The sequence below is a fragment of the Ranitomeya imitator genome, chromosome 9 (genome assembly GCF_032444005.1).
Source record: "Ranitomeya imitator isolate aRanImi1 chromosome 9, aRanImi1.pri, whole genome shotgun sequence".
In the NCBI taxonomy this organism is placed as follows: domain Eukaryota; kingdom Metazoa; phylum Chordata; class Amphibia; order Anura; family Dendrobatidae; genus Ranitomeya; species Ranitomeya imitator.
In genome coordinates this window covers 86,469,993-86,614,171 of record NC_091290.1, presented here as the reverse complement: position 1 = coordinate 86,614,171, position 144,179 = coordinate 86,469,993, and the positions used below count along the sequence as shown (strand labels likewise).

At 44.9% G+C, this 144,179-nt stretch overlaps 1 protein-coding gene across 1 annotated transcript; it reads left to right on the top strand.

Annotated features, from left to right (window-relative positions):
* The first annotated feature begins 33,286 nt into the window (after window positions 1-33,286).
* On the top strand, window positions 33,287-131,977 carry LOC138648852 (solute carrier family 13 member 1-like). The gene is made up of 16 exons (XM_069738806.1): window positions 33,287-33,804; window positions 45,395-45,523; window positions 49,242-49,378; window positions 65,525-65,700; window positions 66,492-66,528; window positions 73,437-73,482; window positions 73,994-74,032; window positions 81,211-81,359; window positions 83,416-83,535; window positions 97,559-97,657; window positions 113,570-113,671; window positions 114,962-115,062; window positions 121,998-122,125; window positions 122,327-122,488; window positions 129,755-129,892; window positions 129,987-131,977. The coding sequence occupies exons 1-16, from the start codon at window positions 33,625-33,627 to the stop codon at window positions 130,125-130,127; spliced, it is 1,884 nt and encodes a 627-aa protein (XP_069594907.1). The 5' UTR covers window positions 33,287-33,624; the 3' UTR covers window positions 130,128-131,977.
* The last annotated feature ends 12,202 nt before the right edge of the window (window positions 131,978-144,179 follow it).

Sequence of the window (144,179 nt, the reverse complement as noted above, 5' to 3'; positions counted from 1 at the left end):
GAGTCGGGGTACAGGCCAGAACAAGTCATAAACGGGTGAAGGCAGTCAGAGGCAAACAGGAACAATAACAGGGATCAGGTCAGGAGCTCAAACCGTGCAGCATGAACTATAGCTGACACTGGGCAAATGGCTGCAGAGGACTTAAATAGTTCAGCTGGCTCCAGGGTGAGGCAGTGCTCCTTCACTTCCGAGCTCTCCCGTGCGCCTAAACAGGAGTTTACCCTAACATATGGGGTATCAGCGTACTCGAGACAAATTGGACAACAACTTTTTGGATCCAAGTTCTCTTGTTATCCTTGGGAAAATAAAAATTTGGGGGGCTAAAAATCATTTTTGTGGGAAAAAAAAGGATTTTTTATTTTCACGGCTCTGCGTTAAAAACTGTAGTGAAACACTTGGGGGCTCAAAGTTCTCACAACACATCTAGATAAGTTCCTTGGGAGGTCTAATTTCCAATATGAGGTCACTTGTGGGGGGTTTGTACTGTTTGGGTACATCAGGGGCTCTGCAAATGCAACGTGACGCCTGCAGACCAATCCATCTAAGTCTGCATTCCAAATGGCGCTCCTTCCCTTCCGAGCTCTGCCATGCGCCCAAACAGTAGTTCCCCCCCCCACATATGGGGTATCAGCGTATTCAGGACAAATTGGACAACAACTTTTGAGGTCCAATTTATCCTGGTACCCTTGTGAATATACAAAACAGGGGGCTAAAAATCATTTTTGTGAAAAAAAAAAGGAATTTTTATTTTCACGGCTCTGCGTTATAAACTGTAGTAAAACACTTGGGGGTTCAAAGCTCTCAAAACACATCTAGATAAGTTCCTTAGGGGGTCTAGTTTCCAAAATGGTGTCACTTGTGGGGGGTTTTAATGTTTAGGCACATCATGGGCTCTCCAAACCAACATGGCGTCCCATCTTAATTCCAGTCAATTTTGCATTGAAAAGTCAAATGGCGCTCCTTCCCTTCCGAGCTCTGCTATGCGCCCAAAAAGTGGTTTACTCCCACATATGGGGTATCGTCGCACTCAGGACAAATTGCACAACAACTTTTGTGGTCTAATTTCTTCTCTTACCCTTGGGAAAATAAAAAATTGGGGGCGAAAAGATCATTTTTGTGAAAAAAATATGATTTTTTTATTTTTACGGCTCTGCATTATAAACTTCTGTGAAGCACTTGTTGGGTCAAAGTGCTCACCACACATCTAGATAAGTTCCTTAAGGGGTCTACTTTCCAAAATGGTGTCACTTGTGGGGGTTTCAATGTTTAGGCACATCAGGGGCTCTCCAAACGCAACATGGCGTCCCATCTCAATTCCTGTCAATTTTGCATTGATAAGTAAAATGGCGCTCCTTCCCTTCCAAGCTCTGCCATACGCCCAAACAATGGTTTACACCCATATATGGGGTATCAGCGTACTCAGGACAAATTGGACAACAATTTTTGAGGTCCAATTTCTTGTCTTACTCTTGGGAAAATAAAAAATTGGAGGCGAAAATATCATTTTTGTGAAGAAAATATGATTTTTTATTTTTACGGCTCTGCATTATAAACTTCTGTGAAGCACTTGGTGGGTCAAAGTGGTCACCACACATCTAGATAAGTTCCTTAGGGTGTCTACTTTCCAAAATGGTGTCACTTGTGGGGGGTTTCAATGTTTAGGCACATGAGGGGCTCTCCAAACGCAACATGGCGTCCCATCTCAATTTCTGTCAATTTTGTATTGAAAAGTCAAATGGCGCTCCTTTCCTTCTGAGCTCTGCCATGCGCCCAAACAGTGGTTTACCCCCACATATCGGGTATCAGCGTACTCAGGACAGATTGTACAACAACTTTTGGCATCCATTTTATCTTGTTACCCTTGGTAAAATAAAACAAATTGGAGCTGAAATAAATTTTGTGTGAAAAAAAGTTAAATATTCAATTTTATTTAAACATTCCAAAAATTCCTGTGAAACCCCTGAAGGGTTAATAAACTTCTTGAATGTGGTTTTGAGCACCTTGAGGGGTGCAGTTTTTAGAATGGTGTCACACTTGGGTATTTTCTATCATATAGACCCCTCAAAATGACTTCAAATGAGATGTGGTCCCTAAAAAAAAAATGGTGTTGTAAAAATGAGAAATTGCTGGTCAACTTTTAACCCTTATAACTTCCTAACAAAAAAAAATTTTGGTTCCAAAATTGTGCTGTTGTAAAGTAGACATGTGGGAAATGTTACTTATTAAGTATTTTGCGTGACATATTTCTGTGATTTAAGAGCATAAAAATTTAAATTTGAAAAATTGCAAAATTTTCAAAATTTTCACCAAATTTCCGTTTTTTCACAAATAAACGCAAGTTATATCGAATAAATTTTACCACTACCATGAAGTACAATATGTCACGAGAAAACAATGTCAGAATCGCCAAGATCCGTTAAAGCGTTCCAGAGTTATAACCTCATAAAGGGACAGTGGTCAGAATTGTAAAAATTGGCCCGGTCATTAACGTGCAAACCACCCTCGGGGCTTAAGGGGATGAAAACTACAAAAATCCACACAGAGTTTACAAACATCTCCACACCTGCCTAAAGGTGTGGAGGGTAAATCTGCTTCCCAGAGCTTCCAGCCTAACTGAATTAATCCATACTGACAAGCTGGACAAAACATAGAATGCACAGAACAAATAAGTCCACAACATGTGGACAGAAAAAAGCAAAGCAAGGACTTATCTTTGCTGAACTGGTCAGGATATCAGGGAAATCCAAGAGAGATGTGAATCCAACCAGGAACCATTGACAAGTGGCACTGGCTGAAGGGAAGAGCCAGGCATAAATAGCCGAGCAGAAAGAAAATCAGTGGAAGCAGCTGCAGACTGCTAAATCCAAGGAGCAGCCATACCACTTAAAACCACCGGAGGGAGCCCAAGAGCAGAACTCACAAAAGTGCCACTTACAACCACTGGAGGGAGCCCAAGAGCGGAATTCACAACAGTACCCCCCCCTTGAGGAGGGGTCACCGAACCCTCACCAGAGCCCCCAGGCTGATCAGGACGAGCTAAGTGAAAAGCACAAACCAAATCGGCGGCATGGACATCAGAGGCAACAACCCAAGAATTATCCTCCACTTGACAAGATACTGAAGCCTCCACCGGGGCAGGAGGATCAACCGAGGGAACAACGGGCACCACATATCTCCACAACAAAGATCTATGGAAAACATTATGAATGGCAAAAGAGGCTGGAAGAGCCAAACGAAAAGACACCAGATTGATAATTTCAGAAATCTTATAAGGACCAATAAACCGAGGCTTAAACTTAGGGGAAGAAACCTTTATAGGAACATGACGAGAAGACAACCAAACCAAATCCCCTACACAAAGCCGGGGACCAACACACCGACGGCGGTTAGCAAAACGTTGAGCCTTTTCCTGAGACAACGTCAAATTGTCCACCACATGAGTCCAAATCTGCTGCAGCCTGTCCACCACAGAATCCATACCAGGACAATCAGAAGGCTCAACCTGCCCCGAAGAAAAACGAGGATGAAAACCAAAATTACAAAAGAAAGGTGAAACCAAAGTAGCCGAACTAGCCCTATTATTAAGGGCAAACTCGGCCAACGGCAAGAAAGCCACCCAATCATCCTGATCAGCAGACACAAAGCATCTCAAATAGGTTTCCAAGGTCTGATTAGTTCGCTCAGTTTGGCCATTAGTCTGAGGATGAAACGCCGAAGGAAAAGACAAATCAATGCCCATCCTAGCACAAAAGGCCCGCCAAAACCTAGAGACAAACTGAGAACCTCTGTCAGACACAATATTCTCTGGAATGCCATGTGTTATGATCTGGTGATTAAGCAGGTGGCAACTATACTGACCGCAGTCCCTAAGCTCAACACAACACTAGAAGTAGCCGTGGAATGCTCCTAACTCTACCTAGGCATCTCGTCACAGCCTAAGAGCTAACTACCCCTAAAGATAGAAGCAGGAAAACTATCTTGCCTCAGAGAAAATCCCCAAAGGATAGATTAGCCCCCCACAAATAATGACTGTGAGAGGAGAAGGAAATTACATACGTAGTATGAAACAAGATTTAGCACAGGAGGCCACTTCTAGCTAGATAGAAATAGTACAGAACGCTGTGCGGTCAGTAATAAAAACTAGAAAAAGTCCACCGCAGAGAAATGCAAAAATCTTCACACCTGACTAAAGGTGTGGAGGGCAAGCTCTGCTGCCCAGAGCTTCCAGCTTAACTGAATAGATCCATACTGAAAAGCTGGACAAATGAACAAAAACAAAGAAAGTGCTGAACAACAAAGTCCACAACAAAAGAACTGCAAAAGGACAAGCAAGGACTTAGCTTTGATGAACTGGTCAGAGTGTCAGGAAAGTCCTATGTTGTGAATTCTGTGGCAGAGCTCCCTCCTGTGGTCACAAGTGGTACTTCGGCTGATTCTCTCTGGGAGCTTCCGTTTGTGGAGGAAAGTGGTACTGCGGCTTCTGAGTTTCCTCCCTCAGGTGATCTGGTGAGGTCATTAGGTGCTTCTCTACTTAACTCCACCTAATGCTTTGATCCATGCTTCCTGTCAATGTTCCAGTGTTGGACTTGTTTTTCCCTGGATCATTCCTGTGGCCTGCTGCTCTGCATAGCTAAGTTCTTCTTTGCTATTTGTTTGCTATTTTTTCTGTCCAGCTTGTCAAATTGTTTTGCTGGAAGCTCTGGGACGCAAAGGGTGTACCTCCGTGCCGTTAGTTCGGTACGGAGGGTCTTTTTGCCCCCTTTGCGTGGTTTTCTTTAGGGTTTTGTGTAGACCGCTAAATTATCTTTCCTATCCTCGCTCTGTTAAGAAAGTCGGGCCTCACTTTGCTGAATCTGTTTCATCCCTACGTTTGTCTTTTCATCTTAACTCACAGTCATTATATGTGGGGGGCTGCCTTTTCCTTTGGGGTATTTCTCTGAGGCAAGGTAGGCTTATTTTCTATCTTCAGGCTAGTTAGTTTCTCAGGCTGTGCCGAGTTGCATAGGCAGAGTTAGGCGCAATCCACGGCTGCCTCTAGTGTTGTTTGGAGAGGATTAGGGATTGCGGTCTGCAGAGTTCCCACGTCTCAGAGCTCGTTCTATTATTTTGGGTTACTGTCAGATCACTGTATGTGCTCTGACCGCTATGTCCATTGTGATACTGAATTGCCTATCACAACAGTCCTAAGAGCAATGACTCCAGGCAGGAACAATTGACAACTGGCATTGAATGAGGGATAAGGCCAGACTAATATAGCCGAGCCAGAAAGACGATCAGTGAAAACGGCTGCTGAAGCTAAATCCAAGAAGCAGCCATACCACTCAAAACCACAGGAGGGAGCCAAAGAGCAGAACTCACAAAAATGCTACTTACAACCACCGGAGGGAGCCCAAGAGCGGAATTCACAACAGTACCCCCCCCTTAAGGAGGGGTCACCGAACCCTCACCAGAGCCCCCAGGCCGATCAGGATGAGCCAAATGAAAAGCACAAACCAAATCGGCAGCATGAACATTGGAGGCAACAACCCAAGAATTATCCTCCTGGCCATAACCCTTCCACTTGACAAGATACTGAAGCTTCTGCCTCGAAAAACGAGAATCCAAAATTTTCTCAACCACATATTCCAACTCCCCCTCAACCAACACCGGAGCAGGAGGATCAACAGATGGAACAACAGGCACCACATATCTCCGCAACAAAGATCTATGGAAAACATTGTGGATTGCAAAAGAGGCTGGAAGGGCCAAACGCAAAGACACAGGATTGATAATCTCAGAAATCTTATAAGGACCAATAAACCGAGGCTTGAACTTAGGGGAAGAAACCTTCATAGGAACATGACGAGAGGACAACCAAACCAAATCCCCCACACGAAGCCGAGGACCAACACACTGACGGCGGTTAGCAAAACGCTGAGCCTTTTCCTGGGACAACGTCAAATTGTCTACCACATGAGTCCAAATCTGCTGTAACCTGTCCAACACAGAATCAACACCAGGACTATCAGAAGGCTCAACCTGCCCTGAAGAAAAACGAGGATGAAAACCAAAATTACAAATGAAAGGTGAAACCAAAGTAGCCGAACTAGCCCGATTATTAAGGGCAAACTTGGCCAACGGCAAGAAAGACACCCAATCATCCTGATCAGCAGACACAAAGCATCTCAAATAGGTCTCCAAGGTCTGATTAGTTCGCTCAGTTTGGCCATTAGTCTGAGGATGAAACGCCGAAGAAAAAGACAAATCAATGCCCATCCTAGCACAAAAGGCCCGCCAAAATCTAGAGACAAACTGAGAACCTCTGTCAGACACAATATTCTCCGGAATGCCATGCAAACAAACCACATGCTGAAAAAACAATGGAACCAGATCTGAGGAGGAAGGCAACTTAGGCAAAGGTACCAAATGGACCATTTTAGAGAACCGGTCACAAACAACCCAGATAACAGACATCTTCTGGGAAACAGGATGATCCGAAATAAAATCCATGGAAATATGCGTCCAGGGCCTCTCAGGGACCGGCAAAGGCAAAAGCAACCCACTAGCGCGGGAACAGCAAGGCTTGGCCCGGGCGCAAGTCCCACAGGACTGCACAAAAGCACGCACATCGCGAGACAAGGAAGGCCACCAAAAGGACCTAGCAACCAAATCTCTGGTACCAAAAATCCCAGGATGACCAGCCAACACTGAACAATGAACCTCAGAAATTACCTTACTTGTCCATCTATCAGGAACAAACCGCTTCCCCACTGGACAGCGGTCAGGCCTATCAGCCTGAAATTCCTGAAGCACCCGGCGCAAATCAGGGGAGATAGCAGAAAGAATCACCCCCTCCTTAAGAATGCCAACCGGCTCAAGGACTCCAGGAGAATCAAGCGAAAAACTCCTAGAGAGGGCATCAGCCTTAACATTCTTAGATCCCGGAAGATACGAGACCACAAAATCAAAACGGGAGAAAAACAGGGACCATCGAGCCTGTCTAGGATTCAGCCGCTTGGCCGACTCGAGGTAAATCAGATTCTTATGATCGGTCAGGACCACAACACGGTGTTTAGCTCCCTCAAGCCAATGTCGCTACTCCTCAATCGCCCACTTCATAGCCAACAACTCCCGATTGCCGACATCATAATTGCGTTCCGCAGGCGAAAACTTTCTGGAAAAAAAGCACACGGTTTCATCAAAGAACCATCAGACTCCCTCTGAGACAAGACAGCCCCTGCCCCAATCTCAGAAGCGTCGACCTCAACCTGAAAAGGAAGAGAAACATCCGGTTGACGCAACACAGGGGCAGAAGTAAATCGGCGTTTAAGCTCTTGAAAGGCCTCAACAGCCTCAGAGGACCAATTCGTCACATCAGCGCCTTTCTTCGTCAAATCAGTAAGGGGCTTAACCACACTGGAAAAGTTGGCAATGAAACGGCGATAGAAATTAGCAAAGCCCAAAAATTTTTGAAGACCCTTCACAGATGTGGGTTGGATCCAGTCATGAATAGCTTGGACCTTAACAGGATCCATTTCTATAGACGAGGGAGAAAAAACAAAACCCAAAAAAGAGACCTTCTGAACTCCGAATAGGCACTTAGACCCCTTCACAAATAAAGCATTATCACGAAGGATCTGGAACACCATCCTGACCTGCTTCACATGAGACTCCAAATCATTGGAAAAAATCAAAATATCATCCAAATATACGACCATGAATTTATCAAGATAATTGCGGAAAATATCATGCATGAAAGACTGGAACACAGATGGAGCATTAGAGAGCCCAAATGGCATCACAAGGTATTCAAAATGGCCTTCGGGCGTATTAAATGCAGTTTTCCATTCGTCACCCTGTTTAATATGAACAAGATTATATGCCCCTCGTAGGTCAATCTTTGTAAACCAACTAGCCCCCTTAATCTGAGCAAACAAATCAGTAAGCAAAGGCAAGGGGTATTGGAATTTGACCGTGATCTTATTAAGAAGACGATAATCAATACAGGGTCTCAAGGAGCATCCTTCTTAGCAACAAAAAAGAAACCCGCTCCCAACGAAGAGGGCCGAATATGCCCTTTCTCCAAAGATTCCTTAACATAGCTCCACATGGCGGCATGCTCTGGCACAGACAGATTGAAAAGTCGGCCCTTAGGGAACTTACAACCAGGAATCAAGTTAATAGCACAATCACAGTCCCTATGTGGAGGAAGGGAACTGGACTTGGGCTCATCAAATACATCCTGGAAATCCGACAAAAACTCAAGGACCTCAGAAGAGGGGAAGAGGAAATTGACATCAAAGGAACGTCACTATGTACCCCTTGACAACCCCAACTAGTCACAGACATAGTTTTCCAATCCAACACCGGATTATGTTCCTGTAACCATGGAAATCCCAGCACAACAACATCATGCAGGTTATGCAACACCAGAAAACGGCAATCCTCCTGATGTGCAGGAGCCATGTACATAGTCATCTGTGTCCAGTACTGAGGTTTATCCTTAGCCAAGGGTGTAGCATCAATGCCCCTCAAAGGAATAGGGCTCTGCAAAGGCTGCAAGGAAAAACCACAGCGCCTGGCGAATTCTAAGTCCATTAAGTTCATGGCAGCGCCTGAATCCACAAATGCCATGACAGAAAAGGACGACAATGAGCAAATCAGTGTCACAGATAAGAGAAATTTAGGCTGTATAGTACTAATGGTAACAGACCTAGCGACTCTTTTAGTACGCTTAGGGCAATCAGAGATAACATGAGCCGAATCACCACAGTAAAAACACAGCCTATTCTGACGTCTGAATTCCTGCCGTTCTATTCTAGTCAAAATCCTATCACATTGCATAGGTTCAGGACTATGTTCAGAGGATACTGCCATATGGTGCACAGCTTTGCACTCGCGCAGACGCCGATCAATCTGAATGGCTAGAGACATAGATTCGTTCAAACCGGCAGGCGTAGGAAAGCCCACCATAACATCTTTAAGGGTTTCAGAAAGACCTTTTCTGAAAATAGCAGCCAGAGCCTCTTCATTCCATTTAGTGAGCACAGACCATTTTCTAAATTTCTGGCAGTATAACTCTGCCGCTTCCTGACCTTGACACAGGGCCAACAGTGTTTTCTCAGCATGCTCTACCGAGTTAGGTTCTGTCATGATCCAGTTCTGAGATTATGCTCAGCTCTCTTGTCTCTGGACTGGTCATGTGGGAGTTAATCCTCTCTGTTTTACTTTTTCAATGCAGAATTGGCTGGAATTGAGATCGGACGCCATGTCGCGTTTGGAGAGCCCCTGATGTGCCTGAACAGTGGAAACTCCCCAATTCTACCTGAAACCCTAATCCAAACGCACCCCTAACTTTAATCCCAACGGTAACCCTAACCACAGACCTAACCCTGACACACCCCTAATTCTAATCCCAACCGTAAATGTAATCCAAACCCTAACCCTAGCCCTAACCCTAGCCCTAACCTATTGTGGTCTGGTGATTATGGAGCGACATGAGACTAGCTCTGAGCAGGTGGTATCTATACTGACCGCAGACCCTAAGCTCAACACACAACTATAAGCAGCCGTGGATTGCTCCTAACGCTCCCTAGGTAACTCGTCACAGCCTAAGAGCTAGCTACCCCTAAAGATAGAAGCAGGAAACTATCTTGCCTCAGAGAAAATCCCCAAAGGAAAGACAGCCCCCCACATGTAATGACTGTGAGAGGAGAAGGAAATGACATACGCAGTATGAAACAAGATTGAGCACAGCAGGCCACTTCTAGCTAAAAAGGAAAGAACAGAAAAGAGCTCTGTGCGGTCAGTAGAAAAAACTAGAAAAAGTCCACCGCAGAGAAATGCAAAAATCTCCACACCTAACTAAAGGTGTGGAGGGCAAACTCTGCTGCCCAGAGCTTCCAGTTTAGCTAAATAGATCCATACTGATAAACTGGACAAATGAGCAAAAAACAAGACAGTACAAAACAACAAGTCCACAATAAGTGAACTGCAAAGGACATGGAAGGACTTAGCTTTGCAGACCTTGGTCAGAGTGTCAGGACAATCCAAAGAGCAATGACTCCAGGCAGAGACAATTGACAACTGGCATTGAATGAGGGCTAAGGCCAGACTAATATAGCCGAGCCCAAAAGACAATCAAAGGAAACAGCTGAGAAGCTAAATCCAAGAAGCAGTCATACCACTAAAGACCACAGGAGGAGCCCAAGAGCAGAACTCACAAAAATACTACTTACAACCAAGAACGGAATTCACAACAGTACCCCCCCCCCTTGAGGAGGGGTCACCGAACCCTCACCAGAGCCCCCAGGCCGATCAGGACGAGCCAAATGAAAAGCACGAACCAACTCGGCGGCATGAACATCGGAGGCAACAACCCAAGAATTATCCTCCTGGCCATAACCCTTCCACTTGACAAGATACTGAAGCTTCCGCCTTGAAAAACAAGAATCCAAAATTTTCTCAACCACATATTCCAACTCCCCCCCAACCAACACCGGGGCAGGAGGATCAACAGATGGAACAACGGGCTTCACATATCTCCGCAACAAAGATCTATGGAAAACATTGTGGATGGCAAAAGAGGCTGGAAGGGCCAAACGAAAAGACACAGGATTGATAATCTCAGAAATCTTATAAGGACCAATAAACCGAGGCTTGAACTTAGGGGAAGAAACCTTCATAGGGACATGACGAGAGGATAACCAGACCAAATCCCCCACACGAAGCCGAGGACCAACACACCGACGGCGGTTAGCAAAACGCTGAGCCCTTTCCTGGGACAACGTCAAATTGTCCACCACATGAGTCCAAATCCGCTGCAACCTGTCCACCACAGAATCCACACCAGGACAATCAGAAGGCTCAACCTGCCCTGAAGAAAAACGAGGATGGAAACCAAAATTACAAAAGAAAGGCGAAACCAGAGTAGCCGAACTGGCCCGATTATTAAGGGCAAACTCGGCCAATGGCAAAAAAGTCACCCAATCATCCTGATCAGCAGACACAAAGCATCTCAAGTAGGTTTCCAAGGTTTGATTAGCTCGCTCAGTTTGGCCATTTGTCTGAGGATGGAACGCCGAAGTAAAAGACAAATCAATACCCATCCTAGCACAAAAGGCCCGCCAAAACCTGGAAACAAACTGGGAACCTCTATCAGACACAATATTCTCCAGAATGCCATGCAAACGAACCACATGTTGAAAAAACAATGGAACCAAATCAGAGGAGGAAGGCAATTTAGGCAAAGGTACCAAATGAACCATTTTAGAGAACCGGTCACAAACCACCCAGATAACAGACATCCTCTGGGACACCGGAAGATCTGAAATAAAATCCATGGAAATATGCATCCAAGGCCTCTCCGGAATGGGCAAAGGTGAAAGCAACCCACTAGCACGGGAACAGCAAGGCTTAGCCCGGGAACAGGTCCCACAGGATTGCACAAAAGCACGCACATCCCGCGACAAGGAAGGCCACCAAAAGGACCTAGCAACCAAATCTCTGGTACCAAAAATTCCAGGATGACCGGCCAACACAGAACAATGGACCTCAGAAATTACCTTACTTGTCTGTCTATCAGGAACAAACAGCTTCCCCACAGGACAGCGGTCAGGCTTATCAGCCTGAAACTCCTGAAGCGCCCGCCGTAAATCAGGGGAGATGGCAGATAAAATCACCCCTTCCCTAAGAATGCCAACCGGCTCATGGACACCAGGGGAATCAGGCAAAAAACTCCTAGAGAGAGCATCCGCCTTAATATTCTTAGATCCAGGAAGATACGAGACCCCAAAATCAAAACGGGAGAAAAACAGGGACCACCGAGCCTGTCTAGGGTTCAGCCGCTTGGCCGACTCAAGGTAAATCAGATTCTTATGATCGGTCAAGACCACAATGCGGTGCTTGGCTCCCTCAAGCCAATGACGCCACTCCTCAAATGCCCACTTCATAGCCAACAACTCCCGATTGCCGACATCATAATTGCGTTCCGCAGGCGAAAAGAAGGCACATGGCTTCATCAAGGAACCATCAGAATTCCTCTGTGACAAAACGGCCCCTGCCCCAATCTCAGAAGCGTCAACCTCTACCTGAAAAGGAAGAGAAACATCTGGCTGACGCAACACAGGGGCAGAAGTAAATCGGCGTTTAAGTTCCTGAAAAGCCTCAACAGCCTCAGAGGACCAGTTAGTCACATTAGTGCCTTTCTTAGTCAAATCGGTCAGGGGTTTAACCACACTAGAGAAGTTAGCAATGAAACGGAGATAAAAATTAGCAAAGCCCAAAAATTTTTGAAGACTCTTCACAGATGTGAATCCAGTCATGAATGGCTTGGACCTTAACAGGATCCATTTCTATAGATGAAGGGGAAAAAATAAACCCCAAAAAAGAAACCTTCTGAACTCCAAATAGGCACTTAGACCCCTTCACAAATAGAGCATTATCACGAAGGATCTGGAACACCATCCTGACCTGCTTCACATGAGACTCCCAATCATTGGAAAAAATCAAAATATCATCCAAATACACAATCAAGAATTTGTCAAGATAATTGCGGAAAATATCATGCATAAAGGACTGAAACACAGAAGGAGCATTAGAAAGCCCGAAAGGCATCACCAGGTATTCAAAATGGCCTTCGGACGTATTGAATGCAGTTTTCCATTCGTCACCCTTTCTAATACGAACAAGATTATATGCCCCTCGAAGGTCAATCTTGGTAAACCAACTAGCCCCCTTAATCCTAGCAAATAAATCAGAGAGCAAAGGCAAAGGATATTGGAATTTGACCGTGATCTTATTAAGAAGGCGATAATCAATACAGGGTCTTAAGGAGCCATCCTTCTTGGCAACAAAAAAGAATCCTGCTCCCAATGGTGACGAAGACGGCCGAATATGCCCCTTCTCTAAAGACTCCTTAACATAGCTCCGCATGGCGGCATGCTCTGATACAGACAGATTGAAAAGTCGGCCCTTTGGGAATTTACAACCAGGAATCAAGTCAATAGCACAATCACAGTCCCTATGTGGAGGAAGGGAACTGGACTTGGGGCTCATCGAATACATCCTGGAAATCCGACAAAAATTCAGGAACATCAGAAGAGGGGGAGGAAAAAAACATCAGAGGAACGTCACTATGTACCCCTTGACAACCCCAAATAGTCACAGACATTAATTTCCAATCCAGCACTGGATTGTGTACTTGTAACCATGGAAAACCCAGTACAACATCATCATGTAAATTATGCAACACCAGAAAATGGCAATCTTCCTGATGTGCAGGAGTCATGCACATAGTCAGCTGAGTCCAATACTGAGGTTTATTCTTGGCCAATGGTGTAGCATCAATGCCCCTCAAGGGTATGGGACTCTGCAAAGGCTGCAAAGAAAAACCACAGCGCCTAGCGAATTCTACGTCCATTAAGTTCAGAGCAGCGCCTGAATCCACAAATGCCATGACAGAAAAAATGACAATGAGCAAATCAGGGTCACAGACAGGAGAAATTTAGGGTGCACAGCACTAATGGTAACAGATCTGGCAACCCTCTTAATACGCTTAGTGTTATGACCTGGTGGTTAGGAGCACCCGGAATGACCTGATAATTAAACCTCGTACAGGACGAGCTCTGGGATGTGGGAGCTCTGCTGACCGCAAGCCCTAATCCTATCACACACACTAGAAATAGCCGTGGAGCGCTCCTGACCAGACTTAGGCGCCTCGTCACAGCCTAAGAACTATCTAGCCCTAGAGATAGAAAATAAAGCCTACCTTGCCTCAGAGAAATTCCCCAAAGGTAAAGGAAGCCCCCCACATATATTGACTGTGAGTAAAGATGAAAGTCACAAACGCAGAAATGAAACAGGTTTCAGCAAAGGGAGGCCAGACTTACTAAATAGACAGAGGATAGGAAAGGTAACTTTGCGATCAGCACAAAAACCTACAAAAGGCCACGCAGAGTGTGCAAAAAAGACCTCCGCACCGACTCACGGTGCGGAGGGGCCACTCTGCATCCCAGAGCTTCCAGCTAGCAAGACAAAATCATGAAAACCAGCTGGACAAGGAAAACAGAGAACAAAATAAGACAATAAGGAACTTAGCTTCTGCAGGAGAAGGCAGGTCACCAGAGAGATCCAGGAGCGAACTGAACGAATGCAAAAACATTGACAGCTGGCATAGAATAACGATCTGAGAGGAGTTAAATAGAGCAGCCAACCAAAGGATAAACCACGTCACCTGTGTAAGGAACCTCAGAAGCAGCAGCTTCACTCATAGCCACCAGAGGGAGCCCATAGACAGAATTCGCCGAAGTACCATTCACGACCACAGGAGGGAGTTCGACAACAGAATTCACAACAGCTTAGGGCAATCAGAAATAGCATGAGCTGAATCACCACAGTAAAAACACAACCCATTCTGACGTCTGTATTCCCTCTGTTCCGCTCTAGTCAAAATCCTATCACATTGCATGGATTCAGGACTCTGCTCAGAGGACACTGCCATATGGTGCACCACCCTGCGTTCACGCAGGCGTCGATCAATCTGAATGGCTAAAGACATAGATTCGCTCAAACCAATAGGCATGGGAAACCCCACCATAACATGTTAAGGGCTTCAGAAAGACCCTTCCTGAAAATGGCTGCCAGAGCGTCCTCATTCCATCCAGTGAGCACAGACCATTTTCTAAATTTCTGGCAGTATAGCTCTGCTGCTTCCTGACCCTGACACAGGGCCAACAGTGTTTTCTCAGCACGCTCTACAGAGTTAGGTTCGTCATACAATAATCCGAGCGATTTAAAAAATGCATCTACATTAAGCAATGCCGGATTCCCTGACTCAAGAGAGAATGCCCAGTCCTGAGGATCGCCACGTAGCAGAGAAATAACAATCTTTACTTGCTGAATGGGATCACCAGAGGAACGGGGTTTCAGAGCAAAAAACAATTTGCAATTATTTTTAAAGTTCAGAAACTTAGATCTATCCCCGTAAAACAAATCCGGAGTAGGAATTCTAGGCTCTAAGGCCGGAGTCTGAACAACAAAATCTTGGATATTCTGTACTCTTGCAGCAAGCTGATCCACACGAGAAAATAACCCCTGAACATCCATGCCTGCATCCAAATCCAGAATCACCCAGAAATCAAGAGGAAAAAAAAAAGACAAAACAAACCCAAGAAAAAAAATTACTCAAAACTCCTTTTCTTTTCCTTCTTTTGAGAGGCATTCAGTTCAATTTTGGCCAGTTGTACTGTTATGGTCTGGTGATTATGGAGCGACATGAGACTAGCTCTGAGCAGGTGGTATCTATACTGACCGCAGACCCTAAGCTCAACACACAACTAGAAGCAGCCGTGGATTGCTCCTAACGCTCCCTAGGCAACTCGTCACAGCCTATGACTCCAGGCAGAGACAATTGACAACTGGCATTGAATGAGGGCTAAGGCCAGACTAATATAGCCGAGCCCAAAAGACAATCAAAGGAAACAGCTGAGAAGCTAAATCCAAGAAGCAGTCATACCACTAAAGACCACAGGAGGAGCCCAAGAGCAGAACTCACAAAAATACTACTTACAACCAAGAACGGAATTCACAACACTAACCCTAATGGGAAAATGGAAATAAATACATTTTTTAAAATTTTATAATTTTTCCCTAAGGTTAGGTTCACATTGTGTTAGGGCAATCCGTTTAGCGCTAGCGGATTGCGCTAACGCAATGTCTTTTTAGGTGTCGCGTTTAGTGGTCGCGTTAACGTCCCCGCTCTGGAAGATCGGGGATCGGACCTCGGGCGCGCCGCGGACGCTGCAAGCAGCGTCCGAGGCGCGCCACAAAAGAACGGCACCTTGCTAGCGCGAGCCGAAAATGGCACGCTCTAGCGATGCACTACACCCGAAAATCACATTGCTGTCAATGGGTGCGCTAACGGACCCGTTGCATGGCGATAATTGCGACATTTTCGCCGTGCAACGCTGTCCGTTACCGTTAACCCATTAACGCAATGTGAACCTAGCCTAACTAAGGGGGTGATGAAGGGGGGTTTGATTTACTTTTATAGCGTTTTTTATATCGGATTTTTATGATTGGCAGCCGTCACACACTAAAAGATACTTTTTATAGCAAAAAAGTTTTTGCGTCTCCGCATTTTGAGAGCTATAATTTTTCCTTATTTTGGTCCACAGAGTCATGTGAGGTCTTGTTTTTTGCGGGACGAGTTGACGTTTTTATTGGTAACATTTTCGGACACGTGACAGTTTTTGATCGCTTTTTATTCCGATTTTTTGTGAGGCAGAATGACCAAAAACCAGCTATTCATGAATTTCTTTTGGGGGAGGCGTTTATACCGTTCTACGTTTGGTAAAATTGATAAAGCAGTTTTATTCTTCGGGTCAGTACGATTACAGCGATATCTCATTTATATCATTTTTTTATGTTTTGGCACTTTTATACGATAAAAGCTATTTTATAGAAAAAATAATTATTTTAGCATTGCTTTATTCTGAGGACTATAACTTTTTTATTTTTTTGGTTATGATGCTATATGGTGGCTCGTTTTTTTGCGGGACAAGATGATGTTATCAGCGGTACCATGGTTATTTATATCCGTCTTTTTGATCGCGTGTTATTCCACTTTTTGTTCAGCGGTATTATAATAAAGCGTTGTTTTTTGGCTCTTTTTTTATTTTTTCTTACGGTGTTCGCTGAAGGGGTTAACTAGTGTGACAGTTTTATAGGTTGGGTCGTTACGGACGCGGCGATACTAAATATGTATACTTTTATTGTTTTTTTGTTTTTTTTTTATAAAGAAATGTATTTATGGGAATAATATTTTTTTTTTCTTCTTTATTTAGGAATTTTTTTTTTTTTTTTTTTACACGTGTGGAAATTTTTTTTTTTACTCTTTCACTTTGTCCCGGGGGGGACATCACAGATCACTGATCTGACAGTGTGCACAGCACTCTGTCAGATCGGTGATCTGAAAAACAGCCGGGCAGGATTAGAGCTGCAGCTGCAGCCTGCTCCTGACCGGAAGTGCTCCCTGCAGGACCCGGATGCAGCCCCGCGGCCATTTTGGATCCGGGGACTGCAGGGAGAAGATGCTCGGTACACGTTGAGTACATCACCGTGTACCGATCGTCTCAGGGAAGCCCGCAGGGAGCCCCCTCCCTGCGCGATGCTTCCCTGCACCGCCGGCACACCGCGATCATCTTTGATCATCGCTGTGTGCCGGGGGTTAATGTGTCGGGAGCGGTCCGTGACTGCTCCTGGCACATAGTGCCGGATGTCAGCTGCGATAGGCAGCTGACATCCGACCGCGATCTGCCGCGCTCCCCCCGTGAGCGCGGCCAATTGCATATGATGTACTATCCCGTCACTGGGAATTAAGTCCCAGGGCACCTCGACGGGATAGTACGTCATATGGGATTAAGGGGTTAATACTGACCGCACAGTATTCTATCCTGTCCAATCTATCTAGCTAGACTGGCCTCCTGTGTTCTGATCTGGTGGTTTAGGAGCAACATGGGACGAGCTCTGAAGGAAGTGGTACCTGTACTGACCGCAGTCCCTAAGCTCAACACAACACTAGAAGTAGCTGTGGGATGCTCCTAACACTCCCTAGGCACCTCGTCACAGCCTGAGAACTAACTACCCCTAAAGATAGAAACAGGAAAACTATCTTGCCTCAGAGAAAATCCCCAAAGGATAGATAGCCCCCCACAAGTAATGACTGTAAGTGGAGAGGGAAAAGACATACACAGAATGAAACCAGGATGAGCACAGGAGGCCAGTCTAGCTAGATAGATAGGACAGGATGGAATACTGTGCGGTCAGTATAAAACACTACAAAAAATCCACACAGAGTTTACAAAAATCTCCACACCTGACTAAAGCTGTGGAGGGTAAATCTGCTTCCCAGAGCTTCCAGCAACACTGAATTAATTCATACTGACAAGCTGGACAAACAAAAAAAGCACAGAACGGATAAGTCCACAACCTGTGGACAGAAAAGAGCAAGCAAGGACTTAGCTTTGCTGAACTGGTCAGGATAACAGGGAAATCCAAAGAGATGTGAATCCAACCAGAAACCATTGACAAGTGGCACAAGCTGAAGGAAAGAGCCAGGCTAAATAGCCGAGCAGAAAAGACAATCAGTGGAAGCAGCTGCTGACAGCTAAATCCAAGGAGCAGCCATTCCACTTACAACCACCGGAGGGAGCCCAAGAGCGGAATTCACAACACTCCTGTGCTACATCCTGGTTTAATTCTGTGTATGTCTTTTCCCTCTCCACTCACAGTCATTACTTGTGGGGGGCTATCTATCCTTTGGGGATTTTCTCTGAGGCAAGATAGTTTTCCTGTTTCTATCTTTAGGGGTAGTTAGTTCTCAGGCTGTGACGAGGTGCCTAGGGAGTGACAGGAGCATCCCTCGGCTACTTCTAGTGTTGTGTTGAGCTTAGGGACTGCGGTCAGTACAGGTACCACCTCCTTCAGAGCTCGTCCCATGTTGCTCCTAAACCACCAGATCATAACAGAAAGATATGCAAGATCTGGGGGAAGAAACAGCGATGTCACCACGCCCATCTGACCAGACCAGCCTGATTGACAGGCGAAAACGGCGACTTTGGTAAGTTATTTCGGCAGCATAGGTGGGGAATCAGGGTACACAAAATACACTATAGTAACGCACAGCTCAGGCCCTATTTAACAGTATTTTTATCTCATACTGAAAAAACGGGGTGACAGGTTCCCTTTAAATAGCTTTTTTGTTCAGTGAATGTGACGTCCTAATGCTGCAAATTCCACAAATGAGCATTTTCAGTTCTTTAACCCCTTAACGACCGCCGATACGCCTTTTAACGGCGGCCGCTAAGGGTACTTAAACCACAGCGCCGTTAATTAATGGCGCTGTGGAAAAAGTAAATAGCGCCCCCCAGAGTCGGATTTTCTCCGGGGTCTCGGCTGCTGGGGGTAGCCGAGACCCCAGAGAACATGATTCGGGGTTTTTTTTACCGACCCCGCATTTGCGATCGCCGGTAATTAACCGTTTACCGGCGATCGCAAAAAAAACCAAAACACGATTTCTTTTTAATTTCTCTGTCCTCCGATGTGATCGCACATCAGAGGACAGAGAAATGGCGTCCCAGGTAGCCCCCCAATACTTACCTGTCTCCCCCGGTGCTCCTCATGGCTCCCGATGGGCGATGCCGGCACCCGGAGAATCTTTGGGGTCTCGGCTGCCGGGGGTAGCCGAGACCCCAAAGAACATGATCGGGTCGGTTTTACCGACCCCTGTTTTGCGATCGCCGGTAATTAACTGTTTACCAGCGACCGAAAAAAAAAAAAAAAGCAAAGTGTAATTCTCTGTCCTCTGATGTGATCGCACATCAGAGGACAGAGAAATAGGGAGATTCAGGGACCCTATTATACTTACCTGTGTCCCTGGGTCCTCCTGCTGCTCCTCCTGGCCACTGGCATCTTCTTGGCAAAAGAAAATGGCGGGCGTATGCACAGTGCCCCGCCATCTGTCGCCATCTGCCGGCCGGCAGGAGAAGAGCAGTTGGGGCTAAAATTAGGGTTAGGGCTAGGGTTAGGGTTAGGGTTAGTGCTAGGGTTAGGGCTAGGGTTAGGGTTCGGGCTAAATTTAGGGTTAGGGCTAAATTCAGGGTTAGGGTTGGGGCTAAATTTAGGGTTAGGGTTGGGGCTAAATTTAGGGTTAGGGTTGGGGCTAAATTTAGGGTTAGGGTTGGGGCAAAATTTAGGGTTAAGCTTCTTTCACACTTACGTCGGTACGGGGCCGTCGCAATGCTTTGGTTCCGACATACCAACGCACGTTGTGAAAATTGGGCACAACGTGGGCAGCGGATGCAGTTTTTCAATGCATCCGCTGCCCAATCTATGTCCTGGGGAGGAGGGGGCGGAGTTACGGCCACGCATGCGCGGTCAGAAAAGGCAGACGCGACGTACAAAAAAACGTTACATTGAACGTTTTTTGTGCCAATGGTCCGCCAAAACATAACTGATCCAGTGCACGACGGATGCGACGTGTGGCCATCCATCATGATCCGTCGGCAACACAAGTCTATGGGCAAAAAAACGCATCCTGCGGGCACATTTGCAGGATCCGTTTTTTGTCCAAAACGACGGATTGCGACGGATGCCAAACGACGCAAGTGTGAAAGTAGCCTTAGGGCTAGGGTTAGGGTTGGGGCTAAAGTTAGGGCTAGGGTTGGGGCTAAAGTTAGGGTTAGAGTTGGGATTAGGGTTAGGGTTTGGATTAGGGTTGGTATTAGGGTTAGGGTTGGCATTAGGGTTACGCTTGGGATTAGGGTTAGGTTTGGGATTAGGTTTAAGGTTAGGGTTGTGATTAGGGGTGTATTGGGATTAGGGTTAGGTTTGAGGTTAGGGTTGAGATTAGGATTAGGGGTGTGTTGGATTTAGGGTTTTGATTAGGGTTATGGTTAGGGTTGACATTAGGGTTGTTTTGGGGTAAGGGTTGTGATTATCGTTAGGGTTAGTGATTAGGATTATGGATCGGGTTGGGATTAGGGTTAGGGGTGTGTTGGGGTTAGGGTTGGAACTAGAATTGGGGGGTTTCCAGTGTTTAGGTACATCAGGGGGTCTCCAAACTCGACAGCCAATTTTGCGCTCAAAAAGTCAAATGGTGCTCCCTCCCTTCTGAGCTCTGCCGTGCGCCCAAACAGTGGGTTACTCCCACATATGGGGCATCAGCGTACTCGAGATAAATTGTACAACAACTTTTGGGGTCCAATTTCTCCTGTTACCCTTGTGAAAATAAAAACTTAGGGGCTACAAAATCTTTTTTGTGGAAAAAAAAATATTTTTTTATTTTCACGACTCTGCATTCTAAACTTCTGTGAAGCACTTGGGCATTCAAAGTTCTCACCATACATCTAGATAAATTCCTTGGGGGGTCTAGTTTCCAAAACGGGGTCACTTGTGGGGGGTTACTACTGTTTAGGTACATCAGGGGCTCTGCAAACGCAACATAACGCCCACAGACCATTCTATCTAAGTCTGCATTCCAAAACTGCGCTCCTTCCCTTCCGAGCTCTGCCGTGCGCCCAAACAGTGGTTTACCCCCACATATGGGGCATCAGCGTACTCGAGATAAATTGGACAACTTTAGTGGTACAATTTCTCCTGTTACCCTTGTGAAAATAAAAACTTGGGGGCTACAAAATCTTTTTTGTGGAAAAAAAAATATTTTTTATTTTCACGACTCTGCATTCTAAACTTCTGTGAAGCACTTGGGCATTCAAAGTTCTCTCCACACATCTAGATAAGTTCCATGGGGGGTCTAGATTCCAAAATGGGGTCACTTGTGGGGGGTTTCCACTGTTTAGGCACATCAGGGGCTCTCCAAATGCGACATGGCGTCCAATCTCAATTCCTGCCAATTCTACATTGAAAAAGTAAAACGGCGCTCCTTCACTTCCAAGCTCTGCGGTGCGCCCAAACAGTGGTTTACCCTCACATATGGGGTATCAACGTATTCAGGAGAAATCGCACAACAACTTTTGTGGTCTAATTTCTCCTGTTACCCTTGTGAAAATAAGAATTTGTGGGCGAAAAGATCATGTTTGTGTAAACAAATGCGATTTTTTATTTTCACGGCTCTACGTTATAAACTTCTGTGAAGCTCTTTGGGGTTCAAAGTGCTCACCACACATCTAGATAAGTTCCTTAAGGGGTCTAGTTTACAAAATGGTGTCACTTGTGGGGGGTCTCCACTGTTTAGGCACATCAGGGGCTTTCTAAACGTGACATGGCGTCCGATCTCAATTCCAGCCAATTCTGCATTGAAAAAGTCAAACGGCGCTCCTTCTCTTCCAAGCTCTGCAGTGCGCCTAAACAGTGGTTTACCCCCACATATGGGGTATTGGCGTATTCAGGAGAAATTGCATAACAAAATTTATGGTTACTTTTCTGTTTTTACACTTGTGAAAATAAAAAAAAATGGTTCTGAATTAAATTGTTTGCAAAAAAAAGTGAAATGTTCATTTTTTCCTTCCACATTGTTTCAGTTCCTGTGAAGCACGTAAAGGGTTAATAAACTTCTTGAATGTGGTTTTGAGAACCTTGAGGGGTGTAGTTTTTAGAATGGTGTCACACTTCGTTATTTTCTATCATATAGACCCCTCAAAATGACTTCAAATGTGATGTGGTCCCTAAAAAAAAAAGGTGTTGTAAAAATGAGAAATTGCTGATCAACTTTTAACCCTTATAACTCCTTAACAGAAAAAAATTTTGTTTCCAAAATTGTGCTGATGTAAAGTAGACATGTGGGAAATGTTATTTATTAAGTATTTTTCGTGACATATCTCTCTGATTTAAGGGCATAAAAATGCAAAGTTTGAAAATTGCAAAATTTTAAAAATTTTCGCTATATTTCCGTTTTTTTCATAAATAATCGCAAGTAATATCGAAGAAATGTTACCACTAACATGAAGTACAATATGTCATGAAAAAAGAATCTTAGAATGAGCGGGATCCGTTGAAGCGTTCCAGAGTTATAACCTCATAAAGTGACAGTGGTCAGAATTGCAAAAATTGGCTCGGTCATTAAGTACCAAATTGGCTCTGTCACTAAGGGGTTAAAACACGTACCGCACACGGACGTTGTCTGTGTGCAGTCTGTGTGCCGTGCAGGAGACAGCGCTACAGTAAGCGCTGTCCCCTCCACTGGTGCTGAAGCCCCATTCATATCTTCCCTGCAGCAGCGTTTGCTGTAGAGAAGAAATGAATATTCCTTTTTTTGTGTGTGTTTCTCGTGTTTAAAATAAATATCCTGTCCCCACCCCCCTCCCACCCCCTGTGCGCCCGCCCGCTGTTCTTAAAATACTCACCCGGCTCCCTCGCTGGCTGGCGCTGCTTCCTGTCCTGGCTGCATTTTCTACTGTATGAGCGGTCATGTGGGGCCGCCGATTATAGTCATGAATATGCAGCTCCACCTCCCATAGGGGACATGGATATTTATTTTAAACATGAGAAACAAAAAAAAAAAGGAATATTTATATCTTCTCTACAGCAAACGCTGCTGCAGGGAAGATATGAATGGGGCTTCAGCACCAGATGCAGGGGACAGCTCTAAACTTTAGCGCTGTCTCCTGCATGGTGCGTGTGGTACCCAGTGGGCACACGGGCGGCACACGTGTGCCGCACGTGTGCCACACTGATGTGTCACAGAAACGCAGGGGCACACGGACACGGATACTTCCGGTACCGATTTTTCCGGTACCGGAATTATCTGGACGTGTGGGACTGTCCTTACGCAGAGCTTGTGACCCTTACATCTGATGTCCAGTCAGTCAGAAGCTGCGGTGACATCAGAAGCTGCGGTGACAAGATGCAGTGCGGGACCGGAGCGGCACTGGGAACTACTGAAGATGGTGGCTGGTAAGTATAATACTATGGACCGAGAACTTAAGGCTAGTTTCACACTAGCGTTCGGCAGGGCTGCAGACTTCCTCTGTGAAGTCCCAACCACTGCCGCGCCTCTTCCTTCAGCTCCACCTATGTCTGCATGCGTTCTGCATACCATATCTTTAACACTGGGTACGCAGTCATTTTGAAGCTGCACCGACTGTTGTGAATTCTGTTTTCGGGCTCCCTCCTGTGGTCATGAATGGTACTTCGGCTGGTTCTGTCCATGGACTTTCTCTGATGCCTGTGGGTGTTTCTGAGTTTCCTTCCACAGGTGACGAGGCTAATTCGTTAGTGGGCTGCTCTATTTAACTCCACTTGGATCCTTGTCCGATGCCAGCTGTCAATGTTGTAGCATTGGTCTAGTTCGCTCCTGGATCTTCCTGGTTACCTGTTTTCTCCAGCAGAAGCTAAGTTTCGCTTTGCTTTTTTCTCGTTTGCTATTTTTTCTGTCCAGCATGCTTATGTGAATTTTGCCTTGCTTGCTGGAAGCTCTGGGATGCAGAGGGGCGCCTCCGCTCCGTTAGTCGGTGCGGAAGGTATTTTTCCCTGCACTCTCTGTGTGGCTTTTGTAGGGTTTTGTGCTGACTGCAAAGTGACCTTTCCTATCTTCTGTCTGTTTAGTAAGTCGGGCCTCTCTTTGCTAAATCTATTTCATCTTTGTGTTTGTGATTTCATCTTACTCACAGTCAATATATGTGGGGGGCTGCCTTTTCCTTTGGGGAATTTTCTCTGAGGCAAGATAGGCTTATTTTTCCTATCTCTAGGGCTAGCTAGTTCTGAGGCTGTGACGAGGCGCCTAGGTCATGATAGGAGCGCTCCACGGCTATTTCTAGTGTACGTGATAGGATTAGGGATTGCGGTCAGCAGAGGTTCCACTTCCCAGAGCTTGTCCTGTATTAATGTGCTATCAGGTCTTTTCTGGTGCTCTAACTACCAGGTCCACTATTTGTTCTAACCACCAGATCATAACAGTACAGCTGGTCAAAAGTATTGATGCATCTCAATAGAGGGATAAGTGAAGCTCTGAGACCATTTTTTTTTCTTTGCAGCGTGTTCTGTCTCACTTTTCCCCTTTACCTCTGGGTGGTTCAGAACACAGGTGTAGACATGGACATTCAAGGTCTGTCCTCTTGGATGGATAATCTCACTACAAGGGTACAAAACATCAAGATTTTGTGGTTCAGAATCCGATGTCAGAGCCTAGGATTCCAATTCCTGATTTATTTTTTGGTGATAGATCTAAGTTCTTGAATTTCAAAAATAATTGTAAATTGTTTCTAGCTTTGAAACCTCGCTCCTCAGGTGATCCTGCTCAACAAGTAAGCATCATTATTTCTTTGTTACGTGGTGACCCTCAAGACTGGGCATTTTCCCTTGCGCCAGGAGATCCGGCATTGCGTGATGTGGATGCGTTTTTTCTGGCGCTCGGATTGCTTTATGACGAACCTAATTCAGTGGATCAGGCAGAGAAAATCTTGCTGGCTCTGTGTCAGGGTCAGGATTAAGCAGAGATATATTGTCAGAAGTTTAGAAAGTAGTTTGTACTCACTCAGTGGAATGAATGTGCCCTGGCAGCAATCTTCAGAAAGGGTCTCTCTGAAGCCCTTAAGGATGTCATGGTGGGATTTCCCATGCCTGCTGGTCTGAATGAGTCTATGTCCTTGGCCATTCAGATCGATCGGCGCTTGCGTGAGCGTAAAACTGTGCACCATTTGGCGGTACTATCTGAGCATGGGCCTGAGCCTATGCAGTGTGATAGGACTTTGACCAGAGCTGAACGGCAGGAACACAGACGTCGGAATGGGCTGTGTTTTTACTGTGGTGATTCCACTCATGCTATCTCCGATTGTCCTAAGCGCACTAAGCGGTTCGCTAGGTCTGCCACCATTGGTACGGTACAGTCAAAATTTCTATTGTCCGTTACACTGATTTGTTCTTTGTCTTCCTACTCTGTTATGGCATTTGTGGATTCAGGCGCTGCCCTGAATTTGATGGACTTGGAGTATGCTAGGCGCTGTGGTTTTTTCTTGGAGCCCTTGCAATATCCTATTCCATTGAGAGGAATTGATGCTACGCCTTTGGCCAAGAATAAGCCTCAGTACTGGACCCAATTGACCATGTGCATGGCTCCTGCACATCAGGAGGATATCCGTTTTTTGGTGTTACATAATCTGCATGATGTGGTCGTTTTAGGGTTACCATGGCTACAGGTCCATAATCCAATATTGGACTGGAAATCTATGTCTGTGTCCAGCTGGGGTTGCCAGGGGGTACATGGTGATGTTCCATTTTTGTCAATTTCGTCTTCTACTCCTTCTGAAGTTCCGGAGTTTTTGTCGGATTATCAGGATGTATTTGATGAGCCCAAAGCCAGTGCCCTACCTCCTCATAGGGATTGCGATTGTGCAATTAATTTGATTCCTGGTAGTAAGTTTCCTAAGGGCCGATTGTTCAATTTATCTGTGCCAGAACACGCCGCTATGCGGAGTTATATAAAGGAATCCTTGGAGAAAGGCCATATTCGCCCATCGTCATCACCGTTGGGAGCAAGGTTCTTTTTTGTGGCCAAGAAGGATGGTTCTTTGAGACCTTGTATTGATTACCGCCTTCTTAATAAAATTACTGTCAAATTTCAGTATCCTTTGCCGTTGCTGTCCGACTTGTTTGCTCGTATTAAAGGGGCTATTTGGTTTACCAAGATAGACCTTCGAGGGGCGTATAATCTTGTGCGTATTAAACGGGGCGATGAATGGAAAACAGCATTTAATACGCCCGAGGGCCATTTTGAGTACCTGGTGATGCCATTCGGGCTTTCCAATGCTCCATCAGTATTTCAGTCCTTTATGCATGACATCTTCCGAGAGTACCTGGATAAATTCCTGATTGTGTATTTGGATGATATTTTGGTCTTTTCGGATGATTGGGAGTCTCATGTGAAGCAGGTCAGAATGGTGTTCCAGGTCCTTCGTGCTAATTCCTTGTTTGTGAAGGGGTCAAAGTGTCTCTTTGGAGTTCAGAAGGTTTCATTTTCGGGTTCATTTTTTCCCCTTCTACTGTTGAGATGGACCCTGTTAAAGTCCAGGCCATTCATGATTGGACTCAGCCGACATCTGTGAAGAGCCTGCAAAAGTTCCTGGGCTTTGCTAATTTTTATCGTCGCTTCATCGCTAATTTTTCTAGTGTTGCTAAACAGTTGACTGATTTGACCAAGAAGGGTGCTGATGTGGTCAATTGGTCTTCTGCGGCCGTGGATGCTTTTCAGGAATTGAAGCGTCGTTTTTCTTCTGCCCCTGTGTTGTGCCAGCCAGATGTTTCGCTCCCGTTTCAGGTTGAGGTTGATGCCTCTGAGATTGGAGCAGGGGCTGTTTTGTCGCAAAGAAGTTCTGATGGCTCGGGAATGAAGCCATGTGCTTTCTTTTCTAGAAAGTTTTCGCCTGCTGAGCGCAATTATGATGTTGGTAATCGAGAATTGTTGGCCATGAAGTGGGCATTCGAGGAGTGGCGTCATTGGCTTGAAGGAGCCAAGCATCGCGTGGTGGTCTTGACAGATCACAAAAATTTGACTTATCTTGAGTCTGCCAAACGGTTGAATCCGAGACAGGCTCGATGGGCATTATTTTTCTCCCGTTTTGATTTTGTGGTTTCGTACCTTCCGGGCTCTAAGAATGTGAAGGCTGATGCCCTGTCAAGGAGTTTTGTGCCTGACTCTCCGGGTGTTTCTGAGCCGGCAGGTATTCTCAAAGAGGGGATAATTTTGTCTGCCATCTCCCCTGATTTGCGGCGGGTGCTGCAAAAATTTCAGACTGATAGACCTGATCGTTGCCCAGCAGAAAAACTGTTTGTCCCTGATAAATGGACTAGCAGAGTTATCTCTGAGCTTCATTGTTCGGTGTTGGCTGGGCATCCTGGAATCTTTGGTACCAGAGATTTGGTGGCTAGATCCTTTTGGTGGCCTTCTTTGTCACGGGATGTGCGTTCTTTTGTGCAGTCCTGTGGGACTTGTGCTCGGGCTAAGCCCTGCTGTTCTCGTGCTAGTGGGTTGCTTTTGCTCTTGCCGGTCCCGAAGAGGCCCTGGACGCATATTTCTATGGATTTTATTTCGGATCTCCCCGTCTCTCAAAAGATGTCGGTCATTTGGGTGGTTTGTGATCGCTTTTCTAAGATGGTCCATTTGGTACCCTTGTCTAAATTGCCTTCCTCCTCTGATTTGGTGCCATTGTTTTTCCAGCATCTGGTTCGTTTACATGGCATTCCGGAGAACATCGTTTCGGACAGAGGTTCTCAGTTTGTTTCGAGGTTTTGGCGATCCTTTTGTGCTAGGATGGGCATTGATTTGTCTTTTTCCTTGGCTTTCCATCCTCAGACAAATGGCCAAACCGAACGAACTAATCAGACGTTGGAAACATATCTGAGATGCTTTGTTTCTGCTGATCAGGATGATTGGGTGTCCTTTTTGCTATTGGCTGAGTTTGCCCTTAATAATCGGGCCAGCTCGGCTACTTTGGTTTCGCCGTTTTTCTGCAATTCTGGTTCCCATCCTCGTTTCTCTTCAGGGCAGGTTGAGTCTTCGGACTGTCCTGGTGTAGATACTGTGGTGAATAGGTTGCAGCAGATTTGGACTCATGTGGTGGACAATTTGACATTGTCCCAGGAGAAGGCTCAACGTTTCGCTAACCGCCGGCGCTGTGTGGGTCCCCGACTTCGTGTTGGGGATTTAGTTTGGTTGTTGTCTCGTTATGTTCCTATGAAGGTTTCCTCTCCTAAGTTTAAGCCTTGTTTCATTGGTCCGTATAAAATTTTTGAGGTTATCAATCCTGTGTCATTTCGTTTGGGCCTTCCATATTCTTTTGCCATCCATAATGTGTTCCATAGGTCATTGTTGCGGAGATACGTGGCGCCTGTGGTTCCATCCGTTGACCCTCCTGCTCCGGTGTTGGTTGAGGGGGAGTTGGAGTATGTGGTGGAGAAGATTTTGGATTCTCGTATTTCGAGACGGAAACTTCAGTACTTGGTCAAGTGGAAGGGTTATGGTCAGGAGGATAATTCCTGGGTTTTTGCCTCTGATGTTCATGCGGCCGATCTGGTTCGTGCCTTTCATTTGGCTCATCCTGGTCGGCCTGGGGGCTCTCGTGAGGGTTCGGTGACCCCTCCTCAAGGGGGGGGTACTGTTGTGAATTCTGTTTTCGGGCTCCCTCCTGTGGTCATGAATGGTACTTCGGCTGGTTCTGTCCATGGACTTTCTCTGATGCCTGTGGGTGTTTCTGAGTTTCCTTCCACAGGTGACGAGGCTAATTCGTTAGTGGGCTGCTCTATTTAACTCCACTTGGATCCTTGTCCGATGCCAGCTGTCAATGTTGTAGCATTGGTCTAGTTCGCTCCTGGATCTTCCTGGTTACCTGTTTTCTCCAGTAGAAGCTAAGTTTCGCTTTGCTTTTTTCTTGTTTGCTATTTTTTCTGTCCAGCATGCTTATGTGAATTTTGCCTTGCTTGCTGGAAGCTCTGGGACGCAGAGGGGCACCTCCGCTCCGTTAGTCGGTGCGGAAGGTATTTTTCCCTGCACTCTCTGTGTAGCTTTTGTAGGGTTTTGTGCTGACTGCAAAGTGACCTTTCCTATCTTCTGTCTGTTTAGTAAGTCGGGTCTCTCTTTGCTAAATCTATTTTATCTCTGTGTTTGTGATTTCATCTTACTCACAGTCAATATATGTGGGGGGCTGCCTTTTCCTTTGGGGAATTTTCTCTGAGGCAAGATAGGCTTATTTTTCCTATCTCTAGGGCTAGCTAGTTCTGAGGCTGTGACGAGGCGCCTAGGTCATGATAGGAGCGCTCCACGGCTATTTCTAGTGTACGTGATAGGATTAGGGATTGCGGTCAGCAGAGGTTCCACTTCCCAGAGCTTGTCCTGTATTAATGTGCTATCAGGTATTTTCTGGTGCTCTAACTACCAGGTCCACTATTTGTTCTAACCACCAGATCATAACAACCGACCGCAACAAAATCCTAACATGTTGCATTTGATGCAGGTCAGCGCAGCGTCAAGACAACACATATGGAGGCATCTGCATGGCCTGCAGTTCCCAATGTTAAAGATAGGGTACGCAGGACGCATGCAGACGTAGGTGGAGCTGAAGAAAGAGGCAGTGGGCGGGGCTTCACGGAGGAAGTATGCAGCCCTGCCGAACGCTAGTGTGAAACTAGCCTAACCTCATGACCCAGTATCAGCACGGGTTTACTAGGGACCGTTCATGTCAGACTAATTTGATCAGTTTCTATGAAGAGGTAAGTTCCGGACTGGACCAAGGGAACCCAGTGGATGTAGTGTATATGGACTTTTCCAAAGCTTTTGATTCGGTGCCACACAAAAGGTTGATACATAAAATGAGAATAATGGGGATAGGGGAAAATATGTGCAAGTGGGTTGAGAGCTGGCTCAGGGATAGGAAACAAAGGGTGTTTATTAATGGAGCACACTCGGACTGGGTAGCGGTTAGCAGTGGGGTACCACAGGGGTCAGTATTGGGCCCTCTTCTTTTTAACATATTAGGCTAGGGTCACATTGCGTTAGTGCAATCCGTTTAGCGCTAGCGGGTTGCGCTAACGCAATGTTTTTAATGGGGCCGCGTCCCGGTAATGTCCCCGCTCTCGCAGATCCCCGATCTGCGAGAGTGGGGAACGGACCGCGGGCGCGCCTCGGACGCTGCAAGCAGCGTCCGCGGCGCACCAGGAAACACCGGCGCGTCGCTAGCGCGTGCCGAATATGGCACGCGCTAGTGCTGCGCGTTCCCATTGCCGTGAATGGGCGCGCTAACGGACGCGTTGCACGGCATTAATTTCGCCGTGCAACGCTGTCCGTTAGCGCTTTCTCATTAACGCAATGGGAACCAAGCCTTAAAGGGACACTGTCACCTGAATTTGGAGGGAACAATCTTCAGCCATGGAGGCGGGGTTTTTGATTCACCCTTTCTTTACCCGCCGGCTGCATGCTGGCTGCAATATTGGATTGTAGTTCATTCTCTGTCCTCCGTAGTACACGCCTGCACAAGGTGCAATCTTGCCTTGCGCAGGCGTGTACTATGGAGGACAGAGAATGAACTACAATCCAATATTGCAGCCAGCATGCAGCCGGCGGGTAAGGAAAGGGTGTATCAAAAACCCAAAAACCCCGCCTCTATGGCTGAAGATTGTTCCCTCCAAATCCAGGTGACAGTGTCCCTTTAATGACTTTGTAGGGGGCATTCAGAGTAGAATTTCAATATTTGCAGATGACACTAAACTCTGCAGGGTAATCAATACAGAGGAGGACAATTTTATATTACAGGATGATTTATGTAAACTAGAAGCTTGGGCTGATAAATGGCAAATGAGCTTTAATGGGGATAAATGTAAGGTCATGCACTTGGGTAGAAGTAATAAGATGTATAATTATGTGCTTAATTCTAAAACTCAGGGCAAAACCGTCAATGAAAAAGACCTGGGTGTATGGGTGGATGACAAACTCATATTCAGTGGCCAGTGTCAGGCAGCTGCTACAAAGGCAAATAAAATAATTGGTTCATTAAAAGAGGCATAGATGCTCATGAGGAGAACATAATTTTACCTCTATACAAGTCACTAGTTCGACCACACTTAGAATACTGTGCACAGTTCTGGTCTCCAGTGTATAAGAAAGACATAGCTGAACTGGAGCGGGTGCAGAGAAGAGCGACCAAGGTTATTAGAGGACTGGGGGGTCTGCAATACCAAGATAGGTTATTACACTTGGGGCTATTTAGTTTGGAAAAACGAAGACTAAGGGGTGATCTTATTTTAATGTATAAATATATGAGGGGACAGTACAAAGACCTTTCTGATGATCTTTCTAATCATAGACCTGAGACAGGGACAAGGGGGCATCCTCTACGTCTGGAGGAAAGAAGGTTTAAGCATAATAACAGACGCGGATTCTTTACTGTAAGAGCAGTGAGACTATGGAACTCTCTGCCATATGATGTTGTAATGAGTGATTTATTACTTAAATTTAAGAGGGGACTGGATACGTTTCTGGAAAAGTATAATGTTACAGGGTATATACACTAGATTCCTTGATAGGGCGTTGATCCAGGGAACTAGTCTGATTGCCGTATGTGGAGTCGGGAAGGAATTTTTTTCCCCAATGTGGAGCTTAGGCTACGTTCACATTAGCGTTCCGCTAATGTGCGTCGCTGTTGCGTCGGCGACGCAGCGGCGACGCGCCCCTATGTTTAACATAGGGGACGCGTGCGTTTTTTTGGTTGCGTTTTTCGACATGTGCGTCGTTTCCGACGCTCGCGTCGGACGCAAGAAAATGCAACAAGTTGCATTTTTCGTGCGTCCGATTTTCGTCAAAAAACGACGCACGCGTCGCAAAACGCAGCGTTTTTGCGCGCGTTTTTTGTGCGTCGTGCGTTGCGTCGCCGACGCATCGGCGCGCAACGCTAATGTGAACGTAGCCTTACTCTTTGCCACATGGGGTTTTTTTTGCCTTCCTCTGGATCAACATGTTAGGGCATGTTAGGTTAGGCTATGGGTTGAACTAGATGGACTTAAAGTCTTCCTTCAACCTTAATAACTATGTAACTATGTAAGGCTACGTTCAGACTAGCGTTGCGCGCCGCTGCGTCGGTGACGCAACGCACGACGCACACAAAAACGCGGCAAAACGCACGCAAAAACGCTGCGTTTTGCAACGCGTGCGTCGTTTTTTGCCGAAAATCGGACGCAAGAAAAATGCAACTTGTTGCGTTTTCTTGGTCCGATGCTAGCGGCAAAAAAGACGCAAGTGTTGCAAAACGCAACACACAAAAACGCATGCGTCCCCCATGTTAAACATAGGGGCGCATGACGCGTGCGTTGCCGCTGCGTCGCCTGACGCTAAGGCGACGCACACTAGCGGAACGCTAGTGTGAACGTAGCCTAAGTAGCAAGACTCCAGTGCTGCAACAAAAAGGCTGGAGTGGTGCTTTAAAAGAATATGATAAGCAGATACAAAAAGTAAAAATAATAATCACTCCTGTACAGGGCTAAAGGTCAAATATGGGGTGAGCATGGACGTACCGTAACAGCATCTTTTACATTAGGGCGAACCTGACAAATTGTGTTAGAAAGAAGCTTCAGTGGCGTTTATTGTCCTGAAGTGCCTCTCGTGGTCATTCCGGGCGCTTGCTTTGTACTTTTTTGCCCACTAGTGTTTTTCTCATCAATGAAGAAACCACTAGCGAAAAAGACAGCCGGGCATCTTCCGAGCCTTCCCGTTGACTTGTACTATAAAGTATCACGCGTCTTCAGGGCAGTCGTCGCCTTCGGATGACCGATTAGGCTACGTTCACATTAGCGTTGCGCGCTGATGCGTCGGCGACGCAATGGCGACGCTACGTGCGACGCACCAAAAACGCGCGCAAAAACGCTGCGTTTTGCGACGCGTGCGTCGTTTTTTGACGAAAAAAGGACGCACGAAAAATGCAACTTGTTGCATTTTCGTGCGTCCGACGCGTCGAAAATGACGCACATGTCGAAAAACGCAACAAAAAAAACGCACGCGTCCCCTATGTTAAACATAGGGGCGCGTCGCCGACGCAACAGCGACGCACATTAGCGTAACGCTAATGTGAACGTAGCCTTACTTCTTTTAGCCGCTTGGCGACTTTGGAAACCTAAAATACGCTGGAAAGACTGAACATGCAAACAAATGCATATGGTCATTGTATGGAGCAAAATCCGCCTGGAAAAGGCGTCGTGTGCACATAAGAAACAAAGCGTATGCCAGGCGGCCACAAAGCCATAGACAGTGGGCAGCTGCCATGGAAGGTGTCACACCGCCCCCTCCCCGTGCAGGCAGGCACGGCGCCCAGACACTGCGGTGGAGGAGCGCACAATGCCGCAGCTCAGCAGCCAGGCTGCCCTCACACCCATCGGGTGATCCCCGGCTGTGGCGGTGACGTGGCACCGGGGGCTGCTGCCGGCCACAGTCACATGCAGCAGGGCTCCATTGTCAGTGACAGACAGCCGGCTGCCTGCCTCCCTCTCCTCCTCGCCGACTGCCTGCCCATTGCATGGGGGAGGGTCTGCAGCCAGGCTCATTCTTCCCCCTTGTGTTTGATTTGCAGAGGCCAGACATGCTGAGGTGAGAGCTCACCCTGTGCACAGACCCCGGCCGGCCTGCCTCAGTCCTGGCCCTCTCCTCCTGGATGCATGCATGCCCCGGCGGCCCTGCCTCCTCTGCAGCATCCCCTGCCCGTCTGGATCCCGGGCTTGTTGTGCCTCCACATGGCAATGTCTGTGGTGCAGCAGCTCTGGCAGAGGAGGGACATCCTCATCACTTTCGTGCTGCCTCTCCTGCTGCTCCCCCTGCCCCTGGTGGCACAGACCAAGGTAAAGATGCTGCTCTTCTGGGGGAGGGAGTGTGGAATGTGAGGGGGAGACACTATACTGTGCGATCATTAAAGTTTGGGAGTGGGCGATGGGCTGTGTGGTCCCTGGGGTCTGTCCCTGTAACTTGTCATTCACACTGTCGGCTCTGGGCTTCTCATGTCATTTCTCTCAGGCCTGGGCTATAGAGATATGGTAAAATGCTGTGTATGCCCTGTATAGCGCCCCCTCTGGGCATGCCATGCCGGTGCTGACACCCACTACAGTAACTGTAAATTAGTGGTGGGAAAGTTTGCAGGCACTTGGTGCAAGTATCAGTATAAGGCCTCCGTCACACTATCAGTATTTGGTCAGTATTTTACATCAGTATTTGTAAGCCAAAACCAGGAGTGGGTCAAAAATACAGAAGTGGTGCATATGTTTCTATTATAGCTTTCCCCTCTGTTTGTTCCACTCCTGGTTTTGGCTTACGAATACTGATGTAAAATACTGACCAAATACTGCTAGTGTGACGGAGGCCTTAAACTGATACTTGCACCAAGTGCCTGCAAACTTTCCCACTTCTGACGGTGAGTGGCGTGCCGCCATTGCTCTATATACAGCAGTATGGACCAGACCCCAGTCATAGGTCACAAGTGGCCAAAGAGGTTGCCTCTGAGGTGAACTTCTGTGGCCCTCAGACACATTGCACCTTTCTGTGTCCCCATCACGGAGTGAGGATCTATGGAAGCCATAGAGCAGGGGCCACGTCAGACCCTGTACTATGCATAGATGAATGTAATACTGCACTTCTGCATATATGGGATTTCGCCTGGTGATTTGTTGGTCTGCACAGAAAATGGGTTGCCCAAGGGGCATAACAATGAGGGTATGTGCACAGGATGTCTTTTTCAGGTAGGTACACTCTGAAACCCGCATAAAAAGCACCCTACAAACAAATGAATATGTCAGAACGACTTGATGCACTTAGGCACAGTGTTTTTGAACTTCTATTAAGTGCTACTGGTTTCCATACATGTGAAATGGTTAAAAGTGGCCTGACCTTCAGGCGGCTTTCGCTTGTTGCACTCTGAAAGCAAAGCAAAAAATGCCGGGTCCCACCTAAAGTCACTCGTCTTGTTCACCCCAATTTAAAAGACATTGTGCACATGCCCTAATGGGTTCAGGGGCTGCCCCTTGCCTTAGACTCGCACTGTTCCCCAACATCAGTCCTCCAGAGCCACCACCAGATCATGTTTTCAGGATTTCCTTAGTGCAATACTATGAAAATCTTAAAAACATGATATGTTGGTGGCTCTTAAGGACTGGATTTGGGGGACACCTCATTGGAACCTAGGGGACCAAAATGTCCCTTTTCTCTATATGCGAAGACCAATGAAATTGAAATCTTGTGATAGTTGGAGGCCATATGTTAACTGTGTTGGGCCCACAAGCTTCAAGTGTCCTAATGTCTTTCATTAAAAAAACTGTATGGCAGCAGCACATAGGCCCACAAGCTTCAAGTGTCCTAATGTCTTTCATTAAAAAAACTGTATGGCAGCAGCACATAGGTTACTATAGAATCAATGTATGTGGCGAGTACGGTAAGTTTTGGATTTAAAGGGGTATTCCATCCACAATCTTTTAGTCTATACTCTCGAATGTTTTCTGACACTCTTGTCCAGTTAAACTGTGTGAGCTTCACCACAGCTTTCACTTCTCCCCGCAGTTACGGGGGTCTCTTTGTACAAATGGGGGTTCCAACACTTCTTATCCATCCAGAAATTATATTGGCTGTCTGTGATGTGAGCAGGGGCGTTATTCCCACCAATAAGACTTCCCGCTGATAAGACCTTCTGCTCACAAGTCCATACTGAGCTCTACAGTAGTAAGATACTTAGTAACCTTCAGAAAGTGCCAATAAACTGTAAGCCCATGTGCACCAGCCGACCAGCGACACTAAACCACCTACTATCAACTACTCTTTTGCTAGTTGGCGATTGTTTCATCCGGTTTCCACTGGCAGACTGCGCTTCAGAGGCGCTCTCAACTATCTGCCGTGGATCACTCCACGGGCGTAGGATGTCATTGTTCTCGGCAGCACAGGTCCTGGCTTCACTGTGTTGCCTAGAAATATAATCTTTTGGGGGAACTAAAAGATCATTGCACACAACGAATGTGTATTTTATTTGATATAGTAGTTATGGTAAAAATTAACTTTTAATAAATTTGTTTAAAACAACGGTCCGTGCAAACCAAAGGTCCAAAGACAAACATCCGTAATGTTGTAGGGTTTACACAGTACTTGCTGTTTTCTATTACTTTCCAAAGTATCAGGCTTCTTTCACACTAGCGTCGGAATCTCCCCGTCGCAATGCATCGGGGAGAGATTCCGACGCTAGCGTTTGCTGCATTGCACAATGGGTGCAGCGGATGCATTTTTCTGGCGCATCCGCTGCCCCATTGTAAGGTGCGGGGAGGTGGGGGCGGAGTTCCGGCCGCGCATGCGCGGTCGGAAAAAGCGGTCCGTCAGGAGAAAAAAACTTTACATGTAGCGTTTTTTTCTCCCGACGGTCCGCAAAAGCACGACGCATCTGTCGCTCGACGGATGCGACGTGTGGCAATCCGTCGCAAATGCGTCGTCAATGCAAGTCTATGGGGAAAAAACGCATCCTGCAAGCACTTTTGCAGGATGCGTTTTTTCTGCAAAACGACGCATTGTGACGGATTGCAGAAAACGCTAGTGTGAAAGTAGCCTTACTGGGGCTTAGATTTCTTTGGAGGCATCATGGTGTTTTTGTTTAAAGGACCATAAGGCATGAACCACCTCTAATGGTACATATTAGGTTCTGCCTTCTTGGAGACAGTATACCTATAGAGGATCAACCCTTGTAAATTCAAATATAACATTTATTTAGTATATCAAGGCTGCGTATTATACCATGTGCTGAACGTCCAGTATATTATTGTATGAGACTGCCGAACCAAATTAAATCTACCGTTCCATGAGAGAAAAAATGTCCTCAGTAAGTCTTCCATGTGAGCGAGATACACTTACCCTCAAACTTGTGCCATGCGAGGTCTATGTCTCTATTATTGTCCTATTCACATATTTCCAAATGACAAAATGGTACAGCAGGCCCCCTTATAGGTATTGGCGATTTTATGAATGGTCGTGTCTCCAACATTAAGACCACATATGTTTGTCACCACATTATTCACTACACCCAAGAAATGGCATTAAACACAATCTGGAACAGTGTCACCAGACATTATATGAAGGAGCTGATTGATAGCAATCCTTCCTGATATCCTTCCTTTTTAAATCATAATGACAACCCAAAACATCCAAATGACACTGATTAAAACTTTACATAAACTGGTGATTTTGGCGTGATAACATGCACAGAAGTTGACACAAATGGATTTGAATGGCTAATAAAGGTAACATCCTCACCTGTTACCTGTTTGCTTGTAATCAGTGTGTGCATAAAAGCTGAGTGAGTTCCTGGGATCCAGACAGACTTTTTCATCTTTCATCCAGCTACTGACATTTCTGGATTGTGAGTCATGGGGAAAGCAAAAGAATTGCCAATGGATCTATAAGGGCCGGCCAGGGCGGTAGCCGTGGCTGAGGTAAAAGTCTCTTGCACACCCTGACCTCCCCTCACATACACTCCACTATTCTGTTAGCATACCTGCAGCTCCTTTTCCCTTGGGGCTTCCTATAAAGATCTGCACGTTTTCCTTAGCCGAACAAGAATAATTAGAGTCACAGTCCCATTGAACACCTGAACAATGAACTTTACTTGAAACAGGCACATAACGGTTCTTTTCAGCATTTACAGCAGGCTATACAATACACAGTTTCTTCTATGTCCCTGTCTCCTCTCTTTCCTTGTCAGCATTTACATCAAGCTTTGCATTACACAACTTCTCATCTTTCTCAGTCTTTCCTTCATCTTTACTAAGCCCACTTTCAGAACGGACCGTGCTTACCGGTCCTCCAGCATCCTCTGTGCCCAGTCTTACTTTAGTAGGGACTCCTCTAAACCATTTCGCCCTGGTCCCGAGTACATCCATCCACTTAGCAAGCTGCCACATTCTGAGTGACCTGTCCGTACTGCTTAGTTCTTTTCTAGCACCTACAGCCGTAGTCCCACTTATACTGCGCTGTCAGTGACCCTTTCCATGCCTTCCTTCTTTCTCTCGTAGCCTTCCTGGCCCTGATGCTGCCTGACTGGATCTTGGGCTGCTGCAGAGCTGACTGCCCTGACAGGGCGCTCCCGCCTAACCGATTCAAATTTCCAGATGTTTCCCAGATTAACTGCCCTTAGCTCTTCCCACTTAACTATTCACAAACTGAATAACTCTGCACTCGCATATATAGTGGCTAAACGAGGGTACTACGCTTTACCTACAACTATATCTGTAATTATACATAGCAGGGAAATGCACAACATGGACACTTACAAAGACATTGCAAGTAATATTTACGGACAGCTTCCTGTGTGCCTTACAGATTTACGGAAAAAGGTAGTTGAACTGTATAAAACAGGAACGGACTACAAAAAGATATCCAAGGAATTGATAATGCCAGTCAGCAGCGTTCAAACTGTGATTAACAAGTGGAAAATCAGGAGTTCTGTAAAAACAAAACCACGGTCAGGTAGACCAACAAAAATATCATCCACAACTGCCAGGAAAATTGCTCGGGATGCAAAGAAAAACCCGCAAATAACATCAGCTGAAATACAAGACTCTCTGAAAACTAGCAGTGTGGCTGTTTCAAGATGTACAATAAGGAGGCACTTGAAGAATAATGGGCTGCATGGTGTAGTCGCCAGAAGAAAGCCATTACTGTGCAAATGCCACAAAGTATCTCACCTTCAATACGCAAAACAGCACAGAGACAAGCCTCAAAACTTGTGGAATGGTAATTCGGAGTGATGAGACCAAAATTGAATTTTTTGGCCACAACCATAAACTTTGCATGTGGAGAGAGGTCAACAAGGCCTATGATGAAAGGAACACCATTCCTACTGTAAAGCACGGAGGTGGATCACTGATGTTTTGGGGATTTGTGAGCTACAAAGGCACAGGAAACTTGGTCAAAGTTGAAGGAAAGATCAATGCAGCATGTTATCAGCAAATACTGTAGGCAAAGTTCCGCCTGGAAGCTGCGCATGGGATGTACTTGGACGTTCCAACATGACAACGATGCAAAACACAAGGCCAAGTTGACCTGTCATTGACTACAGCAGAACAAAGTGAGGGTTCTGGAGTGGCCATCTCAGTCTCCTGACCTCAATATCATTGAGCCACTCTGGGGAGATTTCAAGCGCACAGTTCATGCTAGGCAGCCCAAGAATTTACAGGAACTGGAGGCTTTTTGTCAAGAAGAGTGGGCAGCTTTACCTCTGAGAAAACAAAGAACCTCATCCACATCTACCACAAAAGACTTCAAGCTGTCATTGATGTTAGAGTGGTCAATACACGGTATTAAGAAATGGGGTATTTGAACTTTTGATCAGGGTAATTTGGATGTTTTGGGTTGTCGTCATGATTTAAAAAGAGAAAACACAGTAGTTTGACAATAAATGGCTTCACCCAACCACTAACTATGAGTGGAGAAAAAGTGTTGTTGTTATCATTCATATTCTCTGAAAAAGGCCAAGAAAGCAAAAATTCTGCCGGGGTATGAAAACATTTGAGCACAACTGCACCATTGGCCCGCACTTGTTAAAGCCATATGCCGGTTTCAGAAAGTTTGTTGAAGTGAAGGCTGTAAAATTTGAAAACTCTTATCTGAAACATTACCTGTTATAAAACTAAGCATTTTTGTTATTTAATTAAAAAAAGCTCATCACTGAAGTCAGCTTTCTTCCACTAAGGCCGGTTTCACACGTCAGTGGCTCCGGTACGTGAGGTGAGTTTCCTCACGTACTGGAGACACTGACTCATGTAGACACATTAAAATCAATGTGTCTCTGCACATGTCAGCTTGTTTTCACGGACCGTGTGTCCGCTTGAAAAACATGGAGACATGTCAGTGTTCGTGGGAGCGCATGTATTACACGGACCCATTAAAGTCAATGGGTCCGTGTAAAACACATACTGCACACGGATGCTGTCCGTGTGTAGTCCGTGTACCGTGCAGGAGACAGCGCTACAGTAAGCGCTGTCCCCCCAGTGTGGTGCTGAAGCCGCCATTCATTTCTTCTCTCCAGCAGCGTTTGCTGGAGAGAAGATATGAAAAATCTTTTTTTTTTTTTTTGGTGTTTAAAAAAAAAAGATCACCTATGGGAGGTGGAGCCGCATATTCATAACTGTAATGGGCGGCACCACGTGACCGCTCATACAGGAGAAGCTGCGGCGAGGAGAGGAAGCAGCAAGGGAGCCAGGTAAGTATTTTATTAACAGCAGGGGGGGGGGGATGGAGGCGCACAGGGGGTGGGAAGGGGTTGGGGACAGGGATCTTTTTTTTAAACACCAAAAAAAAAATATATATATTTTTCATATCTTCTTTCCAGCGAAAGCTGCTGGAGAGAAGAAATGACTGGCGGCTTCAGCACCAGATGCAGGGGACAGCGCTTAACTGTAGCGCTGTCTCCTGCACGGTGCGTGTGGTACCCAGTCGGCACACGGATGCCGCACATGTGCCACGTGAGCACACGGACTCGGATAATTCCGGTACCGGAATTATCTGGACGTGTGGGACAGGCCTCAGCTTGTACCGGTCACCTATTCCAATGTGTTTTGAAGACTACGTTCCACACAGTTGGGCTGAGTTCAAACAAGTGTATTTCATGGCCCATGTAAAGACTGCAATGCCCGGACTAAGGCTATGTGTACACGTTCAGGTTTTTTCGCTGTAAAAAGCTATAAAAACTCATTAAAAACGCATACATTATGCATCCTATCATTTAGAATGCATTCTGAATGTTTTGTGCACATGATGCGTTTTTTTTTTCCGCAAAAAAAATGCATCGCGGTAAAAAAAGCAGCATGTTCATTAATTTTGCGGATTTTCTGCGTTGTTGCCGCTATTCTATGCATTTGGGAAAAAAACCCATAAAAAATGCACAAAAACGCGGTAAAATCGCGGTAAAAACGCATGCGGATTTCTGGCAGAAATGTCCGGTTTTTGTCAAGAAAATTTCTGCAAGAAATCCTGACGTGTGCACATACCCTAACTGTGGAGCCATATCACTTCTCGGCCAGCGCTTTGCACTGTGTGAAGTGTAGTACTGGGGACTGCCTGAACACCTGTGAGGGCAGCATGTTAACAAGCAGGAGGAGGCGTAAGTGCAAAAAAAAATCTAAACAAACACTGTAAAAAAAGTTGTGACTCTTGGCATTGTTACGCCAGCTGCATCAACTTTTTAGAAAAACATTTGTGCAGCTTATGGGATGGGAATGTGGCTGACAAGTTCCTGATACTTTACATGGCAGAAGATGCTTGTGTGGTACAACCTATTGCAGTCTATTCACCTATGATCTAAAACACCTGATGTGTGAAACCGGCCTTAGAGGAGATCTTGTAGACAAGAATTACAAATCTTTTAACGGGCAAGGTCCATCATTTTCTATCATGGTGGACGTCCACTCACCTGATATGGCAAGGGTTGCCCGGGCATGTGACACAACAATGTCACGTCACTCTCTCTGGACAGCAGCCTCAATATCACAGGATTGGCACACCTGCCGAAGGGGAGTAGACACTGTTTTTATTTAACCCCTTAATTACAGAGCCAAATTTTTAAAATCTGACCAGTGTCACTTTATGTGGTAATAACTCTGGAACGCTTAAACAAATCCCAGTGATTTTGAGACTGTTTTTTCATGGCACATTATACTTTGATAATGGTACATTTAGGTTATTTTGTTTATTTATAAAAACTATCCGAAAAATGACAAAAATGTTAAAGAAAAAATAGCAATTTTCAAACTTTGAATGGTTATCCCTTTAATCCAGATAGTCATACCACAGAAAAACCTTAATAAATAACATTTACCACATGTCTGATTTACATCAGCACCATTTGTAAAATGGTATTTTATTTTGTTAGCATTTTTAGTAGGTTTAAAAATGTAGCAGCAATTTTGTATTTTTTTTCATGGAAATTTACAACCATTATTTTTTTAGGGACCTATCCAGGTTTGAAGTGACTTTAGGGATCTCATGTATTGGAAACCTCCAGAAGTGATACCATTTTAAAAACAACACCCCTCGGCATATTGAAAACTGCAGTCAGGTAGTTTATTAACCCTTCAGGTGCTGTTTAGAAATTAATACAAAGTGGCATGATAGGAATGGAAAGGTGTATTTTTACCACCTAAATGTAGCTAACATCTGAACAGGCCGCTGTAGCCGGCAGACTCTAAGGCCATTATTTGGCCATGAACTGCCATGACAAACATCAGGACCACACTATCATGATCTCAGGGTGCCAATAGGGATAAAGAGGAAGCCCCCACACTCTTTTTAACCATTTATATGATATAGTCATTATTGGCAGAATCATCTATGAGGTTATAGTTATGGACGGTGACTACACTGATCGAGGCTGATGCAGCAAGTTGTCAGCTATAGTGTACAGCCGACAGCTGCTGGATTGTCACCTGTATGGGGAGGCTATCCGCTTATATCTCAGGTCAGTTAAAAGACGTATTGACGGTCATTAAGGGGTTAAATTGGGGTCCAAAATTGACTGATGTTGTCCACTAGTTGACAGCCCCTTTAATAAAATTTAAAAAATAAGAAAAACATTCAGAAATTTTCTTCTTAAACTGTACATATACAAGGTAATAGAACATTTTAGGTGACAATTTCTCGAAAATTCTAAGATAAAGATAGTTCTGTCTGTTGAACTTGTGATTTGTTGGGTTGACCATGGTAAGATAAAACTGTTTTTAGTATGATTAGTCCATGTGACCTGCTGCTAATGGCCAAAGGACGATTTATTGAGCACTCTCTTTCCAATCATAATTTTGTGTAGGACCACCATTAGCCAGAAGACCATCTTTCATCTTGGAGGACCCCATATGTCTATTTTACATGGCAGCCAAGTGACTTTAGTAGGAACTGCAATACCCCTTTGGGCCACTTGATTGCTGGGGTTTCAAGTAGCTGGACACCAAGTAGTCAGTCTATCTTTGGGGTACATGTCTAATAATGGTGATGATCCAAAAATATTATCCTTAAAGGAATCTCAGCCCAAACTAACGGTAAACTAAGCTCATAGCACTGTAGTGGATATAGCCTCTATAACAATCGCCCCTTTAGTGTTCTGTTCGCTGCCGTCCTCACTGACGACTGACAGCACTGAGATTTGTGTGCAAGGCTCGCTCCACCAGTGCTGTCAGTCACCAGTGCGGGATATGGATGCATGTGTAACCAGTGTATAACCATGCCAAGGGTGCACAGAGCAGATTAATTAGCAAGTTTGAATAAACTTTAATTTCTTCAGAATAGAAACAACAATTACAACACTACAGGTGGGAGAAGAGTGGGGGTTTTATTACTTACATAGATATATAGATTGAAAAAAGACCCCGGACCATCAAGTTCAACCTTCCTCCACCAACTGTACATTTCGTCACTAATTTAGCTATAACCTGCAATGTTATGTGTACCAAGCAAATCATCCAGCCCTTTTTTAAAAGCTGTTCTAGTGTCGGCCATTACTACCTCTTGTGGTCGGCATTCCACAGTCTGACTGCTCTAACTGTAAAGATCCCGGTTATGTGCAGAATTTATTATTTCCCTGCATAGCTAGGCTGACATGAGCGTATGCAAAAATCAGTCAGTGTCATTCAGAAAAGTGTAACTTTTTTTTTTCAACTTGCTATTTTTGTAGAATTATTTCTTTTACACAGCAGGCTCCATATGGAATACTGAGGCTCCGTATGGAATCCCATTATTTTCACACACCCATAGACTTGAGTGGGTGAGTCTCCTCCGATTTATGGAAGACACTAGTGCATACTGTGATTTTTTTTTTTTCCCACGCACAGATTCGATCAGTGAAAAATCTCTTTTGCATGGCCCCATTGAGCAACATTGATCTGAGTGCCGCTCGTCTCTTTTACATACAGCATGTGGGACGAAAATGCGGTCATATAAGTGAGCCCCTCAAGGGGATTCGCATTTTGTTTCATCACTTTTTAATAAAAGTGGACCCCAAAAAGAAGTTGACCACTTGGTGAAACTCCAGCCGGAAAAAAAGTAATTGTTATTTTTTTTTTTAAAGTCATTTGCCCCCCTCTCCGTTGTAGAGGTTTCCGTAAACGTCTCATAAGTTTTATTCTCTGTCGTATTATACAGGCTCCCAATCTGATGTAATATGTAGAGCTTATTTCACCCTTGCACATATCCAGTGTCTGCGCTAAACCCTTACATACAGTAGGACGGTGTGTTACAGGACACAATGAGGGGTCTGTTTTGCGCTCTCTGACACCAGTGTATGTTCCCAGTCGCAGCTAAATGTGCCTTCATTCATACCAGTATATTGAAGGCCTCAGAGTGGAACAGTGTTAAAATTAGCATGCGGAAACATTAGAAAGCCGTGGTGTGACTTTCAGGAAGTTTGCTCGCTCTTGGTTACTCATTGCTCCGGTAAGACGTACAGTTGGTGCTTCATGTCGCTGATCACTGATTCATTCATTCGCATTGGCATTGAGGTAGTAGGAGCTTTCTTCTACATAGGAAACCGGCTATTTCACAGTGCACTGACTCACACGTGTCACTTGGAATGATGAAGATGTCCGTTCTCTCTGATTATTTTTTTAACTTTTTTGGTTAAATGTATGTAAGAGAAGCTAGTGCAGGTAGAAAGACACTGGATATGCACGCAGTAGTCAGGGGTATCAGATTAGAAGAACAAAGGAATGCTTTTTATTTCCTAGAGATGGCAACTACGCTGATCCACTGGTGTGTGCGATCACAATTGACTTCACCTAATCATCGGTCAAAGCAATTCCAAAGTTCAAAGGTTGCTATACACTTGTCATTCTTCTTTATACCCAGAGTCTAATCATCCAATATATCATGGGACGTACACGATTGTTTTACATTTTAGGCTATGTGCACACGCTGCGGAGCTTGCTGCAGATCCGCAGCGGATTGGCCGCTGCGGATTCGCAGCAGTTTACCTAAACCTATGGAAAACAAAATCCGCAGTGCACATGCTGTGGAAAAAAAAGTGCGGAAACGCAGCATTATTTATAACGCAGCATGTCAATTCTTTGTGCGGATTCCGCAGCGGTTTACACCTCCTCCTCAATAGGAATCCACAGGTGGAATCCGCACAAAAAACGCGGTAATTCCACGGTGCGGATTTACCAAAATCAGTGCAGAAAAATCCGCACACCATTCCACAACGTGTGCACATACCTTACAGATTTGCCCGTGGCAAAATCTAAGCCTGACCCAGATCACCGTAGTGGGCCCTGCATCTGCTCAGATTTACTTTTTGCTGACACCAGTCCTGCTGGTAAAGATAAACCAAAGATCCTCTTAACATGACCGGTCTTCTGCTTTACACAATCTTTGATAGTTGTCTTCTAATTTATGGTGTTACATTGTAATCCTGTGTTTTGTGTTCTCCAGGAGGCAGCATGTGCTTATGTATTACTGATCACCGCTACGTTCTGGATTTCGGAGGCCATTCCTCTGGGTGCCGCAGCGCTGGTTCCTGCATTTATGTTTCCACTCTTTAGTATAATGAAATCAAGTGAGGTTGGTCATCCTTTTATAACGTGTGTCCTGTTACCCTACTGATAATAGCATGTCTTGATTGATATGGACCATGCCAACAGATAATGCCAAACTATACCTATTCTTTAAAGGGAACCTGTCACCCCCCCCCCAGGCGTTTGTAACTAAAAGAGCCACCTTGTGCAGCACTAATGCTGCATTTGAACAAGGTGGCTCTTTTAGTTATGCTCCTTGCACACGCCGAATTAAACACTTATAAAATGTGCCCCCTCATACCGTGAAACCGTCCGGGAGGCGGGACTTTCCTTCCTAATCAGACGCAGCACAGCCGTCATTCATACCCCATTGGCGCCGCCTCCTCAGTGTTGTTTGAATCTGTCCCGGAGCTTGCGCTGTTATATTATCCCTTGGGCATGAGCAGTTAGCGCTGCCCATCTTCTGACATCATTTGATGTCAGGCTGACTGCGCCTGTGCGGCCGCGCTGCCCGAGATCCCGCCTCGCAGTGTCTTCTGATTTATTCGCACTGTGGGGCTGGGATTCATGGGCATGCGCAGTACATATCTTCGCCTCTCACCCATCTCCCTCCGTCTTCTTCAGACTGTGTGGCTTCAGCTGATCCCTAAGCGCATGCCACAGCGATAACAGCGCAGGCTGCGGGACAGATTCAAACAACGCTGAGGAGGCCGTGCCCGGCGCTAAGGGGGTATGAATGAAGGCTTTAACGGGGTCTACCAAGCTGGGGTACCTCTTTCAGTACCACCCCGTGTTTCAGGAGGTCCACTCTTCTTTGGCTGGAGTCTGAATGAAGGACGCTGGCTGGAATCCCTTGATTACATGGGCGCATATAAAATCTCACTGCTTCTCCACGTATTTCCAGTCTGACAACACTTTATTCACAGGACACAGAATATATCACACAGATACAGAGGGCAGGCCAATAGAAAAGCGGCAGGCCAGACATACATTACAATAATAGCCGCAGGTGGCCGGAGCCTGCTGATATTTACTGTGGGAATTACAAAGGTGGGGGAGGACAGAAGGGGCATATCTTGTCCCCTCTGCCAAGGGGTGCAGCCTGTGGGCTGATGCATCTCACATGGAACCTATTATACATACATATAACTCAACATATTCTGGGTGCTGTGGGGTTCCGCAACACGTAACAACGGCTGTGCTGCGTCTGATTAGGAAGGGACGTCCCGCCTCCCGGATGGTTTCACGGTATGAGGGGGCACATTTGTTTAGTTCATCGTGTGCAAGAAGAATAACTAAAAGAGCCACCTTGTCCAAATGCAGCATTAGTGCTGCACAAGGTGGGAAGGGGGGGTGACAGGTTCCCTTTAATCCCTTTTTTGAAGAGGCCAATTTCTCTTTTTCCACTTTGTTTTTTTCATCCTAAGAGTCATAGCCTCTTTATTTTTTTGTTTATATGAGGTCATGATTTTAGCAGTAAGTTTTCTAGATGTGATTCAGTTTACCACATAATATACTGTAAAGTCAGAAATAACGGTCCAAGTGCAATTGAGATGATGAAAATACATCATTCCACCTTTGGGCATTGGGTTACATTTTTGTGGTGTTCATTGTGTGAGAAGCATGGCCTGGCAACATGGCAATTATTGGCAGTATGGCTTCAATGCTGCAGCTCGGCAGTCTGCCCTAGTAGACGGACTAGCCTGTCAGAGACGCTGATTGGCTGCAGTGCTGTTGAGGCCAGGAAACTCCCCAGATCTCAGTCCCATTGAGAACCTGCCGATTTTGAGATTGTTTTTTTCATGATACGTTATGCTTTATGATAATGGTAAATTTAGGTCGATATGTTTTGTGTATATTGATAAAAATATACGAAATTTGACCCACTTTTTAAAAAATTGTCAAATTCTCAAACTTTGATTATCCCTTTAATCCAAGTAGTCAGACCACACACAATAGTTAATAAATAACATTTCCGTCATGTCAGCTTTACATCAGCGCCATCTGTAAAATGTTTTTGTTTTTTTTATTTTGTTCAGATGTTAGAAGGTTTAAAGTTGTAGCAGTCATTTTTTCATCTTTTCAATGAAATTTACAAAACTTTTATTTTTTTAAAGACATATTCAGTTTTGAAGTGACATCTATATATTAGAACCCCCCCGAAAGTGATGCTAATTAATATAAAAAAACAGCACCCCTCAACATATTAAAAACTGCTGTCAGGTAATATATTAAACCTTCAGGTGCTTTTCAGGACTTAACGCCAAGCATTATAGGTATGAAAAAATCGTATTTTTACCATGTAAATGTATCCGACAGACTCTAAGGCTGTAATTTGGCCATGAGTTGCCGTGGAAAACATCAGTATCACACAAAAATTATCTGGGGATGTGCATGTGGTTAAATAGGGAGCCCCAGAATTATAAACCATCTAGATGTCATAGCTAGAGATGAGCAAACATCGTCGGCTCCCTGCTTATTCGACAAGCTATAGCACTTAACTGAGAAGCTGCATCGGGACCCTGGATACCTGGAGTGCTCCCGATAATCATCTGTCCAGCGCTGCAGCTCCATGTGTCACAGCTGTGTGACAGTCACAATAGACAGGGTCTCCATACATGTGCTGTGCCGAACAGCTGATTATCGGGAGCGCTCCTGGAATCTGGGGTCCCAATGCAGTTTCTTCAGTAAGCGCTATAGCTTGCCGAATAAGGAGGGAGCCGACGATGTTTGCTCATCTCTAGTCATAGCCTGTATTGACAACAGTATCTAAGGGGTTTAACGGTCATGGTCGTTGCTAACACTGATCATGGCTTAAGGTACCGTTACACTAAACGACTTACCAACGATCACGACCAGCGATACGACCTGGCCGTGATCGTTGGTAAGTCGTTGTGTGGTCGCTGGGGAGCTGTCACATAGACAGCTCTCCAGCGACCAACGATCCGGGGAAAGACTTCGGCATCGTTGAAACTGTCTGCCGAAGTCCCCGGGTAACCAGGGTAAACATCGGGTTACTAAGTGCAGGGCCGCGCTTAGTAACCCGATATTTACCCTGGTTACAGGCGAACACATCGCTAGATCGGCGTCACACGCCGATCCAGCGATGACAGCGGGTGATCAGCGACCAAAAAAAGTTCCTGATCATTCCCCACGACCAACGATCTCCCAGCAGGGGCCTGATCGTTGGTCGCTGTCACACTTAAGGAGATCGTTAGCGAGATCGTTGCTACGTCACAAAAAGCGTGACGTTGCAACGATATCGTTAACGATATCGTTATGTGTGAAGGTACCTTTATGCAGCAGGGTGTTGGCTATAGTGTACAGCTGATAGCTGCAGGATTGTCACCTGTCGGGGGAACTAGTCTTTTACATCTCAGGTCAGTAAAAAGACGTATTGGTGGCCACTAATGGGTTAAGATATTGGATGGGTGGTGAGCTGACTCCAGTCTCCCCAGCTGATCAGCTCATTATGGGACCCTGGCTCTTGTTTATAGCCACAATATAAGGTGTGGCTTGTGCCTGTTCCCATGTGACATGGCCCCTGTAAACAGCTGGTTGGGGAAGGTGTTGGAAGTTAGCCCACATGGAATTTTGGATCTTTACCGTTCAAGGATGTACATTGTTTGACAGTAGAAAGATCGTTGTCATTGTAGACTTGAGGTTATTACTTTTAGGAAATTGTGGTGTTTTGCTATTACCTTTTGATGTAATTTGCTGATTAAAGGCATATAATAATTTATTTGGCTCTGTTGCTTTTGTAGGTGGCATCTGAATACTTCAAAGACATCCACCTGCTGCTTTTTGGTGTTGTTTGTCTGGCATCCTCAATCCAGAAGTGGAATCTACACAAGCGAATCGCACTCTGGATGGTCCTGTCTGTGGGAAGCCAGCCTGGCTGGTAAGTCCTGGTCATTTTCTTGTAGGAAAAAAGTGTCATCAGAAAATGGCCCATATGTTTTGAGCAGGTTTTTGTGTTGTTGTTGTTGTTTTTTTCTTTCTTTTTTTCATTTTACAGTCTGTATTAAAACTAAAGACAATAAGTCTCAAAATTTTCACACTGGTTACTGGGGCTACTCTAGACTAAAGGTACTTTTACACTAAACGACTTACAAACGATCACGACCAGCGATACGACCTGGCCGTGATCGTTGGTAAGTTGTTGTGTGGTCGCTGGGGAGCTGTCACATAGACAGCTCTCTCCAGCGACCAACGATCAGGGGAACGACTTCGGCATCATTGAAACTGTATTCAACGATGCCGAAGTCCCCAGGTAACCAGGGTAAACATCGGGTTACTAAGTGCAGGGCCGCGCTTAGTAACCAGATATTTACCCTGGTTACCATTGTAAAAGTAAAAAAAAAAAAAACAGTACATACTCACATTCCGATGTCTGTCACGTCCCCCCGCTGTCAGCTTCCCGCACTGACTGTGTCAAGCGCCGGCCGTAAAGCAGAGCACAGTAGTGACGTCACCGCTGTGCTCTGCTTTACGGCCGGCGTGACAGTCAGTGCAGGGAAGCTGACGCCGGGGGACGTGACAGACATCAGAATGTAAGTATGTACTGTTTTTTTTTTTTTTTTTACTTTTACAATGGTAACCAGGGTAAATATCGGGTTACTAAGCGCGGCCCTGCACTTAGTAACCCGATATTTACCCTGGTTACAAGTGAACACATCGCTGGATCGGCGTCACACACGCCGATCCAGCGATGACAGCGGGTGATCAGCGACCAAAAAAAGGTCCTGATCATTCCCCAACGACCAACGATCTCCCAGAAGGGGCCTGATCGTTGGTCGCTGTCACACCTAACGAGATCGTTAGCGGGATCGTTGCTACGTCACAAAAAGCGTGTCGTTGCAACGATATCGTTAACGATATCGTTATGTGTGAAGGTACCTTTATACCTTCTGTTGCTTCAGGATACAAAGTTGGACTCTGACCCTATCTTTTGTATTCTAGCATCTAATGAGGAATGCAAAGGCCATTGCAATGGGAGGGGATCTGTGAAATTACCTATTGTGGATCCTGTTATCTGCTGTGACTAGAGGAGTTACTTGTCTCCTGATCTTGTTTGGAATGATAAGGAGCCTTGCTGTAAACTCCTTCTGAAATGGCAGGAAGCACGAGTGAAAAATGGCTCCAGTGCAGAATTTCTAGTTTTGATTTTTAATACAGATCATGATATGAAATAGAAATTGCAACAACTTGTTAAATACATGTAGTATAAAAAGCAGATTTATTTTCTGATTATACATTCCCTTTAAGTGCTTTCTGCTTGCGCTGACATGTCAGTATCTAGCTGACAATTAGCCCTGCACACTGGGACTATGTGTCCCATGGCTCCTGAGTACCAGCATCTCTCATGTATACAATTGCAGGAATTAGTATCCCACTTCCTATACCGTAAGTAGAAATACAAAGGTGTGATGGACGAGGTAGTCACATGTTTAGGGTTCGATCACACGAGCGTATAATACTGCTGAGTACTATACCATGTTTTATCATATAACACCTGGCCCAGTGTTAGGGTACCGTCACACAGTGGCATTTTGATCGCTACGACGGCACGATCCGTGACGCTCCAGCGTCGTAGACTGCTGTCACACTTTGCAATGTACGATGCTGGAGCGATAATTTCATGACGTGTTTGCGATGTAGAAGCTGTTGGTTACTATGCGCACATCGTATACAATATCGTGCACACCTTTGTTACACCATGCAATCATGCCGCCACAGCGGGACACTAGACGACGAAAGAAAGTTTCAAACGATCTGCTACGACGTACGATTCTCAGCGGGGTACCTGATCGCAGGAGCGTGTCAGACACAGCGAGATCGCTGGAACGTCACGGATATATCGCTGGAACGTCACAAATCGTGCCGTCGTAGCGATCAAAATGCCACTGTGTGACGGTACCCTAAGGGCCCTATGGTGGGGTGCGATGATCCCGGATGTGTGCAATGAACAGATCCGGCATCATCGCGTCCCAGAAAGGGACGGAGCTTAGCGCAGAGCGGGTTTGCCGCTCCGACGAAACCGCCGGCCATCCTGATCGTGGACACATACCCTCACTGGTGGGACAATTTTGACATTTTAGACGCCCAACAAAAAAATCTTGATTTATAAAATAAAACCATTTCTAGCTCCATAGCTATATTTTTCCTCAAAGTTGACATGTGGCACATTGTTAAAATGTGCTGAAGTACTTTACATACACACCTTCAATGTCCATCATTGTGTTCTCTAAAATTCATATGTGTGGCTGAAAGTCTGACTGAAAGGGAACCTGCCAACTGATTCATGCTGCCCGAACCACGGACTGCATAAGTCAGAGCCTGGCTGCACGATTGCAGAAAGGTACGGTGCTTTTTTCCTGAAATGCTTCTATGTTTAATAGAAAGCATAGAGGAAAAGCCAGCCAGGGACTATAGGAACAGCAGTGACTAGTCTGGCAGCGCTGCTCCTGGAAGGCTTCTGCGTGCACCGCACTGCTTGATTCCCAGGTCCCCCCGATGTGTGCACATAGACCTTGGAGAGGTACGGTGAAAAGCCCACTGGGTTAGAGCCGGACCAGCTGCGTTTGTGGCTATGATTCCCCCCTGAATCTCCAAACTTTGTTTTCTTACTTGGTGGCAATTACAAAGCCTGATTCATGCTGCCTGTCGTTTGTGCAGCATTAATGGACTGACGGGTTCCCATAATAGAATGCATTTACATCAGCATTCTTGTGTTCTCTATGGGGAGAGCGGAGCAGATGCTACTAGACACAGCTAGCTGAAAAAGGATCATATGGCTGCGTTAAACTGCCCGATCCTTATCTACCCAGACATCACTGTTTTTGGAGAGATGGGACTTTAGCCTAAGGTGTATTGGAGCCTTCACAAACCATCTTTATAGATGTCAGTCAGTTTTGCCCTGAGCACTGTAATGTGTCCCTGGGTAGGGGGCCAGACCAGTTTGCCACACATCAACCCATGCTTGTGCATTTCTGGAGCCTGTTGTAGCTAAATGGGAAACTATTCATTTCTCTAGTGTCATGGATGCAGCTCTGAAGTTGGGAGACCAGTGGGCTTGTATCATATCTCTTTGGCCTAACCGGAACGGCTCTAGTGCAGATAATAAGATAATGCTAACAGAAATCAGATATGTATCAATCCCTTGCCCTATCAGTAAGAGTTTTCAGAGTCCAAGGTAAGGTTAGTCCCAACATAAAAGTCCCAACATTCAACGCATTGAATGGGAATGAAGTGAATGAGATATGCAGTAAAAAGAAAAAAGTCAAAGGAGAAACTTGCCATGCAGCATGTGAATCTTTATCTTGGACAAACCAGCCCATTAGACTTGGTAAACTGCGGGTTAGCCATTGTTCATTGTATAAATTCTCCCAAAGAGATTTGCTAGATTACTTTATCTGTGAGTGTGAATATCACACAATTCCTCCACTTCATAATTGAAGGTAAATGCCTTTTATTACCTACATAAAGCTTCAGTCAGACATTGATGTTGCATGTGCGTCTTCTATCCTTGTTTTCCATGGATACGATGCATACCCATTATACTCTATGGTGCTATTAACACGTCCATGTTTTATTTCTCTATCGCCTTTCATTGGGGGACACAGGAACCATGGGTGTATGCTGCTGCCACTAGGAGGCTGACACTATGCAAATAAAAAAGTTAGCTCCTCCTCTGCAGTGTACACCCCACCGACAGGAAGCAGGATATTCAGTTTAGCTTAGTGTCAGTAGGAGGTGGACACGGGTCTTTCATTAGACCCTTATCTACCTCAATGTGCGTCGTTCCTTTTCAGGTTTCTGGCGGGATACAGGGTGAACAGTCACACCTGTAGTTCCACAATGCGGACTATGAGTACGGCGTGTACTGCCACCCCGTATCCTCATAGATCACACAGCAGGACCAAGACCCTAGCACACAAGCGTGCTCAGAAGTCCGGTCCTGGCTCCGTCCCCCACCCACTCGCCCACCAGAGCCTGTCGGTTGGAGGAGACGAGGACGTCCATCAGCTCCATGGACGTCTGATATTTTCCCCAGAATGAGGTTAGTAAGGACGGCGTGGGATGTTTTAGGTGAGTATTCCAGTACCTCTGAGTCCTTCCTCAGTTCCAGGGCAATCATTTGGGGGTCCCTTGGGATATTTTTCCAGGCTGGTTTTTCATTTTCACATGGGGCGGGGGTCTTCGCCCCATTCACATGGCAGCCGCTCTATGGCAGCCGTGCTGTTCTTGGCCTTACAGGCGGCCGCGCTATCCTTTTTTCCCCCGGCCGCATTGTGCTCTGGCCTCGTGCGGTGGCTGTGTGGCAGCCGCTGCCTCTTTTCCCCTGCGGCCGCACTGTTTCTGCCCCGGCGCGGCGGCCTTAGGTAGCCGTGCCGATTCCCTCTTACGGCCGCACTATTCTGCCCGCTGGCAGCCGCGCCGTTTTCTACGGAGGCACCGTTTCTTCTGGCGCGGCGGCTTTGCTGGCACTGCGCCGCTTCCTCCTCCGGCCACACTGTGCACTTTTGCCTCGGCGCGGCGGCCTTGCAGGCAACCGCGCCGCTTTTTCCGGCGTCGGCACTTTTCCCGCCGCCGCGGCCCTTCCTGGCGGCCACCGGCCTCAAATTTAGGCCCCGGCTTCTACCGGGGCCTACTTCCTGCTTCCTCCTCCGGCCACACCGTGCCCATTTGCCGCGGCGCGGCAGCCTTGCAGGCAACCGCGCCGCTTTTCCCGGCGTCTGCAATGTTCCCGCCACTGCGGCCCTTCCTGGCGGCCACCGGCCTCAAATTTAGGCCCCGGCTTTTCCCGGGGCCTACTTCCGGCGCCGCGTCCCCTCCCACTTCCTCTCTCTCGAGCGGGCTTTTCTCCTGCCCGATTATCACGGCAAGCTCCGCCCACCGCCGCCATCTTGGTGCTCCTGGCCTGGCGGTTAAGCCCGCCCACCACTCCCAGGCAGCCACAGATACTTATTTCTGTGCCAGGAACGTTTTTCTTCGCCCATCTTAAGAGCGCAAATTTCTGGCGTCCTCACAACTCCCCACTGGCCTGCAGGCAAGCTACATCGGACAAGAGAGTGCATCAGATGTGTCTGCCTGCTCTCCTAGGGGCTATCGTTCCTGAGGAGCATCTTCCAAGCCGTGCAGCCTTCCATCCGGAAACCGCAGCGTTTGCCGTGAGTACCTCTGCACAGACCCCCCCCCCGTCCCCTACTCTCCATACATTTCTCTCAGGGGCCCCTTTGGGCTAATTTTAAAGGTGGTCTCTCCCGGCCTCCTACTTTTTCCTGTGCCTTACTGAAACACTTTCAGGGTTCGTCTTGTAACCCCAAGCTTCCCTCAGGCAGGCCCGCAGCAACCCACATTATGTTCACCGCCTAAGACTCCCCTGCTGCTCCGCCTCAGAGCGAAGTCCCCTCCCCAGGCTGGGCCTCCCCTCTATCTCTATCAGTAGCGGATCTCACACGGGTGTCCCAGACCCTTGTGTCCGTGTTCGATCAGTTGCCCCTGCAGACTTCCGTAGTAGCCAGCGGGTCACTAGAAGCTCCGTCCGAGTCTTCCATGCAGGCCGCGAAAGATCCAGACGGGAACGCCGGTCTGAGTTCTCTTCTCGGTCCATCTCGCCGCACGGTCCTTCTCTGTGGTCGACTTCCTCCTGATCCCCTCCCCGGAGTCAGGCGAGGCCTCGGAGGATAATTTGGGGCCGAAGTTGAACCAAATCATAGCATGAGGGATATGGTTCAAAGCCTCATTGGAGCATCCATTCTGACCTGTGGCATCAAAGATACCTCTACGGAACCTGCAGATCAGGCGGTTTCGTTTAGACGGTCTAAACTACTTCCCAAGGCATTTGCTCCTCATCCTGACTCGAGGAGCTACTGGCCAGAGAAAGAGAGAATTCGACCAGACGTTCTCAAAGAGACGAGCGTCTTGGAGTCTCATATTTCCTTCCTCCGGATCTCATTGCCAACCGGAACGAGAGGCGTTAGAGAACGACCTCTCCCTCTGTGGATCCGCCGATTGCTAGACTTGCCACCAACACAGTCCTCACGCTGTCCGGTGGGGCGAATCTGACAGATTCCATCGATAAGATCATGGAGTCCTTCGCGAATTCGGTTTTCGAAGCTGCCGCATCATTCCTGTGCCCGGCTTTCGCTTCCATTTGGGTTTCGAAGTCTATCCAAAGGGGCTAAACAACTCCGTTGGGGAATTCAAGCCGGAGCTCCACCAGACTGGCTGGCGAAAGTTGCCACCCAGATTACTTGCTCTGTTTGGCTCAAGGGTCATCAAGAAGTCCCTTACGAGCCTGCCTTTTTCAAGGATCACGTCTTTTCGGTTCCAAACTGGACTAAATTATCAAGGACGCCACTGGTGGCACCAGTTCTCTTCTTAGGCAGCAACTTCGGTCCTTTCGGCCCTCTTTTTCGTCGTTTTCACGGCATCTGACCCCTTTTTCGCAACAGCAGAGGCCACAGGCACGTTAAGAGAAGAAGGTATTCTTCGACTCACTCCGTCCTGGCGTTCCCGCTACTCCTAAGGTGGACTCTCCAGGACTGGGAATTCCACCTAGGCAGGACCCACGACTAGGCTCCAGCCCGTCTCCTAGGCCGGGCAGCCGTTCTCCTGTTCCCCAGGGACGTCTGTTTCCTCAACAGAGAACGCATGGGCCAGGGAACTTGTATCCTCTGGAGACGAAATAGATTAATTTCACGGTCCTGGGATCGTTTTCTCTAATCCCAACCTCCAAGAGACCCCGTTCTAGTCCTGGGTTTCTTTACAGCCATTGTTTCCCTCCTTAAATCCGGGGTAACATTCCCGTCCCTGAACAGGAACGGACGGTTCACAGGCTTCTCTTCGAACCTACTTGTACTGAAAGAGGACGACAAGGTTCGTCCCAGTGCGGATCTCAAATTGCTGAACAGGAAGTTTCGTCTGAGACACTTCAGGATGATATTCCCTCGTTCAGTAATCACTTCCATGGAGGCTCAGGAATTTCGGTTTCAGGCTCCCGAAAGTCTATCCCTCTTTCCCGACACTCTAGCCGTTGCGGTGGCTCATCAATAGGAAGAAGTTCCGTCTTGTTGCTCCAGGGTTCTCGGCTCCCCTCTTTTCTGATGGACCATAAAGGTCCTAAGGAGGTTGGTTGCAACACCGGAAGCAATTTTTCCCTTCGCCCGTTTCATTCAAGACTTCTTCAGCAGTCTATCCTATCACAGGAGGACAGGTCTGTCTTCTCCTTGCATCGTCCGATCTGTCTTTCTACCGGGATCAAACGGTTCCTCCACTGGTGACCGAGGTCTCTGCTTTTATCCCAGAGCAGATCCTTCCCAGCTTATCCTTCCTTCCAGTTTCCTGGCAGGTGGTGACGACGGTCGCCAGCCTTCTCGGCGGAGGCGTGGGGTTTTGTCACCTGTTCTTTTCATGGTTGTTGGTCAGCACAGGAGTACTCTCTGCCGATCAATGTCCTCGAGTTCCGGATCTTCTTTCTGTCTTTCCTTCACTGGGTAAGGATTCTCAGCAGCCTGCCAATTCGAACCCAGACAGACAATGACACAGCTGTGGCATATGTCAACCACCAGGGGTGGACGTGGAGTTCTCTGGCCTTGGCCGAGATTCCAGGACCCTCCTTTGGACTGAGTCAACAGTCCTGGTGAGATCCTCAGTGCAGGTCACCAGCGTGGACATTTTGGCCACCGTCTTCCTCAGCCGCGAGGGCCTCGTGGCAGGGGAATGGTCCTTACTTCAGGAGGTCTCTTATCGGATTGCTCTTCGTAGGGGGACTCCAGAGGTGGTCCTCACGGCGTCCCGATTGAGCAGGAAGGTCCCTCGGATCGTCCCAAGGTCCCGCGATTCTCTCGCAGTGGTGTTGACATTTTGGCCATTCCTTGGTCGCAGTTCCTGCTCCCCTATCGGTCCCCACCCCTTTCCTTGCTTTCCAAGCTGTCCAAAAAGATCAGGTGGGATGGGTGCCGGTCATTCTGATCGTCCCGGATTGGCCCAGGAGGTCTTGGCTTGCAGACATCGTCAATCTTCTCGTGGACACCCCTGGTGCCTTCCAAACAGACCCGATCTGCTGTCTCAGGGTCCAATCTGCCACCCAAATTATCGGTCGCTCAGTTTAATGGCGTGGCTGTGGACTCCACAGTTTTAAGAGCGTCCGGCCTTTCGGGCCGGATGAGTCACACTATAATCCAGGCTAGGAAGCCTTCGTCTTCTTCCAGGATCTACTATCGTACCTGGAAGGCTTACTTTCGTTGATGCGAGTCCAACTACTTGTCACCTATGTCCTTTTTCCCTGCCTTCCATTTGGTTTTCCTTCAGGCAGGACTGGATTCGGGCTTCGCTCTCAGTTCCCTAAAGGGCCAGGTTCCTGCGCTCTTCTTCCCTTTAAGAAGACTTTATCTTCTCAGCCACAGGTTAAGACCTTCCTTCAAGGAGTAGTCCACGCTGTCCCTCCGTACAGGGCCTCTGTGGATTCATGGGATTTAAAGGTTGTGTTGTTGTTCTTAGGGGTTCCCCCCTTTGAGCCTCTCAGGGAGTTTCCCCTGTCAGTTCTATCTCGGAAGGTGGCTTTTCTCAGGTCCATCTCTTCGATCCGCCGCGTTTTTGAGTTGACGGCCTTTTCCTGCCGACCTCCTTTCTTGATTTTCCACCAGGACAAGGTGGTCCCAGGCCTCCGCCTTCCTTCCATTTCTCGAGATGGTTTTCATCTTTCCACCTCAATGAGGACATCGTTCTACCTTCCCTTTGTCCAGCTCCGACTCATCCTCTGGAGCGATCGTTTCACATGCTGGACCTCGTCATTGCAGTGAGGATCTCCCTGGCTAGCACGGCCGCTTTTCGAAAGATGGATTCTCTTTTCGCCATCCCTGATGGCGTGCGTAGAGGCCTGCCGGCTTCCAAGGCGACTATTGCTCGCTCGTTCAGAACGGCAATTTTGGAAGCTTACCGGGTCAAGCACAGAGGGCCCCCTCCTGAGATGTAGGCTCTCTACCCGGGCAGTCGGCGCTTCCGCTGCGGTAAGTCACAGGGCTTTCGCTGACAGCTTTGCAAAGCGGCAACCTGGTCTTCCATCCACACGTTTCGCCGAACTACGGTGGACTCCAGCCTGGGCAGAAGGATCCTGCAGGCGGCAGTGGTGAGTCCTCGGACCTGATGGAAGTCTGTTTTTCCCACCCCAGGGACTGCTTTGGGACGTCCCATGGTTCCTGTGTCCCCCAATGAAAGGCGATAGAGAAAACAGGATTTTTGGTTGCTTACCGTAAAATCTGTTTCTCGGAGCCTTCATTGGGGGACACAGCACCCTCCCAAGTTGAACAGCTCTGTTTACTGGTTACGTTTGAGTTCTTTGAACACTCTTTGGGTGTTTGAATCTGTTAATCTGTGAAGCGCCGTTGATTTTGTTGGCGCTATATAAAGTTTATTATTATTATATTATTATTTCTCTTTTACATGTTGCTTCTCCTACTGCTTTCTCACTAACTGAATATCCTGCTTCCTGTCGGTGGGGTGTACACTGCAGAGGAGGAGCTAACTTTTTTATTTGCATAGTGTCAGCCTCCTAGTGGCAGCAGCATACACCCATGGTTCCTGTGTCCCCCAATGAAGGCTCCGAGAAACAGATTTTACGGTAAGCAACCAAAAATCCTGTTTTCTGGCAGAACAGATGAAAAGGCCAATATAAGTCTATGGGTCCGTGATAAACACGGACAGCATACATAGGATGCATAGGAGAAGGTTGGTCATTTATTTATCCATATATGAAAACACTGATGTCACACTGATGGTAAAAACAGACTCGTGGACCACACACTGCTGACACTGATCCACAACACCGATGACACGGTACCATTTTTCTCATTGTGTTTAAACATGGACGTGTGAATGAGGCCTTAGAGATGGGGAAGTTACTTTCCAATTTTTATAGCAGATCTGATGGATAAGAATATATTGTCTTATGATTTTTGTTTTCTAGCACATGATGGGTGTACATGATATGAAGCTAATTTACTTCTTTAACCCCTTCATGACCTTGGGATTTTTCGTTTTTCCGTGTTCGTTTTTCACTCCCCTCCTTGCCAGAGCCATAACTTTTTTATTTTTCCGTCAATTAGGCCATGTGAGGGCTTATTTTTTGCGGGACGAGTTGTACTTTTGAACGACATCATTGGTTTTAGCATGTCGTGTACTACAAAACGGGAAAAAAATTATAAGTGCGGTGAAATTGCAAAAAAAGTGCAATCCCACACTTGTTTTTTGTTTGGCTTTTTTGCTATGTTCACTAAATGCTAAAACTGACCTGACATTATGATTCTCCAGGTCATTACGAGTTCATAGACACCTAACGTGACTAGGTTATTTTTTATCTAAGTGATGAAAAAAAATTCCAAACTTTGCTAAAAAAAAAAAAAAAAAAAAAAATTGCGCCATTTTCCGATACTCGTAGCGTCCCCATTTTTCGTGATCTGGGGACGGTTGAGGGCTTATTTTTTGCGTGCCGAGCTGGCATTTTTAATGATAGCATTTTGGTGCAGATACGTTCTTTTGATCGCCCGTTATTGCATTTTAATGCAATGTCGCGGCAAACTAAAAAACGTAATTCCGGCGGTTCAAATTTTTTTCTTGCTACGCCGTTTAGCGATCAGGTTAATGCTTTTTTTTTATTGATAGATCGGGCGATTCTGAGCGCGGCGATACCAAATATGTGTAGATTTTATTTATTTTTTATTGATTTATTTTGATTGGGGCGAAAGGGGGGTGATTTTAACTTTTATATTTTTTTTATTTTTTTAACATTTTTTTTTTACTTTTTTTTTTTACTTTTGCCATGCTTCAATAGCCTCCATGGGAGGCTAGAAGCAGGCACAATGCGATCGCCTCTGCTACATAGCAGCAATCTGCTGATCGCTGCTATGTAGCAGAAATGGAGGTGTGCTGTGAGCGCCGACCACAGGGTGGCGCTCACAGCCACCGGTGATCAGTAACCATAGAGGTCTCTAGGACCTCTATGGTTACCATCCTGACGCATCGCCGACCCCCGATCATGTGACGGGGGTCGGCGATGACGTCATTTCCGGCTGCCCGGCCGGAAGCAGTAGTTAAATGCCGCTGTCTGCGTTTGACAGCAGCATTTAACTAGTTAATAGGTGCGGGCAGATCGCTGTTCTGCCCGCGCCTATTACGGGCACATGTCAGCTGTTCAAAACAGCTGACATGTCCCGGCTTTGATGCGGGCTCACCGCCGGAGCCCTGCATCAAAGCAGGGGATCTGACCTCGGACGTACTATCCCGTCCAAGGTCAGAAAGGGGTTAATGAGTTGAAATATAGTGGGGAAAATAATTCTTTGATACACTGCTGAATGTGCAAGGTTTCCCACCTACAAAGAATGGAGCAGTCTGTAATTTTTATCATAGGTAGACTTCAACTGTGAAAGACAGAATCTGAAAGTAAAATCCTGAAAATCAAATTGTATGATTTTACATAATTAATTAGCATTTTATTGCATGAGAAGTATTTGACACAATAGAAAAACAGAATTAAATATTTGGTACAGAAACCTTTGTTTGCCGTTTCCTGTAGGTCTTGACCCAGTTTGCACACACTGCAGCAGGGATTTTGGCCCCCTCCTCCATACAGATCTTCTCCAGATCTTTCAGATTTCGGGGCTGTCACTGGGCAACACTGAGTTTCAGCTCCCTCCAAAGATTTTCTCCTGGGTTCAGGTCTGGAGACTGGCTAGGCCACTCTGGCTGTGTGTTTTGGGTGATTGTCATGCTGGAAGACCCCGCCACAACCCATCTTCCATGCCCTTACTGACCACATGACCTACTCCCATTGTGGCTGCAGCTTTTCAATCCACAAAAATCTCGTTATACCGTATATTTCAAAGTTTAATAGATGGCTTTATATTCCTATTATGGGCTATGGAATCTTAAAGGGCAATTTCTTTTGCAGTGGTACTCCCAGAATAAGATTTCTTCAGGTAGGGGAAAACTTACCTGTGGGACCTCCAGCAATTCGAAAAAATGGGGCTTTGGATCCTGGGAATCAGGCTCTTCACAGCACTGCCTTGAATGGAGCTGAATTACACGTGCTCATATTCCACTCATTGTTTATAGGAAAGGTGGACGAAGCCGAGTGCAGTGCTATTGCCTCCAGTCCTATAGACAATGAATGGTGTGGAGTCCCTTTCTCAGAATTGCTGGGGGACCAGTTGTCCAATCCCATCGATCAGTAAGTTCTCCCCTTTCCTATTCCTAATTGATAACTGTAAATTCTGGGAGTATGCCTCTATTTTTTTGCTTTTTAGTGACTGAGAGTTTAAAAAAAAAAAAAAAAAAAAAAAAAGTGAGCAATCTGTGTATAGATAAGCTACTCTGTCCTGTGTCTGGTATAGCATTAGAATCCGACCCCTTTTACATTGTAAAGCAGTCTCTTTCCATTTCAGCTGATAGTGTCCTTTACTTACACATATGAGGTGGTAACCCAGTGTTGCTGGCATCCACAAAACCTACAGAGAAGTATAGATTTTTTATTTTTGCAGAGCCAGTGCAGCATTGTACGAAGCATATAAAGGTTTTGATGATCTACAGCATTTTCCTGAAATGGCCATTAAATGATTTCTCGAGAGAGAGAGGAAAATTAAAAGCTTTTAAGATGTATTCAATGAGTGTAGTGGCTCTGTATTTAATTGCTGCTCCATATGGCCCGGACTGTGGAGATATGAGAAGGGGCCTCTCGTGGGCGTTTACCAATAACTGGGGAACTGCGATTTCTCCTCGCCAATGACGTCACCTGGACCGGTGTCCTGTTACTGCAGCGTGTAGGTAGCTCGCCGGGTGAGGATACGGGGCCGCCTGGTCCTGGCTGACTCACTGGGATTCAGCTATTTATGGGACTAAACTGTCCACATATTGTGAAAGCGCAGGTACGGTGATTCACCCTTGTGGGATTTTTACTGTCCTCTTCATATTACACATGTACAGTCACTATTGGGAGAAACCTTTCTGGATCCTACACAGCTACCAGTCTGCATGGCACTTACAGTTGTGGCCAAAAGTATTGACATTCCTGCAATCCTGTCAGATAATACTCAGTTTCTTCCTGAAAATGAATGCAAACACAAATTTTTTGGTATTATTATCTTCATTTAATTTGTCTTAAATGAAAAAACACAAGAGAATGAAGCAAAAAGCAAAACATTGATCATTTCACACAAAACTCCAAAAATGGTCCAGACAAAAGTATTGGCACCCTCAGCCTAATACTTGGTTGCACAACCTTTAGCCAAAATAACTGCGACCAACCGCTTCCGGTAACCATCAATGAGTTTCTTACAATGCTCTGCTGGAGTTTTAGACCATTCTTCTTTGGCAAACTGCTCCAGGTCCCTGATATTTGAAGGGTGCCTTCTCCAAATTGCCATTTTTAGATCTCTCCACAGGTGTTCTATGGGATTCAGGTCTGGACTCATTGCTGGCCACCTTAGAAGTCTCCAGTGCTTTCTCTCAAACCATTTCCTAGTGCTTTTTGAAGTGTGTTTTGGGTCATTGTCCTGCTGGAAGACCCATGACCTCTGAGGGAGACCCAGCTTTCTCACACTGGGCCTTACATTATGCTGCAAAATTTGTTGGTAGTCTTCAGACTTCATAATGCCATGCACACGGTCAAGCAGTCCAGTGCCAGAGGCAGCAAAGCAACCCCAAAACATCAGGGAACCTCCGCCATGTTTGACTGTAGGGACCGTGTTCTTTTCTTTGAATGCCTCTTTTTTTCTCCTGTAAACTCTATGTTGATGCCTTTGCCCAAAAAGCTCTACTTTTGTCTCATCTGACAAGAGAACATTCTTCCAAAACGTTTTAGGCTTTTTCAGGTAAGTTTTGGCAAACTCCAGCCTGGCTTTTTTATGTCTCGGGGTAAGAAGTGGGGTCTTTCTGGGTCTCCTACCATACAGTCCCTTTTCATTCAGATGCCGATGGATAGTACGGGTTGACACTGTTGTACCCTCGGACTGCAGGGCGGCTTGAACTTGTTTGCATGTTAGTCGAGGTTCTTTATCCACCATCCGCACAATCTTGCGTTGAAATCTCTTGTCAATTTTTCTTTTCCGTCCACATCTAGGGAGGTTAGCCACAGTGCCATGGGCTTTACACTTCTTGATGACACTGCGCACGGTAGACACAGGAACATTCAGGTCTTTGGAGATGGACTTGTAGCCTTGAGATTGCTCATGCTTCCTCACAATTTGGTTTCTCAAGTCCTCAGACAGTTCTTTGGTCTTCTTTCTTTTCTCCATGCTCAATGTGGTACACACAAGAACACAGGACAGAGGTTGAGTCAACTTTAATCCATGTCAACTGGCTGCAAGTGTGATTTAGTTATTGCCAACACCGGTTAGGTGCCACAGGTAAGTTACAGGTTTTTCGAACAGTGCCAATACTTTTGTCCACCCCGTTTTTTATGTTTGGTGTGGAATTATATCCAATTTGGCTTTAGGACAATTCTTTTTGTGTTTTTTTTCAGTTAAGACAAATTAAATGAAGATAATAATAACAAAGAATTTGTGTTTGCAATCATTTTCAGGAAGAAACTGAGTATTATCTGACAGAATTGCAGCGCTGTCAATACTTTTGGCCACAACTGTACAGATGAGATGGCCTTGCTAGTGCTGTTCTTAAAGGGAACCGGTCACCAGATTTTAGTTACCACATCTGACAGAAGCATAATGTAGCGCTGATACCAGCGATGTATCACTTAGTTTACTGGGTGCAGCAGTTGTGGTACAATCAGAGTTTTTAGATGTAGCAGAGCTCAGAAAGCTAACACTGCCCCCACCACATCTTTCTGTGTACATTCTATAGTGACTGTACTCTGCTAATCAATGATGGAGGTGGAGCACTTGGCTCTCGAGCTGTAGTCTAGCTTTGATAATCTCCTGCTGATAAAGCGCTCATTGTATAGAAAAAGCACACAGCCTAATAAGGGACATGTCACTGAAATCACTGTCTCAGCCCTTAATAAATGGTATAATCAGATTACATAGCAAACATCTGCTGACAGATTCCCTTTAAAAATACCAGATCCCTGATTGCAAAGTAATTAACCACATTTTGATCATTAGTGAAATGATCGTTACAAATGATCAATTTGAAAACTGTGATCTGGCATGACTGCCTGGGCACTGTTATCAACAGAAGCCATGATGGCAGTGTGAAGCGAGCCTTTGTCCTGGCTCTTTCCTCTCTCTTTCCTTCTACCAGCAGTACTGGCATCACGGTCACATTTACAGTCATTAATATTGTAGGTGACAACATATTCAGACATTAATTAACATGGTATATGAAATAGGGAGCGCCATCTGGGTATTGATGTACTGTATACTGTCTGCTGATGAACGTGGCTCGTCTGCACTATGTATACAGCATTAAATATTGATGCTCTGTGCATTGCAGACGGCTCCTGACGGGATGCAGTGACTAGCATTGTTGTAGGCCTCCGGGCCGTGCCATCACTCACGTGCAGGAGCAGCATCTCTCACCAGATAGTCGTAGCTCAGCAATTACTGTCAGCACAGAGCGCCGCTGGTCCAGCCGCAGTGAAAAGCTGTCATGTCCTGTTCCTGTGTCATACACCCGATTCTATGGGAACTTCTTGCAAGGAGAGGCTGCAGATTGTAGACGTCAAGCTTTCTGGCCAAGTTGCCAATCACTTTTGCTATGTTTTATTTGTGACCCTGTATAAAAAATTGGATTGCATATCCTTACACCGCTCTAGTGAATAAAAGGGTTAAAAAGTCAATAACATGATGGTGTGTCTGGCCGATACCGGCTCCATTTATAAGGGTTTGTTTCAGATTATAGAACGTTTCTTCCTATTTCCTCCCTCCAGAAAGATCATAGCTCTCAGCCATGGGCCACGTCTGCAGTGCCATAGCGGGTCCATGTAGTGGCGCTGTGTGCAGGAAAATAGCTGAGACCTTGTCATCACTATTCCTCTAGCTACACTGAATTCTTCTTGTCTTCTAATAAATCCTGTCTTTCCGTTTCTCAGGCTTTTATTAGGATTTATGAGCTGCACCTCTCTGTTGTCCATGTGGTTGAGTAATACATCTACAGCTGCCATGGTGATGCCGATCGTGGATGCGGTTCTGTGTCAGCTGAACAGCGCTGCACCGGAGGAGAAAGCCTTAACCAACACTAGTCCGAGCCCGCCGCCAAACAACGAAGGCACGTAGAAAAAATGCAATGTATACATGTGTGTGAATAGCTGAGGCCATACCATCACGGTCCAAGTACTGACCACAATTATCAGGTCTCCTGACCCAAACCCAATGCCTCTCATCTGCCTGTGCTGGCCCATGCACCCTACCTGTGCCGAGCCATGCACCCTGCCTGTCCATGCACCCTGCCTGTCCATGCACCCTGCCTGCCCATGCACCCTGCCTGTCCATGCACCGTGCCGGGCCATGCACCCTGCCTGTGCCGAGCTATGCACCCTGCCTGTCCAGGCACCCTGCCTGTCCATGCACCCTGCCTGCCCATGCACCCTGCCTGTCCATGCACCCTGCCTGTCCATGCACCATGTCGGGCCATGCACCCTGCCTGTGCCGAGCTATGCACCCTGCCTGTCCATGCACCCTGCCTGTCCATGCACCCTGCCTGCCCATGCACCCTGCCTGTCCATGCACCATGTCGGGCCATGCACCCTGCCTGTGCCGAGCTATGCACCATGTCGGGCCATGCACCCTGCCTGTGCCGAGCTATGCACCTTGCCTGCCCATGCACCCTGCCTGTCCAGGCACAGCTTTGTTTACATGAATAATCCTGGGTTTGTGACACAGAGCGTTTCTTCTTTTATTATTTCCCCTCCTTGTGTCTTTACCTGCAGCTTTCATTATTTCATTTATAACTCCTATGGAGGAAAACTTCTGACATCAGCTTTGCTTGCCAGTTCTTTCTTTCTTTTTTCATTTTTACATTTTTTTAAATGTATTCTTGCTTGTGCTTCCTATTTACAGACAGTACGAAGATTGATCTTGCATCTTTTCCTGAAAGGTAAGGAAAACTGTTAGTCCGGCTAAAAGTATCCATTTACATGCCACATTCCATATTAAAGGGAACCGGTCACCAGGTTTTTGCCACTTAATCTGAGAGCAACATAGTGTAAAGACCGAGACCCTGATTCCAGCGATGTACCACTTACTGGGCTGCTTGCTGTAGTTTAAAAAAATAATAATAATAATTTATCAGCAGGAAGATTATCAGTAGAGGACTAGTAAACTTGCTGTCTTGTAGTTCTCCATATTTATGAGCTCTATATAAACCATCCCCACCACTCATTGGCAGTTATCTGCCTATGCACTGAGTATACAGCTGTCAATCCGTGGTGTGGGTCGGGTTATACAGCACGCAGCATTCAGAGAACTCGTAGATCTATAGCAGATAAAGCACGATTTTATTAAAACTTCAGCCATCAGTCCAGTAAGTCAGATAGCTGGCATCTGGGTCTCTGCCCCTACATCATACTATTCTCAGATGATGCAGCAAAGCCATGGTGACAAATTCCCTTTAATATGTTTTACAAAATTGATGGGGTAAAAGATTATGTAATCCTAGAAATCCAGGTTATGGTTCCACGGTGTGACAGAACTATTGAGCTGGCCTTGCACAATAGAGAAATGTTGGTGACAATCTAATGTGCAGAGAGCAGCCTGACTGCCCCATATTAGGGGAAACACTATTTCTCATGTATGGTCATCAGACTAGTGCCCTAGATCGATGGCCTATCATTAACTTTAGTAGCAATACCTTATAATATTATATTTTTCATGAAAGGCATCCAGACCCTCATTTAGTGAATCAACCATTCCCACCATGATATAAAGGAGGCCCCCTTGTCAGTCACAGGCCTTGGTTTAAAAAGGTCATAAGAAAGATCTACACTACTCACAAAGCGTTAGGGACAGATGGCTTTCAGGTGCAATTTATTGAAAATATAAATAGTTCTCGCTACAATGATATTTTATCATGAAATTAGGGCATTTAAGTCGTCTTTCCCAATCTCAAACAATTTGTTAAAATAAAACAGTGGTGGGTATACCCCACAAAATGGTCAATGTCTTTACACAGTGACTCAGCTGATCCCATAGATCCCATTCAGGGCTGAAGAAAGCACGGGCCACTAATACGAGGTGTCTCAGTTTCCAGCAGCCGTTCCCTAATGTTATTTATTTGGTTTATTTGTGGGAAAAATCACCCATTTATGGGTGGATTTGGTTATTGGAAGTTTGGAATTTTGGACATCTGATATGTGGAAATTATTTATTGGACATTTTAAGAGTATTTATGTAACCCAGAATAAAACTTCACGGCTATTTTTATTCCACAATTAAATGGTTTCTGTCGATTTATTTTAATGATGAGACCTCTTGAGTTGGGGCATGGTCCATAAAGATAAGATTAGGCCTGTGGTGTTTATGCAGAGGCACAATGACTGGACTAATGATGTTATCCAAGTAGTAGGGGCTTGTCGCTGTACCATTCACAAAGTGTATGGCAATTCTGTATTGACTAGACACCTGCTCACACTGTAAGACCACCACCACCACCAAAGGCTCTACTGGTGACAACAGTGGCTGGTGCATAGCGCTCTCCTTGATGTCTGCAAAATCATTGGTGGCCATCATTTCTTCTTGGCGTTAGTCCACTTTCATAAGTTATCAGCACTGAGGCCCACTGGTCCTTCATCCAGCGTAGATGCTCCTTGGCCCATGTGGCTGTGCCTGGTGGTGTGGTCAGGTACCTTGCAGGTCATCTAGCGTGCAGATTACTCTGATGCAAACTATTTCAAATGGTCTGAGGTAAAAAAAAAAAATGGGACAAAAAGGTGGATTAACTCCGCGCTGCTTGAAAGATAGAAGTCCAAATGGATATTTAGGTAAAAAGTGTCTTTATTCAACGCGTTTCGGAGTGCTGTGACTCCTTCATCAGGAAACCACAAAAGTATATACTTTGGTAAAATCTGATTAGAGGTATCTCTTAATATCCAGATAAGAACCTAGTGTGCTTTTACTTTCCTTCCAGCTTTTTATTGAAATGGTCTGAGGTGACACTTGGGTGCCTCTCACCTCATTTAAATGTGCCAGGAGTTGTGTGCCATTCATCATCTGGTTCTAAAGGGCATTGTTCCAAATGAAGTGGTCATCAGTGTGGGATGTCGCCAAAGGATGTCCACTTCTCTGCCTTTCTGTGACTCTTCCAGTCTCTCTGTATCTCTGTGGCAACCTTCTGATGACACTCTGAGCTCAGTGGCCACTTCTGTCCGAGAATATCCTGCTGAGACCTCGCAATGGTGAGGTACTGTTCATGAATTGCTAGGTGTCGTATTGGTCTCATGATGTCAAAATGTGAACAGAATGATGTGGAGGGCTGTTTATTACCAATTCTAATTGATCCATGAATTGCCCAATAAGTTTCGGGTTCAAACACCTGTTGTGAATTTCACCATTAAGTTCCTTGTTGGAGAATAGCAAATTGTGCTGAAATATTGAGTAGTTGGACATGTGCATTGACAAGTTTAGAGACTGTCACATTAAGGCTAGGGTCACATTGTGTTAGTGCAATCCGTTTAGCGCTAGCGGATTGCGCTAACGCAATGTTTTTAACGGGGCCGCGTCCCGGGGTCGCGGTAACGTCCCCGCTCGCGCAGATCCCTGATCTGCGAGAGCGGGGAACGGACCGCGGGCGCGCCTCAGACGCTGCAAGCAGCGTCTGCGGCGTGCCAGGAAACACCGGCGCGTCGCTAGCGCGTGCCGAACATGGCACGCGCTAGTGCTGCGCGTTCCCATTGCCGTGAATAGGCGCGCTAACGGACGCGTTGCACAGCGTTAATTTCGGCGTGCAACGCTGTCCGTTAGCGCGTTCCCATTAACGCAATGGGAACCTAGCCTAAGATATTGTACTGTATACACTGGAGCTCCAAATTACAAACAAGTGCGGCCACACTAGTGACCTGTATAGAGGCAAAACTGTGTTCTTGTCATGAGCATCTATGCCTCCTTTAGTGTAGTCCATGACTTTATTTGCCTTGGCAGCAGCTGCCTGGCACTTGGTGCTAAACGTGGGTTTGCTGTTCATACATGTCACTGAAAAAAATCTTTTGACTGGTTTAAACCAATTGTATCTCCGTTGCCCAAGTTCATGGCCTTACATTTATTTACATTTTACCTTCATTTGCCATTTCTCAGCCCAAGCCTCCAGCTTGACTACCTTGCAGAGTTAAGCATCATATGCAAATATTGAAATCCTGCACTATATGCCCTCTACAAAGTCATTAATAAATATGTTAACAATAACAGGGCCCAATACTGACCACTGTGGTGCCTCAATGTTAGCTGTGACCCAATCCGGGTGTTTTTCATTAATAATCACCTGCTGGTAGTTATTATCCCAGTTACACCCACATTTTCCTCTAGTCCCGTTGATCTCATTTGATGTATCAAACTTCTTTGAGAATTCCAGATGGCGGACATCCACGGTGTTACCTTGGTCCAGTCTGGAACTTACCTCCTCAAAGAAATGTTCAGATTAGTCTGACAAAACCAGTCCCTCATAAACCTGTGTTGGGTCATGAAGTTATTTTTATTGTGGTTCTCCAGGATAGCATTTATTATAAAGCCATCAAAGATTTTGCCCATATTAAAGTTTACATTTGCCGGCCTATACTTTCCAGGCTCCGTTTTTCTCCCCTTTTTGCATATAGGCCCCACATTTGCTATGCGCCAGTCCTCTAATACTGCCCCTGGAATTATTGAATATTTGAATATTAGAAATAATGGTCTATCACTTAATTCCTCCAATACTCTGAGGGTATGCCATTCAGGCTCGGTCATTTGTCTACAGTTTTTGAGGCGACGCCATACTTTCTGCCAGGTTAAGCAGGTGATATTTGATGAAGAATTTATGGTCTTCCTGATCATGTTATCTTTCATGGGGATTTTCTTGGATAAAAGCACTATGGAGGAGAAGGCATTTGATAGATTCACTTTTCCCTCAAACCCTTCCACTGTTTTACCCAGATTATTTTTTAGGTGGTCAACACTATAATTTTTAAGTACGGTATTTTGCTGTTTGTTGTTAAATATTTTTCAGGGACTTTTTCTATCTTTTCTGAATCTTTGCTGCCTTGATTAGCCTTTTACACAATGTATTTTTTCTATAATTATTTAATGCCTTGTCACTACCCTTCTTGCTTTAGTTCTGCAAACGCTTGCTTTTTGTCATTTATTGCGCCCTTTACAGCTCTATTTAGTCATAGCGGTTTTCTAGCTTGTTTATTCCCAGAGGGTACATATTGGGCTCAGGTCATATTCAGGATGGTTATGCAAATGTCCCATTTGTTTGTGTACTTTGGTTCTCGATAATATTCTGTCCAGTCTATTGATTAGAATCTAGAAGTGCCCCCCACCGTGTTGGGCTCTGCACCAATTGTGAAAAATTATTGTTGAGAAGTCTTTATTGTTTTTTAACCATTGTCAAAAACCTGTTTACTTGGTTCTGCAGGTTTCTTCCCCCAAAATTTATATCGGGGTGGTTGAAGTCCCCTATAATAATGTCTTCTCTCTGATCATCTATTTGCTTTTGACTTCTGGCATTATTATAAAAGCACATTATATATTTACTAGATGGTGGCCCGATGCGATGCATCGGGTGTTCTAGAATATACATGTCCACGTAGTATATTGCACAGCCCACCTAGTATATTGCCCAGTCACGTAGTATATTGCCCAGCTACGTAGTATACAGCACAGAGCCACGTAGTATATTGCCCAGCCACGTAGTATATTGCCCAGCTACGTAGTATACAGCACAGAGCCACGTAGTATATTGCCCAGTCACATAGTATATAGCACAGCTACGTAGTATACAGCACAGAGCCACGTAGTATACTGCCCAGTCACATAGTATATAGCACAGCCCACGCAGTATATAACAGTGGCCACGTAATATATAACACAGCCTATGTAGTATATAGCACAGAGCCACGCGGTATGTAACACAGCCCACGTAGTATACAGCAGTGTGGGCACCATATCCCTGTTAAAAATATAATTAAAATAAAAAATAGTTATATACTCACCTCCTGGGATCCAGTGGAGCTCCGGCGATAGGCGCGTGGCTGCCGCCATCTTCCGTTCCCAGGATGCATTGCGAAATTACCCAGATGACTAAGTCTTCTGGGTAATTTCACAATGCATTGCTGGGAGCGGAAGATGGCAGCAGGCACGCGCGGCTCAGCGGACAACGGAGGGTGAGTATAGCAGGATTTTTGTTTTTTTATTTTTAACATTACATTTTTTTACTATTGATGCCACATAGGCAGCATCAATAGTAAAAGGTTGGGGACACACAGAGTTAATAGTGGCGGTAACAGAGTGCGTTACCCGCGGCATAACGTGGCCCGTTACCGCCGGCATTAACCCTGTGTGAGTGGAGGGGAGTATGCGGGCGCCGGCCACTGACTGCGGGTAGTAAGGAGCGGCCGTTTTCTTCCAGACTGTGCCTGTCGCTGATTGGTCGTGGCTGTTTTGCCGCGACCAAGCAGCGACTTGGATTTCCAGGACAGACAGAGGCCGCGACCAATGAATATCCGTGACAGACAGACAGAAAGACTGACAGACGGAAGTGACCCTTAGACAATTATATAGTAGATTATTTTTGAGTCATATTTTTTTGTTGTTGTCCTAAAATCCATCGTTCGTTGGTATTTTATCCTCTTGTGTAAATGGGCATCTGCCAGTCGTCCGCAGTGGAAAGACAAGCGACCTCAAAAGGGTGTATAGCTCTGAAACAAACATACACCTTTCATTCTATAGAACCATATAAATGTTTTACATAAGGTAAATGTTGCTATTGTTGGTTAGCACTAGTTTTCACAAACTCCTCTTTATGTGTAAATGCACCCTTAGTGAGCGGCACTGTGTGAAGTAATAACTTTTATGGAAGTTGCTTGCAAATCTCACAGTAGAAGCTTATGAGGTTGTGCGGGTACAGCTGACATTTTCCCTGCTTTTATCGTAGAGTCCTGTAAATTGCATCTTATAGATGAGTCTATTTGGCAAACATTGGGGTAATGATATTTTCTGTATTTTTCAAGTGTGCGTTATTATAACCCTCCTGCTATTAGTATGAGCATATGGAATAACATGACACCAGGGGTCAGTAGAGCAATTTATTATTAACCCTGCTGTTCTGTTCGGTCTGGGGAGACCTATTTTGAACTTTGGTATTTTTTGGGGTGTTCAAGATGCGGTTCTGAAACTTGTGGTTGATTGACTTAAATGAGGATGGGTCGGTCGGCCACGGGTTTCAGAGCCGCATCTTGAATATTTTAAAGAATATTGAAGTTCAAAGTCGGTCATTTTTGACCAACAGAACAGCAGGGTTAAGGGTGTACCAAAGGCGAATCTCCCCTCTTACACTAGGACAACACAAACCTCTGAGTCTATGGAGTATTTCTACATCTCCCATTCTAGATTGCCTATGATTCTGACCGTTTTCATCTCCATCAGTTGCCATATCCTAGAGATCTGTTTTCTTCTAGGGGAGCTCACCTGTAATACAGCGTGGTATGGAGGCACTTAGAGAGGACGCCTCTAGAGCTGCAGGGACTCGAGTGTCTCCATACTGGCTCCCAGCACTTGCCAGTGTATGAGGGCTTATGCTGGGTGACATTCATAGCTAATAAATTCTACCTGGATGGAAAGTTTTCACTTTACATTTTGCCACACTTGTGTGACAGGGACTTGCATAAAATATACAATTGAAACTGAGCGAGCATATCCTTACCTATAATTTCTGCCGCTGTAATTCTATGTTGACTAGTGGGAGCTGGAAGCTGCCTGAACATCCACTAAGAAAATGATATTGACATTTGAATTTCCATTTTTTTACTTTTGTTTCAGCAATAATATTTTGGATAATGGAATCTCGAACACCGAAGAAAATGAGGTTTGTTGGATCAGCGCAGCCTCAGTCATTCCTATTTATGTCTCCTCTGAGAGGGTCCTGTAACCTCATCAGTGGAAAAGTTACTGTTTAGTTTTTCATTTTTTCTCATCAAAGTATGTTTGTGTTTCAAAATACAGGCCCTGCCTAATGAGGTTTTTTTTCTTATTCCATAGTGTATAATTTTTACTTTTGCGTCCAGTATCTTATAATGTTGCTTTTCTCATAATTTGCAGATTAATGAAAACATGCAAAGTTTCCTGTTTTCAATATGGTCCCGTGAATTGCTACTGTGCTTGAGGAAACTTTCGCTCAGTGTCCCTAAAAGAGGACTTGTCCAGTCTCCTGACATGTCTTAGCAGATGTTTGTTTTCCCCATAATATAATAGGTTATCACCTTTTCTCTTTTGTGCAGTTGCTTTCTTATTTCTCTTACATGTTTGGCTAAATTGCATCTGACATCCATTGCTATCTGATTTCTACATCTAATGACAAAAAACTTTCTTCTTTGCAGGAGGAACCAGCATTTGACAGTCGTCGATATTCCAAACAGGTAGCCAGTCCTATGTGCAGATGTCACAAAAGCCTGAAGGGTTGTCTCACCCTGTCCTGTACTTTAGTATGGCATATACACCGCCTTACAAATTATCATAGAAATTCGATATAGGGGTTATAAAGATGTAATTTTTGGGCTCATACTCACATGCGAGAAACTCGGATGAGTCTCCCACGTCAATACCCGGCACTGAAATCAGAGCGTGCGGCCGCATAGCAATACATGCAGCCGCACGCTCTGCTCCTGAGTGCGGGTGCAGTGCCGGGTATTGAAGTGCGACTTTCTCGCTTGTGAGTATGAGCCCTTTCAAATAAACTCATGGATGGTATTGTGTCTCATGGTCTTTGGATCCCTGCTATCAACCTCAAACACCTGTGATACTTATTTTGCCACTTGAGCTCAATTAAAGGAAATCTACTAAGGCTATGTGCGCATGTTGTGTGTTTGATGCGTTTTTGCTGTTTTTTTTTCTGCGCAGATATGGTCCAAAAACGCAATGAAATACTTATGCAAGGTAATTCATTGACAATCCTGAAGTGTTGTGCACATGATCCATAAATTTCTGTCCGTTTGTTTTTTTCTGCAGCATGTCAATTATTTTTGCATTTTTGCCTGCGTTTTTGACCCATTTCATAAACAGGAAAAAATGCATGCAAAAATGCAGCATATTTTTCTGCATTGTTTTTGCTGCCAAGAGATGCAGAAACCTTGCAGAAATTTCTGCAAGCAAATACGCAACGTGCGCACATAGCCTTAATGGGTTTTCTCACAAACAAAAGTACATTTTAACTATATATCTTGGAATGATAATAATTTCCACAGTTGCATGTGTTTAAAAAGATGTTCCTATTCTGAGATAGTCTTATGCATATGCCCTGCTGTGTACTGTGTAATGGCTGTGTCTGACCGTACAGGGACAGAGTCTGATCATACCACATCTCCTGGGCAGAGGGGAGAAGCAAAAGAGAATATACAGTCATTACAGTACGGGATCACAGCTGATTCTTTTTTAGGTAAAACCTTTCCCTGCCTGTTTTTAATCAATGTTTTACCTCAAAGAAAGAATGAGCTGTGATTCCCTGGGGTGCTTATCCTCTCTTTGCTTCCTCCCCTGCCCAGGAGCTGTGTATGATCAGACCATGTTTCTGCACGGTCAGACATTACACAGTACACAGCAATAGCACATGTATAAGATTATCTCAGCACGGGGACATTTTTTTTAAATGCATTCACTTGTGGAAATTATTATTATTCAAAGATCTATTGATTAAAATGTTGATTAGAATTAATTTTTTTCTTGGGAAAATCCCTTTAAGAACGACATTCCACATTATTAAGCAAACCACAGGTTTCAAGCAATATGGGAAAGAAAATGGATCTCTCTGGTGCAGAAAAGTATCAAATGGTGTAATGCCAAGGACAAGGTATAAAAACATTTGATATTTCACAAATTAATTAAAGCGTTTAGTCTAAATTAGCAATTCTACAGTCATTCTGTGTGACTGCAGATTTCTTAATCCCCCAATGTCTTCACTATGAGGATGCGCCATTTAAGCGTGATCATCGTGCTGTGTAGAGGTTGTGGCTGATAAAGGCATAATGAGGAAGGTTTCTGCCAGATACATTCATTACGGGATCAGCAGCCAAAATACAATTACAAAGCTACAAACAGGTATTTGAAGCTGCTGGAGTCCTGCAAACCTCAGGGTGTAGGATCCTCCAGAGGCTTGCAGTTTTGTATACACCTGCTATTCAGCCAACCCTAAACAGTGCTCACAAGCAGGAAAGGTTGAAGTGGGCCAATACATACATAAAGACTAATTTTAAAACAGTCTTGTTTACTGTGTAGTGCTGTGCAACCCTGGATGGTCCAGATGGATGGAGTAGTGGATGGTCACCATGTTCTAACAAGGCGGCGACTTCAGCATGAAGATGGCCGTGTCATATTTTGGGCCAGAATCATGGGGAGAGAGGTGGGAAGCCCCTTTTATGGTCTCTGAGGGTAGGAAAATGACTTCAGGAAAGTAAATAGAGTTTTTGAATGACCACTTTCTTCCATGGTACAAACGAAAAAAGAACTGTCATGCATGAAGAGGATTTTGCTGTGGATGACAATGCACCAGCTCATGCTGCAAAGAATACCTGTGAGTCACTGGATGCGATGGGCATAAAAGGAGATAAGCTCATGATGTGGCCACCATCCTCCCCTGACCTCTACCTTATTGAGAACCTTAGGCCGGCGTCACACCCAGCGTATAAAAATATGGTCTGTAATTTACGGCCGTAATACGCAGAAAAGTCCCCAAAATAGTGGTCCGTATCTCCTCCATAGGCAGGGTGTGTCAGCGTATTTTGCGCATGGCATCCTCCGTATGTAATCCGTATGGCACCCGTACTGCGTGATTTTCTCGCAGGCTTGCAAAACCGACATACGGGCATACAATGGATCCATGTTCTCAAAAAATCGTAACAACATATATTCTCTCTCTCTCTATATATATCTATATAATCTGTGTGTGTGTGTATCGGTAGACATATATATTAATATTTCATCCAGCGCGAGATAGCTTAAAAGCCGGTAATTCAATTGCCAGCTTTTGCTATCTCCTCCCTAAACCCGACATGATATGAGACATGGTTTACATACAGTAAACCATGTCATATCCCCATTTGTTTTGCATATTCCACACTACTAATGTTAGTAGTGTGTATGTGCAAAATTTGGGCGCTCTAGCTATTAAATTAAAGGGTTAAATGGCGGAAAAAATTGGCGTGGGCTCCCGCGCAATTTTCTCCGCCAGAGTAGTAAAGCCAGTGACTGAGGGCAGATATTAATAGCCTGGAGAGGGTCCATGGTTATTGCCCCCCCCCCCGGCTAAAAACATCTGCCCCCAGCCACCCCAGAAAAGGCACATCTGGAAGATGCGCCTATTCTGGCACTTGGCCACTCTCTTCCCACTTCCGTGTAGCGGTGGGATATGGGGTAATTAAGGGTTAATGTCACCTTGCTATTGTAAGGTGACATTAAGCCAGATTAATAATGGAGAGGCGTCAATTATGACACCTATCCATTATTAATCCATAAGTCTGAAATGGTTAAAAAAAACCAAACACATTATTACAAAGTCTTTTAATGAAATAAAAACACAGGTTGTTGGAATATTTTATTATCCTGGTAATCCACCTGAAGACCCTCACTCTGTAACAAAGGAAAAATAAAAAAACAACAATATATCATACCTTCCGATGATCTGTCACGTCCCACAATGTAAATCCATCTGAAGGGGTTAATTTTTTTTACAGGCAGGAGCTCTGCTATAATGCAGCTGTGTTCGTGCCTGTAAAACCCCAGCGAATGAATGTAAAGTAGGTTAATGATCTGTAGTTACCTTCATTCGCGGTGATGCGCCCTCTGCTGGCTGTCCTCATATGAACTCGAGCCTGGGAACTTTTCTGATTTTTTTTTTCCCAGCTATCTAGCGCTGGACACCGCACCGAATTGCCGGCTTTTCTCTCTAACACCGCTGCGTATTTCTTGCAAGTCACACTGCTGGTCTGTGTGTAATCCGTATTTTTCTCGCCCCCATAGACTTTCTGTGGCGTATTTTTTGCGCAATACGGTGACAAACGCAGCATGCTGCGATTTTCTATGGCCGTAGAATACCGTATAATACGGATCAGTAAAATATGGCAGATAGGAGCTGGGCCATAGAGAAGCATTGTACCGTATGCAATCCGTATTTTCAGCACCTCTCTTACGTGCGTAAAACACGGTAGTGTGACGCCGGCAAAAGATCTATGAGACTGGGAGGCAGTTCACATCAAAACAGCAGCTCTGGGAGGTGATTCTGACTTCATGCAAAGAAATACAAGCAGAAACTCTCCAAAAACTCACAAGTTCAATGAATGCAAGAATTGTGAAGGTGATATCAAAGAAGGGTCCTATGTTAACATGTAACTTAGCCTGTTAGGATGCTTTTGATTTCAGTAAATGTGATCTCTTACTGATGCAAATTCAACAAATGACCATTTTCAATTTTCTAGAACCTACAAAATGCTTAGAAATTCTGTTGTACATAATAATTTGGAACAATACATTTTGAGTTTTTTAGTTTTGAAAAAATAAAATACTGTTATCAGGGGGGTTTATACTCGGAACAGTGCATGATTTGAACACTACATTCATTTGCATCAATCACTTAGTAAAATCAAAATCTGAGAAAAATAGCATTTGCAGAATAATTTGGAGCGCGGTGTAGAGAGATTGTATTACAAACTATACAGATAATGTCCTAGTAAAGGAAATCCGCACCGCTGTAAGGCAGCCTAACATCAGAGTACTTCCCATATTTGGACTCTCAACAAGGGTTACGTAGGTTTCAGCTGCACGGACATACATGATGATTTCACAGTCCGCAATGAACGATTCTGGAGTAAGAGGCTTTGTGGTTTGTACTTGGGCTCTGCGTGTGATTTGGGAGTATTTTCATAGACCAATATCTCATCCTGCTATTTACTGCCAGGCTTATTACATCATCCAGTGTTAGCTCATATTTTCCCTACTATAAAGTTATGAGCACCCGACGTCTTATTCAGGCATGTGTGCTCCAAAAATGAAAAATCAGCCAGAAAATGCTCACAAGAATGAACATAGAAATTTCTATGTAATAGTGACTTGCTTGGGGAAAAAAACGCATCCTGCGGGCACATTTGCAGGATTCCTTTTTTCCCAAAACAACGCATTGTGATGGATCTAAAAAGACGGAAGTGTGAAAGTAGCCTAAAGCACCTTCCTCTTGAAAAACGCCTTCCTGCCTGAAAAAGTTGTGTTCACATGACCCAACAGTTCTCTTTATGTTTTGCTGCGACCACTGACCTCAGGGTGGACCGTTATGCCATAAATGTGTGCATATATCAATATACAGTTAGGTCCATATATATTTGGACAGAGACAACATTTTTCTAATTTTAGTTATAGATATTACCACAATGAATTTTAGACAAAACAATTCAGATACAGTTGAAGTTCAGTCTTTCAGCTTTCATTTGAGGGTATCCACATTAAAATTGGATGAAGGGTTTAGGAGTTTCAGCTCCTTAACATGTGCCACCCTGTTTTTAAAGGGACCAAAAGTAATTGGACAGATTCAATAATTTTAACTAAAATGTTCATTTTTAGTACTTGGTTGAAAACCCTTTGTTGGCAATGACTGCCTGAAGTCTTGAACTCATGGACATCACCAGATGCTGTGTTTCCTCCTTTTTGATGCTCTGCCAGGCCTTCACTACTGTGGTTTTCAGTTGCTGTTTGTTTGTGGGCCTTTCTGTCTGAAGTTTAGTCTTTAACAAGTGAAATGCTGCTCAATTGGGTTGAGATCAGGTGACTGACTTGGCCATTCAAGAATATTCCACTTCTTTGCTTTAATAAACTCCTGGGTAGCTTTGGCTTTATGTTTTGGGTCATTGTCCATCTGTAGTATGAAACGACGACCAATCCGTTTTGCTGCATTTGGCTGGATCTGAGCACGCAGTATGGCTCTGAATACCTCAGAACTCATTCAGCTGCTTCTGTCCTGTGTCACATCATCAATAAACACTAGTGACCCAGTGCCACTGGCAGCCATGCATGCCCAAGTCATCACACTGCCAACGCTGTGTTTTACAGATGAAGTGGTATGCTTTGGATCAAGAGCTGTACCACGCCTTCGCCATACTTTCCTCTTTCCATCATTCTGGTAGAGGTTGATCTTGGTTTCATCTGTCCAAAGAATGTTCTTCCAGAACTGGGCTGACTTTTTTAGATGTTTTTTAGCAAAGTCCAGTCTAGCCTTTCTATTCTTGATGCTTATGAGTGGCTTGCACCGTGCAGTGAACCCTCTGTATTTACTTTCATGCAGTCTTCTCTTTATGATAGATTTGGATATTGATACGCCGACCTCCTGGAGAGTGTTGGTCACTTGTTTGGCTGTTGTGAAGGGGTTTCTCTTCACCATGGAGTTTATTCTGCGATCATCCACCACTGTTGTCTTCCGTGGGCGCCCAGGTCTTTTTGCATTGATGAGTTCACCAGTGCTTTCTTTCTTTCTCAGGATGTACCAAACTGTAGATTTTGCCACTCCTAATATTGTAGCAATTTCTCGGATGTTTTTTTTTCTGTTTTTGCAGCTTAAGGATGGCTTGTTTCACCTGTATGGAGAGCTCCTTTGACCGCATGTTTACTTCACAGCAAAACCTTCCAAATGCAAGCACCACACCTCAAATCGACTCCAGGCCTTTTATCTGCTTAATTGAGAATGATATAATGAAGGGATTGCCCACACCTGTCCATGAAATAGCCTTGGAGTCAATTGTCCAATTACTTATGGTCCCTTTAAAAACAGGGTGGCACATGTTAAGGAGCTGAAAATCCTAAACCCTTCATCCAATTTTAATGTGGATACCCTCAAATGAAAGCTGAAAGTCTGAACTTCAACTGCATCTGAATTGTTTTGTTTAAAATTCATTGTGGTAATGTCTATAACCAAAATTAGAAAAATGTTGTCTTTGTCCAAATATATATGGACCTAACTGTATATATGGCATATGTATACTTAGTAATCTAAGCCCCATCCATTACTACCAGGGGAAACAAATATATTGGGATCTTATATATTGGTATTTGCAAAACTTCTCTGAGCTGAGAGAAGCATGTCACAGTGTGATCTGCTGGAAATAAGAGTGCCCACGCATGGCATTCACTGTTACATGTAGTATAGTGGCCGAGTCGCACTGTCTATCACTATTGCAATTACTATTCACTGACAAATCCAGTTGGAGCAATAATTAAAATATAGCTTTAAATTAAAAAAAATATATATATATAGCAACAAAAGGAACACACAAGCAAACAAAATCATATGTTTATGCTTATGTTGCTTTTTAATATATACATTAAAAGCTATATTTTAATTATTACTCCAGTTGCATTTGATAGTGAATAACAGAGTATAGCCTGCTTTTCCAAAAGAAGTTCTGTGAAGTGTTATTACTCTAAGCTCGAGTATGTCAGTACAAGTAGGCAAGCGGTGTAGAAAACCCAGCCCGGTACACGAGACACATTGGCTGCAGCTGTGGCCGGATGGGGAGGTGGTCTTATTAGTATTCTAATGCTTTTTTTTTGCATGGTTTTTGTGCAGACCAAGTCTGGACGGTTCTATAGGACGAAACGTGATCACATGATGTGCAAAGCCTTCTCGCTGGGGATTGCATATTCTTCCACCATTGGAGGAATGGCCACACTCACCGGGACCTCAACTAACCTCATATTCATAGAACAATTTGAAACGTGAGTGGTCTTCCACATTTCCTGCATTGTTTCATGTTAGCATTGTTCTCTGTAGCACAGTTCATGTGTCTCAGACACACATTAGAAGGTGTTCTCCTGCAATCATTCTTTTTTGTTCACGCCGCCATGCTTCAGGTCCTCGCTGGCTTGTTTCATACCTTTTCTGTCTCCTCTATAATTGGCTGCTCAGTGTGAAGTGGGTGGTCCTTCAGTGCTGCCCATGCGCCCACTGTAAACTACCCTTCCCACAACCCCCTGCTTCTTCAGACTCTGCGCCATGTCCAGATACATTAGCGGCTTGTTTGACCACGCTGCCATCTGGTGACCCCCAGGGCAGAGCTGGCTGGAGGAGACGTGTCACCGGGCAGAGTTTCCACTGTTCCCAATAAATAGAATTGTGTCCCACCACCCTGTGTAGTAAGCGTTTGTAGTCCTCTAGTTCTGCCAGGGTTGAGGTGTATCCCTCCTGTGTCCTCTCTGGTCTCCCATTGCACCCAATCACAGGGCAGCTTTCATTGTAGCAGAGCAGTATACATTGACAGCTGAGCTCTGCTTGTATTTATATACGTAGTTTTTGTAGGGAGGAGGCGTCCATTCTAACAAGTATGGGCAGACACATTCATGATGTGAGAAGAAAACATAGTTAGTTTAGTGGCTGACCATTCTGTGCTTCCTCAACTTCGTGTGTCACAACCAAGCGCAGCAATCTGGAAGGACCATGGCTGCCAGGACTGCCACCTCTCATGAGCTGTCTCAGTGCAGGGTGAGCGTGCACCTGCTATAGGAGAATAGCTGCTATCAACTGAGCATGTGCGACCTGTCCTGAAAGAATTACAGAACGTTTCCATAGGCAACAACGTGGACAAAAGCCTCTGACATGTAGGGCTTAAGGTGGCAACTACCAGAACCGCCAGCAATTTTGGAAAAAGATTGCAGTTGACAACTTTAGTTTAGGATTTCAGTCTCAGAGCTTGGACTAATATTGTGGAAAGAGCCTGAGAATCGGGCAATGCTGCCCCGACATTCCTCATACTGATCAGTAATGGTCAGCTAGTGTTACTGGATTGTGGGGGCTGACACTGCCCTCTAGAGGTGGTAATGTGTGCTCTTATATTATCACCGTGGTCTCGTTAGAAGTAGACTGACAGGTTTTCTATAATCAGAAGTACGGTAGTTTATGTTGCATAGATGCTAACAATGAGGTCTTGTGGCATAGAGCAGTGCGCACTCCACCTGCAAGTCCCTTACAATGGTAGGCAAACATAATTGATTTTCACAGTCAGTAGATCAAATGATCGATCAATCCACAATACTGTAATGCGAATGGTAAGGTCCCACCTGCTGTCATCCAAAATGCCGCCATTTTATTGGTCAAGCACAAATACTGTTCTACAAGGCATTGTTTCTGTAATAGTGTTATATTGTATACATCTGAACATATACAGATGTAATCAAAATAATCGCAGCACCAATGGCAGGATAGGATCATTAGCCGCATTTACAGCCCCACGGCTTTAGGCAATAGGCCAATGAAATATGAACTAGTTACATAGCGCCACACAGCTAATAAGTGGGTTGTCCAAATTCATCACAAAATGCCTGACTTTCCCTGACCACTGCAGGGTGAGAATTCATCAGCCCCTGATCCTGAGCGGGAGGGAAAACTGCAGCCGTCACGTTATCAGGGGTGTGGCTTATCCTGGGAACATTCTCATAGGCTGTGCTAATGTGCAGTCGCGATACTTCAGCTAAGCATTGTGGGTAGTATTGGCAGCTGAGGCTGAGCATGAAGTATGGGCACATGTCACTGGGCTGAAGACTCGCCCATTCAGCCATATGTGAGCAAGAACATTTTGAAATGCCTGAGCCGAAACTGCAGTAAGTGTAATGAACGAACCGCTTGGGCATATAATATTAAATATTACAGCATTTTATTTTAGTTTTTGTTTTAAAAAGTGATCCGAAATGGTAGGTACACTTTAAAGGTAGACCCTGGCATCATGGTGTACTAGTCTGGAGATTTGATGTACTCACACCTCTCTGTATTTCTCTGCAGGCGATACCCGGGATGTCAGTTTGTAAACTTTGGATCCTGGATTGCATTCTCTTTTCCCATTGCCTTCATCATCTTAATATTTTCCTGGATGTGGATTAACTGGCTTTTCTTGGGTTTTAGGTAAGTATTCAAATGCCGTAATACATTGGGGAATACGTATGGTGTAAGAAATGGGAATGCATGTCCATCTGGGGTTCGGAAAGTGGAGGTCTGGCTCTCCTCACATGTTCATTGGAGGTTCCATCACTTTTAGGCTAGAGCTAAGAGGCAACTTGTTGCGCAGCAGCAATTATCAGATAAGTCATGCCACAAAAACCTCTGTGCAACCTGTCGTGACTTGCTGTAATGCGACTATTTCAGAGCTGTGATTTTGCTGTAAATCAGCAAAGTTGCAAACAAGTCATTTAACACATGCGATTTTGCATTGCAGTCCATGGCAATTGTGTCGCTTGGAAGCAGTGACAGAAAATCCAACACCTTTGAAAACATTTGTGACACTGTCGCAGTCACTGCATGTTTCAGATCACAACATGACAACATAGGAAATCATTACATCCAATATTGCAACATGTCACTGCAATTTCAGTGTAAGGCAGCACATGTTGCTGTGTACCTCTAGCCTTTATGGGAAAAGTAGTTCTGCAGCGCAATAACATTTGTCCAAATGATGACCACCATAACTGAACCGAGTGGTCCCGTTTATTATAGGTTAGTAGTGTCCACCTGGTGTCATTGGTGTCCATCATGCCATGGCTATGGCACAACACTGTGGTTTCCATTTACAGCAGAACCCCAATGAAGATAAGAACTGAGCCCTAAAAGCGTTTTTTAGTGTTCGCTCACATTAGCATATAAATCAAACAAGTGTAATTCAAGAAAAAATCGTATTGCACTCTAACCAATGTTTCTGATCTGCGAGTTTTTCTTCAGCTGTAATCAGACTAAGGAAAACATCGCAGCATGGTGCGAGTGGCCTCATATATCGGGCGTGACTCGCCAATGCAAGTCAATGGTTGTGAGAAGAAAAACAGACGGCACACAGACCATGCATATGTCGTCCAATTTTTACAAACACATCTCAAAGAACCAAGAAATTGCGTGAGCCACGCATAGGAAGTACACAGCCAGCACCCTAAGAATAGATACAGTAATGGCTGAAAGTGTTGGCACCCTTGAGATTGTTTCCAAAAATGAAGTATTTCTCCCAGAAAATTATTGCAATTACACATGTTTATTTCCTTTATGTGTATTGGAACAACACATAAACAGAGAAAATAGGAAAATTGGACACTTCATACAGAATCGCAAAAATAGTTCTGACAAATATGTTGGCACCTTACCAAAATGGTGAGCAAACAACTTTTTCAAGCATGTGATGCTCATTCAAACTCATCTGTGGCAAGTAACAGGTGTGAGCATTATGAAAGTCACATATGCAACAAAGGAGAAGTTGACTCAATCTTTGCATTGTGTGTCTGTGTGTGCCACACTTAGCACGGAGAACAAAAAGAGAAGAGTACTCTCTGAGGCCTTGAAAACTAAAATTATTGAGAAATATCAACAATCTCAAGGATATAAGTCCATCTCCAGAGATCTTGATGTTTCTTTGTCCATGGTGCACAAAATAATGAAGAAGTTTTCAACTCATGGCACTGTAGCTAATCTTCCTGGACAAGGATGGCAGAGAAAAATTGATGAACGATTGCAATGCAGGATAGCCCGGATGGTGAATAAGCAAACCCAGTCAAGTTCCCAAAAAATTCAAGCTGTCCTGCAGGCTCGGGGTTCATCAGTGTCAGCACAAACTATCTGTCGATAATTAAATGAAATAAAACGCTATAGCATGAGATATAGGAGGAACACACTGCTGACACAGATATAGCAAAGCAAGACTGCAGTTTGCCAAAATGTACTTGAACAAGACAAAATCCTTCTGGGAAAGTGTCTTGTGGACAGATGAAACCAAGATAGAATGATGTGCTTTACCAAAAAGCTCTGTCGTTTACCAAAAATGAAATGAGGCCTACAAAGAAAAGAACATAGTACCTACAGTTAAATATGGTGGAGGTTCAAAGATGATTTGGGGTTGTTTTGATGCCTCTAGCACTGGGTGATTTGACTGTGCAAAGAATCATGAAATCTGGACATCACGAAAGGATTTGGGGTTGCTATGTAGTGCCCATTGTCAGATAGCTGGGTTTGTGTTCTAGGTCATGGGTGTTTCAGCAGGACAATTACCCCAAACATACTTCAAGAAGCACTCAGAAATGGATGGAAACAAAGTGCTGAAGAGTTCTGAAGTGGCCAGCAATGAATCCGTATCAAAATCCCATTGAACACCTGTCAATTTTAAAATTACTGTTGGAAGAAGGCAGCCTTCGAATTAGAGAGACCTGGAGCAGTTTGCAAAAGAGTGGTCCAGAATTACAGATGAGATGTGTAAGAAGCTTGTTGATGGTTACAGGAAGCGATTGCAGTTATTTTATTCCAAAGGGTGTGGCAACCAAATATTAAGTAGAGGGTGGAAACAATTTTGTCTGCCCCATGTTGGGGGTTTTGTGTGAAAATATGTCCAATTTGCCATTTTTTTTCTTTTATGTTGTTGTTGCTGCACCAATACACACAAAGAAAGTGAACTGGTGTATAACAAAACATGTGTAATCACAATAATTTTCTTAGAGAGATACTTAATTTTCTGGCTCCAGCACCTTCGGCCATGACTGTAGATGGATGGATAGAATAGTGAGTGAGATATCCTTCGGATATATGATCTCACAACCCTCCTACATATTATAAACTTGCACCCTTTAGAGCCTTTCATATGGAGTTTATTAACTTAATGAATGGATGAAAAAAGTGATGTGGGGTCACCCTTATTTTTGATAACCAGCAAAGGTAAATCGGACACCTGTGAGCTGATATTATCAGGCAGCGAAGGTCCATGGTTATTGGGCCCTTTACTGTCTAAAAAATACTAGCCTAGAGCCGGCCCGAAGTGGCGTATGACATTAGATGTGACAATTCTTGCTCTTTGCCTTCAGTCTTCCTGATTGCCATGGTACAGTAGCAGTTGGGGTAATGGGCTTTGCGGTTGACGTCAGGTGTGATTTCTCAAAAATCATAGCTAGCATCAAGCCCTGGTGTTGGTAATGGAGAGGTGTCAGACACCCCCATTACTAACATAGTAATAAAAAACACACAAAAATACTTTATTTTAATAAATACTTAACAGTTTCGCTCGTTCACGAATTTATTAAAAAAGAGACAAAAAAAACAATGCAAGTCCAACGTAGTCGAGGGAACCCAGCGTAGTCCACGAATGGAAACCTAAAAAACGTAGAAAAAGAGAAATATAAACAAGACACTGTCTCTCATTCACCAATTTATTAGAAAACTAGTACTTCCCACGATGTTTCTTGATTCCGTCGTTAAAAGCCTGGAGAGATTTGTTCTAAGGGCTCATACTCACTTGAGCGAGACTCAGATGAGTCTCGCACGGCAATACCCGGCGCTGCTGCCAGCACTCAGATCGGAGCGTGCGGCCTCATAGGAATACATAAAGCTGCACGCTCCGCTCCTCTGTGCCAGGTGCAGTGCTGGGTTTTGCCGTGCGAGACTCATCCGAGTCTCGCGCAAGTGAGTATGAGCCCTTAGGCTACATAGACAATGAGCATCAGCCACTTCCAGCTAAATTTTGGTATCATTTTTGTCCATTTCTCTTTGTGAAAATGTAAAATCTGGGGCTAAAACTAAATTTTGGTGGTAAAAATGTAATTATTTTTATCTTGACTACCCAATTATATAAAATTCTGTGACCCACCTGTGATGTTAATATGATCAATGCACCCCTAGATGAATTACTTGAGAGGTGTATCGCGGGGTCCAGATCATTGCTCTAGCAAACCTGTTAGATCATGCCCAGGGCATGATAATTTCCAAAATGGGGTTACTTGAAGGGGGATTCTGCTCTTCTAGCACTTAAGGGCTCTGTATATGGAGTCCACAAACTATTCTAGGAAAATCTGAGCTCCAGGAGGCAAATACCGCTCAGTCCCTTCTGAGTCGCATAGCTAAGCAGTACTGTACAGCCACATATGGGGTATTTCTACATTCAGCAGAAATTGTGTGACACATTTTAGTCCCATTTTTACTCATTTCCCAGTATGAAAATGTAAAATCTGTAATTATTTTTTTTTTCACAGTGCAATGGTACAGAATTCTGTGACCCACCTGTGGTGTCAATATGATCACTGTCCCCCTAGATGAATTCAGTGAGAGGTGTAGAAGTGTAGTTTGTAAAATAGGGTCTCTTATTGGGGGTTCTGTTCTGGCACCTCAGGGGCTCTGCCAATGTGACATGGCACCCTCAAACCAGTCCAGCAAAATGTGAATTCCAGTGTAGTTCTTATTCCCTTCTGAGCTTTGAAAACTATTTTTGAGGCACAGTGTAACCACATACGGGTTATCTATGTATTCGAGAGAAATTGCACAACAAATTGTGTCCATTTTCTTCTGCTAGCAATGTAACAATAAATAAATTTGGGCTAAAATAACATTTTTCTGGGAAAAATTAGTGTTTGTTTTTTTTCCCTGCTCTGCTTATATGAAGCAGCTGCGGGGTTCAAGGTGCTCACCACACATCTAGATACATTCTTTGAGGTGGTCTAGCTTCCAAAATGGTGTCACTTCTGGGGGTTTTCCACTGTTTAGGCACATCAGGGCCTCTCCAAACGAGACATGACACCGGCAGTCCATTCCATCAAAGTCTATGTTCCAAAACATCATTCCTTTTCTGATCCCTGCTGTGAGCCTAAACAGTAGCTTTCCTCTGCATATAGGGTACTGGTGTACTCAGGAGAAATTGCAGAACAAATTATATTTCTCCTGATACCCTTGTGAAAATGCTACATTTGAGGCTAAAAAACATTTTTTTGGGGAAAATGTGCTCAGGGTTCAAGGTGCTCACCACACATCAAGATAAGTTCTTTGGGGTTCTAGTTTCCAAAATATTGTCAATATTGTGGGAGTTTCCACTATTTAGGCACATCAGGGGCTCTCCAAACGCAACAAGGAATCCACTAATTAATCCAGCAAATTTTACCTTCAAAAATTCAAATTCTCTTCCAAGCTCTGCAGTGCGCCCAAACAGTGATTTTCCGCCACATATAGGGTATCCGCATGCTCAGGGGAAATAGCATAACAAATTTTGGAGTCCATTTTTTCCTATTACCCTTTTTGTGACAAAGTTCAATTATTCATTTTTTCCTTCCACATTCCAAAAATTCATGTGAAGCACCTGAAGGGTTAATAAATTTCTTGAATGTGGTTTTGAGCACCTTGAGAGGTGCAGTTTTTAGATTGGTGTCTCTTTTGAGTATTCTCTGTCATATTGGCACCTCAAAGTCGCTTCAAATGTAATGTGGTCCCTAAAAAAAGAAAAAAAAAAGGGTTTTGTGAAATTTTGTTGCGACAATGTTACATTTTTACACTGGGAAATAGGTAAAATTGGCAAAAAAATGTATCCCACAATTTCTGCTAAATGTAGAAATACCCCAAATGTGGTTGTACAGTACTCAGACGAGCACATCATTAATTCAAAACTGAGAATAAAGATTAAACCACAACCACAAGACGGATTTCATCGCCAGGTATCATTGTAATCAGTATAACGACTCTGACCTGACACTCTTTGTAGGTTACTGTGCACAATCCTGCTGACAGGGTCTCTTTAAATAAAGCTGCTTTGTGTTTGATGTTTCCTAGTATTTGGCTTTGACAAAACGTTGACCTACTTTGGTGCAGATGACATACGTTTTTAATACGTTTCCGCCTCCTAAATGCACTTAAAACACGTGTTTTTTACCTGTGGATTTTCCACATGTAATGCATGTCTAGGGCTATGTGCACATGTTCAGGATTTCTCGCAGGAAATTCCTGAGAAAAAACGGACATTTTCTTCAAGAAATCCGCAAGAAAACCGCATGCGGTTTTGACGTGTTTTTGCCGCGTTTTTGCCATGTTTCTTTCCGGACACTTCCCAATGCATTTTGTAGTGGGAAATCCGCAAAAAACCCCGCAAAATTAATGAACATGCTGCGGTTTTTACCGCAATGCATTTTTTTCGCGGAAAAAAACGCATCATGTGCACAAAACATGCGGAATTCATTCTAAATGATGGGATGCTTATTGTATGTGTTTTTTTGCGGTTTTATAGCGTTTTTATCGGGAAAAACCGCGAAAAAAACGCAACGTGTGCACACAGCCTAAGGCTGTGTGCACATATTGCGGTTTTTCTGTGGTTTTTCCCGATAAAAAAGCTATAAAACCGCAAAAAAACGCATAGAGCGGCAGCAGTTTCCATTGCGTTTACAGTAAGCATGTAAACCAATGGGAAACCGCAAACCGCTGTGCATATGCTGCGGGAAAAAACGCGCAGAAACGCAGCGGTTTACAACCCGCAGCATGTCACTTCTTTGTGCAGAATCGCTGCGATTCTGCACACATAGAAATGCATTGATCCGCTTACTTCCTGCATGGGGCTGTGCCCACCATGCGGGAAGTAAGCGGATAATGTGCGGTGGCTACCCGGGGTGGAGGAGAGGAGACTCTCCTCCAGGTCCAGGGAACCATATTTGTGGTAAAAAAAAGAATTAAAATAACAAATAATGATATACTCACCTCTCAGCGCTGCACGCGGCCGTCCGGTCTCAGGGTGCTATGCGAGCAGGACCTGCGGTGACGTCGCGGTCACATGACCGTGACGTCACGAAGGTCCTTCTCGCACAGCATCTTTGGAACTGGACCGCCGCCTGCAGCGCCGAGGAGATCGGGACGTCAGAGGGTGAGTATAACCATTTTTAAAAATTTTTTAACATTACTATTGATGCTGCATATGCAGCATCAATAGTAGGAGTAAATCCCGCAGCGGAAACCGCAGGACAAAACGTGATAAGTCTGCAGGGATAACCACAGCGGTTTTGCCCTGCAGATTTATCAAATCCGCTGTGGGAGAACCTGCAGGGACCCGACCCTACGTGTGCACATAGCCTTAGGGTAAAAATGTGCACAGAAAACTCAGCATACCCATAAGAGAAATTGATATGTTGCGGATTTGAAAAACACATTGCAGCAGGTCAATTTACAGTGAGTGAAAAAAGCACAGTGACCAGGAGATTCCTACAAATCCCATCCACTTTGCTGTAACTGTAAGAAGCTGCGTTTTTGACGCAGTACAAATACAGATCATCGAAAACTCACCGAAAGTTAATCACGGCAAAGTAGCTTAAATGGGAGTCTGCCCCCCAATATAAACTAATCCAGTGGTGGTATAGGGGACCTGACCCCTACAAAAATGATGCCTGTTGTTTAGTCTTCTTGGCTTTGATTATATAGAAAATTGTTAGGGTTAATCGAATAGCTTCAGATAAGTGCTTATCCAAATAGCTATAGCGGTAACCTGGATACCTGGAGCGCTCCCGATAATCAGCTGATTGGCGCTGCAGCTACATGAGCCTGTGTGTGGTGACAGTCACCACACATAGGCTCTTTATGCATGTATTGTGACTGTCACACAGCCGCGACACATGTAGCTGCAGCGCTGAACAGCTGATTACCCAGGGTCCCGATGCAGCTATTCGGTAAGCGCTATAGCTATTCGGATAAGGAGTTATCCAAAGCTATTCGACCAACCTTAAAAATGATCTTTAACCCCTTAGTGACCGAGCCAAATTTTTGAAATCTGACCAGTGTCACTTTATGTGGTAATAACTCTGCAACGCTTCAACAAATCCCAGTGATTTTGAGATTGTTTTTTCGTGACACATTATACTTTATGATAATGGTAAATTTTGTTCAACATTTTTTGTGTTTATTTATAAAAAATATCAAAAATTTGAGAAAAATGTTAAAAAATTAGCAATTTTCTAAATTTGAATGATTATCCCTTTAATCCAGATGGTCATACCACAGCAAACTATTAATAAATAACATTTCCCACATGTCTGCTTTACATCAGGACCATTTGTAAAATATTATTTTATTTTGTTAGCAGTTTAGGAGGTTTAAAAATGTAGCAGCAATTTTTCATTTTTTCAAAGAAATTTACAAAATTTATTTTTTTAGGGACTTATCCATGTTTGAAGTGACTTTAGGGGTCCCATATATTGGGAAACCCACAAACGGGATACCATTTTAAAAACAGCACCCCCTGACATATCAAAAACTGCGGTCAGGTAGTTTATTAACCCTTCAGGTGCTTTACAGGAATTAATGCAAAGTGGTATGACAGAAATGAAAATGTGTATTTTTACCACCTAAATGTCTCTAACTTCTAAACAGATTACTACAGCCGTCAGACTCTAAGGCCGCTATTTGGCCATGAATTGCCATGGCAAACATCAGGACAACAAAATCATGATATGAGGGTACCAATTGGGACAAAGAAGAAGCCCCCACGCTCTGTTAACCATTTATAATGATGTAGTCACTATTGACAGCAGCATCTAAGGGGTTAAACAGATATCGACGGTGACAACACTGATCGTGGCTGATGCAGCAAGTTGTCAGCTATAGTGTACAACTGACAGATGCTGGATTGTCACCTGTATGGGGATACTATTCTCTTATATCTCAGGTCAGTTAAAAGACGTATTGGCGGTCATTAAGGGGTTAATCCATTTGAAAATATGGGTGGCTCTCTGCACCCTTGTCATGGCCAAACCTCTGTGCTCACTTCCGTGCCCCTTTTCATTATTGATTGTCAGCGCTGTCTGAACTGAAAACATCTGTGCTTGTGCGCACACTGACACGGCAGGAGCAGAGCACACAGTGTCCATGTGGAAGCTGAGAAGATGCGCACTCATCCATTTCTCCTGTCTGCAGCGAGCAGTTCAGACAGTGCTGTCAGTCGGCAAAAGCGGAGAGGTAGACAGGGCTGTGGAAGTCTGTAAGCCAAACCTCCAACTCTGACTCCTCAGTTCTCATGACACCGACTCCGACACCCTCATACATGGCTCATGTTTAAGTTGAAGTGATAAATTTACGGTAGTATGATGGTAACATTAGGCTTTTAATCTTTATTATGGTACAATAATCAATATATTTATTGGAATACATCTTTAAAACAATAAAAAGTTTGCATATTTACAATTTATTATACACTCTGCAGTAAGTGGAAAAAACTGTTTTCAACAAAAACGTACTGAATAGCATTTGTGCAGTCTATGAACTTGTTCTGAGAAATAGTATCGCCTCCATCGGATCCTCCTTTATAGATGACCTCAAATCTGACTTAATTATTTTAAGGCTAGAGAACAACCTCTCTACACTAAGGCTAGGTTCACATTGTGTTAAAGCAGCCCGTTCAACACCTGCGTTAAACGGGCTGCGTTAACGCAAGTGCCGAAATTTGATCGCTGTAGCAAAGATAGAGCTAGCAGATGCTCTATGTACGCTAGCGGTGACGGACCAGGAAACGCTGCAGCCCGCGTCTGAGGGTCCGTCACTCAATGACGGCACATTGCTAGCGCACGCCCATTTTGGCATGCGTTGACGTTGCGCCCAAAATATTGCTTAATGGCAGGGTTAACGGACTGCATTACACCGTGTTATGCCGCGGTGTAACGCAGTACGTCTAATGGACTGCTTAAACGTAATGTGAACCCAGCCTAACTTGGGTTGGTGGCAAAGCAGTAACCACATGGGTAACATGTCTAACAATTTCAGGGTATAAAGGAATTGCTTCATGTACAGTCAGTTTTGATGAACGATTGAACTCTTCTACTTCTTTGAGAGCAAGTGAAAAATTTTGCTGAAATATGGTCAGTCTGTTTTCTATGGGAGTGAAATCTGTTTCCCTGCAGTAACGTTTTGCCTGCTTCATGTCTTCCACATACTTGTCAAAATCAAACTCCTCATCTGATGAGGATAAAGGAACGGCAGCAGCAGTACTGGCAGGACCCAAGTCCTTTTGCTCTTGGCTGTCCTGCAGCCCACTCTTCCTAACTGCTACCTCAATCAAAGCTTCTTTTCCTTTAGTAAGCTGTTGATCATCCAGCAATATACGATGACTCGGGTCCACATAAACAGCTGCCAGAAGAATTTTATTTTCTAATAGCAGTGACTCTCTCCGTTTCATTGAAGCAGCAATGCCATCTGCGATTAAACCTCCTCATTGGGACAGGCAAAACAAGTTCTTCCACTCCTTTATAAAAATGCCAGGAGTTAAATCCTCAGCTTGTAACTTTTTTTGTCACTGTAAATGGGTGATGAAGCCATTCCTTCAATTCAGCCACCTGTGTCCACTGACCTTCATGTAGTGTCACCTGAGGGTTGGCCATATCTACAAGGAAGTGTTTCAGCTCAAGCAATCGCTCAATCAATAAATAGGTGCTGCCCTACCGAGTGGCTTGATCCCTTTTCCAGCACGTCTCTTCAAGATGGAATCAATTTTAGGGGTTCTGATAGCAATTGCCAATTTCCTCACTTTGCTAATCAGAGTTCCAGCATGTCCCTCTTGCAGACTATCTTTTATTGCCAGATGCAGCATGTGCACAACACAGTGCATGTGATGAATAGAAAAGAGGTATGAAGCAGCTTTTACAAAATCATCTAAATGTAAAGAATCATTTTGCTGTTCTTCTGTAGTAATATCTGTTTGTTACTCCGTTATGGGAACATGACTGTGGCCTTCCATCTCCAACATACTGAATGAGAAATATTCTTCTAGCTGCTGGTCACCTTCATTATTCTCATTCATCAGTTTATTTGTACTTATGTTTGATGCATTATTAGTTACAAAAACAAGAACCTGTTCTTTTTTGAGTTCATAATCTTGCAGAACTTTTTCCATTAAGGTCTTGAGAAAATGCCTGCTGTGATGAGCTTTAGTATCTTTTACTGCCAGTGTCTTAGTATCAATTTTTTTGTTGTCACAAACATATCGAACGTTGATGGCAAAATAGTTCACTCTGTGATGTGTACAGGCATCCATTTTAAGAAATACAACGCGTCTCTTGAGTCTTTTTAAGATCTTACTTTTGGTTAAGGGCTTCTTCAATCATTAATTTTCTAATACTTTCTCTTTCCAGAGAAACACCAAGTTTGTGGGCTATTTCTCCATTAAGAGCTGTAAAAGCTGATCGTGCAAATAATGATAATGGTACACGGTCCTTCACAACAAACTCGATGAGCTGTCTTTTAAACACATCTGCTGTCATTGTTACAGTAACTTTGTCACTTACAAAATATCTTGGAACTGACGTTTGAGATGCTCTTTCCTCCTCCTTTGCCTGGCAGGAAGTTCTGGTCTCTGGTTTCTTGGTGCTGCTGTGATCTTTTTCGGTCACAGCTTTGTAAACTTCTGGCTGGCAGCGTTGTAAATGTCTTTTTAGATTGGAAGCTCTTGAAGGAGCATTTTTACCACTACCTGAGTATGCACTGATTTTGGCATCACAGCATTTGGTTTCATCTGGGTCACTTATACACTGACACACAAAATGTTTATTACATTTTTTTCCACTTATATTCTATGTATAGTGTATATACAGTCATGGCCAAAAGTACTGACACCCCTGCAATTCTGTTAAATAATACTCATTTTCTTCCTGAAAATGATTGAAAACACAAATTATTTGGTATTATGATCTTCATTTAATTTGTCTTAAATGAAAAAACACAAAAAGAATTGTCCTAAAGCCAAATTGGATATAATTCCACACCAAACATAAAAAAGGGCGTGGACAAAAGTATTGGCACTGTTCGAAAAATCATGTGATGCTTCTCTAATTTGTGTAATTAACAGCACCTGTAACTTACCTGTGGCACCTAACAGGTGTTGGCAATAACTAAATCACACTTGCAGCCAGTTGACATGGATTAAAGTTGACTCAACCTCTGTCCTGTGTCCTTGTGTGTACCACATTGAGCATGGAGAAAAGAAAGAAGACCAAAGAACTGTCTGAGGACTTGAGGAACCAAATTGTGAGGAAGCATGAGCAATCTCAAGGCTACAAGTCCATCTCCAAAGACCTGAATCTTCCTGTGTCTACCGTGCGCAGTGTCATCAAGAAGTTTAAAGCCCATAGCACTGTGGCTAACCTCCCTAGATGTGGACGGAAAAGAAAAATTGACAAGAGATTTCAACGCAAGATCGTGCGGATGTTGGATAAAGAACCTCGACTAACATCCAAACAAGTTCAAGCTGCCCTGCAGTCCGAGGGTACAACAGTGTCAACCCGTACTATCCGTCGGCATCTGATTGAAAAGGGACTGTATGGTAGGAGACCCAGGAAGACCCCACTTCGTACCCCGAGACATAAAAAAGCCAGGCTGGAGTTTGCCAGAACTTACCTGAAAAAGCCTAAAACGTTTTGGAAGAATGTTCTCTTGTCAGATGAGACAAAAGTAGAGCTTTTTGGGCAAAGGCATCAACATAGAGTTTACAGGAGAAAAAAAAGGCATTCAAAGAAAAGAACACGGTCTCTACAGTAAAACATGGCGGAGGTTCCCTGATGTTTCGGGGTTGCTTTGCTGCCTGCTTGACTGTGTGCATGGCATTATGAAGTCTGAAGACTACCAACAAATTTTGCAGCATAATGTAGGGCCCAGTGTGAGAAAGCTGGGTCTCCCTCAGAGGTCATGGGTCTTCCAGCAGGACAATGACCCAAAACACACTTCAAAAAGCACTAGAAAATGGTTTGAGAGAAAGCACTTCTAAGGTGGCCAGCAAAGAGTCCAGACCTGAATCCCATAGAACACCTGTGGAGAGATCTAAAAATGGCAGTTTGGAGAAGGCACCCTTCAAATATCAGGGACCTGGAACAGTTTGCCAAAGAACAATGGTCTAAAATTCCAGCAGAGCATTGTAAGAAACTCATTGATGGTTACCGGAAGCGGTTGGTCGCAGTTATTTTGGCTAAAGGTTGTGCAACCAAGTATTAGGCTGAGGGTGCCAATACTTTTGTCTGGCCCATTTTTGGAGTTTTGTGTGAAATCATCAATTTTTTGCTTCATTCTCTTTTGTGTTTTTTCATTTAAGACAAATTAAATGAAGATAATAATACCAAATAATTTGTGTTTGCAATCATTTTTAGGAAGAAAATGAGTATTATCTGACAGAATTGCAGGGGTGTCAATACGTTTGGCCATGACTGTAAGTCATCAGAGCGAGCAGCTAATTTCTCCAAACATGAACTAAGAGGAAAAACAAACTAAAACATCAAGCATACAGAGACAACATATACTGGACTATTGATTTATGCACAGTTTATTGAAAGTTTACATATGCTTTAGGAAGTACCGTACTTACCTTTTTTCATCCTACTTTCCTGTTCACTTCAGAAATTCTGAGATGAATGTAGGCTTTCCTTCCCTGTGTTTTTTTCCCCCTTATCTGAAGAGGAGTAGCTTCACTACTTATCATGAACATGAACTGCAGCACAGATTCATCTCAGCTAAAAGTCTAGACCTTAGATCAGGAGTAGGACAGACATTTATAGGACGTTTCATAACTTTCCCAAATTCTTATGAAAAAATATTCCCCACAAACTGCATTAAACTACTGTACCCAAATGTATTATATATTTTAGGAGTCGGTCCATTTTATACCGACTCCACCAAAATGGGCTCCGACTCCACGACTCGGACTCTGACTCAACAGCCCTGGGGGTTAAACTGTGCCAAACCAAGGATGCACCAACCAGCCACAATTGCATATGGATTAAATATAATTTTCTGAGTAATCAAAGTGAACAAAACTAAATAGACATGATTTTTATAGAGGCTAAGTCCTGTATATGACCATCTGATCAATTTAAACAGCGTTTTGGAGGTGATGATCTTTGTTTACTCTCAGATTTGTTCTTTTCCACTAAATTGTCATTGCATTTTAAGGGTCACAATATTGCAGCATATTGCCGTAATTCATTCAGTGAAGAATAATCGGAAATATGATGGACTCGCTTATTTTCCTAGTGACTCAGAATAACATATTAGTCAAATGGATCATTATTACCCTGTCATATCCTCCATTAAGCCTGTAAAATGACTTGACATGATGAAAGTGTGGACAGATGCTTACATGACCCTGAGCAGAAAATATATGTATATATAATATATTTCAATCCATCACACATTTATATTGCAGCCTAAAAGAAATGCAGTGCTGGCGAAAATCCAAGTCTCCAAGTGATGAAGATTCGAGAAACATATTGAGACAAGAATATGAAAAACTGGGCCCCCTCAGGTATTTTTTTTTTTTTAATTATTATTATTTTATTATTATTATTATACATTTTTATAGCGCCATTTATTCCATGGCGCTTTACATGTGAATACGGGGCAAAATTTAATAACAAGTACTCTCACTGTCATGTGGGTCTTCCTCCCGTCTCGGTCTCCCACCCGTCTCGGTCTCCCTCCCGTCTCGGTCTCCATCCCGTCTCGGTGTCGGTCTTTCTCCTCTTATCTCTGATGGTTTAATGACCCTGATCTTTATTGCTGACAATTTCCCTTGCATTCTGCTGAGATCATCATTCCTTGGCTCTATAGGTACCTTCACACTGAACGATATCGCTAGCGATCCGTGACGTTGCAGCGTCCTGGCTAGCGATATCGTTGAGTTTGACAGGCAGCAGCGATCTGGATCCTGCTGTGACATCGTTGGTCGGAGCAGAAAGTCCAGAACTTTATTTCGTCGCTGGACTCCCGCAGACATCGCTGAATCGGCGTGTGTGACGCCAATTCAGCGATGTCTTCACTGGTAACCAGGGTAAACATCGGGTTACTAAGCGCAGGGCCGCACTTAGTAACCCAATGTTTACCCTGGTTACCAGCGTAAACGTAAAAAACAAACAAACACTACAGACTTACATTCCGGTGTCTGTCCCCCGGCGCTGTGCTTCTCTACACTGTGTAAGTGCTGGGCGGGAAGCAGAGCACAGCGGTGACGTCACCGCTGAAATCTGCTTTCCGGCTGGCGCTCAGTCAGTGCAGAGAAGCACAGCGCCGGGGGACAGACACCGGAATGTAAGTATGTAGTGTTTTTTTTTTATTTACGTTTACGCTGGTAACCAGGGTAAACATTGGGTTACTAAGCGCGGCCCTGCGCTTAGTAACCCGATGTTTACCCTGGTTACCAGGGGACTTCGCATAGTTGGTCGCTGGAGAGCTGTCTGTGTGACAGCTCTCCAGCGACCACACAGCGACGCTGCAGCGATCAGGATCGTTGTCTAGATCGCTGCAGCGTCGCTAAATGTGATGGTACCTTTAGTCTGGGTCTCGGTAGCACTGGTGATTTCCTGTCTGGTTGCCATTATGACAATATTATATTTGTAACTTTGTCCTATCAGTGGATGGATCCTGCTATGCTAATCGTGATCGAGAGATGTAGGATGTGTATATGAATACATATGCGGTGTGTGTGTGTGTGTGTGTATATATATATATATATATATATATATATATATATATATATATATATATATATAATTTGGTATACTTTTACTAGGCAAGATATTTAATCCTCATTTATAATTGCTTCTCTGTTTATGGAGAATCGCAGTATGAGAAATGAAGTTTAGGCCATGTGCACATGTTCAGGATTTTTGCAGTTTTTTTCGCGATTTTTCGGCCGTTTTCTGTTGGAAAAACGCTTAAACGCATACATAAGCATCCCATCATTTTCAATGCATTCTGCAATTTTTGTGCACATGATGCTTTTTTTTCCTGAAAAAAGCGCATCGTGGTAAAAAACGCAGCATGTTCATTAATTTTGCGGATTTTTTGCGTTTTTCCCCACTATTTAATGCATTGGGAAGCTCCGGAAAAAAAGGCACAAAAAAAGCGTCAAAAACACACAAAAAACACATGCGGATTTCCTCCAGAAAAAGTCTGGTTTTGTTCAGGAAAATTCTGCAGAAAATCCTGACATGTGGACATAGCCTCAATGTTACATGTATGTTGGAGCATTTGCCGTCAACCAGTTGCAGCGCTTCATCAGCGCCCATCCTGAGTGGGTCCTATTTGCAGCACTGAAAGTGCATGTTCCTTGGATAGTTTTTAACATGTTCTTGTTTTAAGTTACATATTTCTCACATATCTTTCCTAATGTTTTAATAGGCCTAGTTTTTCCAATACAAATCTCCCGCTTAGGCAAACAATCACATGATATAACTCTGTTTGCTTTCAGCCACCACTAGAGGGAGCTTCCTGCAAACTGTGTGTAAATTGCATAATAAAGTGTCAGAAATTGTCCTGGTTTTGTGGCAAGTACAGGGGAAGCGCACAAAAACCATGTGTTTTACCTATACCTGCTTCAAAATGCAGCAATTTTTGGTTATGTTTTTGCAGTTGTCCCCTATAATATTCGGCATCATAGCACTCTACCACCCCAAAGCTGAACATTAGTATTTAGAGCTCTGTGTCACCAGCAGAGCTGCGGTCTGTATAAAGATGCATTAAGAACCTATTTAAAACAGAATTTTACACCTATAGGATAAAAAACAAAACAAAATGATGTTCAATGGTGGCCAGTTTACTTTTAAGGAACAGTAGTTAGCCTAAGAGAGATGGAGATCCACTGTTCTAACTTGGCAGGGTCTTCAGACTATTGAGCTGTGTTATCACAGGACTGTGGGACGTTTGTGTGTAAGTCATCACGGGTGCTACTGGGTCCAGTAACTCGGAAGTGGCGTGTTCGGATTTGTGTCTTTATCCCCTCTATGCTTTTTAGAGACACAACTTTATTCTGCAGAATTTGCTGAGATCAGGGCTCTCTGGGGGCCATATCATCACCTCCAGGACTTCTTGTTCTTGTTAATTTAGAAAATAGTTCTTAATGGCATTGGCTGCATGTTTGGGGTCGTTGTCCTGCTGGAGAATACATTTGGATATTGTATGTTGGATAAGTATCTGCATGTACTTCTCAGCAAAGAGGCCACTATTAATCTTGACCAAATTCTCAACTCCATTTTCTGAAATGCAGCTCTAAAGTTGAAAGGACCCTCCACCACAATTCACTGTTGCATGCAGACACTCATTATTGCTCCGCTCTTCAGAACTTTGGGAATAAAATGCCTTTTGTTACAGTAAAATATTTCACATTTTGGCTTGTCAGTTCAAAGCACATGCTGACATTTTTTCTGCACCTTAGTTCCCATGATTTTGTGCATAAGCTGAGTGGTTTGCCTTTGTTTCCATGTCGAGGGTATGGTTTGTGGTCTCAATTCTTCCATGATGACCACTTCTGGCCAGACATTTCCGAACAGTAGATGGGTGTAGATGGTCCCACTGGTTGCTGCCTGTTCTGAGCTGCTGGCACTGCTGGGCATCTTCCGATTTTGTAGCAAGTAAGCATGATGTGTCTTTCATCTGCTGCACCAAGTTTCCTTTGCCAACCACTATGTCTACGAACCTCATTGATTTTCATTTTTTAGTGTCCATATTAGGGCTCACTCCCACTTGCGATTAAATCAAACAAATGCAATCCGATTAAAAATCTGATTGCATTTGTACCAATTTAATCCTATGGTTCTGTTCTCAATGGCGTTTTTTTTTCTGCTCTGATCGCGATCTGACAGGAAAAAAACACAGCATGCCAAATTCTGATAGCATTTACCCATGTAATTCTATAGGTGCGTGTGAACCATCACACTGCACTCGGATATCACCCGAGTGCAGTACAAATTCTCCCTGATTCCGGCAGCAGAAGAGATGGAGAAATTAATTTCCATGTCTGCTCCTCCGCTGCGATTCTCTCATGAGAGCTGATCGGAACACAGAGCACTGACACTCTTCTACGTCCGCAACATTCCTGATTAATCTTTTTTTCCCACAAAAATGATCTTTTAGCCCCCAAATTTTTATTTTCCCAAGGATAACAAGAGAAATTAGACCCCAAAGGTTGTTGTCCAATTTGTCCTGAGTACGCTGATACCCCATATGTTGGGGTAACCCCTGTTTGGGCACACGGGAGAGCTCGGAAGGGAAGGAGCACGGTTTAACTTTTTCAACGCAGAATTGGCTGGAATTGAGATCGGACGCCATGTTGCATTTGGAGAGCCCCTGATGTGCCTAAACAGTGGAAACCTCCCAATTCTAACTCTAACCCGAACACAACCCTAACCCTAATCTCAACCCTAACCATAACCCTAACCACACACCTAGCCTGAACATGCCCCTAACCCTAATCCCAACCCTAACCACACCCCTAACCCTGACACACCCCTATCCCTAATCCCAACAGTAAGTGTAGCCCCAACCCTAACTGTAGCCCCAACCCTAACTGTAGCCCCAACCCTAACTGTAGCCCCAACCCTAACTTTAGCCCTAACATTAAACCTAATGGGAAAATAGAAATAAATGTTTCTCCTTCGCCTCATTGGGGGACACAGGACCATGGGTTATGCTGCTGTCACTAGGAGGCTGACACTAAGCTGAGACAAAAAAGGGTTAGCTCCTCCCCTGCAGTATACACCCTCATGCTGGCATCCAGAGACCCAGTTTAAGCTTAGTATCCGTAGGAGGCACACTGATTTTTAACCCTTTTGGTTTTTTTTTCTCTTTTTCTTTTTTCTTTTTCCTTTTTCCGGACGAAGGGGGCGACGGATTCTTCTAAGGTCCGATCTCCCCCGAACCAACAACAGGCGAGCACGGGAGTTTCTCCTCTCCGTATCCTCTCCTGCGTCGTGGGAGCCACTGCCTGAGCTGTCCTTTTTTGGGCGACGGTTTCTCCCCTAATGGGCCCCGATCTCCCCTTTTTGTTATACAGACGAGCACTGGTGTTCCTACCTCCAGTATCCTCCTCTGCAGCCAGGCCTTTTTATTGCCGGACATCTGCCCTGTCCACCAGGTCCTACCCTCGGCTGTACAGTGGCTTTATCCCAGTGGCGTCCGTGCAGACCACACTGCATCACCAATGTGACTTGTGACTCAGGTGGTGGACGGTTCCTCTCCACCCCCCATGTGGGGTCGGTGGATAGAAGGCTTCCCAACCCCTGCACCGTTCCTATGCATGGCACCTCCATATGGCACCCTCTCACCTCCATTTCAGGGTAAGTGCCCGGTGGGGGGATTTGGGGGGGGGTCGCCAGCGGTCAGGAGGGCTCCTCATCCCTGTGCTCCATCTGCAGGCTTTTTGGGCGGTGTCCCTTTCTTTTTCCGGCGCTCGCGACCGCGCGCCGGGCCGAGGCCGCAAATTTAGCCCCCGGCTTCGGCCTAGCCGCTGGTCGCCGCCGTTAAGCCCCGCCCACTCCAGTCAGTGTCAGCGGCGCCGCCCCCCGCTCCTGGCGCTTCTCACAGCCGCCGAGATTTCTCTTCCTGATCTCGGCGGCCATCTTGGCCCCTCTCCTCAGCGCCGCAGCTCCTGCCTGTCGCATCTCTGGTGCGTCAGTGGCCCACGTGCAGCCGGCTTCCTCTTCTCAGACTGAATATCTCAGCAGTTCGTCTCTCCTGGATAGCGGGACACAGGACCGGGGTAAGGAGACATCGTTAGCTCCCCTCTGCAGCGCCCTCTCAGACACTGGTTACCCTATATAGACCCCGTAAATTTTTTCTGCATTAGCATCATGTCGCAGTCAAGGTCTAAAAAATCCTCTAAGGTACATACAACCTTTTTTTCTGCGTGTACCACCTGCCAGGCCCCACTTCCCAGGCCTCAAAGCTCTCCCCTCTGCTCTGCCTGCGATGCCCCATGTGCCCAGGAGCCCTCCACCGCCGCCGACCCTGGCGTTCCTAGCCCCCCCCCGTGGGTCGCCTCTCTTTCTCAGTCCGTGGATTTTTTAGCTAACGCCATCAAATCCATTCAAAATCCTCCCGGGGAACGAGGCAATCCGCTACAGGTGCTAAGAGATCCCTCCATAGCAGGGGAATCGTCGGCCAGCAGGGGCCGCTCTCCTCTTAAAGAGGCACGGTCGTCCAGAAAACGGACCCGTACTACCTCTCCGGAGCGTTCTCCTCGCCACTCAGACTCTGGCAGCTCCACCTCTCGCTCACCCTCTTTGGGGGCTCGCAGCGTTCAGGACTCTGAACATGAGTCTGAAATTTCTTTGGATCCGGAGGCTCCGGAGTTCAGAGCCACGGTTGACTCCCTCATCGTAGCAGTCAATCACGCACTAAAGGTGGATGACGATTCTAATTCCGCTCCGGAACACGCGGTCTCCTTTTCCAGAACCAAGCGTTCTCACAAATCTTTTGCCTCTCATCCAGCCTTCCTGGATATTGTCAGGCGTCACAGGGAGCGCCCAGACAAGCGCTTCACGGGAAAGAAGGACTTGGTTTCCAAGTATCCCTTCTCAGCTGATCTCGTGAAAGACTGGACGGATCCCCCTACGGTAGATCCGCCGGTCTCGCGCCTGGCTTCTAAGACTCTTCTCTCAGTCCCGGAGGGCGCTTCAATGAAGAGCCCCACCGAACGCCAGATAGACTCTCTAGCTCGCTCTGTGTACGAAGCCTCTGGCTCGTCCCTGTCTCCCTCCTTCGCCGCGGCTTGGGTGTCCAAGGCTATGGTTTCCTGGGCGGATGCCCTAGCGAAATCCATTAATGAGCAGGATCTCCCCTCTGAGATGGCGGACCTGGCTAAGCAGCTAGCCATGGCCAGTGATTATGTTATGTTCGCATCTCTCGACGCGGCAAATTGCGCTGCTTCGGCGGCTTCCAACGCCATCGCTATTAGACGGGCCCTTTGGCTCAGAGATTGGCGTGCAGATTCTTCCTCTAAAAAATCCCTGATTTCTCTCCCTTTTCAAAGCGGGCGTCTTTTCGGCGAAAAGCTTGACCAGCTTATTTCCGACGCCACAGGGGGAAAGAGCAAGTTTCTTCCCCAACAGAGGCCCAAGGCGGCTTTCCAGCGCCAGCCTTATTTTCGTTTTCGGCCTTTTCGTACCAACTCTGCCTGGTCCAATCCCTCTGGCCTTCCCAGATCGGACCGCTCCGCCCGCGCAGACAGAGACGCTCGTCCATCCTTCAGACCTAATCCCTCCTGGCGCGGGAAACCGAGGCAGCCCCGAACCAGAGGTTCGAGACCCCCCAGATTCCCTTCTCAATGACTCGGGAACGGCGCCAGTCGATACCAGAAGAGTAGGCGGTCGTCTACTCCTTTTTCAGCAAGCCTGGCTCTCCGTCGTTCACGACGAATGGGTCAGAGATCTGGTATCATCTGGCTACAAGATAGAGTTCTCCTCTCCCCCTCCAACTCGGTTCTTCCCCTCTCGTCTTCCCAGTTCGGGAGCTCAGTCTCGCGCCCTTCTTTGCGCCATCCACTCCCTCCGCCAGAGCGGGGTCATCGTGCCGGTCCCGGAACACGAGAGGTTCAGAGGCTTCTACTCAAACCTCTTCGTCGTGCCAAAGAAGGACGGGACAGTTCGTCCCATTTTGGATCTGAAGCTCCTGAACAGGTGCGTGAGAGTCCGGCACTTCAGGATGGAATCGCTCAGATCGGTCATCTCCTCCATGGAAAGAGGGGAATTTTTAGCCTCGATAGACATCAAGGATGCCTATCTTCACATCCCGATTTTCCCGCCTCATCAGAGGTTCCTCCGCTTTGCCATTCGAGAAGACCACTTCCAGTTCACGGCCTTACCCTTCGGTCTCGCCACGGCGCCCAGGGTGTTCACCAAGGTCATGGCGGCTGTCATGGCCATTCTTCACTCTCGAGGAGTCGTCGTATTACCTTACTTAGACGATCTCCTCATAAAAGGCCCGTCTTTTCAGGCCTGCGAGTCAAGCGTCCACATTACCCTGGATTCGCTTTCGCGCCTGGGCTGGCTGATCAACTTAGACAAGTCATCTCCCGTTCCTTCCCGTCGGATCTCCTTTCTGGGAATGATCCTGGACACTTCAAGGGGGCTGGTTTTGCTTCCTCGGTCCAGGGTCCAAGCGCTCCAACAGGGAGTCCGTACACTCTGCCATTCTCGCCCGCGAACCATTCGGTTCGCCATGAAGATCCTGGGAAAGATGGTTGCGGCAATCGAAGCTGTTCCCTTCGCTCCACTCCATCTCCGCCCTTTGCAACAGGCTCTGCTGGACAACTGGGACAGGAGTCTCTTTTCTCTCGACCTCCCTTGTCCTCTGTCCCCACAGGTCAGACATTCTCTCATTTGGTGGACCCTGGGACCGTCTCTTCGCCAGGGGAAGTCCTTCCTCCCGATCCGCTGGTTAGTGGTAACCACCGACGCCAGTCTTCTGGGCTGGGGGGCGGTGTTTCTTCACCACTCGGCCCAGGGCCGTTGGACTGTTCGGGAATCCAGTCTCCCCATCAACATTCTGGAGATTCGTGCTATCAGACTTGCTCTGATTCACTTCCACGCTCTGCTCGCGGGTCACCCAGTACGAGTCCAATCGGACAACGTCACGGCGGTGGCTTACATCAACCACCAGGGGGGTACCCGCAGCAGGGCGGCAATGAGGGAAGTCTCCCTCATCCTTCGTTGGGCCGAGACCAACCACTCCATCATCTCGGCGGTACACATTCCGGGAGTCGAGAACTGGGCGGCGGACTTCCTGAGCCGCCAGGGCCTTGCCTCGGGGGAGTGGGAACTTCACCCAGAAGTTTTTCACCAGATCTGTCTTCGCTGGGGGACCCCGGACGTGGATCTGATGGCGTCCAGATGGAACGCCAAAGTCCACAACTTCATTGCTCGATCTCGGGATCCCCAGGCCATAGGAGTGGACGCGCTGATTTCTCCGTGGCATCATTTTCAGCTCCCATATGTGTTTCCTCCTCTTCCCTTACTGCCGAAGGTCATCCGAAAGATCAGGACGGAGGGAGTTCCGGTCATTCTGGTCGCCCCAGACTGGCCTCGTCGCGCGTGGTACGCGGAACTCGTCCAGCTCGTAGCCGACGTCCCCTTGCGGTTGCCAGACCGCCCAGACCTACTTCGCCAAGGACCGATCTACCATCAGAGCTCAGGGGCCCTACGTTTAACGGCGTGGCTGTTGAAACCTGGATTCTAGCTCGTGCTGGTTTCTCTCAGCAGGTCATCCCCACCATGCTAAGTGCTCGCAAGGCGTCTTCTGCCTCTATCTACCACCGCGTCTGGAAGACCTTCTTCTCCTGGTGCAGGCTCCGAGGGCACCCTCCGCTCAGGTTCTCCATCCCTTGTATCCTGAATTTCCTTCAGTCCGGTCTGGATTCCGGTTTGGCCCTGAGCTCTCTTAAAGGTCAGATCTCAGCCTTATCCGTGCTGTTCCAGCGTAGGATCGCCACCAACCTTCAGGTCAAGACTTTCATTCAGGGAGTCTCCCATGTTGTTCCTCCCTACAGGATGCCGTTGGAGACCTGGGATCTCAACTTGGTCTTGGGGGTTCTCCAGGAACCGCCGTTCGAACCCCTTCAAGACGTTCCGCTCTCTGTTCTCTCTTGGAAGGTTGCCTTCCTGGTAGCGGTGACGTCCATCAGAAGGGTTTCAGAGCTCGCCGCTCTATCCTGCCGGGCACCTTTCCTTGCCTTTCATCAGGACAAGGTAGTCCTACGTCCTTCTCCCGCGTTTCTTCCGAAGGTGGTCTCAGCTTTCCACCTTAACGAGGACATCATTCTTCCCTCCTTTTGTCCGCAGCCCAAACATAGGGTCGAGAAAGCTCTCCATACTCTGGACGTGGTACGGGCCCTCAGGAGGTACATCTCCAGAACGGCGCACTTCAGAAAATCGGACGCCCTTTTCGTGCTCCCGGAGGGTCACAGAAAGGGTTTGGCTGCGTCTAAATCCACGATAGCCAGATGGATCCGATCTGCTATCCAGGAATCCTATCGGGTCAGGGGCAGTCCTATCCCGGCGGGGATTAGAGCTCACTCCACTCGGTCGATGGGTGCTTCCTGGGCCATCCGGCACCAGGCATCAGCGGAGCAGGTTTGCAAAGCCGCAACGTGGTCCAGCCTACATACGTTCACAAAGCATTACAATGTTCAGATCCAATCCTCTGCGGACGCGGCCCTTGGCAGGCGTATCCTGCAAGCGGCCGTTGCGCACCTGTAGTCAGACGGTACATGGAGTTATTATGGTTGTATTGTTTCCCTCCCAGGGACTGCTTTGGGACGTCCCATGGTCCTGTGTCCCCCAATGAGGCGAAGGAGAAATAGGGATTTTTGTGTGTACTCACCGTAAAATCCTTTTCTCCGAGCCACTCATTGGGGGACACAGCACCCACCCTGGTAGCCTTACGGCTAGTTATCTTTTTTAGTCTTTGACTGTTGTTTGGCATGTTATGTTCCAATGTTTTTTGATATATTGTTCTCATTATCCTACTGCTTTTGCACTTAACTGGGTCTCTGGATGCCAGCATGAGGGTGTATACTGCAGGGGAGGAGCTAACCCTTTTTTGTCTCAGCTTAGTGTCAGCCTCCTAGTGACAGCAGCATAACCCATGGTCCTGTATCCCCCAATGAGTGGCTCGGAGAAAAGGATTTTACGGTGAGTACACACAAAAATCCCTATTTTAATTTTATTATTTTTCCTAACTAAGGCGGTGATAAAGGGGGTTTGATTTACTATTTATAGCGGGGTTTTATATTTGGCAGCCGTCACACACAAAAGAGACTTTTTATTGCAAAAAATATTTTTTTGCATCACCACATTTTGAGAGCTCTAATATTTCCATATTTTGGGTCACAGAGTCATGTGAGGTCTTGTTTTCTGCGGGACGAGTTGACGTTTTTATTGGTACCATTTTCGGGCATGTGACATTTTTTGATCACTTTGTATTCCGATTTTTGTTAGGCAGTATGAACAAAAACCAGCAATTTATGAATTTCTTTTGGGGGGGGGGCTTTTATACCCAGGGCCGAATTTGCCAGTAGGCACTTGAGGGCATGTGCCTAGGGGCACCAGGATGCAGGGGGTGGCACCTGAACAAGGGTTTTTTTTTTTTTTTAAAGTCCTTATCAGCCCGCCCACCCACCAACAATCATTACTGAACTTTGCAGCCTGACCCCGGAAATAGCCGGCTCCTTCCCTGCTCATGTTCCCCAGCCGACAGCTGCTCTATGTGTCTGTGGGCACTGCAGCTACTTACATGTCCTTGGCCGGTAAGTTCTTCCTTTCCACTACCCGAATGAAGAGGGAGCTCCATTTGGCCATGGCTGTGAGGGCAGAGGGTTCAGCAGCCAGCTCCCATCCTCGTCTCCCTCCACATTAGTCCTCCAGGCTCCGGTTAGCAGGTACTCCTGTGGCTGCAGGGAAATATCAAGCAGCCAGCGGCTGAGGAACACTGGAGTGGGTGATGTTGGAGGATCCTGGACCACAAGTACTCATGAGCAGGACCTAGTCTCTACCATTCTCCTGGGAGCTGCTGGAATTCTATGACAGGGTCGTGACCTAGGGTCAACCTGCGAGGTCAATGTAAGGAATGCTCACTGCGGGCTTCTGGGTGCAGAGTCTCATGGCCTTTTATATGCGAAAGCACTTATTTCTCTGTGTAAATGCACATGAGGAAATCAAAAGCTGCGCACATCAGACTAAAGACCTGGTCAATTCTGCTACCTATACATGTTTCATTTGTTACAAGCCTACAACCTGCAGTAACCACCGATCGACCAAACCGCTGCACGACCAACTCTATCCTCACCGATTGTATCCTCACCCATCCCTTGTAGATTGTGAGCCCTCGCGGGCAGGGTCCTCACTCCTCCTGTACCAGTTGTGACTTGTATTGTTCAAGATTATTGTACCTGTTTTTATTATGTATACCCCTCCTCACATGTAAAGCGCCATGGAATAAATGGCGCTATAATAATAAATAATATATATATAATATATATATGTTACTGTATGGAATGTGGAGAGCAGAACAAATACAATGTAAGGCAGTATCCACCCAGCTTTCCCTCATATACATCAGTATCCACCCAGCCTTCCCCTATACAAATCAGTATCCACTCAGTTTTCCCCCATACATATCAGTATCCACCCAGCTTTCCCCCATACAAATCACTCTTCACCCAGCTTTCCCCCATTAAAAATCAGTATCCACCCAGCTTTCCGTCATACGCATCAGTATCCACCCAGCTTTCCCGCATACAAATCAGTGTCCACTCAGTTTTCCCCCATACATATCAGTATCCACCCAGATTTCTCCATACAAATCACTATTCACCCAGCTTTCTCCCATACAAATCAGTATCCACCCAGCTATCCCCATACAAATTGGTATCCACTCAGTTTTCCTCCATACAAAACAGTATCCACCCAGCTTTCCCCCATACAAATCAGTATTCACCCAGCTTTCCCCCATACAAATCACTATTCACTCAGTTTTCTCCCATACAAGTTGGTATCCACTCAGTTTTCCTCCATACAAAACAGTATGCATCCAGCTTAACCCCCTAACAAGTCAGTATCCACCCAGCTTTCCCCCATACAAATCAGTATCCACTCAGTTTTCCTCCATACAAATCACTATTCACTCGGTTTTCCCCTATACAAATCATTATACACCTATAAATACCGCCACACCATGATCAGACCACATATTGCCACCACATAGTGATTGAATATTACGATACTGTAAGGAGAGAATAGAGACCCAGAGACTGCCCGTCCCAGACTACACCGTAGCCTGGAGCCCTCATTATCGGAGGAATATGTCAGTTAATAAATGGTTTTTCTAAAGCTTTATAGCAGGGGTGTCAAACTGCATTCCTCAAGGGCCACAAACAGGTCATGTTTTCAGGATTTCCTTGTATTGCACAGGTGATAATTTAATCAGCTGCACAGAATGATTCCAGCACCTTGTGCAATGCTAATGAAATCTTGAAAACACGCATGGTTTGCGGCCCTCGAGGAATGCAGTTTGACACCCCTGCTTTATAGTGTAGTTTTAGGTCAGGGAGAGATGGCTAGGGATGAGCTAGCAAGGTTCAGGGACAGGTATTGATGGCTACTTGCGGATATGTGCGGCACTTACGGTTTTGCACTTGTGGTGAGACAAAAAAACACTTCTAGCAGCAGTTTTTTTTCCGTTGCTGCAAGTACCACATTTGCCGGATCGCTGCAAAACCGCAAGTGCCGCACATGTTTGGAAGTCTCATAGGGAATGAATGATGCCAAACGCAGTGTTGCCGTAAGTGATCCGTTACGTGGCAGATGCGGAAAAACTGCCCCATCTGCCGCGAATGACAAAAATCGCTGATGTGAAAGTAGCCTAAGTCACTGCCAACAGTGTCTGCATTAGTCATACTCACCAATGGGGGAGGCAGCATGAAAAGTGTCTACGGCAGCAGAAACTCCAAATACGGCCCTGGTTATTCCGTTCCACGTTTGGTAAAATGGATGAAGCAGTTTTATTCTTCAGGTCAGTACAATTACAGCGATACCTCATTCATATCATATTTTATGTTTTGGCGCTTTTATACAATAAAAACTATTTTATATAAAAAATAATTATTTTTGCATCGCTTTATTCTGAGGGCTATAACTTTTTTATTTTTTCGCTGATGACCCTGTGCTGTGTGGCGGCTCGTTTTTTGCAGGACAAAATGACGTTTTCAGTGGTACCATGTTTATGTAGATCCGTAATTTTGATCGCGTGTTTTTCCACCTTTTGTTTGGCATTATGATGATAAAGCATTGTTTTTTGTCTCGGTTTTTATTTTTACGGTGTTCACTGAAGTTGTATAGGTCGGGTCGTTACGGACGCAGCAATACTAAATATGTGTACTTTTAGTGTTTTTTTTAATTTACATATAGAAATGTATTTGTTAGAAATATATATAAATATAATATATTTAAATAAATATAAATATATATATATTTTTCTCTTTATTTAGGATTTTTTTTTATATATTTTTACACAGTGTAATTTTTTTTTTACTTTGTCACAGGATGGGACATCACTGTATAGTGTCAGATCGTCGATCTGACACTTTACAGAGCACTGTGCCAGATCAGCCATTTGACAGGCAGTGCCAGCACCTGCTCTCAGCAAGCGCTCGCAAGCCACCTCCCTGCAGGACCTGGAAGGACCCCCGTGGCCATCTTGGATCCGGGGCCTGCAGGGAGGAGACCCTCTGAACAACGCGATCACATCACGTTGTTTTGAGGGTCTCAGGGAAGCAGGCAGGGAGCCCCCTCCCTGTGTGATGCTTCTCTATGTCACTGGAACGCTGTGATCATGTTCAATCGCAGTGTTCCTGGGGTTAATGTGCCAGGAACGGTCCGTGACCGCTTCTTGCACATAGTGCCAGATGTCAGCTGTGATAATCAGCAGACACCAGGCCGCGATCGGCCGTGCTCCCCCCGTGGGTGTGGCTGATTACCTATGACGTACTATCCTGTCCATGGGAATTAAGTCCCAGGTCACATGGACGGGATAGTGCGTCCAATGGCAGAAAGGGGTTAATCCAGCAAATTTTGCATTCAAAAAGTCACATGATTCTGCTTCCCTTCCAAGCTCTGCCATGCGCCCAAACAGTGGTTTTCTCCCTCATATGGGGTATCTGCATGCTCAGGAGAAATTACACAAAAAATTCTGGGGTCCGATTTTTCCTGTTTCACTTGTCAAAGTAAAAAAAATTGGATCTGAAGTCCAATTTTTTGGGGAAAAAAAAGTTAAATATTATATTTTTTCAAAAAATTCATGTGAATCACCTGAAGGGTTAATAAACTTCTTGACTGTGGTTTTGAGCACCTTGAGGGTGCAGTTTGTAGAATGGTGTCACTTTCGAATATCTTGTATCATATAGATAGTGACTTCAAATGTGAAGTGGCCCCTAAAAAAATGGTTTTGTAAATTTTGCTGGAAAAATGAAAAATTGCTGGTCAACTTTCAACCCTTAATAACGTCCTAACAAAAGAAAAATGTTGATTCCAAAATTGTGCTCATGTAAAGTGGACATGTGAGAAATGTTATTTATTAACTATTTGTGTGATATATCTCTCTGATTTAAAGGGCCTCTGCAGTAATTCTGCAGTCAAACCAGGTGGCTCTTTTAGTTTTTGGTGCAGTTATTGCCAAAATAAAGCGTTTTATAATTTCGCCAAAATACCTTTCTTTAGACAGGGAGGCAGGTTTTAGCCCCCCTGCTGGAAACGCCACACTGCCGTCATTCAAATCTTCAGGGGTGCCGGGCGCCGCCCCCTCCGCGCTGTTTTCCTATGCAATCCGGCGCGTGCGCTGTTTAGTACTGGCTGGTGCAGGCGCAGTGAGCTCTGGCCGTCTGACCTCACATGCAGTCTTGCAGACTAAACATTATAAAACGCTTTATTTTGGCAGTAACTGCACCAAAAACTAAAAGAGCCACCTTGTTAGAATGCAGCATTACTGCTGCACAAGGTGGCTCTTTTAGTTTATAACGGCTGGAGGGGGTGACAGGCCCTTTAAGGGCATGAAAAGTCAAAATTGGAAAATTGCGAAATTTTCCACATGGTCGCCATATTTCTGTTTTTTTTTTCACAAATAAACACAAGTCATACCGAGCAAATTTTACCACGAACATGAAGTACAATATGTCACGAAAAACAGTCTCCGAATCAGCGGATCCATTGAAGCGTTCCAGAATTATAATGTCATAAATGGACAGTGGTCAGAATTGTAAAAATTGGCCCGGTCATTAACGTGCAAACCACCCTCGGGGGTAAAGTAAGTGCACTGGGAAGATGTTAGCACTTGAGGAATTATTCTCAATCTGCCAATCCTGGGTGAGGGATGCGTTTTGAAATATTCTCTTGCAATGGCGAATGTGCCCCTGGAATGGAGATAAATCGTGCACAGATTACTAGAACGTGTGTGTGAGCCCCAGACAATTGCAGGCCAGGGAGATAAGGATCCGGCATATTTGACTACTGACTGCTGATCCTGAGACAAGCTGCTGCTGACATGTCTGATAACGGCTCTTAGGTCGGGGTCACACTTATGAGTGCAATGCGAGAAACTTGCGCATCAATACCCGGCACTCCGGACCCGAGCGTTCATCTGCATGGATTTCTATGCAACCGCACTCTCCGGTCCACATTGTATTACATTGCACACACAAGTGTGACCCCAGCCTTACATAGAGACACAGCAATGCTTGGCCAAGCAAATGTTCTGGGTAATGGGAGAGACAGCAGGGAATGCCGCCGGCCAGCTGATCGGTGAACAATCCTTCAGCCAACAACCATCTGATGTGTACGGGCGCTTTACTCTTGTATGCAGTCTATTTGATATATACATCTTTTTTATCTTGCAGTTACCAGGAGGTGGTGACACTTACAGTCTTCCTGTTAATGGCCTTGTCCTGGTTCACACGGGACCCTGGATTTATCCCAGGTTGGGATTCACTGTTTGGACTGTGAGTTGTGCTAGGTGGATATAATTATGTGTATATTTTTATTACTATGTCATTTCACTGGTGTATCTGTTAAGGGGGCGATTGACAAAAGAGACAGTTCTGAGCAAGAATGATCTGTTGAAATCTAACATGCTTGAGCCTTCTTTTCCCAGACATCTGCCCTTGGAGGCCTCAGTGCATAGTCAGCCAATCCAACTGATATCAGTTGACTGACTTTTTGTGCATAGCCAGGTTTTTGCATAGCTTCTAATTGGTCTTTTCATTGTTTTATGTGGAAAATGACAAAGTGCAGGTTGTCCTTCCTATTTACATATATAGGGTCTGTCACCTGTCGGTCATTCTTCTTGGAAATGCACTCTCGGCTGTCCTCTTTGTATCTTCTCCTGTGCGGGCAGCTTATACATTAGAAATGGGCTTTTGCAGTGATCCCTGTTATCTTCCCATGTGGTTTATTTCCACTTAAGCCCATGTAAAGATGGTTAGTAGCGTACCTACAACAGGGTATTCCCATCTTAAAGCGGTTGGCTCATTGGAGACGACCACTTTCAACGTGTGATATCCTACTCCCAGCACCCCTGGTAAACACATGATTTTGCTGGGGTCAGTTTTGCATGATGGAGATTGAGGACTAGAGCCACTCCTTAAGTGCAGAGCGGCTGCGACTGCATATATTCTCCATACTGTCCAGATTCCCTAATGGTGCCTTTAATAGGGGGCTGTCTTTATAGGACAACCCCTGTAAGGTATTTCCACCAAAGAATTTTCTGGCATATCCACTGATGTCTCCAGAATGGAGGTGAGAATAGTGAAGTGGTCGTGCAGGTCTGATGATGTGGGACTCACATCTATCCTGTGCATACACCATGTTTCTAGGGTGGCAATTCTTTTAAAGCATTCATGGCATATAGACAAGAAGACTGTATTATCCGCTAGGTGTGGGCTCTACTGGGATGTTAAGGGTCACGTTTGTTGATTGCTGCAGACACAGGTTCCACAGTTTCATAGACCGGTAATGATACAGTCACGGCATTCAGCCCTTTCCCCCCAATCTGCCCATTTATCACTCTATAGTGATTTCAAATTAAATAATGGGGGTCAGCAAACCCCTATTCTCCTCTGTAGTGGCCTTCCCGTGGAGATATATATATATATATATATATATATATATATATATATATATATATATATATATATATATATATATATATATATATATATATATAAAAATTCAAGTTATATATTTAATTCTATATTTTTGTATTTTGTTGTCTGTTTTCTTTGCACGAACAGGAAAGGATACAAATCGGATGCTACCTCTGCTATTCTCTTTGGCTTTTTATTATTTATAATTCCTGGAAGAAAGCCCAGCTGGTGGTGGTGTAGATTAAAAGGTAAGGATTTTTATGAACCTTTCTAGTGTGGTTATGATAGGACGTTTTGCACATAATGCAGCACACTGTGTATTCCTACAGCTCCGCCAGAACGCACCCTCATAATCCTGCTGCTTTCCTGTTACTGCATTGTGACAAATGTGGCTCAGCTGTGGCCCGTGTCTCGCTAGGTCCTTGCTGCTTGTGGTGTGACTGCAGGCTTCCTTCTGCACAGTGCCGCTATCACTCCGGTGCTTTTTAGACGAGTACAATTCAGACCTATGAGAAAAAAGTCTGAGAAAATCCTGTGTAAAATGAAGATATCACTCTATTTCAACACTCCATGTAGGCAAAGTGGCCACACATCTCCCTTAATGTGTTCCGACGGCAGGTTCTTAATCATTACGATCGTTACGATTAGACCTTGCGGTTGGAACCTTTCGACAGGGATGTGAGGCCACTTTGCCTTCATGGAATTTTAATGGAATTTTGAAATAAGGTGATCTCTTCATTTTATACTGGATTTTCTGGCCACTGTTTCTCATGGATACTATTTGTCTGGGTAAGCCAACAGGCCAGCAGGTATGGCCGTAACATGCGGCTGTACAGAGCTGAATTGGTGAGCTGCTAATCTTATTGTTTATTGCTTTCAGACCTATCTAAACTAATTACAATGTGCAGGTAAATTCTGAATATGCCAGGTTCCCTTCATTTATCAGTTGTAAGTCTTAGATGCCAGCCCCCAAATATTACAAAAATGACGCCTTGTGAAGTATGGGCTTGCAATGATTGGGTGCCCTTTTTGCAGACTCTGGAATGCAGACATATAGTATGCAGGTTGCAGGAACATTGATTTTCTTACTTTTTTTTATCTAAGTTGTGAAGAAAACTATAGATTAATATCCGTACAAGTGTAGGAAACATGGGTATTTTAAGTTAAGCCAAGCTCCTGTGGACCATTAATGGGACAATCAGCAAGTAATTACCTATCCTATGAATAGATAACTTGATATATTGGTACCATCCTTTAATTGTCTGTATTATGCCCAAATATATCAAGTAATAAAACCCTGAAAATATTCAGTTGTACAGAATGGGCTCCTAGCTTTCTGACTTCTCTGGCCGAGAATATCACCGGATTTTGTGTGATATGTGTTGTTTCAGCGTGTGACAGTGGGTGGGATGAAGATGGAGGGCTTGATGGGAGCTTGGTACAGTAGCAGCCATGTCCCCATAAGGCCTATAACTTATAACTATAATAAACACAAGACACCTTTATCGGTTGGAATAAAATGGCCGTGAGGTTTTATTTTGGGTTACAAAATTCCAATTAATTAAATAAATAACCAATAAATAATATCCATAAGTTCATAAGTCCAAATGTCCATAAAACTTCCAGAAACCAAATCCACCCAAAGTTGAGTGATTTTTACCCAAAAGGCCAAGGTTCAAAGAGCCGAGGCCCCCCCCCCCCCCCCAAACCGCACAGCCATTTCTCAATTATGTTGCCCATGTTAAGATTAAAGGGAACCTGTCACCCCGAAAATCGCGGGTGAGGTAATCCCACCGGCATCAGGGGCTTATCTGCAGCATTCTGTAATGCTGTAGATAAGCCCCCGATGTTACCTGAAAAAGGAGAAAAAGACGTTATATTATACTCACCCAGGGGCGGTCCCGCTGCTGGTCAGGTCGGATGGGCGTCTCCGGTCCGCTCCGGCGCCTCCCATCTTCATTACAAGACGTCCTCTTCTGATCTTCAGCCACGGCTCCGGCGCAGGCGTACTTTGCTCTGCCCTGTTGAGGGCAGAGGATAGTACTGCAGTGCGCAGGCGCCGGGCCTCTGAAGTTTCCGGCGCCTGCGCACTGCAGTACTATCCTCTGCCCTCAAGAGGGCAGAGCAAAGTACGCCTGCGCCGGAGCCGTGGCTGAAGATCAGAAGAGGACGTCATGGAAAGAAGATGGGAGGCGCCGCAGCGGACGAGAGACGCCCATCTGACCGGACCAGCAGCGGGACCGCCCCTGGGTGAGTATAATATAACGTCTTTTTCTCCTTTTTCAGGTAACATCGGGGGCTTATCTACAGCATTACAGAATGCTGTAGATAAGCCCCTGATGCCGGTGGGCTTACCTCACCCGCGATTTTCGGGGTGACAGGTTCCCTAAAATATATCAAGTCCGATATCGGACAAATGAACCAAATCAGTTCTAAACATTCCAGGTAAAAAACCTTCTAAATCCGTGTGTCTAAAAGAAAACCCAGAAATAAGAGGTAAAAACTTCTTCATGGAGAAATTAACCCTCTTCCGGATCTTATCCAAAAATGAAAGTTGACTACAGTGCCAAGCACGCCTGGGAATGATTTCTGAAAAAACTACACCAGACAACGGAAAAGTCTGTCTTAAATAAGTAAGATCTGACCGCATAATGGCCAGTAAATTCAAAGTGTTGATTCTTCCTAAATCATTCCCAGCGAGATGCACTACAATTAAATCCGGGTAAGGGAACCTCTCCAAACAACTCTTTACCTCGTACACCAAAGAAGGCCAATTCAGGCCGCGAATGCCGTGCCAAAAAACTTGAACTTTAGAGGAATGGAACGACAGATTTTCAGAATATGATCGAAGGCCGGCCCTCTTCTGAGCCCAGAAGACAAATGAATGCCCAACGATCCAAAATAACTGCGGGGTATAAGAGAAATGAAAATTAATCGGGATATAAATCAGGACGAACATAAATTTTGAATCTTTTCGACTCCCATCTCCCCATTTTTTTAATTCTATCGTCAGATAGGCCAGCTCTTGAGGCTTCTGTAGCCGCACCTATTCTGAAAGAATGGGAAGTAATTTTGAGATGACCTTTACCCAAAAATGCCAAACATTTCTTTAAAATAAAATTGAATTGAAAGACCGTCACCGGGGATGAATCCCTATGAATAAATAGGGAGCCATCAGCTGGAGGCCTAAACGTAATCCATTTGGACAGAATAGCCACAGGACAAATTTTAGAGTCAGGAAACGAATTCAATCTTATTTCAGATCCCCTCCCCAGCTGATCCGTTTTAGACTTTCTAATAAACAAAAGAAGAAACGATTCAAAAATTCTGACGTCCGAGAGCATAAGCCCAGACGGGACAGATTTTTTGGCTGACACTACCTCGCTAACCCTCAGTGCCCCAAAAAAGGAGATAGAAAATATGGAATTAAACAAAAGCGCTTCCTCAAAGTTCTTACAAACATGCGCGAGGGCAGAACAAATGTCAATTAACAAAGAAATAGAAATAGGGCACCTTGAATCCGGAAAAAACCTTTCCCTTTTCAGGCCCTTCAAAAATTGCTTAACTAAGAAAAATTCCGTTAACGCAGTACCGCCATGCAATTTCAAAAAGAAAGAGACTCCCGCAAGGCTTTTGGCTACTGCGGAGTAAGATAAGCCCTGCTTGACCAGAGACTCAGCAAATTTCAAAGCCGAAGTCGGGTCAGAAACAGAGGCGTCAAAACCGAAAAGTACAGAAAAATCAACCCATTTCTTCCATGCAGCTGAGTAATCAGCCCATGATCTGCTTGATAACGAGTTCTGAATAAAATAGGGGATTAAATCGGAATCAGGTCCTGAATTGAAAGGGGGCAATCGTACGCCTCTTTGTCTGCCATTGGAAACTGTAGATAAAAATCATGCCACTGACGATGCAATATAAGATCAGCTAAATAACTAACTTCACCACCCCCCCGAGACTGCCTTTAACCAAATATTGCAATTTAAACATTCCAAAACCAATCTTCTCAAAATTTTTGCTGCATATGCATTTTTGGATGAAAGGGTATTGATAGAAAAAATTACTGCCTGATTCATTGAATGTAGTAGAACCCTGGAGTTTCGCAATTCACGGCCCCATAAGCAAATACATAGCAGAATTGACAAAAGCTCAGTAATAAAAGGGGTTATGTTCAATTTCCTAGCAACCCAATTGACAGGCCAGTCCAGGGATACCCAGTGAGATTGGAACAAACAAGCTACTCCTAGAGTGGCGTCTGTAGAAAAAACGAGGGGAATAGAATCCGAAGAGATAAAAGGAGATTGGATTATTGACCTGCCATTAAAACCCGCTAAAAATGATAGCCAGATTCTGGCATCCTCTTTTACCTCGGAACGCAATCTGATATGAGAATTAGGAGAAGAATGCCCTTTAGTAGCTTCGTAAAGCGACCTGGAAAAAACCCTGCCAATCGGAATGACCCTCAAGGAAAAGTTCAGCAGCCCCAGCAGGGACTGAAGCTCCTTAAGAGTGATTTTGTCTTTTGATAACAAGGTTTCCAGAGAGCTACGAAGCTTGTCAATTTTCTCCTTAGGCAGGACAGTCTCCATTTTTACCGAATCGATCGTGATGGCCAAAAATTCAATGCGACAAGAAGGGCCTAATGTTTTCTCATGGGCAATTGGGACTCCGAAAAATGCGCACAATTCAAGAAACCTAGAAAGAGTATTTTCACACAACTTAGATTGGGATGGGCCAACAAAAAGGAAGTCATCTAGATAGTGTAGAATACCTGCCTCACAACCGCTAGACTCTAAAACCCAATGCAAAAAACGGGAAAAATTCTCAAAATAAAAACAGGACAGGGAAAAACCCATAGGAAGGCATTTGTCAAAAAAGAAGCAGTTATCAAAGTGAAAACCCAATGAATTAAACCCCTCCGGATGAACTGGGAGAAGTCTGAAGGCAGATTTAATGTCTGATTTGGACATAAGGGCATTAGGGCCAAATTTTCTGAGCATATCCAGAGCGCCATCAAAGGATGAGTAGGAGACAGAACACATTGTCTTGTCCACCTCATCATTCAGTGAGTGGCCGACTGGGTAAGATAAGTGGTGAATCATCCGGAAAGACCCGGGCTCCTTTTTGGGAACGATACCCAGGGGGGATAAACGAAAATTTAAAAATGGGGGGGACAAAAAGGGGCCGGCGACTCTGCCTAACTCGATTTCAGAACAAATTTTCTCCCTAGCGACATCAGGGAAGTCGGCAATGGACGGGAGATTTTTAACTAAAACACAACCAGAACCCTTGAATTGAGGAACATGAAAACCCACCGAGAAACCGTCATATAGTAAACTACTGATCTCCCTGTCTGGGTATTTGCTTAGCCAGAGGACCATTTTTCCCAGCCTCACTGGCGATTGAGCCCTTTGAAATTGATTCCTTAGAGGATTGCTGGGCAGCCTGCTTTTTAAAGCACTTGGACATTGAGTGGGAATTCCCACAGAAAGAACATTCGTGCCGAAAACGGCAACTATTGTTCCACTTACAGAAAGAATCACTGTAAGCAAAACAAACACCTTTTTTGCTGACAGAAACAGCAGGCTGCCTAGCAACAGCATTCCTCATAGGAAGCATTAGATTAATCCATAGCCCAATATCTTTGGAGCCCCATTTTACCTCCGGGTGAACTGACAGTTTATGTCTAAATGCCTCATCATAACTGAGCCATGCGGAGCCACCGAAATTCCTATAAGCCTCCAGAATAATGTCGACGTGTTGAAAGAGACTACTACAAAGGTTAGGTGATTTCTCTCCCAACACGGCAGCATAGATGGCGAACACCTGGACCCAGTTATTAAAGGACTTAATACTACGTTTAGGGTCATCGTGCTCAGATTTGTAATCTTTTTTCTCAGGCTTAGGGGGGTGATCCCTACTTGGTAACAATGAAAACAGATCGACAAATTGATTATTCCAAATGAGCTCCTTCACAGACGGGCTCAGATGGAATCCCAGAGGGGAAAGCTCACAAGTTAAAGCCTCCTTGAACGGGTTCATAGGAGGCATGCTAAGGGCAGGAGCTTCTGAGCGAAAATTAGCAGGAGAAGCTGCTGCCCGAGATGAGCTATTAGCCTCGCTTAACGCTTCGGCTACTACGGATTTAATTAGGTCTCTTAATTGGTTCTGAGGGGCAGACAAGGGGATATTACAAGCCTCACCCCTCGCAGGTCGGTCGTCCGGTCTTCCTCCTTTTTCACAGCGCGCGCTCCAGCCCGCAGAGTGGGGCGAGCGCAGCTGCCTTGCGATTCTCGGATCATGGTCCTCCTCTTCGTCGGATGACAGGGGGGGCGGAGCGGACCTCGAGCCCCGTGCAGCAGCCGCAGGAGCCGACCGCGCGCCTGCGGAGAGGGGCACCGCAGCGCTTTTACGGCCGGTGCCCTTTCTGGCTCTTCCGGCCGCTCCTGATGACGTGGACGGCTCACCCAGCTGATGGCCGCCGAAATCTCGCGGAGGGCTGCGAGACTTCGACGCGCAGCGGCGGCGTGACTTCCGGCTTTCCTCTGACAGGCCGGGCCTGGACGCCACAGGAGACGGAGCAGGGGAGGAAGCCGCCTTCTGTCTTCTGGTCCTCACCGGAGGACTCACGGCGGCCGGAGTTCCCGTCTCATGCCCCGCAGCTGGCACCGCAGGTTCCGGAACAGGAGGAGGAGAGACGGCTTCGGAGGCTGCTAGTGGAGGTTTCATAGCCAAGCAGCTCCTCAGCCAATCCTCTCCGTCCTCCCTGCCGGCTCTTGATAGGAGTTCCTGAAGGAGCTTCTCCATCACTCGGTGAGGTCTCTTCTTTTCTTCAAGCGCCGGCGATCTGAGTATCCAACGCCGGTGCCCAGGCATATATAACAACCAATTCTGCCCAGCAACTGATTGACAACCAATCAACTGTCCAAAATTTAGGCGGGCAAAAAGCCAGTCAGAACCAGATCTGACTGCTTTTACATACATTAACCATAAATAGCCTGACCTCAAATTGACCCCCAATGAATATAATAATAATGAAGGTGCCAGGCCTATGTGGACATGGGACCCCCGCTATATTTCTGCTGTCTGAGCGGGGGGGCTTACATTCTTTTCAGTTAAAAAATAAATGGTGCATGTAGTCCGGGTTTCCATAACTGTTACTATTTTGCCATTCTCATTATAGAAAAGCCTAAAGTGACCGCGGCAGCAGAATCCACACCAATGATCACATGGAAGGAGTTTGAGGAATGCATACCGTGGCATATTGTTGTTTTGGTTGGAGGTGGTTTTGCTCTGGCTAAGGGATGCGAGGTGAGTGATCTATTAACAAAAAACGATCCTGCACCTTCACTTTCTCCAGAAAGCAGTATTTCTAAAATGATAAATCGCACGCTTAGAAGTTATCTACACGGTCCTCAGAATAACATATTATAATAATGGGAATGGAATGCCGTAGAAACGTTCATGTATTGCTATCTGATGTACCGACGCTAATGACGTTTCCTTTTGTAGGTGTCCGGTTTGTCCGTGTGGGTTGGCCACAAGATGGAGCCATTGAGCAGCTTGCCGGTCTGGGTGATTGTACTGATTGTTTGCCTGTTGGTGACTTCTGTCACAGAGGTGGCCAGTAACCCAGCAACCATCACCATATTTCAGCCAATCCTATCCTCACTGGTAAGAATAGTACAGTAGGAAACATTTATATCTTTAAAGGGAATCTGTCAGCAGGATGAATCCTCCTAAGCCGTCTATATGGGCCTGTAGGTCCTAGGAAGCTGAATAACTTGATACCTTGATATCTGCTATTTTATTTCTGCACAAGTCAACGAATATGTGGGTATTGTATGTCCACTGTAGTATATACAGCCTATAAATGTGTGACACAAAATATCACATTTTATGAGTTGCATATTAAAATTACATAGAAAGGGATAAGGGAGAAACTCTCCAAACAAGAAATGTGCAGACCATGGGGGATCACAGATATACACACACACTTTTTCCGGAGGTAGATTGGTGAGAAAAGGGCGAATTCTAGAGATGTTCTTTAGGTGTAAGCGGCACGTGCGGGCAAGAGATTGTATGTGGGAGGTGAAAGAGAGATCGGAGTCAAACATAACACCCAGACAGCGTTCCTGCTGCCGGGGTGTTATTATGGTGCCACCCACGGAGAGGGAAATGTCAAATTTAGGGAGGTTAGTAGAAGGCGGGAGCAGAAGAAGTTCAGTTTTGGAGAGGTTGAGTTTCAGATAGAGAGCGGACATGATGTTGGAGACTGCAGACAGACAGTCAGTGGTGTTCTGTAGTACAGCGGGGGTAAGGACAGGGGATTACGTGTATAGTTGTGTGTCATCAGCATAAAGATGGTACTGAAAGCCAAATCTGCTGATGGTCTGTCCAATTGGGGCCGTGTAGAGAAAGAGAAGGGGGCCAAGAACTGAGCCCTGAGGTACCCCGACAGTGAGAGGAAGAGGAGATGAAGTGGAGCCAGAGAACAGAACACTGAAAGAGCGGTCAGAAAGGTAGGAGGAGAACCAGGAGTGAGCAGTGTCCTTAATGCCAAGTGACTGGAGCCTAGAGAGTAGGAGATGGTGGACAACTGTGTCAAAAGCTGCAGAAAGGTCGAGGAGAATGAGCAGAGAGTGGTCACCGTTACATTTTGCTGTCAGAAGGTCATCGCTCACCTTGATGAGTGCAGTTTCTGTCGAATGTAGGGGGCGGAAACCGGACTGTGAAGGGTCTAGGAGGGAATGAGTGGAGAGGTAACGGGTAAGGCGGGAGTAGATCAGGCGCTCCAAGAGATTAGAAATGAAGGGGAGATTGGAGACTGGTCTGTAGTTGTTTGTGCAGGATGGGTCGAGGGTGGGTTTCTTTAGTAATGGAGTAATGATAGAGTGTTTGAAGGAGGAGGGGAAAATGCCAGAGGACAGGGAGAGATTAAAAATTGTAGTTAGGTGAGTTGTGATTACTGGAGAGAGAGACTGGAGGAGGTGTGAGGGAATGGGGTCGGTGGTGCATGTAGTTGGACGAGAAGAGGAGAGGAGCTTAGAGACTTCTTCTTCTGTGATGGAATCGATTGTGGAGAGTGAGCCAGGGGAGATGCAGGGAAGGATGGGAGTCATTGCATTTGGTGTCTAGGAGCGGATTTCCTGACGGACATTGTCTGTTTTCTCTATAAAGTGGGAAGCCAGGTCATCAGCACAAATGTCTGTGATAGGGGATTGTGCTTTTGGCCTGAGGAGGGAGTGAAAGGTGTCAAAAAGTTTCTTGGGGTTGTTGGATAGTGAGGAGATCAGAGTGGTAAAGTAGGTCTGTTTGGTGAGGTGAAGGGCAGAGTTATAGGTCCTTAACATAAATTTGAAGTGTATAAAGTTTTCTGGTGTGTGAGTTTTCCTCCATAAGCCTTCAGCACTCCTAGAGCATCGCTGGAGAAATCAGGTTTGCGATGTGAGCCAGGGAATATCAGCATTTACAATTCTAGACATGCCTGAAGTTGCTTTTTAAAGCATATGGACAACTTTGTAAGTGGTTTTCATTACATTTGTTAGCCATTTGACATGTGAAGCCTCTATGTTCCCCTGCACATAACAGGCTGCTGAATTGGTTAACTATGAATCTGTCAGTAAGCTTGTTCTGACTGCAGAGTTTGTCTTCTTTACTTTCACTTGAGCTGATGTATGACCACATGAAAGTTTTACTCAACTTTGATGTGGTCATAAATCAGCTTTGAGGAGTTCTGGAAAATATATAAAACATTTGCAAACCTGCTGTCTAAAGGAACTCTCCTTAAGTCATGTCCAGCTGCCCGATTCCCTCCTCGTGTCCTGTTCAGCTGAGTTGGGCAGTCTTGTTCTGGGTGCTCATTACTTTAACAATGTTTAAATTGTTCTTTATAGAGTTTTGCTGGAAAATGTATGTGCACATTCAAACATTAAAATACAATTTATTGGTCAATGACATAATACAAGCCCAAATAAATACCCCAGTAACTGCTTCTTAACTATACACTCTTGGGACTCGCTCACTGGCGTATAATATGGGGGAGTGAATGTGAGAAAACATTGCATTGTACTTGCACCAATGTTAGTAAATGGGTCCGTGATCATCTGCAAGTTTTTCCACGGCTGTAATCGAACTAAGGCAAAAATCGCAGAATGCTGCTTGCACTCGCCAATGCAAGTCAATGGGTGCGAGAAAAAAATCGGACGGTACATGTACCATGTGTGTGCCATGTGATTTTTACACAAACATCTCAAAGGAAACCCAAGATTTCATCAGCCAAGTACAGTAAATTCACACCCCGAACCGTCAGGATAGAATAGATACATAGAATAAATGTCCTGTAGATATTTAATGTCACAAGCCCCCTTCATATAATAAACTTGTACCCTTTAGTGCCTTTCATGTAGCACTAAAGAGTGTTTAGCCTTATTTAACCTATTAAATAGTTAAAAAAAAATTACAGCCCCCCCCCCACCTATTTTTGATAACCAGTCTAGGTATAGCAGACAACTGCAGGTTTATATTATCAGGCTGGGAAGGTTCCTGGTTATTGGGCCCTTCCTAGCCTAAAAATACCAGCCCGCAGCCACCCCAGAATTGGCCCATAACATTAGATGCCGTGTGCCTCGGCTTTTGTCCTGGTGTGGTGGAAATCGGGGTAATGGTTTATTGGGTTTATCTCAGCTCTGTAATGTCAAGTCCTGGTGTTAGTAATGGAATTAGACACCCCTATTACTAACTCAGTAAGTCAAAAGAACACACTTAAAAAAAAAAAAATCCCAACCAACCTTCTGACTTTAGCTCTGCTTCACAGCCATCCAGTCCAGGGATTCCGACGTAGTCCACAAATGGGAACATGAGAGAGGTAAAGAAATAAAAACAAAAACAGTCCCTCGTTCACCAGTTTATTATAAAACCATAATCCCTGCAGCTCCGACGTAATCCATGGCGTTCCCACAGCGTCCACAGATTCTCTACTGCAACCTATGGAGCGTTGTTCTGAGAATGAAGCGCTGACGCTGAGTTACTGGCGTCATCGCTTGTGAGACATGATGGGGAGTGACCTATGAAGCTTCATTCTTAGAACAACGCTCCATAGCTTGCAGTACAGAATTGGTGGGCATCTTGGGAACGCCATGGATTACGTCGGAGCTGCAGGGATTATTGTTTTATAATAAATTGGTAAATGAGGGACTGTTTCTTGTTTTTTTCTCTACCTCTCTTTATCTCTTTCAGGTTCCCATTTGTGAATTACTTTGGATTCTGTGGACTACATTGAAATCCCTGGACTGGATTTTTTTTAATTAAATTGAGAAACAGGGCTTTTTTTAAATAAACATTTGTGGGTTTTTTTTCCTTTAACTTACTGGGCTAGTGATGTGGGTGTCTGATAGGCGCCTCTCCATTATAAGCACTGGGGCTTGACGCCAGCTGACATTACACAGCTGACATCAACCCCATAAACCGTTACCCCGATCTCCCCGGCTGTTACTGATTGTCCTGGTGCGGGGGCAAAGTGTCAGAATTGGCTCGTCTAATATGATGCGCCAATTCTGGGGTGTCTGCAGGCTGGTATTTTTAGGCTGGGAAGGGTCCAATAACCAGGGATCTTCCCATCCTTACAATGGCAGCCCGCTATTTATCTACATCTGTATATACAGTTGTGGGCAAAAGTATTGACACCCCTGCAATTCTGTCAGATAATACTCAGTTTCTTCCTGAAAATGATTGCAATCACAAATTATTTGGTATTATTATCTTCATTTAATTTGTCTTAAATGAAAAAACACAAGAGAATGAAGCAAAAAGCAAAACATTGATCATTTCACACAAAACTCCAAAAATGTGCCAGACAAAAGTATTGGCACCCTCAGCCTAATACTTGGTTGCACAACCTTTAGCCAAAATAACTGCGACCAACCGCTTCCGGTAACCATCAATGAGTTTCTTACAATACTCTGCTGGAATTTTAGACCATTCTTCTTTGGCAAACTGCTCCAGGTCCCTGATATTTGAAGGGTGCCTTCTCCAAACTGCCATTTTTAGATCTCTCCACAGGTCTTCTATGGGATTCAGGTCTGGACTCATTGCTGGCCACCTTAGAAGTCTCCAGTGCTTTAACTCAAACCATTTCCTAGTGCTTTTTGAAGTGTGTTTTGGGTCATTGTCCTGCTGGAAGATCCATGACCTCTGAGGGAGACCCAGCTTTCTCACACTGGGCCCTACATTATGCTGCAAAATTTGTTGGTAGTCTTCAGACTTCATAATGCTATGCACACGGTCAAGCAGTCCAGTGCCAGAGGCAGAAAAGCAACCCCAAAACATCTGGGAACCTCCGCCATGTTTGACTGTAGGGACCGTGTTCTTTTCTTTGAATGCCTCTTTTTTTCTCCTGTAAACTCTGTTGATGCCTTTGCCCAAAAAGCTCTACTTTTGTCTCATCTGACCAGAGAACATTCTTCCAAAACGTTTTAGGCTTTTTCAGGTAAGTTTTGGCAAACTGCAGCCTGGCTTTTTAATGTCTCAGGGTAAGAAGTGGGGTCTTCCTGGGTCTCCTACCATACAGTCCCTTTTCATTCAGACGCCGATGGATAGTACGGGTTGACACTGTTGTACCCTCGGACTGCAGGGCAGCTTGAACTTGTTTGGATGTTAGTCGAGGTTCTTTATCCAGCATCCGCACAATCTTGCGTTGAAATCTCTTGCCAATTTTTCTTTTCCGTCCACATCTAGGGAGGTTAGCCACAGTGCCATGGGCTTTAAACTTCTTGATGACACTGCGCACGGTAGACACAGGAACATTCAGGTCTTTGGAGATGGACTTGTAGCCTTGAGATTGCTCATGCTGCCTCACAATTTGGTTTCTCAAGTCCTCAGACAGTTCTTTGGTCTTCTTTCTTTTCTCCATGCTCAATGTGGTACACACAAGGACACAGGACAGAGGTTGAGTCAACTTTAATCCATGTCAACTGGCTGCAAGTGTGATTAGTTATTGCCAACACCTGTTAGGTGCCACAGGTAAGTTACAGGTGCTGTTAATTACACAAATTAGGGAAGCATCACATGATTTTTCGAACAGTGCCAATACTTTTGTCCACCCCCTTTTTTATGTTTGGTGTGGAATTATATCCAATTTGGCTTTAGGACAATTCTTTTTGTGTTTTTTCATTTGAGACAAATTAAATGAAGATAATAATAACAAAGAATTTGTGATTGCAATCATTTTCAGGAAGAAACTGAGTATTATCTGACAGATTTGCAGGGGTGTCAATACTTTTGGTCACAACTGTAAGTTTGCTTTATTAGTTAGAACACTAGCTTTATATTACATAGAAAACTGCAGTATGTAAGAGAAGACGCATTGCATACTGATTGCATACTCATGTCATGCGATGTCATACGGATCCTTGGTGAGGAAAAAGTCGCACTCCTAACAAGCTGAATCTTACGGATTCCACTCATCCAACTTTTCTGCTGCAATCTGAGAGAAGCATGATGTAGGGACTGAGCCTGATTTCAGCAATGTGTCACTTAGGCTACGTTCACACTAGCGTTGTGCGCCGCTGCGTCGGCGACGCACAACGCACCGAAAAACGCGTGCAAACGCACGCAAAAACGCTGCGTTTTTCGACGCGTGCGTCGTTTTTTGACGAAAATCGGACGCAAGAAAAATGCAACTTGTTTCGTTTTCTTGGTCCGACGCTAGCGTCAAAAAAGATGCACGTGTCGGAAAACGCAACAAGCAAAAACGCATGCGTCCCCCATGTTAAACATAGGGGCGCATGACGCGTGCGTCGCTGCTGCGTCACCCGACGCTAGCGCGACGCACACTAGCCGAACGCTAGTGTGAACGTAGCCTTACTGGGCTGTGTGTTGCTGTTTCAATAACATCAGTGTTTTATCAATGAGAGCTTATCACCACAAGACTAGGTTTCGCGTGCCTTCTAGTCCATCTGCTCTGTGTAACTCCACCCCCGCCAGAGTGATACATTGCTGGAATCAGGGTCCCTGCCCCTACATCATACTGCTCACAGATGGTAATAAAGGCCTGCTGGCAGATTCCTTATAAGGAAACAAGGGAGTGGGGGGAGGACGGATGACAGGTTGTCTTTTTAATATGTTTTTTTATTTGCTACTCACATGTAAGTTTACTAATGTTTATGCAATTCTTTAAGTGCTATTTATTCTTAGGTTTATTTTTATGTCTCCAAAAATGGGAAATATTGGTTTCCCTAAAAATTTATTTGACTAAAAAAAACCTTCAGGGTTTTCAAAGAGCAAATCTCTTCAGGAAACGTTGGCATATTTTTGTCCTTAAGTCTTTTTTTTTTTTGCATGTTTTTGTTCATTCCTTAGTGCTTGCTCATCTTTTTTTTTTTTGTCAATTCGTGTTTTTTCTTTTATCGCTTTCCCATATTTTTTGGTTGTCTTTTCTGCTTGCGCTCTACGGTTGTTTTTTATTTTCCATTCAATGTTGAAGAATTAGTTAGTGGTTTCTGAGCTGAAAATGCTGGGAAAACTGTAAAAAGGCCGAACGTCTTCCAGGTTTCTTTGAGTCTTCTGACTGTCTTCTCTTATTATAAAGCTTTAAGCATCATCAGAACAGAAAACGCCTAAAGAACAGGTCTGTTTTAATACTGTGTATCTTCATACTTGTGGTGCAGCTCAGACAGCATTGAACTGCGGGAGGAATCACAAAAATGTCAAATATTGGATCAGTGTTAAAAAGATGTAAAAAAATATTTAGAATTGAGAGTCCTCAGTGGTTGATGCCTTTTAATGGCTAACTGAAACTGCACCACTGAGGATTCTCAATTCTAAATATTTTTCTATCTACTGGCTAACACGGTACCAAGATATATATCTTTCCTGTATCAAAAAGATGTAAATATTTCTTAGTGTTAACTTCTAACAAAGTTTTTTTTGTTTGTGTGACAGGCTGAAGGAATAGGAGTAAATCCCCTTCTGGTTATTATCCCAGCCACCATAAGTGCCTCCTGTGCTTTTCTCTTGCCTGTTGCCAATCCTCCAAACGCCATTGTCTTTTCCTACGGTCACCTGACAGTGCCAGACATGGTGAGTAGCTGCTTGACATCTTGTCTCCACCTAGTGGCTGAATTGAATCATTTGTTTTTTTCTCATTTCTGTCTATGCTTCTCCTCATCCACAGATAAAGGCAGGACTGGGTACAAACCTGATTAGCATGATGGCATTGTGGTTTGGACTCTACACTTGGGGTGTTCCCATGTTTGACCTGAACACTTTCCCGGACTGGGCATCTCACAACACATCAGCAGCTTCCATGCCTTGACCTACCTTGCCATCTGCAATTCTCATGTCAAGAAGACAGATTCTGATGGGCTTCTAGGCACGAATATGAGCAGCCTGTGTCCTCCTCAAGTTTTTAGTCTGAGTGTTATCGGTTATTTTGGGTGCAGTGGGATTTGGCTTAAGACACGGCGAACGCTGGTTGCTTGTGTTCAGTAAGCACAGTGACACATTATAGACAGAGGTTTTATAAAGCATTAATTAACTATTAACCTAGTATCACTCCAGTGATTCAGCCTGGCACTAAAGAGCAGCACCGTTATTCTACAATACCTGATCCCCCTAACCCTTCCAGAACGGCCCCGTTGGCTTGTCATGGAGCTTGTCAGGTCCAGGAATTAAGAGTTTGTCATATATCACTTTAGCCCATAATATATACACATTCACCATCCACATTATTGAAAAGCGGATTGCTGGCGTCTTCAGTATTCCGATGTAGCCCTCTTGCTGCACAGAGACTTTTAATCCTTCCTCACTTCCAAACCGGTAATTTGATGATATGTTCTTCCTATTCACAGACAAACACGCACCCTTCTACACATATGTATACTCGAACAACCAATGCACCCATATTTTGCCTAAGATTAACATTGGATTGGGTGGGGGGTCTTCTGGTCGCAGCGGGTTCATGCTGATCTATAGTGCCAGGCTCCAATATTGCTTGGACTCCTTGTGATTAATTGCGACAATCAGAATTTTTGCTGTTGTTGCACGGCTTTGTTCTCCCAAAAGTAAACCTTAAGGTTGACTGTCGCACACAGAAGTAGACATGAATCGAGTTTAGCGAATTTGCTCAGGGGGTTCCCTCTTATTCGGCAAGCTATAGCTCTTACCGAATAAGCTGCAAAGGGAACTCGGCTACCTAGAGCGCTCCCCATAGTCAGCTGATGGGCACTGCAGCTGCATGTGTCGTGGCTGTGTCACAGCACATGCATGGAGAGCCTGTGTTGGGCTATTCATGCATGTGTCGTGCCTCTCACACAGCCGCCACACCGATCAGCTGACTATAGGGAGCGCTCTAGGTGGCCGAGTTCCCTCTGCAGCTTATTCGGTAAGAACTACAGCTTGCCAAATAAGAGGGAACCCCCCGAGCAAATTTGCTCATCTCTAGACATGAAGCCATAGTCTGTGGATACACTGTGATGGTCACCTACATATGCTACAGGCCCCAGCAGGACGTACTATTAGACCATGAGAAGAACCGTCTGTAAAACGTTTGTGTCAGTGACAACTGCTTAATGTTTTACTGTATTGGATAGTAGATTGGATGAAGACTTCACTCATTACAGAGCTGTTACATTTGGTGCTATAGAACATGTTCGAAAAAAGGAAGAGAAATAAACACTTAGATTTTGCTAATAAACTAGTTTCATTGTTGTGATACCGATTGGCCGTACAGTGCAGGACTCGCTGGTGGCCGGTATCTCTATTTATGTTTAGTAGGGAAGAGGATAACACTATAGTATTGAGGTATGAAGATAATTACTACTGGAAGTAACAATAGCCCTGTATGGGACAGGAGCATGACACACTTGAAGCTGTTCCCTGATAATAAAGCTTTGATATGCTCTTGTTGAACTGGCATTAATCGCTGTCCGTGAACCGCAGCCGTATGCCCAGATCCATTCCTTTTGGCATGTGCTGGACAATGCTTTTCTTATTTGCACAGTAGGATAAAATACTTGCATTATCACAGGTCAATTGCACAAAGCTCATGTTCTGTTTGGGGTGGTTTTGTACTATAAATTATGTATCTTATTAACATGGGGAGACTGATCTGAGACTCCATCTGTTTAATAATAATTTTGAATAAAATGCAATGATTGTATTAATTAGTGTCTTCAAGGACTGATTTATTTTTTACCTTTTTAGTAAAAAAAAAAATGTTCTTGTTTTATTTCCCAGCTAACTTTTTTGTTATTGATGTCACTTTGGGTACATGAAATGTTTGGATCGCTTTTTATCTATTTTTTTTTTTTTTGAGGGAGGGATGGGGGTGGGGGGGAGGAGTGCAGAAACCACAAACTGCAGTTCTGGTTTCTTTTTTTTTTTTTGCTTTCTGGTGTTTACTGTAGAGGTTAAATAATTTTGATTGGACTTTTATGAATATGATGTTAATGAATATTCCTAATTTTTGTATTTTTTTTTAATTGGGAAAAGGGTTATTTAAACTTATACTAGTATATACCGTAGCTAGGTTAACCCCTTAACCCCCAAGGGTGGTTTGCCCGTTAATGACCGGGCCAATTTTTACCATTCTGACCACTGTCCCTTTATGAGGTTATAACTCTGGAACGCTTCAACGGATCCTGATGATTCTGACATTGTTTTCCCATGACATATTGTACTTGTTCAAAGTGGTAAAATTTCTTTGATATTGCCTGCCTTTTTTTGTGAAAAAAAATTGAAATTTTGCGAAAATTTTGAAAATTTCGCAATTTTCCAACTTTGAATTTTTATGCCCTTAAAGGGAACCTGTCACCCCCGTTTTTTGAGATTGAGCTATAAATACTGTTAAATAGGGCCTGCGCTGTGCGTTACTATAGTGTATGCAGTGTACCCTGATTCCCCATGTATGCTGAGAAATACATTACCAAAGTCGCCGTTTTCACCTGTCAATCAGGCTGGTCTGGTCAGGTGGGCGTGTTCACAGCGCTCTTTTCTTCCCCAGCTTTCCGTTGGTGGCGTAGTGGTGTGCGCATGTCCAGAGTTCCGACTTCCCTGCGCCCACGTGAAGACACAGCGCGCGATCTGCGCTGTAATCCCTTGCATCGGTGGGGGCGGCCATCTTCCTGGGGCCGCGCGTGCGCAGATGGAGTGCTCTGCTGCACGGGGCTTCAGGAAAATGGCCGCGGGATGCCGCGCGTGCGCATTAGAGATCGCGGCGGCCATTTTCCCAAAGCCGAGATGCAAACTCGGCTTTGGGAAAATGGCCGCCGCGATCTCTAATGCGCACGCGCGGCATCCCGCGGCCATTTTCCTGAAGCCCCGTGCAGCAGAGCACTCCATCTGCGCACGCGCGGCCCCAGGAAGATGGCCGCCCCCACCGATGCAAGGGATTACAGCGCAGATCGCGCGCTGTGTCTTCACGTGGGCGCAGGGAAGTCGGAACTCTGGACATGCGCACACCACTACGCCACCAACGGAAAGCTGGGGAAGAAAAGAGCGCTGTGAACACGCCCACCTGACCAGACCAGCCTGATTGACAGGCGAAAACGGCGACTTTGGTAATGTATTTCTCAGCATACATGGGGAATCAGGGTACACTACATACACTATAGTAACGCACAGCGCAGGCCCTATTTAACAGTATTTATAGCTCAATCTCAAAAAACGGGGTGACAGGTTCCCTTTAAATCACAGAGATACAGTTAGGGCCAGAAATATTTGGACAGTGACACAAGTTTTGTTATTTTAGCTGTTTACAAAACATGTTCAGAAATACAATTATATATATAATATGGGCTGAAAGTGCACACTCCCAGCTGCAATATGATAGTTTCCACATCCAAATCGGAGAAAGGGTTTAGGAATCATAGCTCTGTAATGCATAGCGTCCTCTTTTTCAAGGGACCAAAAGTAATTGGACAATGGACTCTAAGGGCTGCAATTAACTCTGAAGGCGTCTCCCTCGTTAACCTGTAATCAATGAAGTAGTTAAAAGGTCAGGGGTGGATTCCAGGTGTGTGGTTTTGCATTTGGAAGCTGTTGCTGTGAGCAGACAACATGCGGTCAAAGGAACTCTCAATTGAGGTGAAGCAGAACATCCTGAGGCTGAAAAAAAAGAAAAAATCCATCAGAGAGATAGCAGACATGCTTGGAGTAGCAAAATCAACAGTTGGGTACATTCTGAGAAAAAAGGAATTGACTGGTGAGCTTGGGAACTCAAAAAGGCCTGGGCGTCCACGGATGACAACAGTGGTGGATGATCGCCGCATACTTAATTTGGTAAAGAAGAACCCGTTCACAACATCAACTGAAGTCCAGAACACTCTCAGTGAAGTAGGTGTATCTGTCTCTAAGTCAACAGTAAAGAGAAGACTCCATGACAGTAAATACAAAGGGTTCACATCTAGATGCAAACCATTCATCAATACCAAAAATAGACAGGCCAGAGTTAAATTTGCAGAAAAACACCTCAAGAAGCCAGCTCAGTTCTGGAAAAGTATTCTATGGACAGATGAGACAAAGATCAACCTGTACCAGAATGATGGGAAGAAACAAGTTTGGAGAAGAAAGGGAACGGCACATGATCCAAGGCACACCACATCCTCTGTAAAACATGGTGGAGGCAACGTGATGGCATGGGCATGCATGTCTTTCAATGGCACTGGGTCACTTGTGTTTATTGATGACATAAGAGCAGACAAGAGTAGCCGGATGAATTCTGAAGTGTACCGGGATATACTTTCAGCCCAGATTCAGCCAAATGCTGCAAAGTTGATTGGACGGCGCTTCATAGTACAGATGGACAATGACCCCAAGCATACAGCCAAAGCTACCCAGGAGTTCATGAGTGCCAAAAAGTGGAACATTCTGCAATGGCCAAGTCAATCTCCAGATCTAAACCCAATTGAGCATGCATTTCACTTGCTCAAATCCAGACTTAAGACGGAAAGACCCACAAACAAGCAAGACCTGAAGGCTGCGGCTGTAAAGGCCTGGCAAAGCATTAAGAAGGAGGAAACCCAGCGTTTGGTGATGTCCATGGGTTCCAGACTTAAGGCAGTGATTGCCTCCAAAGGATTTGAAACAAAATATTGAAAATAAAAATATTTTGTTTGGGTTATGTTTATTTGTCCAATTACTTTTGACCTCCTAAAATGTGGAGTGTTTGTAAAGAAATGTGTACAATTCCTACATTTTCTATCAGATATTTTTGTTCAACCCTTCAAATTAAACGTTACAATCTGCACTTGAATTCTGTTGTAGAGGTTTCATTTCAAATCCAATGTGGTGGCATGCAGAGCCCAACTCGCGAAAATTGTGTCACTGTCCAAATATTTCTGGCCCTAACTGTATGTCACACAAAATACTTAATAAGTAACATTTCCCACATGTCTACTTTACATCAGCACTATTTTGGAACCAAATTTTTTTGTTTGTTAGGGAGTTATGAGGGTTAAAAGTTGACCAGCAATTTCTCATTTTTACAACACTATTTTTTTTTAGGAACCACATCTCATTTGAAGTCATTTTTAGGGGTCTATATGATAGAAAATATCCAAGTGTGACACCATTCTAAAAACTGCACCCCTCAAGGTGCTCAAAACCACATTCAAGAAGTTTATTAACCCTTCAGGTGTTTCACAGGAATTTTTGGAATGTTTAAATAAAAATGAACATTTAACTTTTTTTCACAAAAAATTTACTTCAGCTCCAATTTGTTTTATTTTACCAAGGGTAACGGGAGAAAATGGACCCCAAAAGTTGTTGTACAATTTGTCCTGAGTACGCCGATACCCCATATGTGGGGGTAAACCACTGTTTTGGCGCATGACAGAGCTCGGAAGCGAAGGAGCGCCATTTGACTTTTCAATGCAAAATTGACAGGAATTGAGATGGGATGCCATGTTGCGTTTGGAGAGCCACTGATGTGCCTAAACATTGAAACCCCCCACAAGTGACACCATTTTGGGAAGTAGACCCCTAAGGAACTTATCTAGAGGTGTGAGCATTTTCACCCACCAAGTGCTTCACAGAAGTTTATAATGCAGAACCGTAAAAATAAAAAATCATATTTTTTCACAAAAATTATCTTTTCGCCCCCAATTTTTTATTTTAATAAGGGTAAGAGAAGAAATTGGACCCCAAAGGTTGTTGTACAATTTGTCCTGAATATGCTTATACCCCATATGCCATATGTGGGGGTAAACCACTGTTTGGGCGCATGGGAGAGCTCAGAAGGGAAGGAGCGCCATTTGACTTTTCAATGCAAAATTGGCAGGAATTGAGATGGGACACCATGTTGCGTTTGGAGAGCCACTCATGTGCCTAAACATTGAAACCCCCCACAAGTGACACAATTTTGGGAAGTAGACCCCTAAGGAACTTATCTAGAGGTGTGGTGAGCGCTTTGACCCACCAAGGGCTTCACAGAAGCTTATAATGCAAAGCCGTAAAAATAAAACAAAAATTTTTTCCCACAAAAATTATTTCAACGCAGAATTGGCTGGAATTGAGATCGGACGTCATGTCGCGTTTGGAGAGCCCCCGATGAGCCTAAACAGTGGAAACCCCCCAATTATAACTGAAACGCTAATCCAAACACACCCCTAACCCTAATCCCAACGGTAACCCTAACCACACCTCTAACCCAGACACACCCCTAACCCTAATCCCAACCCTATTCCCAACCGTAAATGTAATCCTAACCCTAACTTTAGCTCCAACCCTAACTGTAGCATTAACCATAGCCCTAACACTAGCACTAATGGGAAAATGGAAATAAATACATTTTTTTAATTTTTCCCTAACTAAGGGGGTGATGAAGGGGGGTTTGATTTACTTTTATAGCGGGTCTTTTAGCAGATTTTTATGATTGGCAGCCGTCACACACTGAAAGCCGCTTTTTATTGCAAAAAATATTTTTTGTGTCACCTCATTTTGAGAGCTATAATTTTTCCATATTTGAGTCCACAGAGTCATGTGAGGTCTTGTTTTTTGCGGGACAAGTTGACGTTTTTATTGGTAACATTTTTGGGCACGTGGCATTTTTTGATCGCTTTTTATTCTGATTTTTGTGAGGCAGAATGACCAAAAACCAGCTATTCATGAATTTCTTTTGGGGGAGGCGTCTATACCGTTCCCCATCTGGTAAAATTGATAAAGCAGTTTTAGGCTGTGTTCACACGTTCCGTTTTTTTCGCGGTTTTTCCCGATAAAAACGCTATAAAACCGCAAAAAAAACGCATACAATAAGCATCCCATCATTTAGAATGAATTCCGCATGTTTTGTGCACATGATGCGTTTTTTTCCGCAAAAAAAACGCATCAGGCACAAAATCCGGACATGCTCTATCTTTTTGCGGTTTTTTTGCGGATTTCCCACTCCAAAATGCATTGGGAAGTGTCCGGAAAAAACCGCAGCAAAAACGCGTCAAAAACGCGGGGAAAAACGCACGCGGTTTTCTTGCGGATTTCATGCAGAAAATGTCCGGAATTGTCAGGAATTTTCTGCATGAATTCCTGAACGTGTGCACATAGCCTTATTCTTCGGGTCAGTACGTTTACAGCGATACCTCATTTATATCATTTTTTAATGTTTTGGCGCTTTTATACGATAAAAACTATTTTATAGAAAAAATAATAATTTTTACATCACTTTATTCTGAGGACTATAACTTATTTATTTTTTCGCTGATGATGCTGTATGGTGGCTCGTTTTTTGCGGGACAAGATGACGTATTCAGCGGTACCATGGTTATTTATATCCATCTTTTGGATCGCGTGTTATTCCACTTTTTGTGTGGCGGTATAAGAATAAAACGTTGTTTTTTGTCTGGCTTTTTTTTTTGTTTTACAGTGTTCACTGAAGGGGTTAACTAGTGATATAGTTTTATAGGTGGGGTCGTTACGGACGCAGCGCTACTAAATGTGTGTACTTTTATTGTTTTTTTTATAATTATTTAGATAAAGAAATGAATTTGTAGGAACAATATATATTTTTTTTTTTGGAATTTTCTTTTAATTTTTTTTACACATTGGAATATATATATTTTTTTACACTATAACATTGCCCCGGGGAAGGTGGGGGGGCATCATGTTATAGTGTGAGATCGCTGATCTGACACTTTGCTGTGCACTGTGTCAGATCAGCGATCTGACGTGCACTTTTCTTATGCTTCCCGGCGCCTGCTCTGAGCGGGCGCAGTGAAGCCACCTCCCTGCAGGACCTGGATGCCGTGGCCATCTTGGATTCGGGCCTGCAAGGAGGAGGAGGAGGTAAGAGACCCTCGCAGCAACGCGATCACATCGCGTTGCTGCGGGGGTCTCAGGGGAGCCCACAGGGAGCCCCCTCCCTGCGCGATGCTTCCCTATACCACCGGCACACCGCGATCATGTTTGATCGCGGTGTGCCGGGGGTTAATGTGCCGGGGGTGGTCCGTGACCGCTCCTGGCACATAGTGCCAGATGTCAGCTGTGATAGGCAGCTCACACTCGGCCGTGCTCCCCCCTGTGAGCGCGGCCGATCGCGCTGGACGTACTATTCCGTCCTTGGGAAGTAAGGCCCACCCCACAAGGATGGAATAGTACGTCCAATGGCAGAAAGGGGTTAAACATGACGGCAAAAAAATGCTACATGTACTTGCATGTGTTTTTGCCTGCGTTTGCGTTTTTTATTCGCATGATATTTCCAGGAGGGTGTATCTCAATGTGCGTGTCTCAATCAGTTGCTGGATATGCACAGTCCAAAGTATGCAAGCACATCGAACGCATGAGTATGCAAGGACATGCGTACGCATGCGTTCCCATAGTTTTAACAAACTCATCCGCATGTGCATGCCTGCGCATATTTGATGGATTTTTGACGCCTCCAAAAATGCAACATATTGCGTTTGCCGGACACCACCGCGCACCACGACAAAACGCATGCGTACTCAAATGCATGCGAACGCATTCAAATGCATGTCCGTGCGTACACCATGTTAAATATATGTACGCATGCAGATGTATGCGGATCAAACGCTGCGCACACAGATGCAAATGTGAAACCGGCCTTACACAGCAAACACAAAGTACCATAAGAACACTGGAGTGATGGTTGTTGGAAATGGTCCTCTATACAGCTATGAAGATGTTGCATTACAAACCAGACGTTGGCAGCTAGAATTGTTGTGAATTCTGTTGTCAAGCTCCCTCCTGTGGTCATGAATGGTACTTCGGCTGGTTCTGTCCATGGGCTTCCTCTGGTGGTTGTGAGTGGGGCTGCGGCTTCGGAGTTTCCTTCCACAGGTGACGAGGTTAATTCGTTAGCTGGCTGCTCTATTTAACTCCACTTAGATCATTGTTCCATGCCACCTGTCAATGTTCCAGTATTCGTCTAGTTCGCTCCTGGATCGTTCTGGTGACCTGTCTTCTCCAGCAGAAGCTAAGTTCCTGCTTGTTTTTCTCTTGTTTGCTATTTTTCTGTCCAGCTTGCTATTTTGATTTTTGTCTTGCTTGCTGGAAGCTCTGGGATGCAGAGGGGCGCCTCCGCACCGTGAGTCGGTGCGGAGGGTCTTTTTTGCGCCCTCTGCGTGGTTTTTTGTAGTTTTTGTGCTGACCGCAAAGTTACCTTTCCTATCCTCTGTCTGTTCAGTAAGTCGGGCCTCTCTTCGCTAAAATCTATTTAATCTCTGTGTTTGTGATTTTCATCTTAACTCACAGTCATTATATGTAGGGGGCTGCCTTTTCCTTTGGGGAATTTCTCTGAGGCAAGGTAGGCTTTATTTTTCTATCTTTAGGGCTAGCTAGTTCTTAGGCTGTGACGAGTTGCATAGGGAGCGTTAGGAGCAATCCACGGCTATTTCTAGTGTGTGTGATAGGATTAGGCATTGCGGTCAGCAGAGTTCCCACGTCCCAGAGCTTGTCCTGTATTATTAATAACTATCAGGTCTTTCCGTGTTCTCTTAACCACCAGGTCCATTATTGTCCTAACCACCAGGTCATAACATAGAATAGTCATTTGCAACACTAACAATGTATAGAGTGTATTTGTGAATTATTTAATGTTAGCTTCTTTGGAAAAAACTGTGCTTTTCTTTAAAAAATAAGGAGATTTCTAAGTGACCCTAAACTTTTGAACGGTAGTGTATATAGATATCAGTGACACACACAAATATATATATATATATATATATATATATATATACAGTGGGGCAAAAAAGTATTTAGTCAGTCAGCAATAGTGCAAGTTCCACCACTTAAAAAGATGAGAGGCGTCTGTAATTTACATCATAGGTAGACCTCAACTATGGGAGACAAACTGAGAAAAAAAAATCCAGAAAATCACATTGTCTGCTTTTTTAACATTTTATTTGCATATTATGGTGGAAAATAAGTATTTGGTCAGAAACAAACAATCAAGATTTCTGGCTCTCACAGACCTGTAACTTCTTCTTTAAGAGTCTCCTCTTTCCTCCACTCATTACCTGTAGTAATGGCACCTGTTTAATCTTGTTATCAGTATAATATGACACCTGTACACACCCTCAAACAGTCTGACTCCAAACTCCACTATGGTGAAGACCAAAGAGCTGTCAAAGGACACCAGAAACAAAATTGTAGCCCTGCGCCAGGCTGGGAAGACTGAATCTGCAATAGCCAACCAGCTTGGAGTGAAGAAATCAACAGTGGGAGCAATAATTAGAAAATGGAAGACATACAAGACCACTGATAATCTCCCTCGATCTGGGGCTCCACGCAAAATCCCACCCCGTGGGGTCAGAATGAACACAAGAACGGTGAGCAAAAATCCCAGAACCACGCGGGGGGACCTAGTGAATGAACTGCAGAGAGCTGGGACCAATGTAACAAAGCCTACCATAAGTAACACACTACGCCACCATGGACTCAGATCCTGCAGTGCCAGACGTGTCCCACTGCTTAAGCCAGTACATGTCCGGGCCCGTCTGAAGTTTGCTAGAGAGCATTTGGATGATCCAGAGGAGTTTTGGGAGAATGTCCTGTGGTCTGATGAAACCAAACTGGAACTGTGGTAGAAACACAACTTGTCGTGTTTGGAGGAAAAAGAATACTGAGTTGCATCCATCAAACACCATACCTACTGTAAAGCATGGTGGTGGAAACATCATGCTTTGGGGCTGTTTCTCTGCAAAGGGGCCAGGACGACTGATCCGGGTACATGAAAGAATGAATGGGGCCATGTATCGTGAGATTTTGAGTGCAAACCTCCTTCCATCAGCAAGGGCATTGAAGATGAAACGTGGCTGGGTCTTTCAACATGACAATGATCCAAAGCACACCGCCAGGGCAACGAAGGAGTGGCTTCGTAAGAAGCATTTCAAGGTCCTGGAGTGGCCTAGCCAGTCTCCAGATCTCAACCCTATAGAAAACCTTTGGAGGGAGTTGAAAGTCCGTGTTGCCAAGCGAAAAGCCAAAAACATCACTGCTCTAGAGGAGATCTGCATGGAGGAATGGGCCAACATACCAACAACAGTGTGTGGCAACCTTGTGAAGACTTACAGAAAACGTTTGACCTCTGTCATTGCCAACAAAGGATATATTACAAAGTATTGAGATGAAATTTTGTTTCTGACCAAATACTTATTTTCCACCATAATATGCAAATAAAATGTTAAAAAAACAGACAATGTGATTTTCTGGATTTTTTTTTCTCAGTTTGTCTCCCATGGTTGAGGTCTACCTATGATGTAAATTACAGACGCCTCTCATCTTTTTAAGTGGTGGAACTTGCACTATTGCTGACTGACTAAATACTTTTTTGCCCCACTGTATATATATACAGTATATATATATATGTATATATATATATATACACACACATGTATTTATATTACATAGATACATAGAAGAAAAGCCGGTAATTCATCTGTCGTGTTCTGTAAAATGACTGCAGGAGTCGACAGGATAGAAGAGATGGATTACATACAGTAAATACAAATAGATTAGGTAGAGATATAGATTTCAGTGACATACAATTAGTACAGTGTGTGTGCAGCTTACTGGACAAGTATTTAATTAATAAAAGATTATTTTTTGCAAAAAAAAAATGGCCCGCACAATTTTCGGAACCAACAAAGGGAAAGCTGGGGGTAGATGTTTATAGCCTGGGAAGGGGGTAAGAACCATGGAGCTTCCCAGGCTATTAATATGAGGTCACAGCTGTATAATTAGAAGTGCTGGCTATTAAAATGGGGAACCCTAAAAAAAATGATGTAGGGTCCCCCTATAATTAACCCCTTTATAACCCAGCCTATTTTGACCTTAATGACCTTGCCATTTTTTGCAATTCTGACCAGAGTCCCTTTGAAGTAATAACTCAGGAACGCTTCAACGTATCCTAGCGATTCTGAAATTGTTTTTTTGTGACATATTGGGCTTCATGTTAGTGGTAAATTTAGGTCGATAATTTTTGCATTTTATTTGTGAAAAAAGCGGAAATTTGTCGAAAATTTCCAAAATTTTGCAATTTTCAAATTTTGAATTTTTATTCTGTTAAACCAGAGTTATGTGACACAAAATAGTTAATAAATAACATTACTCACATGTCTACTTTACATCAGCACAATTTTGGAAACTAAATTTTTTTGTTAGGAAGTTATAAGGGTTAAAAGTTGACCAGCAATTTGTCATTTTTACAACAAAATTTACAAAACCATTTTTTTTAGTGACCACCTCACATTTGAAGCCACTATTCTAAAAACTGCACCCCTCAAGCTGATCAAAACCCTTCAGGTGTTTCACAGCAGCAGAAGCAACATGGAAGAAAAAAATGGACATTTAACTTTTTAGTCACAAAAATGATCTTTTAGCAACAATTTTTTAATTTTTCCAATGGTAAAAGGAGAAAGTGGACCCCAAAAGTTGTCTAATTTGTCCTGAGTATGCCGAAACCCCATATGTTGGTGGGAACCACTGTTTGAGCGCACGGCAGGGCTTGGAAGGGAAGGGGCACTATTTGACTTTTTGAATGGATAATTAGCTCCAATCGTTAGCGGACACCATGTCATGTATGGATAGCCCCTGTGTGCCTAAACTTTGGAGCTCCCCCACAAGTGACCCCATTTTGGAAACTAGACCCCCAGGGAAATTATCTAGATGCATAGTAAGCACTTTGAACCCCCAAGTGCTTCACAAATTGATCCATAAAAATGAAAAAGTACTTTTTTTCTCAAAAATTTTCTTTTAGACTCACCTTTTTCATTTTCACATGGGCAACAGGATAAAATAGATCCTAAAACTTGTTGGGCAATTTCTCCTGAGTACACCGATACTTCATATGTGGTCATAAACCACTGTTTGGGCGCACGGCAGGGCTCGGAAGGGAAGGAGCCTCATTTGAATGGAAAATTGGCTCCAATCGTTAGCGGACACCATGGCGCGTATGGAGAGCCCCTGTGTGCCTAAACATTGGAGATCCCCCACAAGTGACCCCATTTTAGAAACTAGACCCCCCATGGAACTTATATAGATGTGTTGTGAGCACTTTGAGCCCCCAAGTGCTTCACAGAATTTTATAACAGAGCCGTGAAAATAAAAAATCATTTTTTTTCCACAAAAATAATTTTTTACCCCCAATTTTTTATTTTCCCAGGGGTAACAGGAGAAATTAGACCCCCAAAGTTGTTGTGCAATTTTTCCTCAGTACGCTGATGCCCCATATATTTGGGTAAACCACTGTTTGGGCACACGTCGAGGCTCGGAAGGGAGGGAGCACCATTTGACTTTTTGAACGCAAGATTGGCTGGAATCAATGGTGGCGCCATGTCGCGTTTGGAGACCCCCTGGTGTGCCTAAACAGTGGAAGCCCCACAATTCTAACCCCAACACACCCCTAATCCCAACCATAACCTTAATCCCAATCCTAACCCCAACACTCCCCTAACCACAACCCTAACACACCCCTAATCTCAACCCTAACCATAACCCTAACCCCAACACACCTCTAACCACAACCCTAACCCCAACACACCTCTAACCACAAGCCTAACCCTAACCCCAACACACCCCTAATCTTAACCCTAATTCCAACCCTAACCCCAATTCCAACCCTAATTCTAACCCTAATTCCAACCCTAACCCTAGTGGAAAAATAAAAATATTTTCTATTTCATTATTTTCCCTACCTATGGGTGTGATAAACCCCCCTCTTTATTTACTATTTTGTTTTATTTTGATCACTGACAGGGTCTATCACAGTGATCAAAATGTACCTGGAAAGAATGAATGAATCTGCCGGCCGGCAGATTTTGAAAGATGGCGGTGCCCATGGAGGAAGTAGGATGGACACCGGGAGCGACACTGGGACTCGGGAGGTACGGGGGGTGGGATCAGACCTCGGGGGGAGCGG

Excerpts from the sequence above, each read along its gene's own strand:
- LOC138648852 (XM_069738806.1), top strand. The coding sequence starts at position 33,625 with ATGCATGCCCCGGCGGCCCTGCCTCCTCTGCAGCATCCCCTGCCCGTC. Across the intron at positions 81,360-83,415 it reads TTCATAGAACAATTTGAAAC|GCGATACCCGGGATGTCAGT; the intron begins GTGAGTGGTCTT and ends ATTTCTCTGCAG. Across the intron at positions 129,893-129,986 it reads ACCTGACAGTGCCAGACATG|ATAAAGGCAGGACTGGGTAC; the intron begins GTGAGTAGCTGC and ends CCTCATCCACAG.